We start from the raw sequence: 119,846 nt of genomic DNA on the forward strand, positions 1-119,846 counted from the left end.
AGGGAGAAGCAGGCTCCTTGCTGAGCAAGGAGCCCGATGTGGGACTCAATCCCAGGACCCTGGGATCATGACCTGAGCCGAAGGCAGATGCTTAACCGACTGAGCCACTCAGGCGTCCCAACATGGACCAATCTTAAAGACATTATGCTGAGTGAAATAAGTCAGTTACCAGAGGACAAATACTATATGATTCTACTTATGAGAGGTCCTAGAGTCGTCACATTCATAGAGACAGAAAGTAGAATGGTGGTTGCCAAAGGCTGGGGGCAAAAGGGATGGGGAGTTATTATTTAATAGGTATAGAGTTTCAGTTTTGGAAAACGAGAAAAGTTCTGGAGATGGATGGTGGTGATGGTTGCATAACAATGTGAATGCACTTAATGCTAGTGAACTGTGCACTTAAGAATTGGTTAAAATGGTAAATTTTATGTATATTTTTCTATGACTAAAAAATAATAAAAAATTTAAAAACAAAAAAAAAATAAAACACTCCAAACCAAGAAAATGAACTCATGGTAGCCAATTTCACATTAATTAAAGCAAAGTGCCAATTTACCAATTTACAAAGAAATCTAGAACACCAAGGGAAAAATCATAAAGGGAAATATTGATCAATTTTGACTGTATAAATATTTTTAATTTCTTCACACCAAAATCCATCATAAAATTAATGACAAAGGATTAATATCCATACTATATAAAGAGCTCATACAAATTAACAGAAAAATAAGTGTTTCAATATAAAAGTGGCTAAGGACATGAACAGGAAATTCATAAAAGAAAAAATACAGTTGGGTGATAACATTTCAATCCTTCTTTCTCTTGTTAGTGGAATGCTGGAGGCTAATTGAGGGCTTGAGACCTTATATAGATGGCTTGAAATCATTCATGGTGAGAGTATTTCCGCCATGGAAACCAGCAAGTGCTGCATATCAGAGTTTGGTTTTCTTCCTTGGAGAACAGTGTTACCTGCAAACTACTGTGCATATTCAGTCATTCTCTCTCACCTGGTTCCTTTCCAATTACTTTTAAACACTCTCAAGTCTTCTCCGCTATCTTTAAAGAAGCCCCAACCCATACTTTATTCTTCTCCAGCTGCCATACCATTTCTGTCTTCCTTCACATCAAACTTCTTCAAAGAATTGACTAGACTTGCTGAATCCATGTACTCATTTCTTAATTATTCTTCAATACACTTAAGCCATTTTTTGCCACCACCACTCCCCTGAAACAGATCTTGCCCAGCTCAATGAGCTCCTTGAACCCTAAATTCTATGGAGAGTTTTCCCTTACCTTTCTGGCCTCTTGGCAGTATTCAACTCTGTTGACCATTACCTTCTTGAAATCTTCTTGTCCTTGGGCGTCAGTGTAATACATGATCCTGGTTTTCCTCCCACCTTTTTAGCTCCTCCTTTTCAGTTCCCTTCTCAGATTCTTCTTTACATTTCCCACATCTAAATATTGGTGATTTCCAGAGATTAGTCTTGAGTCGTCTTCTCTTCTCTATTCTCTCCTTAGGTGATGTCATCTATTCCTGTGACTTTATTTTTTTTTCTTTTAAGATTTATTTATCTATTTTAGAGAGAGAGAGAGAGAGAGAGAGCATGAGCGGGGGGAGGGGCAGAGGGAGAGAGAGAAGGGAAACAGACTCCCCACTGAGTGGGGAGCCCAACTTGGGGCTTGATCACTGGATCTTGAGATCATGACCTGAGCCAAAACCAAGAGTTGGATGCTTAACCGACTGAGTTACTCAGGTGCCCCCATTACCGACTTATATGCAAATGATTACTAGATCTGTATCTCCAGCCCTGGCCTCTCCTCTGAGTTCCAATTGCCTACTTGACAATGTCTCCCTTTCAGTGTCTCAAAAACATCTCGGACTCAACATATCCCAAACTGGAGCCAAAGGCTTTCTCTCTTTTCCTCAAACCAGAGGTTCTCTAGTGTTCCCCATCTCAATAAAATGCACCACGATATAAGCCAGAAACTTAGGAGCCAACTTTGGCATTTCTGTCTTCATCTCCCACATCACAAGTTTGCGTTGTCTTTGCCTTCTAAATATTTCCCAGGTAAGTTCTCTCTCTTTTTCTAAAGATTTTATTTATTTATTTGACAGAGAGAGACACAGCAAGAGAGGGAACACAAGCAGGGGGAGTGGGAGAGGGAGAAGCAGGCTTCCCGCAGAGCAGGGAGCCCGATGCGGGGCTCGATCCCAGGACCCTGGGACCATGACCTGAGCCGAAGGCAGATGCTTAGCGACTGAACCACCCAGGCGCCCCTTCCCAGGTAAGTTCTCACGTCCACTTCCACTGCCCTAGTACAAACCTCCATGATCTTTCAGCTGGACAGCCTTCTAACTGGTCTTCCTGCCTCCATTTTCTTCCCTTAGATACACTCTCCACAATGAAGAGTGTTTTCTTTTCTTTTCTTTTTGTTTCTTTTTAAAGATTTATTCATTTATTTCAGTGAGAGAGATAGAGCATGTGCGTGCATGGGAGAGGGACAGAGGAAGAAGGAGAGAGAAACTCAAGCAGACTTCCTGCTGAGCACAGAGCCTGATGGGGGGCTTGATCTCATGACCCTGACATCATGACCTGAGCTGAAACCAAGAGTCCCATGCTTAACCAGTTGAGCCACCCAGGCACCCCCCGCCAAGGGAACTTTTCAAAACAGGAGTCCGATCGTGTCACACTCCTGCCTTAAACCTCTCAATGGTTTCCCATTGCTTAGAATTAAAAACAAACAAACAACAACTTGCAATGGCCTAGGGCCCTGAAATACCTGGCTCTATGCCCATGTCTCCAGCTTCATTTCCTAGCACTCCAGTCCCCCTGCACTCCAGGCACGCCGACTTTCTCATGGTTTCTTGAACAGAGCCTTCACACACGCTCTGCCCTTTGCCTGGATGCTCTTTCCCCTCCTGTCCTCCCTGCACCTTGCTAATCTGTCATCTCAATTCAAATGTCACTTCCCTCCGTGAAGCCTCCGATACTGACATGCTAGACGAAATCCAATCTGCATCCCCCCAACCCCAGCCCGCCATTATAGGTTCTCATGGTACATTAAATATCTCCTTAATTGCTCTCGTTACAGTTTTATTTTTGCATTTATGTGTGTGATTATTTGATTATTTTCTGTTTTCCCCACTAGACCATAAACTCCACGAAGGCAAGGACTAAGTCTGTTTTTGCTCATCATTGATCTCTAGCACCTAGACTAAGACTTGGTACACGGTAGGTACATAATTAATATTTGCAGGATTAATGAATCACTTAGTGATTCTTTTTTTTTATTTTAAAGATTTTATTTATTTATTTGACAGAGAGAGACACAGCGAGAGAGGGAACACAAGCAGGGGGAGTGGGAGAGGGAGAAGCAGGCTTCCCGCCGAGCAGGGATCCAGATGTGGGGCTCGATCTCAGGACCCTGGGATCATGACCTGAGCCGAAGGCAGACGCTTAATGACTGAGCCACCCAGGCGCCCCTCACTTAGTGATTCTTGTGTATAGGAAATTCATAAAACTAGGCCAGCTAGTATTTCTACTTTTATTAAGGCTTCCAGGAAGCTAAGAATCATATTTAAAGCTTAATCACAGTAATCATATCAACCCTCTATAAATAAGATATGTGAATCATCTCTTTTAATCTTGGTGTTCTATTCCTAGTTTGGTGTTCTATTCCTAGTTTATTGACCCATAAAATCTGTTTTGGAATAAGATGCTGTGTGTGCGTGTGCATGTGTGTTCATATGCACACACATGCACACACACGCATGTGAACATATATATGGATACAAAAATAAATCGGTACCTAAGTGCAAAGTGTTGAGAGATTGATACAAGTGAAGACCTCATCTTTTTTTTTTAAGATTTATTTATTTATTTTAGAGAAAGAAAGAGTGCGTGCGTGCGTGCGCAGGGGCAGAGGGAGAGAGAGAGAGATCCTCAAGCAGACTCCCCACTGAGCACAGAGCCCCATGTGGGGTTCGATTCCAGGACCACAAGATCATGACCTGAGCTAAAGTCAAGAGTCAGACACTTAACTAGCTGAGCCACCCAGGCACCCCCCTCCTTTTTTAAGACCTCACCTTAAGCAATGATAGTGGTGATGGTGAAGCTAGTGTTTTATCAACATGTCATTACCATCTTTTTTTCAGCTCTGTCTTTTCCTTTCAAACTCTATCCCCAACATGGGGCTCCAAGATCAAGAGTCACACTGAGCCAGCCAGGCATCCCTCTGTCTCATATTTCAAACCTTTCACAGTGCTTGTGGTTCATCTGTGGACTGTAAGGACTCTGGATAGAGACCTTGTTTCTCTAGATTCTGTACCATGTCTAGGGGCTGTTGATTATTATCATTCAAATCACAGAACTTATTGTCTTTAAAAAAATGTCTTTTAAAGATTTTATTTATTTATTTATTTGTCAGAGAGAGATAGAGAGCACTCAAGCAGGGGGAGCGGCAGAAGAGGGAGAAGCAGGCTCCCCGCTGAGCAGGGAGCCCGATGCGGGGCTCGATCCCAGGACCCTGGGATCATGACCTGAGCCGAAGGCAGATGCTTAACCGCCTGAGCCACCCAGGCATCCCTAAAAAAATTTTTTAAAGATTTTATATTTTTAAGTAATCTCTACACCCAACACGGGACTTGAAATCACAACGCCGAGACCAAGAGTCGTGCGCTCCAGCAGCCAGGAGCCAGCCAGGCACCCCTTGTCTTTTTAAACCATTTTTTATCTTGCGAAATGTAACACACTTCAGAGGAGTTCCTAAAGCATACACAGCAAAAATCAGTATTTATGAAGCAAACGCTCATGTGACCACCACCAGTTTAAGAAGTAAAGCATTGGTATTTACTGTCTGGGGTGCGTGTTGGATCCTGTCTTCCAGCACATTCGGTGCTGACTACTTGACTTCCAGTGCACACACAGTGAATCTCCTCAGTTAGACAGTTCCCTGAGAACAAAAATCATACCTTATATTTCTTTATACCTCTCCTGGTGCCTAGTGCAGTGGGTGCCCTAGAGATAGTAGGTGGGCGATGCATTTCACATGATTCTGCATCTTAGGTGAACTCTGTGACTCTGGGAAGACCACTGAGGGCTAATTTTGGCAAACGAGAATTGTTTGAGGGAAGACAAAATTGTATCATTTGTCTAAATCTGTGTGTACAGATCACGGTATAAGGATAACTAGTACATCATGATGTGGGCGGTGAGCCCAGCCTTCTCTTGAGTTCTGGCTCTTGCCCAATGTAGAAAGCCAGCCTGGAACTATTGGGATAGCCTCCTAACTGGCCTTCGGGTCTCTTGTCTTGCCCTCGTTCAATCAGTTCTTCGGGTGGTGACTCGAGTGACCTGTGTGGACAAAGATGTCACTGTGTCATGCCACTGCTCAGTAACCATTCATGCACTGGGTCTCCAACGGTGACGCACCTGGGAGGCTTGTTACAAACCCGCACTCTTCCCCATGCAGAGTCTGAGTCAGCAGGTCCAAGGTGGGGTCTAGTTCAGCTGCATCCATAAGAAGCACTGTGGGTGAGGGGCGCTTGGGGGGCTCAGTCCCTGGGGCGTCCAACTCTTGGTTTCGGCTCACGTCATGATCTTAGGGTCATGGGATTGAGCCCCGCGTCGGGCTCTGCGCTCGGCATGGAGTCTGCTGGAGATTCTCTCTCTCCCTCACCCTCACCCTCTGCTCCTCACTTCTCTCTCTCTCTCTCTCTCTCAAATAAATAAATAAATAAATAAAACCTTTAAAAAAAAAAGAAGCACTGTGGGGGATTGTGAGGCCGTTGGTTCAGGTACCATCCTGAGGATGAAGAAACAGTCTCAAAGGCTCTTTTAGTCCCTGCGGGTTGGGACTTGAGCACCCTCAGCATGGCCCACAAAGCCCTTAATGGGTGGCCCCTTTTAATGCTGACTCTGTTCCCTCCCTGCCACTCCACTCTCATGTTACTGTCACATCATTTCTTGCTGTGACAGTGTTCTGATTCCCAAGTCCTAACTGCATTAATCGCTCCCTGCTCCAGTGTTTTCCCCAAGCTGGAGCCAGAGCGACCTTCCAAAACTGCAGACACGTTCATATGACTCCCTTGCTCAAAACCATTTGGTGGCTCCTCACCATCGAAGGGACAGTTTCTCCAACTGGCTCAGGTAGCACAACATTTGGATGTCATGGTGTTCTTTCCAGAATGCCATAGAATAATTGATATATTAAATCGCACCATATGAAAGAAAACACTTTTTGGGGCACCTGGGTGGCTCAGCTCGTTGAGGATCTGCCTTCGGCTCAGGTCGTGATCCCAGGGTCCTAGGATCGAGCCCCGCATCGGGCTCCCTGCTTGGCAGGGAGCATGCTTCTCCCTCTCCCTCTGTCACTCTCTCGCTCAGTCTCTCTCTCAAGTAAATAAATAAAATCTTTAAAAAAAAGAAATAAAACACTTTTCAAAAGACTACTTCTGCTAGCAGAAAATACGTCCACATTATGTGTATGCAATATGAAATCATAGCCACAAGCACAGATGTCCATGAAAAAAATAAACCGTTGAATTAAGCATGATCAATACTGGGAGTGTCTGTTTAATATTCATTTGCTTCTTGTTCATTCATTTTGTTGCTTGCTAGCAGATAAGCAGGAGCATCTGTCAAAGATTTAGGGAAAATTTATGATTAAAAAAAGTTAAAAGAGAGAAATTTCTACCCATTATGTGATTTTTTTTCACTGTGAGCATCCACCCATTTGTGGCAGGCATGTTTCCGGACTGAGCAGGCATTGTCCCTGGAGAGCACAACTTGAGCACCCCTACTCTGGAGCATGAAGTCTAAACTCTTTGGCATGACCAATGCGATGCTTCCAGATCTGACCCCATCTTATCTTCTAGCCTCATTTATAGCCACTGCACCCCCCACCCCCAGGGCCAAGACTTGGAATTCGCTAAATGTTCGCTGTCTTGTGATTTTACAAATACCATTCTTCTACTCCCCACCCCCCCACCGCCACCCCCTTGTTGACCAGATAACTTACTACTCATTCCTCAAGACTCCACCCAAGGACTCTTCTTTCAGGTGCCTTTCTTCACCTCTCTGGGTCTCTATCTCCCCAAGGTCTTGCTCCGGACTGATGACGTCACTGCTCGTTTGTGAGGCTATCTGCCACCTGGCCTGGGAGCTCCCTCAGGTCGCAGTAGGGGTTCTTGTTGCCCACCTTTTCTTGAGTTCCCTGGCATTTAGCGTGGTGGCTGGTGTGAGGTGGGGACTTGGTGCGTATTTGTGGAATGAATGAGTACAATTGCAAAGGAAGTGAAGTCTATTTTTAGAATCTTCCAGCTCCCTACAGGGGTGCCATCTGTGCCTTTTCTGGCACCCCTTCCCCAACCCCATGCACTCTAACCTTATGCTGGCCATGTAGAAATCCACCAGGACCTACCATCCTCGCTGGAGCCCCGGCTTCAAGCTTTTCCCTCGCTATCCTACCGTCCCCTACCCGTCCTGTGTCCCATCCCTCCATGGGCTAGATTTCAGATGAACTCACTTTAGCATCAAGTTCAAACACCGGTGGCTGGGTCCCAGCCCTCTAGGGTCTGATTCAGTAGGTCTTGGCTGGAGGCTGGGAGCTTGCATTTCTACTAATGTCCCTGGTGATGCTGCTAGGCAAAGACCACATTTTGAGAACCAGTGGGATAAATTAGTGTAAAACCAGGAGCAGCAGGTAATGAGGCACAAAGGAACCCTTACTTCATCTTGACTCCGCCCCTGAACTGAGGTTCTGATTCTGGCAGGCGCTATCTGGATTTCTTCTATCCCACATCATTTTCCCTCTGCTTTGCTTGGTCCTCCTCCTCCAACTTTCTGATCTTTTCAGATTGTTCTCTAGCTTCTTCACTTTAGCCCAACGTTACCACCCCTCCCTTCCTCCTTTCATAAAGCCACCATTTCAGGACAAAGGCTCTCCTGAGCTGTTAGCTCCATTTCATCGCCCTCTTTCCCCTCCCCGCTCCCCCATTCAGTCTTAGCAACCCCCCTACCCCAGCAGTGAGTGACCTTTCTAAAGCTTGGCTCCCATTAAGGTCCACTCCCACCTAGCAGGGGTAGCCACTTCCCCTCCCCGGGAGGCTGGTTCTACAAACAACATTAGCATGCTAATGACAGTCACCTGCTGGCCCTGGGAAATCGCAGCGTGCTCCGGCTTCCTCAAGGACAGTGGAAACACTGAAAACAGCACGTTTAAATGCTTCCGTTCATTCATTCACTCTGTTAACAAACATTGGTTGAGCACCTGCCTGACACTGCGCTGGGCCCGAGGGATCCCCCCAGGACACATGGAACATGGGCCTGTGTCCGTGGGCAGCGCCTGAGGGTCGACAATGCCTCTTCATGAAGCGGATCTTTTGCTCCACTCATCAAGGGGGACAGATATTCAAGGAAGAAACTGACCCCTCATGAGCCCTCTTGCCTCAGCCTTCCTGCCCGCCCTGTGCCTGGGCAGGTGATACGGGACCAAGGATTGGGAAACACCAACCCAGTGAGTTTCCAGACCTCTTTGTTGAAATAAACATTATAGGGGCGCCTGGGTGGCTCAGTCGTTAAGCGTCTGCCTTCGGCTCAGGTCATGATCCCAGGGTCCTGGGATCGAGCCCCGCATCAGGCTCCTGCTCAGCCAGGAGCCTGCTTCTCCCTCTCCCATTCCCTTTCCCACTCCCCCTGCTTGTGTTCCCTCTCCAGCTGTCTCTCTCTGTCAAATAAATAAAATCTTTAAAAAAAAGAAATGAACATTAGAATCCACACCTCTCAGCTATTGGCCCACTGTATTGAGTGAGGCCAAGGTATGTAAAGCCCAGCACACAGTGAGCTAAAACCTCTCTGCACATACACACACCCATGCGGACATACACACACCGACACACACAATGACACAAATACCAACACACACACATATTGACACACACACCAACACACAATACTGGCATGCACACCTTTATACACATTCCAACACACACTGAAAATACACTCTGACACACACACATCAACGCACAGACACACACTGAAACAGACACACTGGGCAGACACACATCAACAAACACAAACACAGGAGTAAACACATGCCAACATACACACACATCGACACATGCTGAAACACACGGACACGTAGCTGACACACCCACTGACACATACAAATGCACACCTGCTCACACGTCAGTACCAACCCACAGCCCACGGAAGCCGGGATGCCCAGAACCCCGCAAGGGCTTGCAGCAGGCAGCAGGTCTTAGAGGGGCCAAAGGGTTGTAGGAGACTTGAATTACATACTTGGTTCCAGTCTGGAGGTCCAGATTTTTAGAGGAGGGGGCCTCCCAGGTTCTGAGGGTCCCTAGGGACAGGTGGGTGGAGTGGGTCACCTGGGCGGGGGCACCAAGGATTTTGAGCTAAGGTACCCCCTGGGGGGGCTGAAATGTACGGAGCTTTGGTCAACAGGGAGCGCTACGGTGGGGGGCGGGGGGGGGCCTTGGCAGGGGGGTTGGGGGCGGGCAGTACGCCAGAGAGCAGGCAGGATTCCCGGGAAGCCCAGCTGCACCAGGCCCTCCTCCAGGCTCCATTCCCCGACGCTCTGGATATCAGCTCTGGCCTCTGGCTTCCAGATGCACCCCTCTCCTCCAGCCACCACCCAAGTCCCACGTCCAGATCATTTAGTGACCTCGGGCCCTTCTCCGCCCACCACACCCCAGCCTTTGCCAGGGAAGACCTGTCTCCCTCCCAGACACCCAGCCGGGAAGCGGCCAGTCACCTCGGACTCCCCGCCCCCATCCGGTCTGGGCCCAGCCTTACAGCGGTTCCTCATATACAGCGCTGGTCCCGCGTGTCGCTGCCACCCCAATCCAGGGCCCGGCACCTCCCCCAGGCCCTGCTCCAGCACCCTGGCGGGCCTCGGAGACTACAGCCGCCCCTCTTCGCTGCCATCACCATCTGCCCCGAGGGCCCGCGCTGCCTCCTGAACTCCCCTGTACTGGTCTCTGATTGTGCCAGGCTCTTCTCTTTTGGCCTCTCCTGGGTCTCTACGGCAGTGATGGGCGCACGGTGGGCACCCTCAATACTTGGCTCGTCACGACTGTCCTGACTGCTACCCCCTCCTTGTGTCTCTTTCTTCTGGACCCCTTCCCCCATCCCAATCCCCTGCCCTCTTGCTCAGGAAACGCTTAATTGGGCGCTTCCTGGATGCCAGACCCCGAACTAGGCACCGGGGATGCATTTTGCCGAGTCCCCGTTCTCAAGGTGCACACCGCACGTAGAGAGCTCCCTGAGACAGTGTGAGAAGCACTGTCCCGGCGGGTGGAACCCAGTGCCAGGAAAGCACGACATGTGGCCACCCCACTTCTCTGCCTTCCCTCCTTCTCCCCAGGCCTGGGCTTCAGCATCGGGTCCCTTCTCCTCTCTCCCTGGTTCCTGTTTTTCTCCCTTCCTCTCTCCTGCCTCCCCCTCTGCCGCTCCCGCCTTTGGGCCGCTGCGGGACCACCTCCCCTGTCCTATCCGGGCCACCATGCTGTCCCGGCTTTTGCCCGTGGGCCTGCCTCCCCCTGCGGTCCCGGGTTCCACTCGAGGGTCTGGGCGCCTCTCCGAGACCAGGGCACCAGCCCTACCGAGGAGTGGAGCGCAGTGTCCGCCCGCTAGGGCCTCGGGCACGCCAAGTCTGCCGGGGTTCGCTAGTCCCAGGGAGCTAGCAAGGGGCCACCCCCCGGGAGGGGTGGGGGGCGTCAGGGCTGGAGAGGCGGAGACGTGCGGAGGGCGAGGGAGAGGACCCGCGGCGGCGGCTGGCCAGGAGGAAAAGGAAAGCAGGCTGGCACAGCCTCTGCCTTCGGAGGCTCTCACTGCGCACCGCCCGCCGCCTTCTCCCGGGCTGAGCGAAGGTGAAGGGGAAATCCGGGCGGGACGGAGCCACCGGAGGCCGCTCCCCGTCACTCCCACATCCCGCTCGACAGCTGGGGGTCTTCATCCTCAAGCTCCTCCTCTGAGACTCCCCGGCGACCCAGGCACTCACTAGAAGGGGGTCGTGGTCTGAGCCCCCGCTCACACGCTGAGCTTCTAGGGCTCGGTGGGGAGAGGAGGCGTGGGCTCCGTCTGTATTAAGTACCCAGCGGTGGTGAGCTCGGCTCCACGAAATTACAGCCCACAGCATGGGAGCTTTGGAAACCCCAGGGCAGAAGGGGACCTTGAGTCCACCGGCCTCGGACTCCGCACGTCACAGTTCAGTTGCGGGGCCGCAGTGCGGCTCCCCCCCAACGGCCCCCTCTCTAAGGTCCCCTGTGGAGCGGCAGGTGCCGCAGCTGCACCCCCCCCACCTCCGGCCCCAGCAGCACTCCCGGGCCGTGGGGGGTGGGAGGAGGTGTAGTGGAGTCTCGAGTCTCCAGCCGCGGGCGCTCCCATCCGAGCACCCTGAGATCTCGGTGGAGAGGAAGAGGGGATACAGGGGGCTGGGAGGAGGGGGAGGAGGACTGCAGAGCTCAGCCGCCGAGCTGTGCGCGGGAGGGGGAGGGGCAGGGGCTCCCTTCCAGCCTCCGGGGTCTGGGGACTCTGGGATGTAAGGCGAGAGCAGGGGGGTGTGACAATTCAGCAGAGGTCGGGACGTACCACGGAGCCCAGTGGCGGGGGGGGGCAGAGGACGTGGTCACCGAGGGGAGCCCCCGCCCCCCTCCGCCAAGGCCTACAGCTGAGGTTGCAGGGAGAACTGGAACTGGGCTCGCCGCAGGGGGAAGCGGCGCGTGAAACCCGCCCCCTCCCCGTACCCTACTTCCGAGGGGGTGGGCGATAGAGGGGAGGTTGGGGTTGGAGCAGCGGCGCGGGGGCCCCTCCCTCGCACCTCCCCCCACCGGACTTGGTCGCGCCCGAAGTGTAACACTTTCTCTTTGTCGGAGGAGCTCCGCTGTTTCTTGTGCTGTAGCTCCGGTTGCGGCGGCACCCGTGGCAGCCCTGGCGGACGCAGGAGCGATGGCAGCGACCGATATAGCTCGCCAGGTGGTGAGTGCGGAGCTGGGGTGCCGGCGCCGAGGCCGGGGGCCTGGCAAGGGCGGAGGAGACCCGGCCGGCGCCGCGGCCGCGGCGAGGGCAGCGGGCAGCATCCAGGAGCCAAGGCGCGGCGGGACTTCTGCTCCCGGGGTCAGCGGCTCACTCCCCCAGCCTGTCCCCGAGAGCGCCGGTGGCGGGCGGGTGGGGGGGGGGCCCTGGCGGAGGCTGCGGGCCGGCAGCTGAACTTGCATTGCCCAAGAGCTGCAGTGAGCGCCGCCGCCTCCCTCGCTGCAGCTGCCGCCGCGCCGCCGGGGCGTTGCCGAATGAATGGCCGAGCGAGCCGCCGAGCCCTCGGGGTCCCAGGCCCCCCGGTCTCGCTTCCTCCGGCCGTCGGGCCGCGCCCCTGCGCCCAGCGTCCCCCCTCCGCTCCCCCCGCGGGACCCGGGCCTCCTGCGGAAGAGGGGCGCGGGGCTGGGGTGAGCCCCGGGCAGGAGGCGGTGAGTGGTGGGGGGGGCGGGGAGGTGACTGGCTGGGGTAGGGTTTCTCCATATGCATTACATATGTGACTGCGTCTGTGTGTGTGTATCACCGTGTGCGTCTGAGTGCACGCGCGCGCACTCGTGCCTCCCGGGCGGGCGGCGGCGCCGGGGCTGTCTGTGACCGTGGAGGAGTCCGCCTGGTTCTCTGTGGGCGCTCACCTCCGTGGCGTGTGTCCGTGTGTCCCGGCCCCTCTCTGCCTGTGCTGGGTGCCTCTGGGTCCCGTGTGTGCGTGTGCGTGTGCGTGTGTGTAGCTCGCTGGGCTGTAGGTGGCTGGCTGCGTATTTTGGCATGTTTCTGGCTATGCGGGCCTCTGGGGGTCTGCCCCGGGGGCGTGTTCAGTGTAACTGGGCTTGTATGCCAAAACCTGTGGAGCTGGCTTCCTTCTACGGGGACTCAGGAAAATTAGTGTGAGGCTTGCAAAAGCGGTGCCGTCTCTCTTTTTGTTGGCAGCAGACTCTGGAAAAAACAAAAACAAACAAACAAAAAACACCTTCTTTTAAAGAACTGAAGTTTTCCAGCCTGGGATGTTCAGAGAAATCACACCGAAGTGACCTGAGGCTTCATATTTGTTTGGGTTTTTTTTTAGACCAGAAGTTTGGTTGTAAAGGGAGGGGATGATTCCATTTGGGGGTAACAATCTAGCCTTTCTGTTCATCCATGGGTATCTGGGGTCTTCAGAAGCCCACAATTACCCACACTCTGTGGTGAGGGAGAGTGAAGTAGAGGTAGGTGAACCCCATAACACCAAATAGTACTGGATGAAAATCTCCGAACTGCACACACACACACACACACACACAAGTTTTTAAACCTTGTGGCTTACTTATTTAGGGAAATAGTCCATGCAATTCCGGTGCAAAAAAAAAAAAAGCCTCTAGGTATTTGGTGTAATTGAAATTGATTTGTTTTTGTTTTCAAAATCTGAATCTGGAATCTGGTAGTATTTTCTCTACAGGATATATATGAATTTATTCCACCCTCTTGTCCCTGTCTGGAAGGGTAGGGTGATTGCTTTTGAACCTCCCCAACCCCTGCAGACCCCAGCACCAGCTCTTTATGCAGTCATGATGTGGAAGGGCGAGGAGTAAATAGACAAGGCTCTGTGATAATGGAATTTGAGAGAATTCTCTTCTAAGATTGGCACTGTCATATTTATTGCTGTGGCATTTTGAAGGTTCCCAGAGTGTTTTTCTGCTCCCTGTTACCTGCATTTTAGAAATGGCATGGCTTAAGTAGAGGGATTAGTCTCCTGGCTTATACTTTCTCCATCTTTAGTGACCAAAAAGGATGCTAATGATTTTTTCTTGTCAGCTAATTAATTTGCATCGACCTGTCCTTGCTCTGTCACCAGTCCCCCTTGCCTGGATTAGGATTGCTGTTGTAACGGGGAACATTCCAGAAGGTTGTGTTTCACTTCAGGCGGACTGAGGCAACCCAGAGGTCCCCTTTGTTTGGCAGATGGGGGGTGGGGGTGATTTAGGGCCATTTGGTTTGCTTTGCATGGTTCCAGTTTGCTCTGGCTGGCCTTGCCCATACTGTATGATGAAGAACATAATTGTACGCCAGATTCTGAAGCTCAAAGAGCAGCCCAAGCACTTGAGACCTTGTTATCAGGATAAATGGGTTTCTGGGAAAACTGACGTCACTCTCCCTGCCCCCCCTCCCCCAGTCTGTAAAGCTCTTGTTTATGTGTCATTTGTCTCTCTGCTCTCCTTTGTGTCTGCAAGAAGTTGTAATTCACCAGGGGAAGATGGAATTAACTCAGGAGACCTTGGATGTCTGGTTGCTGCTTGTTTCTTCCAAAGAACACACATCCAGGGTTTGGGAAGAGAAGCCTGGAGAATCAGCCTAAGTGTGCCTAGCGTAGGAGTTCTTTTGGAGGAGCTCTGAGACATGGTGCCATCCAAGCAGTGCTCTGGTGTGTGCGTGTGGGGGGTATTCTTTCCAGAATCAGTTGAAGGTCACCGTGGCTAGTAAGGTAACATAATTAGTGACTTAAAACAGGCCATGGAGTTGTTGGATAGGACCCTTACTTGGACATGCATGTCGCTTGGAAGTTCAGCTCTTGTGTACTCAATATAGTCCCATCCCATCTGAATGAACACTGTGAAGATTCTGTATGGCAAAACTATTTCTCCGTTGTGTCCACTCACTGACTTCTGACTGATAAGTGTCCAGCAGTATGGCTAGCCCTGGTCAACTTGACAAAAAAAAAAAAAGTTAGTAGACATAGTTCCTGGCTTTTAAGCTTATGGTCTAGTTGGAGACAGATTGTGGACACTGTGAAATAATTAGAGAACTATAGAAGATTCTTGGGATGTCCCCACTCCCAGTCCCTGCCTGTGAGGTGGCTTGGGCTGCTATTAATATATACTCTTTGAGGTTACATGACTTGTCCAAGGTCACCTAGCAAGGCACAGCCCAGGCCTCAGGGGCTGCTGCTTCTGGCTTTTTCATTGAGCTGTTTCTTTCAGTGTTGCATTTTGGGGTCCAGACTTAAGTGTTGGCCCATAGAAGGAATGGCTCGTTGATTCGGGCTTGAACCAGTACCCCAATGTGGACAGTGATGCTCTCCTCCGGTGGCAGCCAGGTAATGGTCTTTCTCCCTGATGAAAGATCTTGCAGGGAGGGCGGGGGGGCAGACACCTGGCTGGCTCAGTCGGTTAAGCGACTGCCTTTGGCTCAGGTCATGATCCCGGAGTCCCAGGATCGAGTCCCACATTGGGCTCCCTGCTCAGCAGGGAGTCTGCTTCTCCCTCTGACCTTGCCCCCTCTCGTGCTCTCTCACTTTCTCTCTCTCTCTCAAATAAATAAAATCTTAAAAAAAATTTATATTAAAGAAAAAAAAGAAAGATCTGCCCTACCTGGGGTTGGTCTGGGGCAGGTATCTCAGGGCAACTGCCTACAGGCTGGGAGAAGCCTGCCTCTGCATTCTGGTCTTGCTACCAAATGGCACCTACCCTCGATTCTCCTGGAAGCTCCCTGCCTCAGCCATCGGTACCACCTCACACTAAAAGTAATATTCTAGCCCAAGCAGGGAGAGCACAACCCCAGTATGTACCCATACCTCCACTGAGGATACAGCACAGAAGAAAATTTACATGGCTGGGGCGCCCGGGTGGCTCAGTCTGTTGAGCGGCTGACTCTTGATTTCAGCTCAGGTCGTGATCTCGGGATCGTGGGATCAAGCCCCGCATTGGGGTGGGGGGGTGGGGCCCCCCCTCTCCGTGCTCAGCGGGGAGTCTGCTTGAGATTCTCTCTCTGCCTCTGCCCTTTCTGCACCCCTGCTCGCACGCACGTGCACTCTCAAATAAATAAATCTTTAAACATAAAAAGAAAATTCACATGGCCCCAAATATTAAAAAATGATTGAATCTAAACCAAGGGTCCATTGGTGATCATGGTACCATTTTCTAACTTTTCTGTGTTTGAGACTTTTCCAAAGAAAAAGTTGGGGGGCGGGGAACGGCAATGTCCCCTCGCCCCCACCACCAAACGCTTACGGGCCCCTTCCCTCGAGGAGTTTACGATCTAGTAGGTGGAGGCAGACTTAAATAACTATATAATTATCATTGTGATCAGTGCTGCGCAGCAGAGCTGCTTCCTGCTGTAAGAATTCATTACAAGCGAACCCATTCCAGCCTCCAGTGGGGGCGGTGGGTGACAGGAAAGGCCTCCTGAGGGCTTCAGCTAAGAAAGGGGGTGGGTGTGAAGATGGGTGAGCTCTCACTCTGCCCCTGGGCTGGGAACATTTCATTTGTTAATTCACACACTTCTATTCTCATTCATTCCTTCAACACGTGTTGATTGGGCACCAGTTCTGCCAGGCCCTGTGCCAGGTGCTGGGGATATGGTGGTGCCAAGGCACACAGGACCATGCCCTCTGAGAGCTTCCAGATGACAGGCAGGAATCAGCCCCGTTTCCTTTCATTTCCTAAATCCTGGAAATGTTGGGTGTTAGCAGTGTTCTTATTACAAAACTGCATTACAGCTGAGCGATTTGTCTGTGTAGGATAATGAGATTTTGATCTGCAGTCATGTGCATAGCATTTACCTTGCGGAGTCTCTGCTGTAAATTTTCTGTTAATTGCTGGCTTTGTTACCCAGCGCGGCCCCTCCCTTTGTGTGCCCTAAGGGAACAAACCCGTTGCATGAGTCTGAGCAAAACTAATTAGGAAGATAAGCCCCTGGAAAAAGGTATTCCAAAACTAAATAGGACTGATTTCTAGACTTGCCTGGGTTTCTGGATTATCAGAGCCATGGTTTCGTATTAGCCCGAACAATTGAGAAGGGCTTTTAAGTTGCGTGTACTCTTAAGACCACATTCAAGAAAGAGAAAGAGAAAAGAAAGGAAAGAGAATACCGTGGATAAGTGTAACATGTTTCTTTCAATGGCCTCAAAACGCTTTCATCTATATTTCCTGGACAAGTATTCATGTCTTCTTCTTTTATGGGTACAGGGAGACCAAGGGACGTAGTCCAAAGTGTTAGTGCTGCTCGGTGGATGAAACAACGAGACACACGCCGGATGACACAGATATGTTCAAAACAACCAAACCTGCCCTTTTCATGACGTTTCTGAGAAATAAAACTCCTGCCAGACCCTAACTTCCCCCTCTCTTCACTGCATTCCCCCTACCCCAGCGCACCCGTGGGGAGCCAGAGAAGAGTATACTTGGGTGCCTCGAAGACTCCGTGATGGTAAAAAGATTCTCAGCTTCAATCCCAGATAGCACCGTCATGGGTTATGTGTGGGTTTTCTTTTTCTTTCTTCCCATATTGCTTTAAATAAAAATCTTGGAGCCACCAGCCATGTAATGATGGATTATTTTAAGTAACAACTTTGGGGGGGGGAGCAGAATAAATTAGAAACACAGACCCTTCCTCCTCGGTTTGGCAGGAGGAGGCTTCTGCTGCTGGGATTTGAAACTGTGGGTTTCTCCGCTGCCTGCAAGAGGAAGGAGGCCACATGCTCAGGAGGGTGAGAAATAATGTTATCCTCTTGCTCGGGGTCTCCCCATTAGAGGCAGCCATCTGCTGAATTATGCCGCGTGCTCTCCGTTGGCCCTGGACTTGGGTCATTCGTTCCACTCACTTAAAGGTGACTGGGGAAAAGATTTGCAGGCCTTCTCCGGCAGGGGGAGGGGGGGACAGGACTCAGGGCTCAGGTTTCTCCTGGCAGGGCCCCCCTGTGACCCCCTCATGAAGGCCCTGGGGTAATGGGAGCAGATCTCTGCTTTCTGACCCTGATGAGGTGTGAGGCGGTGCTGAGTTTCCTTTCCCAGCGGAGGCCCCGGCTCTGAACACCGGCGCGGAGGCAGGAACTGGGTTTTTTCAGATCCACTTTAAATGGGACCAGATGGAGGCAGAGGCAAATTCAGGCTCCCTAGAGGACAGTTGGGCATTCATCCAGAGGCCTGTGAGTAAACCTTTTTTCTTTTCTTTTCTTTTCTTTTTTTTTAAAGCAGATTGGAGATAACAGTGGCCAGAACACCTCGAAAACTCTGTTTAAAGAGCCTGGCTGGAAGGGAATCTGTCTGGCTTTATGTGGGAAAGGTGACCCCTTCCCAGCAGGAGTTGCCCCTGGCCTGAGGTGGAACTGGTTTTCACCTAGAATCTGGCCAGTTGGGTTAGGTCGCCCTGGGGCTCAGGCTTAGTTAGGCCCAAGTCAGAAGAGAGGCAAATGACAAGAGAGCACGCAGGAGAAGGGTCCCAGCCTCTCCATGGCATCCGCTGCCTCAGTTGCCTTCCGTGGGCCAGAGCCACCTTGGTGAGCACACAGGGGTCCAGGTCGTGATCCACGACCGTTGTCCCTCTTGACTGTCCTTAAGCCACCAGCCCAATGCCCCCAAACTTCAGCAGCTTGAAGGAATATACCTGCCAGCGTGGAGTCAAGCTTTTCCATTGGGAAGCGGCAGTCGGTGATGGGGCCCCAGAGCCCCGCACCGCTCTCTGCCCCGAAATCCCTCTGTGACTCCGGACAAGTCACTTCCTCTGTCTGAGTCTCTGTTTCCCCTTCTGTAAACCGAGCGGGTTGGAGTAGGTGAGCCTTAAGGGCGTGATCAGCTCTAACGCTGTACCTTCCTTCGGTTTCCTGGTTCTCCGGCTTAATTTCTCGTAGGCTCTTGCCGCTTCTGCTTCCAACTGAGTTGGCCCACTTGAACTCCACCTCGTCCCTGCTATGACTCCTCCAGCGGGGTGGGGAGCGAGTTGTGGAAAAGGCAAGTCTGTGCTTTGAGCTCAGCAGGATCCCTGTCAGCGGAGCAGAAAGAGCCGTTCAGAGAGTCTGTCCATGTAGGTGTATATAGCTATTGTCTTCCTATAAAAGTACATGACGGCGGGATTTCTGTATTTGAATCCTGTTTTAAATGCACTAGGCGAGCTGGCCATTTAATGGAATCCTGCTGCGAATCCTTTTATAGAATGAAAAGCCACTCGGGAATTGATCTGGTGTATTAAAGTCCAGAGTTTCATCTACTGGATTTGCCAAAAATGGACCTTCTCCCTGTATGGTAAGGAAGTTTTCCTTTGTGCTTCCCCAGGGTCGCCGAAGCTTCTCCCCCACTGAAAGGCCAGTGTCCGCAAGGCTTATTTGCTCCTTGGAAAGGCCCCCAAATGTCTCTCTCCCAATTCAGGGCATTGCTACTCTTGTCAGTTTCCTCTTAGCCCGGCTTAATCGGCAGGAGGGAAATCCTGACATTTGGTGTGTGAGGCACACTGGAGGGTTTTTTTTAACCTCTGGGAACTTATCAGTGTTTTTGTGGTTCTTAAGGCCGATAATACAGTGGCATCCACTCCCCTGACTGGACGCAGCGGATAGGGCTCCCATCCACCTGATTACTTCAGCAAGCAGTTTTGCTGCATGTTTCAGGATATGTGATTTGACTTCTGGTTCCCGTCAACCCTTATAATAATAAGTTATACTGTAAAATAATAAGTTATGTATGTATGATGTTACAGTAAGGATAATAATAGGGCTTTGTTGCATTATTGGTAAAATAAATGTGTACGGACAATAAAACTGCCCCAAAGCAGACTACTTAACCGGATTTTCTGATGATCTGTATGTAAAGCACCTTTCTGGTAGTTGTGGTTGAAGATTTTGCCAGAATATCTGAGGCTACTTTCCTGCCTAGGAAAGTATGATTATAGAATCTTTTTTTAAAAAAAATAACATTTCTATTCTGATTATAAAAGTAAAATCTGCCCCCCCCAAAAGGTTGAAAATTTGGAAGACACAGAAAAGCAACAACACCTACATTCCCTCCACCCAAAAGTAACTGTTGTCACCATTTTGGTGTAACGTTGACCTTTGAACAACACAGAGGTTGCGGGCGCCGACTCCCGCACAGTGAAGAATCCACGTATAACTTTCATCTCCCCCAAAACTTAACTACTAACAGCCTACTGCTGACTGGAAGCCTTACCGATAACAGAAATAGTAAGACTAGCACGTATTTTGTATGTTATCTGTATGACATACTGGAGTCTTAAAATCAAGTAAGCTAGAGAAAATAAAATGTTATCAAGAAAACCATAAGGGGGACGCCCGGGTGGCTCAGTTGGTTAAGCATCCAGTTCTTGATTTCGGCTCAGGTCATGATCTCAGGGTCGTGAGATCAAGTCCCACATCGGCTCCGAGCTCAGTGTGGAGTCCGCTTGAGATTCTCTCTCTCTCCCTCTGCCTCCCCTCCCCCCCGCTCCCTCTTGCTCTAATAAGTAAATAAAATCTTAAAAAAAAAAAAAAAAGAAAAAGAAAGAAAACCATAAGGAAGGGAAAACACATTTACACCCCTGTCTTGTATTTATGGAAAAAAATCCATGTATAAGTGGACCCAGGCAGTTCAAACCGTGCTGTTCAAGGGTCAACTGTATATTCTTCCACGCTTTAAAAAATACATATACACGTCCCCCCATGATTGGAATGATCCTGTATATACAGGGTTTTGTTTTGTTTTGTTATTTGCCTATTTGGTGATCATTTTCCCATGTCACTAAATATTCTTAGAAAATATTTTTATCAGCTGCTTAATATTCCATTGTGCGTCCTTGAACTATTAATTGATTTTGATCATCCTGAGGGTTTGCAGGGTCTATCAAAGGTCGGTATTTAGGGGCGCCTGGGTGGCTCAGTCGGTTAAGCACCCAGCTCTTGATTTCAGCTCAGGTCATGATCTCAGGGTGGTGAGATCGACCCCCACATCAGGTTCTGCACTGGGCGTGGAGCCTGCATAAGATTCTCTCTCTCTCCCTCTCCCTTTGCCCCCACCCCCCAAAGATCGGCATTCAGGGCTGGGATGGAGATAGAGAAAGGAAACATGGAAGAGATCAGGCCCACCAGTAAGTGACATGTGAGGCTGCTGGAGCGAATCCTATTTCAGTGTATCTACAATGTGCAGAGGCCAGAGGAGAAAGTTTAGGGACAGGCCAGTCGTCGGCGATGCGTTCCAACCTTTTTGTTTTGGTCTCATACTTCTGTACTTATTTATTTATTTAAGTAATCTCTACCTCCAATGTGGGGCTTGAACCCCTGACCCCGAGATCAAGAGTCCCATGCTCTACCCACTGAGCCAGCCAGGGGCCTTGTTTTGGTTTCCTCCTTTAACATGTCGGCTACTAACGTAGCCACCCACCCCAGCTCGAAACGGAGGCAGGAAGCTCAGTTCCCAGAGGCCTCAAGCACTGCTCGCTTCTTCTACCGCTAAGGTTGGAAGAGGGGCCGGGGGGACCGGTACAGGGGGACAGGGGTTGCCCATTGGGGTGCTTATGGGACTCTTTATTTTCAGAATAACAGCGGTGGGAGCAAGATGCACAGCTGGAACGGCCATAACTCGTTCTTCGTAACATGAACCTTTGAATATTCAATTAAAAAATGAAATTGGTGTGTCCCCAGGGGAGGAGGCGGAAGAGAAAGAGAGCCGTGTTTCTGCCCGTGATATGAAATGTGGTATAACGTATTTCAAACCGCAGGTGACTGCAGATGGGGAGAAAACAGGAAATGTAATTGGGGAGCGGAGGGAGGGGGGCTCTCTCAATTCTCAGGAGCACTCTTTCATTTTGCCTTCCTTTTAGCTCTTCTCAGACTCTGCATCGTAATTACCCCTGCTGCAAAGCTGAGTGAGAACTCTTTTTTCTTGTATTAAAAATGTTTTTAAATGACACGGGTAATGTGTGAATACATTCATGCTGTAAAAAGATCACACGATAAGGAAGCATACTGACTAGCCCCCTGAGTAAGCCCCTGTTTCCACTCCGCTCCCCTGAGGTAGCCACCGACGTTCCTGGTTTGGTGGGATCTTTTCTGGCTCCTCTCCACGCACTCACATACATTTATGTGCAAACACACATATATATGGGGCTTTTTTGCATACATGGACCCCCCCCGCGTGCTTGTTGTTCTACATCTTCTTTTTTCTACGTTATAATATGTCTTGGAGATATTTGCATTGGAGCTTACCTGCTGCATTCTTCTTCTTTTTTAAGGATTTATTTATTTATTTATTTTTTAAAAAGATTTTATTTACTTACTTGACACAGAGAGAGAGCACAAGTAGGGGGAGCAGCAGAAGGAGAGGGAGAGGGAGAAGCAGGCTCCTCCCTGAGCAGGGAGCCCAAGGTGGGGCTCGATCCCAGGACCTTGGGATCATGACCTGAGCCGAAGGTAGACGCTTAACCGACTGAGACACCCAGGCACCCCTATTTATTTATTTTAGATTGAGAGAGAGAGAGCACATGAGTGGGGGGAGAAGCAGAGGGAGAGGGAGAGAGAGAATCTTAAGCAGGCTCCCCCGCTGAGTGTGGAGCCCAACGTGGGGCTCGATCCCACGACCCTGAGATCACGACCTGAGCGGAAACCAAGAGTTGGGTGCTCAACGGACTGAGCCACCCAGGTGCCCCAAGACCTACCACATTCTTTTTAATGGCTGCAGAATATTCCAGAATGTGCATGTATTATAATTTAGTTCAATACTTTTCTTTTATCAGACATTTATGGGTTTTTCCTCTAGTTTTTCAGTATTATCAATGCTGTAATGAATTTCCTTGTACATGGATCGTTGTACAGACATTGAGTTTCTATAGGATAGATTCCTAGGGGAGGTTGCAGGGTGACAGGAGATGGGCCCTTTAAAAAAAAGATTTTAGGGGTGCCTGGGTGGCTCAGTTGGTTAGGCGACTGCCTTCGGCTCAGGTCATGATCCCGGAGTCCTGGGATCGGGTCCCACATCGGGCTCCTGGCTCAGCGGGGAGCCTGCTTCTCCCTCTGACCCTCCCCCTCTCATGCTTTTTCTCACTCTCTCAAATAGCACACAAATGGGGGAGGAGGAGCAGAGGGAGAAGCAGGCTCCCCGCTGAGCAGGGAGCCCGACGTGGGACTCCATCCCAGGATCCTGGGATCACGACCTGAGCCGAAGGCAGACGCCACCCACGCGTGCCGGAGATGGGCCCTTTAACATTTTGGTGACCGTGGCCTTTCTGGCATCTCAGTTCTAGCCTTAAACATGGCACCCACCACCTGCTACTCAAGATGATATCTTGAGGTATTAGTTCTGAGCCAAGTTGTCAGTTCCATCTTCTCTTGTGCACATTGTAATCCAGGGAACGTTCAAATTAACTGCAATCAGAGTAATTAAGACTTCAATTAATCAGGCCACCTTAAGGAGAAAGAGGAAAGAGATAAGATAGCAGAGCTTTAATGAGGGAGGGGGCAGAAACTTCCAGGGGCTGTCCTGGGGTCAGTGTACATTCAGTCCAGTGTCCTTTTTACCTCTACATATTTAGCTCTGAACAATGAGGACTAATACTCATAATGATGACCTTGACATCTTATAAGATTTATCAAAACAAGAGTCAATGGTGCTTGCTAGACAGGATTTCCTAAAGCAGGAAATATATATACAAATATATTTTTGAAGCTTTCTCGACTATAAGCACTGAGACAAAAAGTTTGCTTCTTAAATCTTAGCAAGAAAAACACAGTAACCAGCTCCCATGTCCCCTTGTCCCCAAACCTTCCAGTTAATTTCTGTGTATTGGATGGATACTGGGTAAAAAGATACAGAAGAAATAAAGATTCTAAAGTCACCAGTGACCTTCACCAAATTCCAGATTAGTGGTTATTTCTCTGTAATTCTTCCTGACTTCAACCTCGGCCTCTGGTGCTAGAAAATGATTGGGTCATCTCTTATTTTTCTCATCATTTCCCTTTCATGGAAGAATCCTTTCCATCTTCCCATTCTTTACTTGTGGGCATTTCCTATATTCAATCTCCAGCTCTTTTCTGTACTATCTCTTGGAGAACACATCCAGTTTCATACCTCCCACTCCTAAATTCATACCCCAGTCCTGAATTCTCCTTGAGCCTACAATCCCATATGGGTAATTGTTGGATTTCTTCTGCATATCTCACCAGAAAATCAAAACTGTCTTATTTTCCTTAACATACAAAATGCTTTGGGGCGCCTGGGTGGCTCAGTCAGTTAAGTGTCTGACTCTTGATTTCAGCTCAGGCCGTGATCTCAGGGTCCTGGGATAGAGCCCTGCGTTGGGCTCTGTGCTCAGCTTGGAATCTACTTGGCCTTCTCCCTCTGCTCCTCCCCCAGCTCATGCTCTCGCTCTTTCTCTCTCTTAAATAAATAAATAAATAAATAAATAAATAAAATCTTTTAAAAACATGCCTTTACAAATCCATAAGACAGAGACAAACACCAATTTAAAAAAAAAGGGCAAGGACATGAATAGGCAACTCACATATATGTGTACATATACACAACACATATAGAGCTGAACTATAAAAAGAATGTTCACCTTCACTAATATAATGCAAATTAAACGTGATGCCATTTTTCAATGATTCTTTTCACAGTGGTTAAAAAGCTTCAGAAACTTAGTGTTGGTCTAAGTATAGGTAAACAGACCCTCTCACATATTTGTGGCGGAAATAGACGTTTGTACTATTCTCTATTGAATGATTTCTCAGTATGTACCAAAGTCTTTCAAATGTGTGTGCCCTTGGACCCAGTGAGCTTCAATCCTAGGAATTTCACTTAAGCCAATAATCAAAGATCTATGCAAACCTGTAAGAACGAGAATTATTGTTTATATTGTTTAAAACTTGGAAACATGCTGAATGTCTAGCAGTAGAAGATTGGCTCAGTGGAATGCTATGTGGCCAATACAAATAACGTTTTAGAAGTATGCTTAATTTCTCAAGGAAACATCCACAATCTATTAAGCGTCAGGCTATGAAAAGGAATTTGCAGAATTATCCCTATTTTGTAAGAAACAAAAAGTATGCAAACTGGAGGGAAACACATATAAATGTTATGAGTGGTTGTTGTTTTCTCGTTTATCATTTTTCCCTGTGTTCTAAAAGTTTTACAGTGAACATTGTTTCCTTTTTAGAAAATGAAAACCCCGGGGTGGCTGGGTGGCTCAGTTGGTAAAGTGACTGCCTTCGGCTCAGGTCATGATCCCGGAGTGCCGGGATCGAGTCCCAGTTGGGCTCCCTGCTCGGCAGGGAGTCTGCTTCTCCCTCTGACCCTACCCCCTCTTGGGCTCTCTCTCTCACAAATAAATAAATAAAATCTTTTTTTTTTTAAAGATTTTATTTATTTATTTGAGAGAGAGAGAATGAGAGAGAGCACATGAGAAGGGTTAGGGTCAGAGGGAGAAGCAGACTCCCCGCCGAGCAGGGAGCCCGATGTGGGACTCGATCCAGTGACTCCAGGATCATGACCTGAGCTGAAGGCAGTTGCTTAACGAACTGAGCCACCCAGGCGCCCAATAAATGAAATCTTTAAAAAAAAAAAGAAAATAAAAACCCCGATAAATGTAATGTTTTCATAATAGCTTATTTAAGACCAGAATCCTCCCCCACTAAGCGAGCACCCTTTCCTGGCTTTTCTCTTTTCTGGGCATGGGGCCCCCAATCCAAGCTCCCAGGCTCAGAACCGTGCAGCCCTGGAGCCTTGATTGTCCCTTCACTCCCCCTTACCCAATCACCGACTGAGTGATCCCCCTTCTTTAGGACATCTCTCAAGTTTGTTCCTCCCTCCTGAGTCCCAAGTCAGAGCTGCTCAGTTCAACCAGCATTTATTGGCACCGTGCCCGGATGTCACTCTGCCTGGATGTCACTCCATGTTAGTGGAGTCATCTGTCCTCTGCCTCTGCTCCCTCACTCCTCCAATCAATCAAACGTCCCGCAGCTGGAATGATCTTTTGAAAAACGCTACTTGTATTGTGGCTCTCCCCCCCCGAAACACTCAAAGGGCCCCCAAACTCCTTTGCCTAGGGAATAAAGCCCATACTCTTCGGCTATTTAGGGCTCTTTACAGCACTGGGCTAGGTGGGAGGTAACAGTTGGGGGGCGGGACACGGGAGGTCCTTGGTGAGTTATTGACAATGAAAGAAGTCTTTAAGAATAAGGTGTGGAGGGGCGCCTGGGGGGCTCAGTCGGTTAAGCATTGACTCTTGATTTCGGCTCAGGTCATGATCTCGGAGTTGTGAGATCGAGCCCCGCAACGAGGTCTCTGTAGGGCTCCACACTGGTTGTGGAGCTTGCTTAAGATTCTCTCTCTCCCTCACCCTCACCCTCTGCCCCTCTTCCCCACCTCTCCCTCTCCCTAAAAAAAAAAAAAAGATTCTCTCCCTCTGCCCCTCCCCCTGCCCTCTCTCTCTCTTCTTCAAAAGATTTATCCATTCATTTATTTTAGAGAGAGAGAGAGAGAGTGCTGGTTGGGGGGGCAGAGGGAGAGGGGGAGAGAAACCCAAGCAGACCCCGCACCTAGAGTGGAGCCTGATGCGGGGCTCGATCCCACGACTCGGAGATCAGACCTGAGCTGAAACCAAGAGTCCAACGCTCAACCCACTGAGCCACTCAGGTGCCCCTCTCTCCCTCTCTTAATTAAAAAAAAAAAAAAATAGGAGGAGGAGGGGGGCGCCTGGGTAGCTCAGTCCGTTAAGTGTCTGTCTTTGGCTCAGGTCCCAGGGTGTTGGATGGAGCCCCGTGATGGGCTCCCTGCTCAGCAGGGAGTCTGCTTCTCCCTCTCCCTCTGCTGCTCCACCCTGCTTGAGCTCTCTCTCTCTCTTTCTGTCAAATAAATAAATAAAATCTTAAAAAAAAAAAGAAAAGAAGAAGGAGTGGAGTTCTCCCCATGTCTCCACTCTGTTCAGTTTGAAAATCCCCTTTCCTCGCCTTTTGGCACTTGGACCAGAGGCCAGAGTTTCACGGTGCTGAATTTGGAGACAGGAAGAGGCAGACAGGGGTGATAAAATATGGCTCAGGAAACCTCAACTCTGAGTCTGTCCCAATTTCCGATGCCTGCTACGTAGGAGGATCCATCGAGAAAGCATATTGGCTCTTAAGTCTCTCTCTCCCCTGCAGTGTTGAGGACCAAGAACAACCAGTGGGAAACTTACATCTTCGTTTGTTTGCTTTAAGAAAAAGGAGGAGGAAGGGGTGAGGGGAAGCAGAAAGGGGTGTATGTAGAACCAGCCCCGAGTGCCGTGGGCCACGCATGAACCCCAGCTGTTTTCAGGTGCCCCTCTGGGGCCTGGAAGACACCAGCTCAGACTGAGCGATGGCATATGGTTGTGTGTCAGGAATACTCCGCTGGGAGTGCATGGGGTGAGACGTGTGAGGGTAATGAACTTGCCAGATGGCAGTCCCGGCCCTAGCCCTGTCTCTCGCTCTTGGAACACCCGATGGCACCACTGGGTGCAGGGGCTATCTGGGCACCCATTCTGGCAACAGCAGCTGCTGAGGGGCTCAGCCCATCCCTCTCCGGGTGCAAATGCCCCCTCAGGGACCTAGCCTGAAAGCAGGTCCAGGCGAGCAGAAAGCGTTCCTGCTAGCACAGCCCGGGATGCTGGGGCGGGCCTCCTGACACTGCCCATGCCCTTCTTGGATCGCTCTGGGCACCCTTCTGGCTCCCAGAAATCTCAGGGTAGCCCCTGCCCAACAGAAACTGCTGGCTCCTTACATAGCCCATACCTCCTGTTAGCTGCGCCCCACCGTCCTCCTCTCTTCCCCTGGGGCCATTGGCAGTTAGCACTTTTCTTGAGTACACGCAGGCCTCCCCCTCTGCCTCCCCAGCTCCTTGGAAGGCTGCCCCAGTTTGAGGCTCTCCCTGTTTTATAAAACCATTAACAGTAAGAAGCGCTGGGACTAGCAGGTGAAGCACGGGCCCTCTGCTTTTCAGGGCTGTGAATGGCCTGGCTGACCCCCGTGGAGAGCAGGGAACCCGGTGCGGGGGAGCACGGAGGCAGCTCTCGCGAGCTGGGGGGAGCCCCAAGTGTCCCATGGTGTCCCGTGTTATTTGGGGAGTCCGAGGAGAGGGGTAACCTCGCAGAGCGATAGGAGGAGCAGCTTCTGTTGATGGGATGCTCCCCACGTGCCAAGCACCGCGCTCAGCGCTGTGTGATCCTCACCCCAGTCCTATGAGCTAGTCGCTGCTTGTCCCTGACTTCACAGATGGGGAGACTCTGAGGACTGAAGTAACTTGTCCGAGGTCAGAAGGGGCAGGGGGTGGGGCTCTCACTGAGACCTGCCTCATTTCAAAGCCTATGCTCTTGACCCCTACGCTGTGCCACCTTTGTAGTTGCCCCAAAATGGCCTGGAGAGAGGAGGAGTTGCTTTTTGATGTCCTTTTGTGATATTTACCGGACGCTTAGACACGGCCCAGGCCTTGTGCTAAGCTCGTTTGAGTCCCCCCCGACCACCTGTCAGATAGACGCTATTATCTCATGGGACAGACGTGCAAGGAAACGGAGTCACGGAGAGGTGACCCGGCTTACAAGCGGTTGCGTGGAGAGCTACCCCAAGTCCGTGAACCTCATCCCCTGCCCCCGCCCTCCCCCGCCGGCCCGGAAGCTCTGTGTGGACCTAGGGCGACCTTCCCCTCGGAGCCTGCAAGAGGCCTGCACCTAAGAACCCATGGCTTCCAAGCTGGGGGCCGTTCTGCTTTGGAGCAGGGAGGACCTAAGGGAAGACACGACACCCTGGGCCTGGGCGGGGGCTCCTTCCTCGCTCGCAAGTCATTTGGATGAGAAGTGAGAACCCGGATTGCTTTTAAGCCCATTTTCGTTTTCTCCCCTCCCTCCCTTCCCTTCCACATTAGGGTGAAGGTTGCCGCACCGTCCCCCTGGCTGGACATGTGGGGTTTGACAGCTTGCCCGACCAGCTGGTGAATAAGTCAGTCAGCCAGGGCTTCTGCTTCAACATCCTGTGCGTGGGTGAGTATTTCCATAGCAGGAAATTCTATTACAGAATATGGATCCTTAATGGCTGGATGTGGCTTGGCAGGTAATTAGGTTAAATACTGTGTCATTCTGGTCTATTTGCAAAACTGGCTTCCCCCCTCTTCCTCTTTTATCCCTCTGTTTGCCTTTGTGAGCAGCCGGCTGTGATGCTATTTTTCCCTGGTCAGACCAGAATACGGGGCCGGACCTTGGGGAGCCGCGTGACGCCCAGTGGAAATTTTTGTAAGGGAGCCGGCTGGCTCAGCTACCACAGTCAAGTTCACTTGGACTGCAGAAAACAGGAGCCAGGGCAGAATTGGGAGGGAGGTTGGTGGCTGTGGTAGGATGCCTGCCCACCGGCTGTGGGCAGCGGGCTGGGGCTGTGTCCTCTGCAGCCCTGCGATGCTCGCTACAGTCTGAGCTCAAGGGTGCGAATTCTCTTATTGCCTTTAAGCCTCTCTCCACCCAGGGACGCCTGGGTGGCTCAGTCGATTAAGCGTCTGCCTTTGGCTCAGGTCATGATCCCGGGGTCCTGGGATCGAGCCCCACATCGGGCTCTCTGCTACGCAGGGAGCCTGCTTCTCTCTCTGCCTGCCGCTCCCCCCTGCTTCTGCACTCTCTCTCTCTGACAGATAAATAAATAAAATCTTAAAAAAAAAAAAAAAAAGCGTCTCTCCACCTGGACCTTTAGTCTCGACTGTGGGAACCAGGTCTTAGTCACCTCTAGTGTGTTAATCACAGCGCCAAGAGAGTTCAGGAATGTTTGTGAAATGAATGAATGCGTTAACCCCACGGGCACCACTCCTTCTATTTCTCAGATACTTTCCCATAGTAGCAATTTGAGTCCTTCCTAGGAGTCTGTGAAGTGAGTAGAGTGAGTAACATTTGTATCTTCACAGACATTTCGGGAGGATAAGAGACTTGACCAGGGCGACACAGAGTAAGTGGTGGAGCGGACAAGGCCCCAGGTCTGGCTGACCCCTTGGCCCTCCCACCGCTTCTCTAACTGCTGCTAGCGACATCTCTTGAGAACACAAAGGCACTTAGGAACTGGTCAGGCACCAGCCAAGCAGATGTGAGGAACAACAGTTCCTTGACATTCTTTAAGAATCTCTCCTTAGACCTTCCAAAGTCCCAAATTTGCAAACACGATCATAGCATATGATTTTCACTCTATTGTGCAGCAAAGTATACTTGCTCATTTTCAGTGCCCTACTTCCAAACCTTAATGATTGTATAAATACTATAATAGAGTCTGTTTTCCCGCTGGTTGGAACACTCAGACACTTTTGCTGATTGCCCTTTCTTATTTTTCTAGAGAGCGTATGGGGAACTCATTCATGTTGAGGCTCTGACCCACCACTGAATTGGATATTTTACTCTTTAATGTCGCCTGAAGCTCTGTTTTCTAACTGGGGTCGTTCATTTTCTTGGACTCTCTTTTTCTTTTCCTCCATCCTTAGCACTCTCTTTCTTTTTTTTTTCTTTTAAAGATTTTATTTATTTATTTGACAGAGAGAGAGAGCACACATGAGCAGGGGCAGAGGGAGAAGGAGAAGCAGGCTCCTCGCTGAGCAGAGAGCCCGACGCGGGGCTCGATCCCAGGACCCTGGGATCATGACTTGAGCCGAAGGCAGATGCTTAACCAACTGAGCCACCCAGGTGCCCCCTTAGTGCTCTTTCTCGATCATTTCCTGTAGGAGAATAACTGCGCACTCAGGGACGAGTAGCGAACAAGGAGGCCACTTCTCAATATGGATGACAGTCAGCTAGGCTCACTCACTGGCCAAATGACTCACTCCCACACATCAGGTTGGGAAGCCAGGAGACGACAATATGTGCTTCACAGAATTACATATCATGGGCCTTGGCATCCAGAGCTAGGCCAACAATTCTTCAAATGCCAGAAGTCTACTCGTGGTTATGATGAGATGCTATTAGGAGAAGGATACAAAATAAATAGAAGTCACGGTGATCAACATCAAGATGCTATCACATCCAATATTAGCACTGCCAAATCGCTCCAATCTTTGGCGGTTGGCCAACTTATTTTGCATAATATTTGATTACTGAAAAATTTCCGCACAAACATATTGGATTCCCTTGGCATTCCTCCCAGAGCTCGGTATGACCTGCACTGAAGTTGAGGAGTTGAGAAGTGACATGAGAGGCCCACCCTCATCAACCTTTCAACTAAGTGCAGTTGGGCGGATGAGTGAGGCTTTAGGAGGGAGGCCGCAGAAATCAGAATGGCTTTCCGAGGGCCGGAAGTGTAGTGCAACTAGACGTGGGGAGTCTGGGCTCCCGTAGGGCCCTGAAGAGGAGGCAGCTACACTCAAGGCAAAGCGAGTGGGAGAAATAGTAAACCCCTGTCCTCGAGTTCCCACCCAGGTGTTGTACAGCTCAGCCGCTCGGAGTGCGCCTGCTCAACTGCCCCAGACCCTTCAAGGGGGGAGGGGTAGGAAGGAGATCCTCACCCCCAAAGAGTCACCCCCTCTCTTTCTTTCCGCACCTGCCAAGTCCCAGGAAATCGCCCCAGTAGCTCCCCTCTTGGCACTGCGGGTGCGTGCAGTGGATGCCCCCACCTGGACTGGGTTCATTTCATTCCCCATCCCTGATTCAAACAAGCTGGCAGTCCGCGCATCCTGCTGTCTGTTCTCGCAACCCTGTCATTGCTCAGAGAACCCACAATTTGGGCCAAGGTCACGAGCGGTTGAGATGGGCTCTCAGGCTGCAATCTCAGCCCAGCCATGGGGCTGGGTACTGTCACCGGCTTGGCCAAGGGTCCGTAGCTTGCCTGCGGAAGGTGATCTTTTTTCCCGCAGGATTTTCGGTGATCGTTCCTTCGGGCTCACGGCCGGTGCATAGCTATCAGGTTTACTCCCTTAACGACTGCTCTCAAACGAGTCTGGTTAGGCGTAGACTATGTTCCCGCAAAGGATTTTCTTTTCTTTTCTCATAGGGCATGTTAAGTGTAAACTGATGGTAGCGCTAGCTTCGATTATTAACAGAGACCTAAGACATCTGGATCACGGCGTTGTTCATCTGGGTGCTGGGCTGCTGACCGTAGGCGCCCCAGCAGAGTGAGCACCCTTCACCGTGATGGAGGTGTGTGCCCGTGTGCACAGGTGCATGGTGGGATTGGGAGAGAGGAGTTTTATGAATCCAGAGCCTAATTCATATGTAAGGGTTCCAATAAATGGCAGCCACAGTTATTATTTTTGGAGGGCTAGGCACACGGGTGTGGGCATATTATGACTCCTCTCGAACAGATTTTCTATGGTTGACAATAATGACTGAGTGGCGTGAGGTTGCCCTCTCCCTCCCCAGCACCCCCCACCCCAGACAAAAAACATATACTAATTGCTTAGCTCTGGAAATTGCAAGGATCCCACGATCCTAGATCTAGTGCAGGAGGCCTCAGCCCCTGGAACCAGCGGGACAAACGTTCTGGGGCCCGTTGCTCTGCACTGCTGAGAAAGAGCCCAGGAGACACGCTGCCCTCCGAATGTGCCAGCAACAGTAATGCCTGTGAGGAGTGCAGAGAGTCATCATGATAATATTTACTTTGAAGCTGCTCAGGATTCCAGGCTCAACTGGGCCGCGTTGAACTTGGAATAAAACACACACGAGAAGCAGATCTGCAAGAGGCTGGGGGAGCCAGCTCCAGGACACCCCTGTGGGCCAGGCCTCGGCAAGGTCAGGAAGGAGAGGGCAAGGTTACAGAGCCAGCCACGACCTTGTCCCTGTTGCTAGGCTCCCTGGAGTTCCAGGAGAGTTTCCTTTCGAACACCTCCTTGCTGAACCCGGGAGACGTCTCTCTTGGTGGATCCCCCCCACCGTTCGGAGCCGGCAGACACCTTCGCTTTGGAAGCTCCCTGCGGACAGGGATGGTGGCTGTCCTGTTCACTGTTGTATCTTTCGTCCCTAAAATTGCGCGTGGCTCTGGCTAGAGGCCCCGTGAACATTTGTCGAACGACCAAATGAGCCGACGTAGCGCGCCTGCACGACCCACTAGGGCGTATTGGTTATACGTCTGGGCTCCAGTGTCTCCAGTGTCGGACTGGATTCGGGGCCCTCTCTGCTACTGAGTCCTTTGTGACCCTAGACCAGCTCCCTCCTCCACGTTTTACAGATGAGGAAGGTAAGGTGCAGAGAGACTGGGGAGTGCGGCGAATTCACATAGCTGGGAAGTGGCTTGGCTGACCCTCCCGTAACTGAAAGACAAGTATCTACCTCGTAGGTTTACTGTGGGGAACAAATAAGAAAAGAGAGTATCACAGCTGTGCCTGGCACATAGGAACTGCTCCAGAAGCCATCGCTATTATTATCAATCCAACCTGTCCATTTTCTGGGGAGAGAGACGGGGGCCCAGAGAGGGCAACGCCTCTGGCCGGGCGTCACGTGGCCGGGCCTCTGCGTTTCCCCGCCTGCAAGGACTTAAGGCCACAAGGTGCCAGAGGATGCGATATTAGCAGCAGATGAGGAAAAAAAGGCTGAGTAGAGAGGTCAACAGTGGATTATCCTAGGGAGTGTAGTTTGAAAAAGCGTGTTTCACATTACACGTTTTAAATGGAAATTCTTTTTAAAAACCCTGGGTGTTTCCAACATCCTATCTCCATTAAGCAAAGCGAAATGGAATCTTCTGGGCCGGGTGATGAAGACCTTAAAAGGGTTAAGAAATCCTGCTGTCTGTCCGAGGAGGGAGGAGGAGAGAGAAATTGACCCCTGGGGACTCCCCAGGTTTCCTGCGGCATCTGCCAAGTCCCCACCTTCCTGCAGGGGTGTGGCGTCTGCCGACCTGATCCTCCTCGATGCTGGGCCCCCGGGCAGCGCGGGAGGGGACGGCATGCTAGGCTTAGGCTGGGTCCGTGCCAACCATGGAGAGGGACCCCTGCACCCCACAGGCTCCACACTGATGGCACAGAGGACCGGGAGCCCTCCCATGGCCATGGGAGCAGCTCGCTTGAGTCTCTGTCCTCTCCTCGGGTTGCATTTATCACAATTCCCTGGACACCCGCGGGTTCTTTTCTTCCTCTCATCATCGGGCGTCTAATTTCCACAGCCCTTTTGTGTTGGCAGGCTTTCGCGTGGTCATCTGCCCTGCCGTTCCCCCCTGCTGCCCTGCCCTGCCCTGCCTGGCCGGCCTCCATCCCTCCGGCTGAGCAAACACTGTAGCCTGCGCCCGAGGCCTCCGTGCCCGCCTGGGCTAGGCCCTCTGGGGAGTACGGGAGGATGCCCCATCCCCTGCTCTCTGATGATCCTTAGGCTCAGGGGCCAGGGAGCCAGCTCTGGGTGCTGGGGAGATAGGGCCCAGCCCTCTAGGAGCTGCAGGGCATTCAGCCGAGAGCTCACGGAGCAGAAGGGGGTGGGGGGGCCGTACATGGAAAGTTCATCAGGCACACACAAACATGAGCTCAAATGGAGCTGAAACCTCTGCGCCCAGAGGGAAGGTGAATTAGGGGTGAAGGAGCCACCCCTGTGTTCCCACCTCAGAGGAGCTGGTCCCCTGCGCAATTGAGCTGCACCCCCACCTTGGGCGGGGAGGGGGGGGTGATACATTCCGTTGCTTGGCCAAGTCTGTCACCTCCCATTGCAAAGGCCCCACCTCACCAAATTTTTCTTGAGACCCAAATACTCCCTGTTCCTTTAGGGAGGGGGAAAAAAGGGGGCCTCTTCTGGGAGAATCTTTGCTCTAATAGGTATAGCAGACCTTGGCTGGAAACATGATCTGTGTGAGGGACCATTTCCCTGCACCCTGGCAATCCACCACGTTAGTCAGACCTGGCTACGAAGCTGGGCTGGGGGGGCTGGGGAGCCAGGCTGAGTTGAATGTTCTTCTTGTTCTCTCTCTCATCAATCTCTACACACACACACAGCTCTCATCGGAGACAGAGATTTGAAAAAGCACCTCCTGTATTCATCGCTTGTTATTCAGGATAAAAGGCATGCAAGATGCAAAGCTAGACACACCCAGAAGGTGGAAGGGGGAGCGGGGCCATTTGCATTTACACGTGTGGCTCTAACCCTAGCCCTGGAAAGCAGAATAGCCGGGTGGTCTAGGTACTCAAAAGGCAATCCGGGGTGATTAGCTACTGAATCCTTTATTCCTGGCATTCCTGAATCGCGGGGGGGGGGGGGGAAGCCCAAATATGGTCTGGATCCCTGCAGGTGACAAGCCCCTGTAGTGCCCCGCCCAGCTTGGGGCCTCCTGGCACATTCCTGCCCAACTCCCAGGCCACCAACTCTCCTCCAATGTCTTCTTTTCCTCAAGACCCCTTGGCTCCTGGCAGTGGCTTGACCTCCCTCGGGTCTCCCAGGAATGACCTCCAATGGAATGACCTCCCAGGAATGACCTTCACCGGTCTCCACAGGCTTTCCCCCCTCCTTTCCTTGGTGTGAAAGTCAAGACTTGGAATTCCAATGGTTTAATTTATTAGTGTCCCGCAGCCTGTTAGTTAAACAAACAAATGACTGGTTTGTTTGAAATTTAAGGAGAAGAAGAATTTGTGGCCTGCTAACTTCCCTCCCCATTAGCTAAAAATGGCCTCCCCACTGGGATACACATCCGGGCATGTGCAGAGCGCAGTCTGGGCCCGGCAGGGAGGTGAGGTGGCGATGAAAAGGAGAGGATATTTATTCGACAAGGGACCACTGTCCCTTTCTTTTAAAATCGAAAACAGCCCTTTGATTTTTATTACAAAAGCTGTGCATGGGGCGCCTGGGTGGCTCAGTCGTTAAGCGTCTGCCTTCGGCTCAGGTCATGATCCCAGGGTCCTGGGATCGAGCCCCGCATCGGGCTCCCTGCTCCGCGGGATGCCTGCTTCTCCCTCTCCCACTCCCCCTGCTTGTGTTCCTGCTCTCTCTCTCTCTCTCTGTCAAATAAATAAATAAAATCTTTAAAAAAAAAAAAAAAAAGCTATGCATGTTCCACATAGAAAACTTGGAAAATACACAGAAGCGTGAAGAGAGAAACGAAAACCACACATCACCCCCACCACGTAGTGATAGCCCTCTTGGTAAGAGTATATTGTATGTCCTTCTGGACTTTTCCAGGCATAACTGCTGTCTCTCCATCACTGCTTGCAACAGAGTTTCTTTTTCTGACGATAAAAGCCATGCATCCTCAACCTTCAAATGACACAAAAATAGGAAGACTAAAAGGAAAATTACCCCAGTTCCACTATCCTGAGATGCTGCTGCTGATATGTTGAAGCAGTTCCTGTCAGTCTCTTTCACTTAACTGAGAGCCAACAGTCTATCTAGTTTTATTCGCTCTTCATTTAGTGTCTTACTGCGTACGTGCCCCCACGTCGATGAATATACGTCCAAAACATGATGTGGGGTCTGCACGGCTGTTGTGTGAACATTCCGTAATTTGTCCTTTTGCTTTTCAGGAGAGACCGGTTTGGGCAAGTCTACCCTCATGGACACCCTGTTCAACACCAAGTTTGAGGGGGAGCCGGCCACCCACACACAGCCGGGTGTCCAGCTCCGGTCCAATACCTATGACCTCCAAGAGAGCAACGTGGGGCTGAAGCTCACCATTGTTAGCACGGTGGGCTTTGGGGACCAGATCAACAAGGAAGACAGGTAAGGAAGGGGATGGGGCGTGGAGGCTGGTGGGAGGCCACGGGGAGGAGCTCACCACGGGGTCCTGCCTGGACCTCCTCCCAAAATGGCGTGTGCAGGGCGCAGACCCCTCACAAGTGGCGCCTCCACCCAGGGTCCTTGTTTCCACCAACCAGTCTACTCCACGCGCTCTGCCAAAGGAAAGGTGTCTTTCCAATATACATGGGGTGAGGTCTCCAGTCCATGTGGCAGGCACGTCTTGAGCTCCTTCCTACCTTGTGCCAGGCGCTGCCGTGTCCTGACAATCTAGAAAGGAATGACTTTGTCTCTGCCCTTGAGGCACTCACAGGGGAGACCGGTTTTGAACAAATAAGTTCCATCGAGTGTGATATGCTTTGGGAAGGACAGGGTGCGAAGAGGTAAAGGACAAGTAACAATGAGCACATGAGGGAGAGAACAGTCTGTTCCATGTGGGGAGATCCGGGAGGCCTTCACAGAGGAAGTGCCTCCTGAGCTGGCCCTTGAAGGATGAACTCTTTTGCCAGACAGACCAGGGGAAAGAGGGAAGGGCAGTCCAGGCTGGGGGAACGCTTGTACAAAGGCAAAGAAGTGTGGAAGACTATGGCATATTCTAGGGATCTGTCGCTTGCTCTGTTTAGCCGGCTTAGAGGCAGATGGACTGTGCAGCTAATGAAGCTTAAGCTTCAGGGCCCTCACTTGCACAAGCCCTGCCAAGGTCCTGTAACTAATTTTTAGTTGTAATGTTGTTTTGTCTTTCTGGAGGGCCCTTCTAATTGCATAAGCTTAAGCTCCCACAGTACCTGTGTCTGCCCCTGGGCTGGTGCTTGGCGTGAGCGAGGGGAAAGTAGGGAGAGATGAGCCTGAAGAGGGAAGCAGGAGACAGACCATGGGGGAATTTCTAGAATGTGCAGACATGGAGCCATTGAGAGGTTTTATGAAGTAGGTTTTATGAGATAGTCTCAGGGCGCCTGGGTGGCTCAGTTGGTGAAGCATCTGCCTTCGGCTCAGGTCATGATCTCAGGGTCCTGGGATCAAGCCCCATGTCAGGCTCCCTGCTCAGCCAGGAGTCTGCTTCTCCCTCTCCCTCTGCCCCTCCCCCTGCTTGTGCTCTCTCTCTCTCAAATAAATAAATAAAATCTTAAAAAAAAAGAAGATAGTCTGATTGGCCTTGAAGTAGGTTGTTTGGAAGGGTAGGGAGAGCAGGAAGACCAATTAGGAGACTCTTGGACCAATTAGATCGAGGCCAGAGGTAACACAGGTGCTGAGATAGGAAAAAGGAGGCAGGTTTGGTAAATATCGAGTAGGTAGAATCAACAGGACTCGGCAGAGACTTGGTGTGAGGTTGTGAAGGCAAAAGAAGAATCTAGAATGAGGTCCAGATTTCTGGAGAATTAATATAAGAGAAGCACGTTTGAAAAGAATCAGCTGTGTTTTAGACCTGTTGAGGTTGCGCTGTCCGCGGACTACTGAGACCCCTGATGACCTTCTGTGGTAGGCAGCTGAATATACGGGGGTTAGGGGTCGGCAGAGGGTCAGCACTGGAAATACCGATTCGGATTATTAAGGTGTAGGGGCTGTGTTCCAACCGCAGACACGTGTAAGACCACCCAGGGTTCGGAGTGGAGCGTGGTGAACACTGGGCTACAGACAAAAACCTTAGGATGTTAAGTCAGCAGATGGAGCAAATGACACATTCTGGAAAGAGACTGAGCAGGAATATGCAGAGAGGTAGGAGGAGAGACTGCAGGGGGGTGGGGGGAGTTGAGAATGGAGTGTGAGTGAGGGGTGGGGCGGCTCAGACACGGGGGATGTGTTGAGGATTCTCCTGCTTCTTAGCTGAGCTGGATCCCCAGTTCTCCTATTTCTCCCTTGAAGTTCCAACAGCCATACCCATTTCCTGATAATGAATACATATATTCAGCTTCTTAATAATTGAACTGAATTTTGTTTTTCGTTTGACATCCTAGACGGACACCTCTGCTTTTTATAGCTTTGCTTATTATGCTAATTTTGTTTGCTTGAGAATAAATTGGACCCTGGGGAAAGGGGATGGATATTTGGGGTCATCTCAGCCACAGACGGCTCAGGATCTTTTCAATTAAATTTCTCACAATTCTCGGCAACATACATTTAACATATCTGATATTGGAAACTCTTTTGGTAATGATGGTTTGGGAGGACTGAGCTGATACGGCCCCTTAGAGGCTAATCTACTTCCATTACATTAGTAATATCCTTATTGTTTTTCCTGATTATAAACATGATACATACTAATGCAAAATCAAATAATACAAACTCAAATAAGTAGAAATGAAGAGCCTCTCAGAAACTGGGCTGGAGAGCAGGGGTAGAGCAAGCTCCAGGGATTCGTAATAAAAAGCAGTGTTTTCTCCATACTGATGGGCTCATTCGGGCATGGATATGTCAGTGCAGCCGTATTGAAGCAGAGCACGAGAATGTGATCCTTTACCCAAGGTGCGTGGTCTTCTAAGAAAAACAGTGATTAAGGCCATACCCTGGGGAAAGCCACTATTTAAAAGATGCAGGAGCACGGGGCGCCTGGGTGGCTCAGTGGGTTAAACGTCTGCCTTCGGCTCAGGTCATGATCCCAGGGTCCTGGGATTGAGCCCCGCATCGGGCTCCCTGCTCAGCCGGGAGCCTGCTTCTCCCTCTCCCTTTGCCCCTCCCCCTGCTTGTGACCTCTGTCTGTCTGTCAAATACATGGATACAATCTTAAAAAAAAAAAAGATGCAGGAGCAAAAGGAACTCAGGAGGGAGACCGAGGACAGGCTAGAACTTAGGCTTTGGTCTCAGACCGACCTGGGTTCAAGTCCCATCTTGTCACTGATTAGCCCGGTGATGCTGGACAAGTGTTTTGTGCCGCTGTCAGCCTATTGATAACTAATGTTCTGGCTGGTCCGGCCCCTGTGGTTCTTATGATTGCAAGACGCTGTCAGCAATAACCATCAGGGAACTTGGAGACCCGAAAGGTTTATTATTCACAGGTCCTGGGAAACACATGGCACAGCTGGGACCACACAGTGAGGTCTCGGGCTAGAGAAAGAGAACGCGGGTGTGGGTCTGGCGTTCTGCTTTTATTGAGATGGAGGGTTTAGGTCTAAGATTTGGTGGGCTTGCTCTAGATGGGTGAATTTATTGTTTGGATTTTATTTATTCACTTGAGAGAGTGAGTGAGAGAGTGAGCACAAGCCGGGGGAGGGGTGGGGGTAGAGGAAGAGGGAGGAGCGGACTCCCCACTGAGCAGGGAGCTGGACTTGGGGCTCGATCTCAAGACCCTGGGATCATGATCTGAGCCAAAGGCAGATGCCCGATCTACTGAGCCACCCAGGCGCCCCTAGATGGGTGAATTGAAAACATAAGAGCGAGAATTTAAAGCAGTGGAAGAGAAAAAACAAGTGGCCCAAAGGGTCACTTATGGAAATCAACCAAGATTTCTGAAACAAAGGAGCCCTGTGGGTGGTGGTGGGAGCGGAGGGAGGGCTGACTCTTCACCTTTAGGTGGCTGGCAGTATGTTTATTCCAGATAGTCAGTTGTCTTTGAAGTGGATGCCTCAGCAATAAAACTTAAATCAGGCACTTGCATGGCAAAAAAGAAAAACCAACTCTCAGAGCTTACACTATAAGACACTTAAATTCTCTATGGCTCAGTTTTCTCACCTGTAAAGTGGGGATGACGATGATACTAATATCTACCGTAGAGGGTTGTGGTGAGGCATCCTTGCCGTGTCTGGCATAGGAAATGCTTCAACAGTGCCGGGCACAGGGGCGCCTGGGTGGCTCAGTCAGTTAAGCGTCTACCTTCTGCTCAGGTCATGATCTCAGGGTCCTGGGATCGAGCCTCGCCTTGGTTTCCTTGCTCAGCGGGGAGCCTGCTTCTCCCTCTCCCTCTGATCCTCGTCCCGCTCATGCTGTCTCTCTCAAATAAATAAATAAATTCTTAAGAAAAAACAGTGCCTGGCACAGAGTAACTAACAAACAGAAGATATTGTTATGATCATGACTTTTATTGGTAGAAGAATCGAGGGAGAGTTGTACCATGTAGCATAATGGGAGGGAATAATAAATGGAACTGAAAAATATCCATTGGGTTTGGCACCATGAAGGTCATTAATACACTAAGGAATAATAATTCCAGGGAAGTTGTGGGTGGAAGCTAAATTGCCATGAGTGAATGGAAGATAAGTAAGTAAAGGCATCCGAATAACAAAAAGAGCAATAGGGTGGAAAAGTGAGACCAAGATCAAATTCATGTTTACACAGGAATTTCGCGTAATGTAAGTCAGCGGGGAAAGAATGGACTATTCAAGAAAATGTGCTGGGAAAATAGGCCATCCATCAGGAAAAAATAAAATGAGACCATCCCACACAAACACTAGTCACAAAAATAGATTCCAGATGGATTAAAAACAAATTCTAAAAATATGAGGAGAAAATATAGGAGAATGTTTTTATAGCTTTAGGAGTAGAGAAGGTTTTTGTAATTGTGATACAAAATCCCAAAGCCATATAAGAAAAGACCGACAGATTTAAACTTATTAAAATAAAATAAAAAAACCCTATGCATACTGAAAGATGCTATAAACAAAAGTAAAGACAAACTACAAATAGGGAGAAGAAATTTGCAACCTATATCACAAAGGCTTTTTCTAAAATGTAAAAAGAGCTACAGTTCTATGAGAAATAAACAGGTAATTGACAGAAGGGGAATTAGAAGTTGCCAACTAACATACAAACTGATGCTCAACCCATGTCACCAGTGATTAGGGAAGTGCAAAATGAAACAATGAAATATTTTTTATCCATCAGATTTGCAAAAATAAGAGATAAAAATACAATGGCCACTAACACCAGCAAATTTCATTCATGTTGCTGGGAATGTAGATGGATACAGATGTTTTAGAGGGCAGATTTGGTGGGACCTATTAAAATCTTAAATGTGAATTCCTTATGATCCAGCAGTTCCACTTTTAAGCATACAGTCGAGAGAAACAATTGCACACGTTCATGAAAAACATACAGAAAAGGTGTTCACTGCAGCATTGGATATGGAATAAAAAAAATTTTAAACAGCTGAAATTTCCACCAATGGAGCAACTGAATGAGCTATGGTACAACTGTACCATGGAATACATTTGGCAGTTTAAAAGAATGCAGTAGATCTGTGTACACTCACGTGGGTGTGTTATTAAGTGAAAAGAGAGGTTGCAGAATGATACACAGATCACGATGCCATTTGTATAAATCCACCCTTCCCAATGAAACACCAAACAGCCCCCGCATATAAATGCATAGAAAAAGATCTGCAAGGTGAACCAACAAACTGAAAATAGTAGTTACCTCTGAGGAGGGGAGCACAAGTATACATATTGGTCACGCAATTAAGAATAAGTTTTAAAAAAGAATGAAGTCTTAAAAAAGGAAGCAGATAAAGTGGGTGTAGACCGCTCATTTAAAAAGCTTTCCTGAACTGGGAAAAAGAGATAAGGCAGTGTGTAGAGGGAGGCAAAGAGGTCAGGAGCGACTTTTTTTTTTTTAAGTTTATTTATTTTTTGTAGTAATCTCGACCCCCAACGTGGGGCTCGAACTCATGACCCCAAGATCAAGAGTCGCATGCTCTTGCGACTGTGCCAGCCAGGCCCCCCCCAGGGGTGATGTTTTTGAGGCTGAGAGAGAGGATGAGGGCTTGAACAGGAACAGAAGCTTCGAGGACAGAGAGGAGGAGGCAGGTATAAGAGAAAGAATCCACAACACCTAGTAACCAAATTGATATGGGGGATCTAGTTCAGTTGATAACATTATACTAAATGTCAGCTGTGTGAGGTGCCAGGGATACTAAGAAATAAGGAAGTTGTAGTTTAGTGGAAAGGACTAATACGTAGCATACAAATTCTACATAGTGTAGTGAGTACGATAACAAAGGCAAATGGAAGGAACTGTGGGGAAGAGCGTAGCAATCAGCAGAGCCCAGTGGGAGTATAAGGTGGAAAGGAGGTGGTCAGGAATGGCTGGGCTAAGTCTTGAAATCTTGTAGGATGTGCACAGGTTAGCCAACCGGCGTACTGTGGGTATTCAGTACCTATTTGTCGAGTGAATGAAATATGCATTGATGGGAAAAAGAAAATTTGAAAAAATACATCTGGGGGCGCCAGGGTGGCTCAGATGGTTAAGCGTCTGCCTTCGGCCCAGGTCATGATCCCAGGGTCCTGGGATCGAGCCCCGCATCGGGCTCCTGGCTCAGCGGGGAGCCTGCTTCTCCCTCTGCCTCTGCCTCTCCCCCTGCTCATGCTCTCTCTCTCTCTCTCTCTGTATCTCTTTGTCTCAAATGAATAAATAAAATCTTAAAAAAATACATTTAAAAAAATACCTCTAAGGTTTTATCTTTCAAGACCAAATGCATCCATTGAATGTGTTAACGAGGATGTCGATGAGGGTAGAAAACAGTCTATGATGTGTTGAGGAGTGAATGAGAAGGAATGAATGAATGAGTAGATTATTCTTTCCAAAAGATCTCCATTTATCCATTAAATATTTATTGAACTTCTCTTATATGCCAGGCCCTGTGGTAGGTGCAGAAGACAAATTCTATTCCTAAGGGAAGAAAAGACATAAGGCAGTAGTTGGGGAGAATGTGTGGTCAAGGGGGATTGAGTTGAAGAAAGATCTTTCTTTTGAGATGAGGGAAGACTTCAGCATGTTTATAGGTTGAGGAGGAGTCAGTAGGGGGTGAGGAGCTGATAGATGAAGCAAGATTCTCAAAGAGCCTGAAAGGGATGAGAGCGAGTGCACGGAGGGTGATGGGCCTTGCACACGATGAGACTAGAGGGCGGTGGGGAAGGGCTGATTCAGTTCTAGAAGGGAGAGACTGAGGCAGGAAGTTGAGCTGGTGTGAGGCTGGTGGCCCCAGTTTTTTGGTAATGTTGGAGGTAAGACCATCTCTCGAGAGTGAAGTTTTGGAGCTTGAGGAAATGAGTGCCAGTTTGGAATGGTCAACAAAGGCAATGGGAAGGCAGCCAATCAAGGTCAAGTAAAGGGATTGTCCTGTTGCTCTATCTGAGGTTGGAGGCCATGGCTTTGAGTGCCAAGGCTTTTGTGATGGCCTCTGGCTAACTTCAACAGCAGCGGTGTGGCGGCCGAGGGCAGATCCTGAAATGTATTCCGCGCAGCACTTTGCTGGGCCAGAGGGTGGAAGGCAGGGGCGTAGGGGAGATGAAGGTGTTGATAAAAGAGTGGTTCGGGTAATCAGTTATGGGGTTCAGCTGGGGCCGAGAAGGAGATGAGGCCAGGGAGGGGCTGATCGCCTATGAGACAGTAGAGAGGTCAAGGTACCCGAGGATTCCGTGAGGTGAAAGATCAGGTTTGGGAGGATCCAAGGTGTAAGAGGGTTGGAAAGATGAGAGGTTGTGGCCAGAGCGCGGGGAGTTAGAGAGAGGATGTCTTGGGGGAAGCTGATCGGGCCAATGGTAAGGTGTGTTGGGGGCTGAAGTAGAGGGAGCCCGAAGATTGTGGAGTTTAGACAATCAGGGAATAAAGAGGCTGCAGGTTGATGGGTTGTCTACGAGCACACTGCTGACTGCTGTCACCCAGAACGGGGAGAGAGACCGCGTGGGTCAGGCGCCACCAGAAGACGATGGAATGGTCTAGAAGTGGCACTGGGCAGGGGCTACACGAATGCCCACCCCACTGACCCCAAGGCACACAGGTTGTGGGAGAATGAGCAGCCCACTCCAGAGCGGGCTGCCAGGGAATGAGGTCCTCAGGGCTGTGGTATCCTTCAGGGGTGGGGGGGAGCAGGAAGGGATTAGGTTTCCATTAGGGCAAAGAGGTAGGCAAGTTCTGTGGACAGGAAGATGATAGAGGCCAGCCTGCTTAAACTTTCATGTTGCATACAAGCCGCTGAGGCTCTTGAGAAGACGCAGACTCCAATCCCGTAGGTCTGGGCTAGGGACTGGGGTCTCTGCATTTCCAACAAGCCCGCACGTTTGGCTTTGTTCCTGTAGAGCTGACCTTGTGCCCCCTTGGTTTTGCTGGCCGAGATGGTTGTGCTCAAGCACAGTGTCTGTGACCGGGCCTTGTGAGTTTCCAGCGGGGGGGGGGGGGGGGGGGCGGGGCTCTGAAGGTGGGGCTACACAGAGGACAGCACGTGGGAGAGGGAGGAGACTGGCATGACCTGCGGGCATCTAGCAGGCGTCATTGGGGGGCGGTGACCACTGCAGCGGTGGGAATGAGCGAGACCACCCAGGGATAATGCGTGTGCGTTGTTAGTAGAATGAGGGCAAAAGATGGTCCGGGATGGAACCTTTGAGACAGGCCAAGATTTAAGGCGAGTGAGAAAGAAGAGTTCTCAAGGCAGTGAAGCCAGAGGGCAGTGTTTCAAGAAGGGACTGGTCGTCAGTGTCCAGAGAGATGGCAATTGAAAAGTGCTCGCTGAGAGGTAAAATCATTAGTTTTCTGTAATATGACTGTTTAAGAAACCCAAGGTAATCAATCATCTGGAAAACACTTCTAATGAATACCAGTTCAGTTAGGTAACCAGTTTCTTTTTTTTTTTTTAAGATTTGTTTATTTATTTATTTGAGAGAGAGAGACCTTGCACAGAGAGAGAGGGAGAAGCAGACTCCCTGCCGAGCAGGGAGCCCGATGCAGGACTCCATCCCAGGACCCTGGGATCATGACCTGAGCTGAAGGCAGACGCTTAACCGACTGAGCCACCCAGGCATCCCTAGGTAGCCAGTTTCAAAAGAGACATGAAGAAAACCATGGACTTCTTATCAACCGACAATAACTAACAAGAAAACATAATGGAACAGAAGACCTCATTCACAGTAAAAACCCCTTACTCTATCCTGCCCACAGACCCGATGTGATCTGTCCCCTGCTACCTCGCTTGCTTCATCTCTTACTGTTCTTGGTCCACCCCCTTTTTTAAGTAGACTCCACGCCCAGCATGGAGCCCAATGTGGGGCTTGAACTCACGACCCTGAGATCAAGACCTGAGCTGAGATCAAGAGTCAGATGCTTAACCGACTGAGCCACCCAGGCACCCCTGTTCTTATTTTTAATAAGGTGAAATTCACGCAACATAAAATGAACTATTTTAAAGTGAACAATTCAGTGGCATTTAATACATTCACAATGTGGTGCAACCATCACCTCTGCCTCGTTCCAAACATTCTCATTTCCCCAAAAGGAAACACTGAACACTAACTCCCCACCCCCTTCTCCCCTCTTTCCCCGGTAACCACTCTTCTATTTTCTTTCTTTATGACTCTGACTATTCTAGGCACCTCCTGTAAGTGGAATCATACAGTATTTATCCTTTTGTGTCTGGTTTCTTTCACTTGAACGGTGTTTTCAAGGTTCATCCCCAGGGCAGCATGCACCAGAATTGTCTTCCTTTTAGAGCCTGAGTAATATTCCATTGTCTGGATTGCCCACATTTTGTTTAGCCAGTCATCAGTTGATGGCCACTAGGTTGTTTTCACTGTTTTTTTTTTTTTTTAAAGATTTTATTTATTTATTTGACAGAGAGAGACACAGCTAGAGAAGGAACACAAGCAGGGGGAGCGGGAGAGGGAGAAGCAGGCTTCCCACGGAGCAGGGAGCCCGATGCGGGGCTCGATCCCAGGACCCTGGGATCATGACCTGAGCCGAAGGCAGATGCTTAACCGACTGAGCCACCCAGGCGCCCCAGGTTGTTTTCACCTTTTGGCAATTGTGAATAATTCTCCCTTCCTGCACTAGCTCCCAGCTCCCTTGCCTTCTTCCTATTGCAGATCTCCTCAAGCTCGCTTCTGCCTCTGGACCATTACCTTTGTTATTCCACTGGAATGCTCTTCTCCTAGATTCTCCCATGGCTGTCTTATGCAGCTTAAAGGTCACATTGTCGGGAAGCCTTCACAGTCACTTTTTTTTTTTTTTTTTTTTAAGATTTTATTTATTTATTTGACAGAGAGAGACACAGCGAGAGAGGGAACACAAGCAGGGGGGAGAGGGAGAGGGAGAAGCAGGCTTCCCGCCGAGCAGGGAGCCCGATGCGGGGCTCGATCCCAGGACCCTGGGATCATGACCCGAGCTGAAGGCAGACGCTTAACGACTGAGCCACCCAGGCGCCCCTCACAGTCACTTTTTATCCCCATTATTGAAAGGAGTAAGAAGTAGTGTCCAGACCAGGAATTGTTTTTTAAATAATTTTCTAAAAAAAGATTTTTATTTATTTGAGAGAGAGCATGAGCAGGGGGAGGGGCAAAGGGAGAGGGAGAAGCAGACGCCCCGCTGAGCAGGGAGCCCGAAGGGGGGGCTCGATCCCAGGACCCTGAGATCATGACCTGAGCCGAAGGCAGACGCTTAACTGACTGAGCCACCCAGGCACCCCATACCAGGAACTGTTTTGTGCCTTTGGCCTCCTTAGCAATCCAGTGAGGCCTATGGACTCATACTTCAAATAATGGCTTTAAATGCCTAAAATATGCCCATTATACTAAAAATACAGTTCTCAAAATATTTTCAAATTGTGATTTAGTGATCTATGTCCTTCTTTATTAGTTCCTGAAGTAATATCTATATGCAGCTCTAATAACTATCATAATTTAGAAGGTATGTAAGTATAAATGCTATTTTGAGATATTTGCAACAACTGTAATAGGAAGCAGAAATATCAGTGATTTCTATTGACTGTGAAATCACAGGTACTGCTAAAATTACTGTAGATTGTTACCTACATTTGTACCTGAAGAAACTGCTAAGCTTCAGTGAGAGCTCAGTGAAAACGAGGTGGTGTTTTCCTATCCAAGTTCATGGATCCTGTGAATCCTTGGAAGTCTGTGGACCCCAGGTTAAGAGCACCTGCCCCAGGGGCGCCTGGGTGGCTCAGTCAGTTAAGCGTCTGCCTTCAGCTCAGGTCATGATCCCAGGAGTCCTACGTTTGGCTCCCTGCTCAGCAGGGACCTTGCTTCTCCCTCTGCCTGCCGCTCCTCCTGCTTGCGCTCTCGCTCTCTCGCTCTCTCTCTCTCTGACAAATAAATAAATAAATCTTTAAAAAAAAAAAAGAGCACCTGCCCTAAAATGTGAAAGACAAACAGTAGTGATGAGGAGGGGTGGATTATGTTGGGACTGGGTTTTTTTAAAAGACTATTTATTTTAGAGAGAGAGGGGAGGGAAGATCGCGCGGGTGCGTGCGTGCACATGAGCAGGGGGAGCAGAGGGAGAGAATCTCAAGCAGACTCCCTGCTGAGTGCGGAGCCTGTCGCGGGTCTTGAGCTCACGACCCCGAGGTCACGACCTGAGCCAAAACCAAGGGTCAGACGCTCAACCGCCTGAGCCCCCCAGGTGCGCCTTAGAGCTGGGTTTTTGTAGCAGATGGAAGAGATTGTAGGAGGCCAGGGAATAATGAGCGAGAAGAAAGCTGCCTTCTCCACCCCTCCATGGAACTTGGGTGTGAGAGATGTAGAAATTTCCAGCTGAGAAGGTATCTGAGGGAAGCTCCATCTTTGAAGGGGAGTCAGGTATGACCTGGGAGAAAGAAACATTTGTGCAGAGACTGCCTGTGTGAATAAGGGATTCGGTTTATCATGGACTGGGGGCCAGTGAGCACAACAGAGTGGGGTGGAATCCTTACTAGATTCCAGATAACCACGCTGGACACTGAGGATACACAGATGAGTAAGACAAAGATGAATCACCCATTATGATTAGTCTAGACCAAATGCTGTCGGTTGATTGGCTGGTCTGGCTGGTCTGATCCAGGGACCCCCTAAGGGCCTGAGGCAGCTGCAGAAAGATAGGCCCAGGGTATCACCAGAGATGAGGGGGAGGGAGGGTGAGAAAAAACTCAAAAAGCACTCTTTTCTCCTTTGGTTCCTTTTACAGAACAAAAAAATGAAGTAACAAAAAAAAGTTATGTAATGGAGAAAGAAAAAAAAAAGAAGCAGTGCCATGATTCGATAATTCAAATGAGCCAATCATCCAAAAATTAATTAGAGGGGTCAAAGGGACGCATCCCCCACCCTTGCTCCTAATTCTTCAGGAACCTTCTAAGGATCTCTGCAACCAAGAGATTCTTGGATGCTGTTACCCTTCAGAATGATCTTTGGCTCAGAGGGATCAAAGGAAGAAAAAAAAAAGGATTTTATTTTTAGAATTTTCTCTGGGGCTCTAGAGATAACCTGCACCTGGATCTCTCGTCTGTATGTAGCGCTCAGAATCTAGGATTTGTCGATTCTTTTTTTTTTTTTTTAAAGCTATTTTCCCTTCTCTACCGGGGGATCTTTCGGAAAGGCTCAGGTTGAGGGCTGCCGCAGGTGAGAAGCCCTGGCCCGGTCCCCGCTCCCTTCGGTCTTGTTTCTATCTGACGATGCCGTAGCTGCAAGCTCACTGCTTGGGTTACAAACCTCTTCTGGCTTGAAGGGAGGAAGCCTTGGATGGCGAGGCGGCAGACAGATGGGGGGATGAGAGCAGAGGCAGGGTTGAAGCCACGCCGACCTAGTTAGAGCAGAAAGAGGCTGCAGGGGTGGCAGGAAAGGCCCAGGAGAGAAGAGAGAAGCTTCCCGGGACGGCGAGGAGCAGAGGACTGGCTCTGGTTTAAGACGCCCTGGCAAGACTTGGGGTCGTGAAGGGGACTTTGTGTGGAGACTCAGTGAGCTGGATGTGTGTGTGTGTACGTGTGTGTGTGTGGGGGGGGGCAATCTTTACCAAATGTTGTCCACATGCTTAGATTTTAAAGTCACACTCTTGGAGGAAATGAGAACCAGAAAAATATGGACCTTAGGAGAGCCATGTGGGCAGTGCCGGAGACCCAGCAAGACTGAGCAGAACCCAGAGCATCGTGACGAGATTCCCCCGCAGTGGGTCAAGGCCAGGTCCCGGCCACCACCACCGGGTACCCAGCTCCCACACTAGGCACGGGGGGGGGCAGGGGGGAAGACGCAGGGAGCACAGACGCGGAGCCCGCCCGGAGCACAATCAGCCCACCCACAGACCCTGCCAGTGGTCTCCACACTGCATCGGGGCCCCATGCGGGAGAGAGAAGAGCCCTTCGTGGCCCCCGCCCCTCAGAGGGACGCGGTCTGTTTGACGGAACGGTAATCCTTGTGAAGGGAGAGTAAGCGATCCCATAGCATAATTACTTTTGTTTATGCTCCGGGGTCACAGAAGGGATTTCTGGCAGAACAGGGGAAGGCTGTGTGGAAGACGAGGTGGACAGTCCATGGCCCTGAGGTGTGGGAGGGCAGGAGGGGGATGAGAAGAGAGATGCGGGCACTCCAGAGCAAAGGTACGCCCAGAGGCAGAAGTTCGGCTCCCGCGCCGACCAAGTTGGTGGCCGGCCCGTCGAAGGGAGATGGAGGGAATGCAGCTGGACGGGAAGAGTCAGATGACCCGGGCATTTCAAACTTCGAGAAGGGACTGTACCGAAAGCCCGGGTTTGGAAGCAGTCGGGCCATGTCCCTGCTCTCCCCCAACCCCTCCCCAGCTACAAGCCCATCGTGGAGTTCATTGACGCCCAGTTCGAGGCCTACCTGCAGGAAGAGCTGAAGATCCGCAGGGTCCTGCACACCTACCACGACTCCCGAATCCACGCCTGCTTGTACTTCATCGCCCCCACGGGCCATTCCCTGAAGTCTCTGGACCTCGTGACGATGAAGAAGCTGGACAGTAAGGTACAGAGGCAGGCAGGAGGGCGGGCGGGAGGCAGGGCACACCGGAATCACCCTTACTGGTCTCTCAGGCCAGGCAGGTGCCAAATTCCAGGAGACGCTCTGTGGCCTCTTCATTCCCTGTCCCTCCAGAGAGATGGTGTTATTGATCCAGCACCTGCGTTGTATGCTTTGTGATCTGTTTTCCCAGCGCTGGGCGTGGGTCTACCCTGAGCCGTCTTTCTGCCCTGATCCCTCCGGGGGTTAAGGGTGGCTGCAAGCAAGATGGCGGTCCGGGCCTAGGGGCTCAGCTGTTGGCAATGGGAAGGCGTTTTTTCTTTGCCCCAGGATTAACTGGCCTGTTCGAGAATCGAACATGCAAACCTGACTTGGAAAGTTATTATTTTTATTATCAATAATAATTTCAGTAACAGCAGCTAACATTTGTTAAATCCTCATTATATGCCACTATCATGCAAGCACCCTCTGGAGTATCTCCTTGAATTCCCACAACCCGATAAGGCAAACAGCGTCATTATCCCCCACTTATGGAAGTGGACACCGAGGCCCTAAGAGGGTAAGGGACTTGCGTGTTGTCATGTAGCTAGTTCCTGGCAGAGTCTAGATTCGAACTCAGATCCCTGGCACCATGTTCTGTGGCCTCCATTCCTGAGAAAGATGGCTGTGGGAATCAGTCGTGTCCTGCTCTAAAAGGAACTGAAAAATGTAAGTCCCACACCAGATAGAAATCAGACAAGGATTCTTCCTGTGAAAGGAGTATTTTCTGTACAAAAAAACTGATGCGGGATTCCTTAAAAAGCCTAATACATTTCCCCCTAACATTTCCTATGTGCCTAGCACTGGGATGAGTACTTTATAGGCATTATTTTATTTCATCCTTCCAAGAATCTAGTGTGGTGGATGCTATTATTCGCACTCCCTCATGAGAAAACTGAGGTACAGAGAGTCAAAGAGCTTGCTCCAGGTCAGACAACTTGTAAGGGGTCTGGGATTTGGACCTGGCTCTCTCTGACTCCAAGGTATTTTATTTTATGAAATTCTAATTTATATGCATTATTTAGTAGGCTCTCCGTGACAAAAAAACCCGACACTCAGCTCAAATCAAAATAGGAGCAATTTTTTTCATTTTTTTTTTTTTGCAGCAATGAGCTCACCCCCCGTGAGTACCCGGCTGCTCTGGAAATGTCGCTCTGCCCTGCATGTCCTGTATGGGGCAGCAGAGAGCCATGCGGCGGTGGCCCGCTGGGTGGGTTGGGTTAAGTTAAGCAGCCTTTGGCATATGCTTGTCGTGTGTCCATGGGGACACAGGGAAAAGTGACAAGGAGAATTAGCTCTGTCTACTCTTCCACCTTGGCAAAGGCTTTGACCCTCCCCCCTCCCGCGAAGGCTTCAAGGAAGGTACCTGCAGGGTCCAGTGTTCCTTTGCCCCGGCGCGTGAAACCGGAGGCCACCTTTACAGGTACTCCCCAGGCAAGGCGTAGAGCAGGCCGACTTCGGCCTCCAAGCGCAGAGCTCCTTCCGGGGCCCAAGCACTAAGGATGCTGCCCCACAGGAGCCTGCTGACGGCAACGCCTCTGCCCCCCGTGTGAGCCTGAGCTTACGTGTGCCCTGCCTCACAGGCATGTGCGTGTTGCAATTCTGCACCTGCCCGCCGCAGAAGCCCTGTCTCTCCTTGAAGTCCTTTCAAGGAGCAGGGCTCAGGGGGATTGAACTTCGGGGTAGCGTTAGGCCTTTGTCCTGCTGTCGGAAATTGGGCATATGTACCTGCTTGCTTTGTGCAGAAAGTAATCGCGAAACTCAGGTAGCGTCACTCCTTTTTGCATGAAGTCTCGGATCACGCTGGTAACCGCGAGGGTCTTCTTCATCCAGCCGGGTTGGTTCATAAGTTTGCTGCCAGAAAGGGGGCCAGGTGAGCGCCTTCACTGAGCTCTGCCCTGCCTCTCCTCCCTGCCGTGGCCCGTGGGGCTGGGTCCCTAACACACCGGGGCGAGCCTGCCCCGGATAGGTTGGGACAATTTACTGTTAACAAGGAGTGGCCGCCTCCCCGCCTTGTCAACCACAGATTCCCAACTGTCCTTTTTCTGCTTGGAATCACCCAAGCAGTGATCTCAATATGAAGATATCACACAGCTCATCAGTTTGGAGCTGAGCTGGTTAAGACTCTGGATTTAGGAAGAAGGCTAAACTTAGATCTGGATCCCAGTTCTGCTACTTACCTGCTCTGTGGCCTTGGACAAATTACTTAGCCTCTCTGTGCACTAATTTCTCATTGGTAAACTGAGAGAGGTGTTGTCAGGATTAATTGTGTTAATCCATGTAAAGCACTTAGTCCAGTACCCAGAGCTTAGTAAGCGGCACCCACTGTCATTTATTATATTGTGATTTGGCCACAGAGGTGGCCAGTCCCGGGCCGTTGGGTTGAGCTGGTGGAAGTCCTCTGCCATGCTGCTGTCGGTTGCAGATAACCAACAATGATCCCGCTTTTCTCCTCCCTTCCCCAGGTGAACATCATCCCCATCATCGCCAAATCAGATGCCATTTCGAAGAGTGAGCTAACAAAGTTCAAAATCAAAATCACCAGCGAACTTGTCAGCAATGGGGTCCAGATCTACCAATTCCCTACAGATGACGAGTCAGTGGCAGAGATCAATGGAACCATGAACGTGAGTGGGGGCACAGGGGTTCAACTTAATGACGATTTGCTGTTTCTTTTTTTTTAAGATTTTATTTATTTATTTTTTGCGAGCGAGCGAGCGAGAGAGCACGAGTAGGAAGGAACGGCAGGCAGAGGGAGAAGGAGAAGCAGGCTCCCCACCGAGCAGGGAGCCCGATGCGGGGCTCGATCCCAGGACCCTGGGACCACGACCTGAGCTGAAGGCAGACGCTTAACCGACTGAGCCACCCAGGCGCCCCTATTTTTATTATTATTATTTTACAAACTAGTCGTCGAACATCACCATCCATTTTAGTGCGGTCATCTCTCCATCATCTGAATTTCGGGTGTTTGTGAGAAAGAATCCAGAATCCAAACAGCTCCTTTCCCTTAGTGTTGGTTGCCTCAAAGCCTCAGAGACGCAGAGATTAATAGCCAGAGACTGAGGGAGGGAAAGGCTGACCTCAGGAAGAGTCTGGAGCCGGGGATTCGGACCTCTCCTTCCACCCTCCTCTTGGATGCGGCTTCGGTCTAAGCCAGTCCCCCTGGGCCTGCCAGAAAGGCAAACAGTCTTCTTCTCTGACCAAAACAATGCCATGACAAGCACAGCAGAAAAAGTTGGCTGGCTTCTGGGACTCCAGGATAATATGTACTCAGATCATCGAGCCCTCTACCCCCGGGGGGAAAAATGACCTATAGCCTCTGATTTTTCTGGTGACTAGAGAAATGTTATTTTTCAGTTTCAGGGTGATGCTTTGCTTTATTGAGTGTGAATGAATGAAAAAAAAAACCACCCCAACTTGCCATCTTTCCTCTCCTCTCCCACTCCCCCCCACAACTAGAAGAATGAGTAATGAGCAAGGCGGGGAGTCAAACATCTCCTCGTGCTTCTTTACAACGTGTTGATGCTGTTGCTGTGAAATCTTCAATGTTGTGATTTCAAGGAGACAGCTAATAGCTTTTGGAAAGCCTCTGCTTTGAGAACAGATTTTTTTTTTCTCTCTGTTGAGAGGCATCAGTTTTTCCTAATGACATAATGCCCGGGTATAACCAAACTCAGGAAAGCCTGGTAATAAAAGCCATTTTTAGAAAACTTTCCAGCTGCTGCCGCCCCTGAGTTATCATTATGGTATCAGCTCCTACCTCCTAGAATCTGGCCAACAAATTAGCATGGCGCGGCTGCGAGTCATTGTCTCCGTCTGCCTTGCCCCCCATCGGTACACCCGAGATGTGTCCGTTATTAGAAGTCCCTCGTCATCTTTGACCAGTCTGGCCTAAGAGTAAGGCTACGTGGCTTGGGGTGGGTGGAGTCCTATCCTCTCTGACCCATCGTGAGCGTGAAAAAAGGGGGAACGGAAAGATGAGCCCTTATCCTCTCAAGCAGTCAGGGCATTTTGATGGAAACCAGACTCTGCCATGATGAGAAAACCTGAAAGGGTGCCTAGCCTGCAGACAAATGGGAACCTTGGGGCGCCTGGGTGGCTCAGTTGGTTAGGCGTCTGCCTTCAGCTCGGGTCATGATCCCGGAGTCCCAGGATTGAGTCCCACATCGGGCTCCCCGCTCAGTGGGGAGTCTGCTTCTCCCTCTGACTCTACCCCCTTTCGTGCTTTCTCTCTTTCTCTCTCTCACTCACTCTCTCTCAAATAAATAAAGTCCTTTAAAAAAAAAAAAGAAAAAGGGAACCTAGAGAGAAGTGTCATGTGGTGTCCCTGGCATGATGTCTGGAAGCGCTTAGTCACCTCAGAGCATTGGGCCCCGTAGATACCTTCAAACTTGGGTTCCCTACGTCACCAGGTAGCTTTTGGGCTTGTGGTTTGCTTTGCTAAGAATAAAAAGGGGAAAGAGTTCTCAGCCGTCTCGAGAAGAGCGTCTAGCCATCCCACCGCCCCCTACTAGGGATTTTCATGGCGGGGAAATAAGACTAATGAGGTCACAGCCTCCCCCTTGCCCTATGGGTGGGTCTGAAAAACGATATCAGATTGGGGGTCGGCAAGAGAAGGGAGTGAGCGGTCTTGTTGCATGCTTCTTCAACCCGTGCTCTGGTAACTCTCAAGGTTGTAGACTTTAATTCTGAAGATTGCTATGTTGGGAGGAAGCCACTCCCGATCAGGTTATTATCAGACAAGGAATCAACGGTGCTGACCGTCTGTATTTCACCAGGCTGAGGAGAACGGTCATCCAGCCTCCCAACTATAATGGATGTGCTGGAACTGGAATAGACTAATTTGCGCCAACTGGATCATCCAATACTTTAAAATATACTGAGGGAATTTTTAAAAGATTTTATTTATTTATTTTATTTTATCTTTTTTTGTTTTTAAGATTTTTATTTAATTATTTGACAGAGAGAGACACAGCGAGAGGGAACACAAGCAGGGGGAGCGGGAGAGGGAGAAGCAGGCTTCCCGCTGAGCAGGGAGCCCGATGTGGGGCTCGATCCCAGGACCCTGGGACCGTGACCTGAGCCGAAGGCAGACGCTTAACGACTGAGCCACCCAGGCGCCCCAAGATTTTATTTATTTGAAAAGGAGATTTTAGAGCACAAGCGGGCAGAGTAGCAGGGCAGAGGGAGAGGGAGAAGCAGACTCCCCACTGAGCAGGGAGCTGGACGTGGGGCTCGATCCCGGGACCCTGAGATCATGACCTGAGCCGAAGGCAGCCGCTTAACCGACTGAGCCACCCAGGTGCCCCTATACTGAGAGGAATTTAAGGTCGATACGAGAGGAAAGGTAGTGAATCTGAGAACAGACTCCCAAGAGGAGGCTTGAGAGTGTCTCTTGGAGTTTTCGGAGACTGGACATCTGACATCGGGGGGCACATCCGCCCGTGTTTCAGGGCAGCGCTGTCCTGCCGCCATCAGAGTCTCCTCCCTGGGCCCACACCTGCAAAGTGTCACCCCCAGGAGTGTGGTTGCTTGGAGGGTGTACCATCTCCCTGCTCTGCTCGACTCTCCTGGTCGTCAAAGCCGCCCGTCTCTCCAGAGCAGTGGAACGAGGTCCGAAGTCCGGCCCCACAATATCCTGCCCAAAATGACTGTCACTCCTGATTCAGTGTCATGAGCTGTCGTTTTTGGATGACACCTGGAGACGGCTTTTTGCCATTTAGCCACGAGGCAGAGCGCCGGCGGCTGCGGGTGGCTGGGAGGGCCCGGCAGCTAAAGCACGGTGGCCTTACTCTTCCCTGGCAAGATTTGGGCCCAGGAGTTAGGGACCTGGGCTAGTCGTTTCCCCCAGATCGCGAATGGGGTGAATGAGAACCGCCCCGTAGGGCTGTCGTGAGAAGCCAACCAGAGCTGCTCGGCAGCACCCAGAAAAATTCCGCTCGCCGGACTTTCAGGAGGTCTCGGGAGCCCTGGCGGGCGCCGTGCCTTACCGCGGGCAGGGACAGAATGACAGCGCGGTGAGGAAGAGGGCAGGCGAGTGACCCTGTCATCCTAACTAGCAGTGGCTTGTGGGGATAAATCTAACGGGCCCAAGGAAAGACAAAACCGGTTTGTTTTTTTTAATGCCTTTATTCTCTTCTTGGGTTTTTTTTTCTCCTTTCCTCTCGATCCCAGAGAAGTCCCCGGTCACGTCACACGCCCTCCTCCATCACTTTCAGCTGAGAGCCGGGGATGCACCAGAAGGTTCTCTTTCTCACCTCGTCCCTCGGTCTAGCCCTCTGCCGTCGCTGCCCTCTGGCTCTTTGGTGTCCCGTGGCTGAAGTCTTGGGTCTCGGCAGGAGGGGCAGCATTTTCCCAGAAAGCGCTTGGGGCTGGATTTGAGGTTCCCCACGTGTCTTGGGGTCCTGAGTGGGAATGAACTGTGCCCGAGGGATGTCCCTCCGACAAAGCCGGCTGGCAGGGGTCAGGGAGGCTCTGGCCCTCGTGCCCCATGTGTCGCATGCCCAAAGACCCTCACGTTCAGTCCCCTCCTAGGACCGATGCAACATTTCCGGCGGCCAGCCCGGCGCATCCTCCATATGCGCATAACCTCCTCTTTCCTGTGTCCTCGCTTCAGGCACAGTGAGTGGAGTGGGAAGGGGTGGAGGGGGTTGCTGAGGTGATGCTCTGAGAGCGGCCAACAGAGGGTGATGCGAGAGCCACCTCAGGGGGATGACCAAGCGCCTCGGGGGACTTGCGGGTGTCCTGGAGCTGAGCTCCCGATTAAGTCCTGTGGCTTTCCACTCTGAAGAACATTCTTGGGGGGCAGGTGCTAAAGAGAATGGGGAAGAAGGATTGGCTGTGACATCAGCGCGCAGATTAAGCAAACAAAAGACATTTGCTGTAGGTTTGCCAGAATCCAACTGCTTCTTATCATCTGGCCTTGTGCAAGCGGATCGCCCCGGGGGTTTAGAGCGCTCACCCCACCGGCTGCTCGGACCCGCTGCGTGAGCGTGGCAGCCCGGTGGCGGGCTTCGAAGCCAGAGAGACCCGGGTTCCATCCCTAGCTCTGGCCCTCACTGCTGTGTGCCCGCTGGCAACTGGACCTCGGTGTCCGTGTCTATATAATGGGGATAAGAATCCCTAACTCACTGTGCTGTTGGAAAGAGCCCGCGAGGCGCGTAGGCTGCCGCTGCAGCTCCTGCCTGTTCCGTAGCTGCCCGACTGTTGGCGCGGTTGCTGCTGCCCCCTCTGTGAAGCCTGCTTTGACTTTGTGGAGTGAGCTGCTCCCTCCTCTGTCCCTCCGGCTCTTGGACCTCTGTTTATAGTCAATATTATTATTGTTTTTTTAAAGATTTTATTTATTTATTTGACAGAGACACAGCGAGAGAGGGAACACAAGCCTAGCACACGGTAGGGGCTCAGTAAATCCGCGAGCATGGATGAGTCAGCAAATGAGTCCAAGTATCTGGGACGGAGGCCTGTTTCTCCTGGCGGGCGAAGAAAGCTTGCTCCGGTGGACTTGCCCTTGTCTGGGGAAAGGCCTTTTGGGTAGAACCCCACCCAGGATCACCTGGTTTGTAAACAGTATTTATTCACGGGGTCCACTTGGCCAGGGGTCACAGGGTGCTGGAAGCCTTTCCCAAGCTCCCCACTACGAGCTGCAGGCAGTTGCCTTTTCTCTGACCCCCAAAACCTTCATCAGCCAGGCCTAGCTCCCCATGACCCTGCAAGCACCACGCTCATACCCCTGTTTGTACTTTGCCTTTCTTTCCTCTCTACTGTGTTCATGGCCCTGCTGCTGCCATTCAAGGAGTATTTATTAAGTACCTACTATGTGCAAGCCCCGGACCCTACATTTGAGCCCTTGGTCATGTTCTGTCTTACACGATTCCGCGTATGTAATTCTGGTGCTCCCAATAAGACTGTAAGCTCCTAGAGGGTGAGGGAGTGTGTGCCTTCTACCTCTTTTGTCTCCCTTATGGCACATAAAACAACCCAGCACAGCTTATGGGCATGTGGGAAAATACCTGTGGACTTGACTTCTAGGCTCAAGAGTTCTGCGTGGGCTCTTGCTTCAAGGGAAGGATGAGAACAAGGAGCTCAGAACTCAGTCAGCAGTGTGGTTATAGTACGTACCGGCTCCCGGGGCTCTCACACTCGGGGGAGGGGGCAGCGATCCTTTAGCCTCTCTACCCACACGTAGCCCCCCTCATCCCACTCACCCACCTTCCAAAGGCTTTCCCCCTCAGCACCTGTGCATTCTGAACAGCGCGCTCATCTGGGTATCTGCTCATTATTCGGCTTATTTTCCATCTTCGTCTGTTCCCTGTGTGTTTGGCCACGTCATTGAGAATTTCTGAACAGCAGAAGCTTGGACTGGGCCTCTCAGCCCCACACAGCTCAGAGCTTCAGAAATGCCTCTTGATGATGGCGACAGGGAGGGACACTACCGCAGTGTGATGGGCCCGAGGCCCTGGAGCCGGCGCCTTTCTCCCAGAGCTCTGCTCTGAGCTTCGGTTTGCCTTCTGTTCCAGGCGCACCTGCCGTTCGCTGTCATCGGCAGCACAGAGGAGCTGAAGATAGGCAACAAGATGATGAAGGCGCGGCAGTATCCTTGGGGCACCGTGCAGGGTGAGTGAGTCTCCAGGACACAGGGCCCCTCTCCCTGTCTCCAGCCGCTGTGTGACTAGGCCCTAACTTGTCCCCGGTCTGTACTCATTTGCCTTGGGCTTCCAGCAGCTTTGGCCCCACCCCTGGATTCTCTGCTGTGAGCAAGCTCTCTTTGTCTCCAATGGAGAAAGCATTCCTAAAACAAAAACGAATGTTTTTGGAGCCAGGTAAGAAGGAATGTTCAAGAAAGTATGTGTATTGGCCCCAGGTGCCCCAGGGCACCAGGAGATGTACAAGAATATAGCAGATGAGTAGCGGACAACCCAGATAACCATCAAAAATAGATCGGATGAATTGCAAAATGTTCATCTAATGGGATACTAGACAGTGGCGAAAATGAATGGATTATAGTTACTTGTACAGGAATGAATCTCAGAAACATAACATTGGGCTCAGTAAATCAAAGAATGCTTGCTGTATGATTCCGTTGATGTGAATTCCCAAAGTAGACAACACTGAACAAGATCTATCTTTTTAGGAATTCACACGTAAGTGGCGAAACCATAAAGTAAAAGGAAGAACGATAAAGCCCAAAGTCAGGATAGTGGTTAAGTCTCATTTCAAGACCAGGTAGAGACACAAGGTGCTGGTACTATTTCACAGGGTTGTAGGTACATTGGTATTCAGTTTTTTCTTCTTTATTTCTGTATATATATAATTATTATACAATTTCAAAACAGATGTATATACACTCAGGAAACTTCCTTTTGTGGTCTGCCTGACCCGTGGTAAGTTACCTGTGGCACTAGTCAGTTCTGTGGATAAGGCAAGGCCTGGGACGCTGCCATGGCAGACGAGGCGTCTGTCCTCCAAGTCTTCAGCTCTAAGCTGGGTCTTAGAGGGGCACCGTGTGCGAGAGGGCGGCTGATTCACTGTACGCTCATCGCTGCCATTGAGCAAACAACGGGAAGTGGGTGGGAAGTTGTCCACCTCACATGTAAGGCTGGCATGCTTTCGGGCCGCCGGAGCCTCTCCAGTGATCGCTGGATTTTTCCATAGGTAGGACAAGACTGCTTATTGGAGCTGGGCCAGGTTTTGGTCTTCTCTGCCGTCTGGGGCCGAGATGCTCTGCTAGGGACGTTTTGTGAATGGTTCCTGGACCCATAGTCCTAACTGGGAATGAGTTTGTGGTTCCAGTGACTTCCTCCAATTTAGATCGTGCACACCTAACCAACAAAGGGGTTTTTGAAGGTTTTTTGTATAAGTTGGAGTTCACTGTTCTGTTCGAGTGACCTTGGAGTCAGTCCTTCTGACCAGCCACCGGGGATCACTGTCCGGACTTGGAGAAAGAGCTGGTCCCGAGAAGTTGCCTGACTGATGTGATTTTTAATATTAGCTTATGTTCTATGGCAGCAAGGGGCTTTATTCCCAAGGCAATGGGTCTTTTTTCTTTTAATTTTTTAAAGTTTCACTTATTTAAGTAATCTCTACACCCAGTGTACGGGGACTCAAACTCATGACCCCAAGATCAAGGGTTGCATACTCTTCCAATGAGCCAGCCCGGTGCCCCAAAGCAATGGGTCTTAAGCAGAGGGGTTGTGTGAGCCCATCTGAGCTTTGGAAAGGTTACTCTGATGGCCACGAGGCAGTCTGCTGCAACTGTGGCCCACCCTGTCATCCCAGACCCCCTCCCTGCCCCCACTCCCCTCTCCCGGCCCTGGAAGACAGAACCTAGGGTGACTAGGCCAGTTCATCATCTCAGACACCACTGTCCCCACATGGTCAGGCCAGACACCCCCACCACAACCCAGGGGACCCATGCTTGGAGGCACACAGCCTTGTATTCCAACCGGAAGTCCACTTTGCTATGATTTGGTCTCTATTTCTGTCCTTCTGGGCCACTGCCCCAAATGCAGACCTTTGTCGTACTCTTTTGACGGGGGGGTTGTTCATTCAGGCCAGAAAGTGGGGTCCACTTTGTCCTAGTCATCATTGCTGCTGCCAGGCCATTATCCACCCTCTAAAAAACACCTCCTTTGAAACTACGACCTGCCATCCAGGCGAGCCACACCTTGGTCCACAGCCCTCTCGGTCCCTGCCCTCTATAGATGTCCTAGTTCTTCCCTTTTATTCTTTGGAGACTTGGCACCTGCTCAGAGCCTTTGCCTCTCCTTTAGCTCGCCTGCACTTCAATCCCACCCGCAACTTGCTGGCCACGTGACCTTGCCTAACCTTGCTGAGACCTTGCATGGGCTCTTTCCTGATCTGCCTGATACGTTCTGATTCCTCCCTCAAGAGTCATCTTAAGGGTTGCCTCTCTGGTGAAGCCTTCACTCTGCTGGGGCACCTTCGGCCCCCCTCTTCTGGGCTTGCACCGCATGGACCTCCATTTTGGTCATTTTTGCATTGTATTATACTTGCCTGTTTGCCTCTCTGCTTCCACTCCGCTGTAAGATCCTTAGGGCGAGAGTCCGTGACTTCGTTTCTGAATTCCCGGTGCCTCACGCCATGCTGGGAGCAGAGATGCCACGACTCTTTATTGGACAGACGGCTGAAGGCGCGTTCGCCATGAGCCTAAGTGTGGTGCGGAGCAAATAAACATTCCCGGGAGGGTCTGACTGGCGCATTTGGGTTGAGGTGCTACTGAATGTCTTCTTAGATGTTTTTTTATGGTCTTGCAGTTTTCCGTTACTGTGAGCCTTGTAAGTTTCCGCGTGCGTTTTCTGTGGAAAAGTGAATCAGGAGGCAAATTCGCAGGCTCCAGATACACAGGTGGAAGGGCCATGTGGCCGTGAGGCATCCGGCCTCTCGATTCGTCCTTTTCCGCCGTTTCTGGCCTTCCTTTCAGTGCGCTTTCGATCCCCCCTCCCCTGCCGTGCAGTCGAGAACGAGGCCCACTGCGACTTCGTGAAGCTGCGGGAGATGCTGATCCGGGTGAACATGGAGGACCTCCGGGAGCAGACCCACAGCCGGCATTACGAGCTGTACCGCCGCTGCAAGCTGGAGGAGATGGGCTTCAAGGACACCGACCCCGACAGCAAGCCGTTCAGGTACCCCGTGACTGTGGAAGGCTTGCGCGGGCCAGCTCCCCTGGGGAGGCGAGACCCGGGTGCCGGGACCGAGGGCCGCAGAGCTGTCACCTGCCCCTCGCACTTGCCGCCCCCTCCGCGGTGGCAGGGCGGGCTCGGGGAGCGCCGGGCCAGGGAGGACGGCCAGAGGACCCCTGCCACACACCCACAGCCACACACACACGTGCGCGCGCCGGCTGCCATCACCTGTGCCGGAGGGGACCCCTGAGCCAAGGCTTCGGCCCGCAGCCTGGCAGCCGTGCCTGTCCTCTGGCCCGCTGTCTTCTTCAGACCCCGGCTGCCCCTCCTTCCCCTTGTCAAGCCCAGATGACGGGACCGGGTAGCAGTCATTGCGCACGGGCCGGGGACCTTCAGGCTCTTCAGGCGCTGTCCTGAGTGTCTGCGTTCAGGGGCAAGTTTTGTTTCGACCGCGGCCTGTTAATAATCCTTGGCATACTTCCCAAATCAGAATCGGAGATGCTTTCAGACAAGAGGAATGTTGTCGAAAGCAGTTTACTATGCCGACAGGAGCCAGAGGCCAGGTATCGTCGATCTGTCTGCGTGATGCGGGACATGAGCCCCACACTTGAAATCACCATGTGGTGTCCTTTATTACAGCTCAGTCCCCTCTCAGGAAGTGTCGGGCCTCATTGAGGAAGTGAGGGGGACGCTTGTGGGCCAAGAAGGCTTTCAGATGGCCCCTGAGATCCCGTAGTGTCTGTTCCCAGGACGAAGCTGGGCTCTGCGGGCACAGTGTGGCCAGTTTTGCAGGGAGGCCTCGTTCCAGAAGGGGGGACTCGCTCCCCTTCGGGGACAGGGGCTGCCGGAGCTCCTGGGGATGGAGGAAGTTGTGCTTACCTCTCTGGTGGGCCCTCCCTCAGTTTTCTCTCCTTCCCCTCCCACGGCTTTATTTGTTTTTTATTTTTATTTTTTAATCTTTTTTTTTAAGGATTTTATTTATTTATTTTGACAGAGAGAGAGACACAGCGAGAGAGAGAACACAAGCAGGGGAGTAGGAGAGGGAGAAGCAGGCTCCCCGCGGAGCAGAGAGCCCGATGCCGGTCTCAATCCCAGGACCCTGGGATCATGACCTGAGCCGAAGGCAGATGCTTAACGACTGAGCCACCCAGGCGCCCCTTTATTTGTTTTTTAAAGACTTATTTATTTATTTGTCAGAGAGAGAGGGAGAGAGCCAACACAAGCAGGGGGAGGGGAAGGGGCAGAGGCAGAGGGAGAAGCAGGCTCCCCGCTGAGCAGGGAGCCCGATGTGGGACTCGATCCCAGGACCCTGGGATCACGACCTGAGCCGACGGCAGATGCTTAACTGAGCCACCCGGCGTCCCTCTCCCACAGCTTCAATCTGCATCTGTGGAGGAGGAGGTGTGGGTCTGCCTGCTCCTCTCTAGTCCCCTCCCCTCCTCCCACTCCATCCTGAACACCTGTTACCCGAGTCTTTGCCCTCTGCCCGGGCTCCTTTCCACATTGCAGGCAAACATGCTCATCCCGAAGAAACACTCCCTTAACTCCTCCTCGTCGCCACCCCCTGCCCTTTCAAGAAGTTTGGCTCTGGTGGGAAAGAGGAAGAGTGGTTTGTATTTACTGGCTTCTGCCCCTACCGCGCCTCCGAAATGCCTCTCTCCTAGGTCAACAATCACATGCTCATGGCCAGTTATGATGGGGCCTCTGAGTCCCATCTTTTCATATTTCAATGCGTCGTTCGATATTCCTCCCCACCGCCTCTTTCCTGAAATTCTCTCTGCCTTTGGCTCTTCTCGCACTGGCCTGGCTGGGTCGGGTCCTTCTCTCTCGCCACTCCTTCTGGCCCACACCGGCAGGCTCCTTTTCCTCAGCTCACGCCTTTAAATGTTGGTGTGCCCCAGGGTTCCTTCCTAGGGCCTCTGCTCGTGTCACTCTGTGTTCTCTTGGTGGCAGATTCTTTCTACGATCAGCCCTACTTACACCTAGAAAGGGATGAGTCCCCTGCCAAATCGTACTTTTGAGCTACAAACCCATTGCTCCAACTGCTGACCAGATATTCTCACTCAGACGTCCCATGGAGGACGCACCTCCACATGCAGCTGTCTGAGCTTCAGTTCATCTTTCTCCCTCGGAGACACACCCCTTTCCCAGTGTTCCCTGCTGCACTTCATGGGTCCACCGTCCACCGGGTTGCAGGAGCCCAAACACCCGAATTATTTTAAGTCCTTCCAAGTCCTAGGAGTTCTGCTTCCCTCACTGTTCCTTAAGTTCCCCCAAATCCTCCATCCCTACCAGCCCTTAACATTCAGATCCCATCGTTTCTTTTTTATCCTATTTCCTCCATCCCCCACCCGCCTCCTCCCACCTCCCCCCCACCCCCGCTCCCAGCAACCACTCACGGTTTATTCTCTGTATTAGGAGTCTGGTTTTTTTGTTTGTTTGTTTGTTTGTCTCTCCTTTCTCTCGGTTCGTTTGTTTTGCTTCTTAAATTGCACATATGAGTGAAATCACGTGGCATTTGTCTTTCTCTGGCTGGCTTCCGTCACTTAGCCTTACACCCCCCGGCTCCATCCAGATCGTGGCAAATGGCGAGATCTCTTTCTTTTTTTCCGGCTTTCTTGTGGGACTGAGCGATCCCATCATTTCTTATTTGGATTGTTGGGAAGTCTGTCCTTCACGCAACAGCCTGAGTGGTCTTTCTCATTTTCAAATTGCATGAAGTCAGTCCTCCTGTTTGAAACCCTGCAGCGGATAAATGACCAAGCGGGTAATATGACATCCAGAACCCGTTCTCTTCTGCCGGACTCGGGAACCTCGCCTCCCTCTACTCCACAGCTTCCACAGTCTTCTCCGGCCATGTTGGACTATGCGTGGCTCCCCAAGTACATCATCCTCTCTCCACATGTGCCCTTCCACCTGCTGCCCTCTTCGGAGCATGATTCCTCCTCTTCTTCACTAGGCTGACCCCTGTTGCTTTAAAACTGAGGCTGGGGGCGCGGAGGCTTGGCCCGGGCATCTCCCAGTAGACCATGAGTTCCTTGATGGCGGGCCCAGTGGCTGTTGGCTCTCGATGTTGAATGACTAGCAGAGTGTCGCTTAGTCCTGTGTCTAGCACATGATGGAGTCTCACCGAGTGTTTTTTGAAATAGTTCACTAATGTGGTCAGTTTCAGAGCCAGGACCTGGGAGCCCGGTGCAGAGGAAGGACCCAGATTAAGAGACAAGAGATCCAGCTTCTGGTCCCTGGCTCGCCCCTATCTAGCCATGTGGTCTTGAGCAAATCACCTCACCTCTCTGGCCCTCTTTCTTCATCTGTATAACCAGGGCAGAGAAACAGATGCTCTGAGTCACTTCCAGTTCCAAGTATCTTGTCAGTTCCCCAGGGCTGCCCCAGCCCCCGCAAGCAGCCCGTGACCCTGCTGTCACATGCCAGGCCGGCTGCCTGCAGCTTTGTGGTTCTGTTTTGGCACCTCTCCCAGAATTGGGGAAAGGGGGGATCGGGGGACCCAGGGAGGATCACTGGGGCCAGTTTTCATTGACTAGGAGCCATTCCAAAGGCAGGGGAATTAACCTGACTATATTCGCAGCTTACAGGAGACCTATGAGGCCAAAAGGAATGAGTTCCTGGGGGAGCTCCAGAAAAAAGAAGAGGAGATGAGACAGATGTTTGTCCAGAGAGTCAAAGAGAAAGAAGCTGAACTTAAAGAGGCAGAGAAAGAGGTAAGTGTGACCCTGACTGCCCAGCAGGCAGGAAGAGGGGGCTGAGCTTGGACACAGCCAGCGGGAGCCTCGAAGCTTCCAGGCAGGAATGGGGCCCAGCATCAGCAGCCCTGCCTTGGCTGGCACCAAGGACGATATGAGACCGGTGTCTTCTTGATCCCTCATCCGCCAAGGCCGGGATGTGTTCTCATTCCATGTTACTTAATTCTCTAGAGCCGCGCCCTCCCATACTGCAGCCACTAGCCACATGTGTCTATTTACACTTACACGGATTAAAATGAAATCAAATTTAAAACTCAGTTCCTCGGTCACATCAGCCACATTTCAAATGCTCAGTCCTCCTGCGATCAGTGGCTACCATATTGGACAGCACAGCTATAGAACATTTCCGTCACCGCAGAAAGTTCTATTGGGCAGCACTGCTCAAGAATCAAGACCTAAGTCCATGGCGTGGAGGTTGATTTTTTTTTTTTCAGTTTCACTTTTCAAAAGAAAAATGTCACCCACTACTTTTGGAGGAGACGTGAGGGGATCTCAAAGATAAATGAGTGAAAGGCCAACGAACAAGAGCCAGGTTAGAGCGACGGATGGCCACAGCTTCCACCACCCTACCCCAGGGGGCTAGTAGAAGCTGGTCTACACGGCAAGCCTGTCGTCCACCAGCCCTTACAAAGTGGCCGTCCCAAATACCTGTGAGAGCTGGAGACCTGCCCTCCTCCGTGATATGTTTCGAGTGCTATGGAATCCTAAATTCTCTCCAGAACCCTCAAAAGAAAGTGAGGTTCTGCTTGTTCTGCTCTTAGTATTCAGGGTACTTTATCACGTTCTGGTCTGTTAGCACAGTGGTACGCCAGAACCTTCTTACCATTCTCCTTTGGGTGGCTGGTTCTATTCAGGGCTAGCTGAGTCTCCCCTTGGTCAAAGCTGAGGTCTCTGCACTCAGTCCGTTTTATAAAATCCTTTCATCTCCTTCCATGTCTGAGGACAAGTATTTTCTTTGACCAGCTTTGGCACTGCTGAAGTTTTGTCTGCAACCCATGGTGATCCTCCTTGACCAGAGGGGGTAAGGAAAGACAGGGGCCCCCTCTCATATAGGGTGATCTCACTGTATAATCCTCTGAAGCATGGATTAACCTTGGGCAAATTCCTTCACTTCTCTGACCTTCTGTTTCCTCATAAAATACCAATAATAACAGAAATGGTTCTTGATACTAATTATTAATTAACATTCATTAATAACAGTCCCTGACCACATTCAAGAGCAGAAACGTGGAGGTGAAGTGGCAGGAAAGGGACCCACCCTGAACACGGTGCCATCCTAGCAGTCCCTGGCAGAAATGTCTCCTCAGGTGCCCGGGTCCTGCCGGTCCCCACCTGCCCTGGGCTCAGCTCCTCAAGGAGGAGCTCCCCAGGGGGCCTCTCCTCAGACTCCCTGTGCTTCCCTGCCAGCTACACGAGAAGTTTGACCGTCTGAAGAAACTACACCAGGATGAGAAGAAGAAGCTGGAGGATAAGAAGAAATCCCTGGACGATGAAGTGAACGCCTTCAAACAGAGAAAGACGGCAGCTGAGCTGCTCCAGTCCCAGGGCTCCCAAGCTGGAGGCTCACAGACTCTGAAAAGGGACAAAGAGAAGAAAAAGTAAGTGGTAGGCGGCTCTGGGTTGTGGCTTCTTTCTCGTCCCCTCAGCACAGGGCCCGGAGACTAGTGGGGCTGGGGGCCAGAGGTGAGCTGTGGGCTGACAGGTGCGTTTTGTGTTTGGGTCCCTATAACTGGTCTCTGTGTCCCCTGAGTTTGGGGAACTGAGAGTGGGGTGGGGGGCTGTGGTCCCGGGAGCCCGGCCCCTCCGCTCGGCTGCTTGGGAAAGCCTTGCAAGCTCCAGGTAAGAGGAGAGGGAGAGACAGAAGAGAGGCAAATGGAACGTGGGAGGGGAGAAAGAAAGGAGGAAACCATGAGATCTGCGGAGGTGTAAGAAAGAGGTGAAGGAGAAGACAGCTAGAGGGTAGAGGGGAGAGTGTGCCCTAGCAGAAGCCTCTGGGCACCTTCTTTCTCCCCCGAGAAGTTGGCACTGATCTGGCTTACAGGCCTGCTTGTTCATCCTTGTGTCTGAGGTGTTCCCCTCCCCATGCCTGTAGCCCCCCAACCCCATTCTCACTTAGCTGCAGCCAGCAGTTTAACTGCTTTTACTGAAGGCTGCAGCCCAGTCTGGGTCTCCCACTCTGTGCCATCCCTACCTCTTGGCCGCTTCGTTGTTTCTGGCCCAGGATGCCGAGAACTTGGTGGGGAGCCCCCAGATGCTAGTAGACTCCACGCGCCCCGTCCTCAAGCAGAGTCTGTCCATCTCCCCTGGTAAGGCAGGACAGCACGGGCTCTTGCTTACGTGCGGACCTGCGGACCCATAACCCTGAGCCGACTCCAGGCTTTGCCGGCCCGAGCTCCCCGTTCCTCATCCCGGAGTCAGAGGAGAGGAGAGGCTGTCCAGTGGGACCTATCCAGGGGTCCCCTGTGCTCCTATTGCTTGTGCAGTGTGACACAGGGAACCCTCACAGGGAGTGCTGGGCCATGTCCTTACCAAAGGGGCCCGAGGATCCGAAAGGTGTGCACGGTCTTTGCCTTCTGTTCTTAGCGACTTGCTCCTGACTCAACTATAGGCTCTCTGCCAGAAGGAGGGAGCCTCTTCCTTTCCTCCGTGCCTGGCTGATCACTTAGGAATAAGACCATGACTTCGGTACAACAGTAAAATAGTTACTATTTGAAAGCACTCAGTTTCGCCATCCAGTTATTCAAAAGTGTAATTTGAACATTTTCACCCATGAGCCCAGAGATTTTTGTTACTGAGTCACCACACTCTGTGTCAGATTCACTGACTAATGAACTTATTTTGGTGTTACCTGATGGATAAAGGTTAACCAGCCAGAAAAAAAGGCCTCTTTGGACACACCATATATTAACTGATCTGGCATTGTGTGTGAGTCACACCAGCAGGAATGGGTTCCTGCTTTTAAGATCAGAAAGAACTAAATTTGTTTTCTAGCTCTAACCTGCTGCCTTCCTGGCCTGGGGTATTTGTTAACTCCATCCCTGGGGCAGCTTCGCAGCCTGCTTGCAGGAATTAGGAGATTCCTTTGTGGGGTTTTTTTTTAACATTTTTTTTTAAAGATTTTATTTATTTATTTGACAGAGAGAGACACAGCGAGAGAGGGAACACAAGCAGGGGGAGTGGGAGAGGGAGAAGCAGGCTTCCCGATGAACAGGGAGCCCGATGCGGGGCTCAATCCCGGGACCCCGGGATCATGACCTGAGCCGAAGGCAGACGCTTAAGGACTGAGCCACCCAGGCGCCCCAGGAGATTCCTTTGTTTGGACCCCACTGACACTAAACTATAAATATCCACTGTTCGGATGTTCAGTGGAAGTTCCTCCCAGACCAGGCTCTCTCTCCTAGTGGTCTCACATGGACTGATCCCCCCCCCCCCCCCGCTCCAGGCAGAAGACCCTACGTAGGGAGACATGTCTCTGCAGAGGTTAAGAAAGAGTACCGGTGTTTCAGGGGTCCCTAGCAGCCCGCCCTCCCTCCCTCTCCCCCGCCCCCACTCTTCCTCACTTCCTTTGATCGCTTACCCCTCATCGTTTGTGTCAACTCGTAATGTTGGATTTCTCCTCAAGCTCACTCCATCTTCATCAGCTCTTACTGTTTTACAGTTAACTCTGCTGTTTGCTGCATGCTGCATGAGACCCAGGTCCTGGTAAGCTTTATTAACTCGAAATAGAACTGGCGGTGGCTTCTAGAACACATCTCCCCAAATCCTGCTCCCCACCCAACACACCTAGTCACGAAAGAAGCTGCTTCACTGTCCTAGCTCTTGCGACTGACAGTATTAAGAAGCAGTTGTTGTAGTCTCCCGTGTACGTGCGGAATGTTTGCCTGTGTGGTGACAAGTGGAGTGTTTTCGGACTTGCCGCCGGAACAGTTGAGTAGCATAGGTGGATCCTGTGATCAGTCCCTGAGGTGTCACTTTGGCCGTTCTTTTTTTCTCAAAAGTGCCCTAATCGTTGCTCTCAAAATTAACTAACGGGTAATGATGAGGGAAATCACTGGGCTCGCTAGTCTGTCCTGTAATGTCACAGTTGGCGTTGACCCCCAGGTTCGGGAATGTTCCAAGTCAACGGAAACTTGCTTCTCTATTTCCCTCTGGTGGCTGTTTTTTATCTGAGGGGTTCAAGTTCTCAAATTTCCTTTGGCTGTGTGCCCCCCCCCGAAAAAAAACTACAATAAAAGTGGAAGAAAATGAAGAGATTTCAAATATGATAGAGATTTCCTTACATTTCATTCTACAAAGACCAGCTTCATGAACTCCTTTGATACGAAAGGAAGCAGGTAACCTTCGGTAGCATGGATTCCTGAGGGCTCTTACATCTGCGGAGTGAATAATGCAGTCCTTCGCATCATGTAGTTTATAGGCTGATTATAGCAATGATTAAGCCCCTTCTATCTATTTTTCTAGACTCAGTGAGTAGGGAGGGAACATAAGTATGTTTCACATAATTAAGCTTATTGCTATTTTTTAAACTTTACCATAGAAACTTCCAAACAGGAACAAGAGAGAAGAGGGTATAATGCAGCCCCATGTGCCCACAACCCAGCCCCCAGACAACTCTCAACATATGGCCAGTGCCATCTCATCTGTTATCCCAACCCTGCTGGATTATTGTAAAGCAAAGTTGTAGTCTCCCGTGTACGTGCGGAATGTTTGCCTGTGTGGTGACAAGTGGAGTGTTTTCGGACTTGCCGCCGGAACAGTTGAGTAGCATAGGTGGATCCTGTGATCAGTCCTGTCAATTCTGTAGCAGGTATCTCTAAGAGATGATGACTCTTAAAAAACCCGTAACCACAACACCACCATTACCACACCTACAAAATGAACAATTCGTTAACACCACACCTCTCGTCAGTGTTCCGAATACCCCAGGTGTCTCATAAATGCCTTTTACACTTGCTTCGTTTGGATCGGGGAATATACAGTATTGAGAAGGCTTCTCCCCACTCCCCACTGTAGTTTATGATTTAAATGGAGAGCCTGCTGATAGTCGCCAAACCGATTGCTGCAGCTGTTGTTCTGGGGACTTCGGGCAGCCGGCAAAACAGCCTACTTTCCAGCAAATCTCTAAGAGGAAGTCCACAGAGGCTTCTGAAACGTAAGGGCCCTGAAATTGGGCCAAAGGAAACAACCCTAAAAGAACAATGCCATGATTGATTGTCTCGCTTCAAGGCAAGTCTTGGAGCCCCTGTTAGTTGACAGGAATTAAACTGCAGATCTCTCTTTGGGAAGACCTTGTACTCCTAGAGTGTCTGTCCACCACCGTGGCTCTCGTGCCTCTAGCAGAGTGTCCCACGCCTTTAGGGGCTCCGTTCATGTGTTCCCCCGTTTTCAGTGAGGACCGCAGGAAAGATGAATCCTGGTGGGTTCGATTTCAGTTGACTCCGGTTAGTGCACATGGCCTGACACAATCTGGTTCAGGTTTCCCTGAGTAAATCATTGTTAGTAGCCATTACGAAAATGATTTCTGGCAAAACTGTAATTAAAGCCATGCTGTACAAGTGAGAGGCAATTGGCAACCAGTGGGAACAGCCCACCCCAACCCCGAGTAGATTGGCTTTTCTTGGCAGGCTTCTCCCCAGCCGACCGCAAGAGCGGTTCCACGCCAAATAAGGGAGGGAGGCCTTGGCTCCAGGGGATCTGAAAGCCACAAAGGCAGCCTGTCCCCTCCCCAAAGCCCTCATTCCAGGGGCAGATCACAAAGGCCACCCCTCATTAACTGGAGTGCGGGCAGAGGGACGCTCGCTCTTCCTCACTGGTTTTGAAATTGCTGGAGGTGCTAGGGGCCGCTCTCTGCAACTGTAAGAGAAATTTCTCTGGAGCCCCTAGCAGTTGCCAGTACTGTATCTCAATGGTTACTGGCCCCTCGGCCCGTGGGGGGGACGTGTGTGTGTGTGCACAGTATGCGGACAGGATACACGTATCAAAATATGTCCGCCTTGCCACGCAGCCCAGAACATAGGCCGTCGCCATGTTGTTTAGGTCTCTCTTCCTGGGGCAAGTAGACAAAGACTAGAATAAGAGGTGAGCGTTCGTGTGGCATTTTAATACTTTTCAATATTTTTAATGCGTTTCTCCGGACGACATATTATTTTCACCTTACAACAATCCTGTGAGGTAGAGAAGAAAGGAATAATCTTCAGTTTGCCAGATGAGCGAATGGAGGAGTGGGGGATTTCAGAGACTTACCAAGGCTCACACAGTGAGTTAGTGGCAGAGTGGGAACAGGAGTGCAGAACTCCTAATTCCTGACGTAAATGGCTATGAGAGAGAGAGAGAGTAGAAGCGCGTGTGTGAAGAGCTGTGTGGATGTATTCGCTCTGAGGGAGGGACTGTACAAACATAACTCCCATATGCATGTGCCTGTAACAGCCCTCCCAGATGTCTAATACTAGCCTTGATTTAATGAGATAAATGTATACCCATAATAGATTGCCGTAGTTCAGATTTTCAGGTAACCGTGGTCTGGACCCTATTGCAGACCCCTCAACCATCTCCAGATACTTCTGAAACCATCTTGCCCCAGGGTACCAGTTAGCTGACTGGGGCTGCTCAAGTCTACCTGAGGAGAAACCTCCACCTCCTCTGCTTTGCCTATGGGACAAGGCAATCCATGGCCGAGAGCCTGGCGCTCTACCCAGTGGCCTGAGGCCCCCTGGAGATTCGCTGACCGGACTCCCGTACGGTGTCTGGGTGGCAGGGGGGTGCCTTAGGACCTAGTAATTAGAAAGAAAGTATTCTTGTGGCTGTTGGTAATTATTTTGCTTAGCTAATGCCACTCTCCTGCCACTCAGAGGGGTGTGGGGGCGCGTGAGAGAGAAAGCATGTCCCCAGGAGCCAATGCAGTAAGACCTTATTCTAACATAGCTATATTCTAATTTATCCATTAGTCATCACGACAATTTTCTTCTAACCTTTTTTGTTGTTGTTGTTGTTATACATTAATCCATCCATTCATTAACCCAACTTCTCTTTTCATTTTCAGTTTGGGCTTCCTGTAGACACCCTTTTCCTGCGCAACAGAGCTGGGCCTCCCTTTCTCTAATTCCCCCTTAACACGCCTGAGGGGACACACAACCCATGCCCTCCCCTCTCTTCCTGCCAAAGTTTATAGAAGCCTGGGAGTCTGAGGATGGTGTCTGGCCTCTGGTCAAGAAGCCAGCAGTCACGTGGCTCGGAAATGGCGATGCCTCCTGCATCCCAGTCGTTCCCCCCCACCCCCACCCCCGCCAGCCACTCTCATCTGCTCTTCTCCACCACCAGCTTCCCTGTTCGAATTCTGATTGCTGCTTGTTTCCCTGAAGTATTTGCCTCCACCATGCCTGGGTAAATGCCAGTTAGTCCCAGTTAGTCCCAGTTAGTCCCCATGCACTGGGCTTCCCTGACCCCCTCCCCCCCCAAGCCCCAACAGCAGCCATGGCCCCTTCTGAGAGGGCTCCAAGAGGAGATCCTCTGGTGCCTTTTTCTTCTGGCCTCTCAGCCCAGCCCTTTCCTGTTTTGAGTTGCTCCAAGTAAGTGCACTCAAGTTGTGTTAAAAATCCAGAATGAGTTTATTGACACCAAGCCCTTTCCAGAAAACATGACTGCTGAAGAAACTAGCATAAATTTCTGCTCTCTATAATTCTGGGTACCCCACAAATGCAGAAGGGAGAATAAACCTGAATGTTATTACCAGCCTAGTGTCTTCAATGATAGACTTCTGGAATTCTTCTGAGGTGTCTCAGTATCTCTGTGATCTCCCTTAGGGCTCCACACCATCCCACTCAGGCAGGCCCAGTTGCAGGTTCATGCTGGAAACTGCCAAACTGCGTGGTCAAAGAAACAATGTTTTCAGCTTTGCTCTGATGAGTCTTCCAGTCCGTTTATTTGGTGCAGGGGATGAGTTTTAATCTGTATTTTGCATGTGTCCCCCCATAAGAAGAGGTGAGACCATCAGCTGGGGAGGAGAGAAGAGGTGTTGTGTCTCGGAAGGCCCCTGACTTTATCTCCAGTCTAACGATGTGATATTTAAAACATATTCCAGCCCCAATTTTTATAACGGGCCCATCTGATAGTGGCTTTGGGAACCCCTTTGAAGTAGAGAGCCCTCCACTGTCAGGGCCACCAGGTACAGCGGCCTTTGGTGTTCGGCCAGCGAGAGAGAGAGAGAGAGAGAGAGAGAGAGAGCTGAAGGTCACGTGGCAATGATCTGTGGCTAACGCGCCGTTTCTCTGCCCTTCCTTTGCAGTAATCCATGGCTGTGTACTGAATAGTATCCCCTGCTACAGCTGGACTGGACTCCATTTAGCCTTTTAAGCCAAGGTTCCTATTTTAACTGACAGCTTTTCTTTGTTGGGGGGGGGCGCCAGGCAGCAGCCCCCACCCCCGCCCCTGCCATGTACTTCCACTTTGAGTCCCACCTCTTCTTCTGAGTTCTGCCTCCAGAGTCCCCTGGCACTGATCATGACCTTCTTCTTTACTTTTTTTTTTTCTTGAGTTTTTTTTTTTCTTGATCACTTATTTTTTCCCCCAAAACACACAGTTAAACCAGGCTATGCCAAATTTTCAGGGCTTTTTGAGGTGTTGAGAATGGGGAGGGGCTTTCCTCTCTTCCCTACGAGATCATAAATAATAGGAAGCGAGAAGTAGAAGAAACAAGAAGCGAACCTACGCACACACTTTCTATGTTCTTGTCGGCAGAGCGAGAGCGCAGTTTTGATGTGTGCTGTTGGGTGAGTCACTGGTTAGTGACCAGAGGCAGGTGTGGAGTAGACACTAGTTTCTTGAGAAAAATCCAAGTCTCATAGGGGAGCGTTTTAGGAGACTCCATGCTTGGAGGTTCAAAACAAAACAAACAAAAACTGGACACTCCGCCAGGAGCTCAGAGAGATCCTAAATTAGGGCTGTCGAGTCTCCTTGGGAAAGGCATCTAATCCGCAGCTTTGATGTCTCGGTGTCCAGTTTTATGGCTCTTTCCCAAGAATCTCAGACTGAAACAACCAGCCGGTCACCATTTCCCCGGGGGTTATCATTTGCCTCACAAGTGGGGGGGCTCTCATTTGCATTTGTTTATACATTAACTACTTGAGGCCTGAGGAGCTCTGAAAACTTCAAAAGTAGTAGACCTCCAGCCAACCCTGGGGAGAACTTCCAGGACTAGGCGGGAATGTCGGGGCCAGGGAGAAATTTTGGTCCGTCTAACAGATACGACCCAAAGGCAATGGAGACCCGGAGAAGTCGAGGGACTGGCCCCGATGTCCCAGGCGAAATTCAGTGTCTCCTGACCCCGGCTCCCTGTCACAAATGGATTCAACCTGCTCCTCTATGTTGCTGGAGACCAAGGTCTTTTGATGTCCAGAGAAAACGAACAGTTAGCATTATTACAGGGCCTTTGAGGGTTCTGCCTGCCCCCATAGAAAACTACCTGAGGATGGAGTGGGTAGGGCCGGGCAAAGCAGAGGACTCCAGGCCAGCTCCTGAGCTGAGTGTTTCTGCTGACAGTCCCGTCGGCTGGTCAGCTTTCCTGGAAGTCTGGACTGGGGCCCAGGCACACAAGTGTTGAACAGGTGCCTTACAAGATCCTTGTAATCAAGGAAGTTTAGTAAACAAAAAAAAATCTAACCTGCGAGGGAACAGAAGGCCTTTAGAAAGTTAGCTAAAAGGATTAAAATAGTTCTTTTACTGGATAGCTTTTCTCACGGTAGACAGAAAGATTTTTTTTTCCCCTTCAGTGAAGAGGCCTTGTAATTAATACAACTGTTACTATTTTTTTTAAATACCCTAAGTACTTTGTTACCTTCTGGTGAAACAAATCCAGTCATTAGAAATGGTCTGCGCTTTTATTTTCCCAGACTGGAATGGAATGGCTTTCTTGAAAAATCCCCACATGTGATCACACACACACACACACACACACACACCCCATTTCTCTTAAGCCAAGAAGTTTGCTTTTCCTCGCTGCGGTGCAGATCACTTTTGGTTTGGGTTTGGGTTTCAATCATTTGGCATTCACATGTGGTTGGGTTTTTGTTTTTGTTTTTGTTTTTTTATTAAAACAAGAAGCTTCAAACCGGTGTGTGGTGTTCTTCAAATCTTCTCAGCAGATTTCCCGGTGGTTGCGGTCTCTCGGTGACCCCCTTTCTAACCTGTCTTCTCCAAGTATAATCTGTGCTGCCTCCCGCTGCCCACTCCCCTTGCCTTGTCTTACTTTGAATGTCCTTTTTCTTTGGCTAATTCCATGTTTTCTCTTTCTCTCTCCCTCTCCAGCTTTTTTTAATCTTGTCTTCAGCAGCTGCACTAAGTCTAAAGGAGAAGACTGCCATTATATTGTCTCAAACCAGAAACCAACCAATCCCCTTCTCCCCTCAAACTGTGCACATAACACACACCCCACGCTCCACACGTGTTCACGTGTCCCTGTGTCCAGGCAAGAAGCTCTCTCCTGGCTTACATGGTATTTTAAATGGAAATGTCCTGTCCTAACCTAACCAAGGCAGGAAAAGAACCTGGAGAATGGACCAAATGTAACCACAGAGAGACAACTGCAGGATGACTCACCCAAGTGTAAGTGACTGGGGCAGGAGACCTCAGCCGTGGGTGTGGAAGTGCTGTTCGCAAGTTTCCTGGTTTTCCTTTTTAAACACCAATTCTCCGGTCCAATGGGTTGACTGTCGACGGCCACTATTAAACATTTCTGAATATGGAAGAGAAAGTCAAGGGACAGTTCTCTCTTCAGCATTCACAGGCCTTCTGCAGAACCCTCCTCCCCTCCTCCCCAGCAAGGGGGAAAATGGATCCACTCACACTCAGGTGGAGAAGGGAGAGACAGGAGGGGGTTTAAGCTTAGGAAGAGCAAAATTACTCCATTCAACCCTCCAGGGCCAGTTGGGGTTTTGAGAGAGGTTTTTGCTCAACCTGGGATCTGCAAGGAGAGCTTTCGTGTTGATAAATCTGCCTTGAATTCATTGGCTTAACTCACATCAAAATACCATGTGAGCGTGCTCATTCCTGTATATCCCTACATTGCCATTCCACTGTCTGGCGTCTCCAGAGAGAGCCTCTTTGCATGTTTTCCAGAATCTCTGTGTGTTTTTCCTTTCTTCTCCTTTGTTCTTTTTGCTCAAAAGTGTGACCAGTCACCACCCCTCTGGGGTTTTCATTCGCCAGGAGAAACATCCCAAAACCAGCACTGTTTAGCTCGATACCTTTCTAATGTCCATGTCAATTTTCAATAAAATTCAAAGAAATGCTCAGTGGCCGTGTGATCTGATCTTAAATCGTTAGATGATGCGTTCCACCACGGTTTGCCCTAGGAGGGGGTAGCTGCCTTCCAAGTGGGTGACTGCTAGCGGCTCGGGGGAGGCAAGCCCATATACAATCTTCATAGGTGGGCTGCTGTGCCCCCCTCTCCCCATTTGGGCCAGCAATTCTTAAGGGTCGGGGTGGGGGTGGGCAGGAAGTCCTCTACTTTTCCTTCATTAGCATGGATTTAACTGATGCATTGAGCTGATTATCATCTAGGATAAAAGGTGGAGGAAGTGGAGTGCCAGATTCTACAGAACAAGATTCTGGTGAGTTTTAATTCCTGAAGGAAAAGAACTCTGCACCGCATGCCTTCTGGAAATTCATGAATATGACCATGCTTTATGACTCGAAAAGCATTCTATAGATAGCATGTAGGACTTTATGTCCTGGGTCTACCAGGGAGGGAAGCCTCCTCCTGTTGCCCCCAGCATTAAAGTGGGCAAGAGGGGAGAAGGGTCAACTTTCTACAATTCCGGTTGCGGTCGAGGTAGGGTTTTCTTTGCCCTGTTTCATTTCCCGATTGGCCAGAGGCTGGAGACCCGGAGACCAGAGAAGCGTCCCTATCCTCTCGGTACCGGAGAAAACGACACTGTCCTGCGTTTGTGCAGCTCACACACTAGAGGGCAGCAGAGAGAGAGAGAGAGAGAGAGAGAGAGAGAGAGAGACACACACGCTCGCTTGTGACGTCACGGAGCAGCAGCGGTGGAAAAATACAGGCGCTGGAGCCCGACACACTTGCCGTCCGTGTGTGCTCTGGGGCAAGTTGGGTTAAAAACTTGTCTGTAAAAGGAGAATAGAAGTAATTGCCTTGCAGGGTTATTGTGAAAGCTACGTGAGCTAATGTAAATTAACCAACTGGTTGTTCAATAAACCACACCCCTTATTAAGGATGGAGTTTCCCCTTTACTCGAAGTACCTTAGGCTTCTCTAATCCAGGGTTTCTCAACCCCAGCACTCCTGACATTTGAGGCCAGAGAGTTCTCTGTCGTAGGGGCTGTCCTAGGCTTCGTAGTGTATTTAGCACCCTCCCTCCCCCCAAGCTGTGCTAACCAAAAATGTCTCCAGACATTGCCAAATGCCTCCTGGAGGGCAAAATCGTCCCATATTGACAACCATTGTTGTAGGCCAGGGGTCAGCAAACGTTTTCTCTAAAGGACCAGATGGTAAGTTATTTTAGGCTTCGCAGGCAATGGGGCCTCTGCAACTGTTCACTCTAGCACAGAAGCAGCCATAGATCCTATGTGAAAGGATGAGCATGGCTGTGTGCCAATAAAACTTTATTTATAGATACTGAAATTTGAAATTCACACGTGAATTTCATTTTCCTATGTCCTAAATTATTATTCTTTTGAATTTTTTTCAACCATCAGAAAATGTAAAAAGCATTCTTAGCATGAGGGCCTTACAAATGCAGGTGGGGGGTGGCGCCTGGGTGGCTCAGTCGTTAAGCGTCTGCCTTCGGCTCAGGTCATGATCTCTGTTTCTCTCTCTATCAAATAAATAAATAAAATCTTAATCTCAGGAAACAAACTGAGGGTTACTGGAGTGGTGGGGGGGTGGGAGGGATGGGGTGGCTGGGTGATAGACGTTGGGGAGGGTATGTGCTATGGTGAGTGCTGTGAATTGTGTAAGACTGATGAATCACAGACCTGTACCTCTGAAACAAATAATACATTATATGTTAAAAAAAAAAAAAAGATAGTAGGAAGGGAAAAATGAAGGGGTGAAATCGGAGGGGGAGACGAACCATGAGAGACTACGGACTCTGAGAAACAAACTGAGGGTTCTAGAGGAGAGGGGGTTGGGGGGATGGGTTAGCCTGGTGATGGGTATTAAGGAGGGCACGTATTGAATGGAGCACTGGGTGTTATACGCAAACAATAAATCATGGAACACTACATCAAAAAATAAATTAATTAATTAATTAAAAAAAGAAAAATAAATAAATAAATAAAATCTTAAAAAAAAACAAATGCAGACAGGGGAACAGATTTGGCCTGTGAGCCATAGTTTGCCGACCCCACCTCTAATGCATTTTAGTGCTGGTTGGTGTATCACTGAACCTAAAGGTGTTAGAAGAAACTGACCAATTAAAAGAAATCAGAAATAGGGGTGTCTGAGTGGCTCAGTCAGTTAAGCGTCTGCCTTCGGCTCAGGTCATGATCCCAGGGTCCTGGGATGGAATCCCTGCATTGGGCTCCCTGCTCAGTGGGGAGCCTGCTTCTCCCTCTCCTACTCTCCCTGCTTGTGCTCTCTCCCTCTCAAATAAATAAATAAAATCTTAAAAAGAAACAAGAAATCAGAAATGAAGACAAATGGCTGAAGACTTAATGCAAGTTAGTGGGGGAAAATTTGCATACAGTTCTGCTAGAGCATGGACGCGGGGGCAGGGGCCTGTTGGGGCAATGAGGGCCTGCGCCTGGGGCATTGTTGAGCAGGTGACAATGCCAACTGCTTCTAGGGAGAGAACCGGGCCTCTAAAACCCTCAAAATAGCCTAGCAGCCAGGGCCCCAGCTGGAAGCACTGAGGTTAAGCAGTATCCTCTCCTATCCGAAATGCCCCGACTTGGGGAGATTCATCCCTTTGCTAAAAGCACAGCTTTCTTGCAAAGCCCTTCTTTTAAAATGCGGGTCCCCCTGGAAAGAGTTGTGCATCAGACAGTAGTACCTCACAGTGGTTTTGCCACCAGGTGCTACCTTAACCTGGGTCTCTATCCAGACCCTGCGCTATCTCTTAGCTCCTTTGGCTTGGGCTTTAGAAGGTACCTGCCCTGGGCTCAATACCTATAAAAAAATTATACATCTATCTGTTATGTATAGACTTGGGGCCAAATTCCTTATCTTGGTTTGGGGCTTAAATTACTTGTCCTCAATCCAATAATAAGGATATATTGAACTCCTCCCGTGGGTTTGGCCCTGTGCCCTATGCTATGGGGGATATTGTTGCATGAGATCTAGGTAGACACTGCTCTTGAGGAACTTACGGACTGCCTGCATCTTATCTACTCAACCCAATGTTCCAGTCCTTCCTACTACCCAGTCTTCATCTCAGCTCACCAGTCTGCACAAGCCTCTCCTGGAATTACACAAGCTATTTGTTGACTTTGTCTGAAATATCCTCTACTGATTTAAATCCTGCTTTCGAGGCTCAGCCCCCACCTTCTCCTTGAAGTCTTTCTTTTTTTTTTTTTTAAAGATTTTATTTATTTATTCATGAGAGACAGAGAGAGAGACAGAGGCAGAGGGAGAAGCAGGCTCCCCGCGGAGCAGGGAGCCCGATGCGGGACTCGATCCCAGGACCCTGGGATCATGACCTGAGCCGAAGGCAGACGCTTAACCGATTGAGCCACCCAGGCGTCCCTCCTTGAAGTCTTTCTTGATCCCATCCACGTATCCTGAGCTCTTCTCCATTTTCAAACTTCTTAGTTGAACTTTTATAATCTTTTCTGCCTCTTGTTTGAGAGACTTCCCTCCTCAAGAGATGTCAAGCTTCGAAAGGGTAAGAACATCATTTATAGCCCTTCAGAGAGCCCTGTAAAGAGCTGGCCACACAACAAAAGGTAATTAAGAGGTATCGAGATTGAGATTCTTCAGCAATGTAGGGAGCTATTGCAGTTTTCAAACATTTAATTTTGGAATTAATTTATGAGAATACTATAAAGTATATCCACATACTCTTGACTCACATTTACCAGTTGAAAACATTTTGCCCCATTTGCTTTATCATTGTGTGCTCTCTCTGTGTATACAGATATAGATCTATAGATAACTATACATATTTTTTCTGAACCATTTGAAGGTAATTTACATGTATCATGGCTCTTTACCCCTAAATATTCCAGTGGGCATTTCCTAATAATAAGGATATTCTCTTACATAACCACAGTTATCAACTTCGGTAAATTTGACATTTTTACAACACCTTTATCTATTGAAAAACATGCTTTATAACATTTTTTTCTTGCCATATAGGATTTGGTCTAGGATCACCCATTGTGTCCTCTTTATTCTCCTTTTATATAGAATCTTTCTTTGTCTTTTTTGACATATATATATTTTAGAGAGGGGGAAGGGCAGGTGGAGAGGGAGAGAGAGAATCTTAAGCAGGCTCCCCACCCAATGTGGAGCCCAACATGGGGCTCGATCTTACAACCCTGAGATCATGACCTGAGGTGAAATCCAGAGTTGGACGCTTAAGTGACTGAGCCACCCAGGCGCCCCATGACATTGATATTTTTTAAAATCCCATTTAAAAAATAGATTGTTCTCGGGGCACCTGGGTGGCTCAGTCGCTAGGCGTCTGCCTTCGGCATGGGTTGTGGTCCTGGGGTCCTGGGATCGAGCCCTGCATCGGGCTCCCTGTTCAGCGGGAGGCCTGCTTCTCCCTCTCCCACTCCCCCTGCTTGTGTTCCCTCTCTCACTGTCTCTCTCTGTCAAATAAATAAATAAAAATAAAAATCTTTAAAAAAATAGATTGTTCTCATTTGGGGTCAAGGTGTCGCCCAATTTCTCAACTATATAATTACTGGGTTTTTTTCCTTCTTTGCTACTAATTATCTGGGGGGGGAGAAACTATAAATCCATGCAGATATCCTACTCCTCATAAAAAGTTTTCCCCTAGATTTAGCATCTATTGATAATTCTTGCCTGAGCCAATCTACAAAATGATGAATTTCCAACTCCAGCACTCCCTTCATGTTTACCAGTCAGCACACAGTATTCTATTGTAAGCCAAGGCCTTCCCTTCTCCCACACTACTTCTTTAGCTACTTAGTAGCACTGTGGACTTAGGGCTTATGTCATTGCTCTCCCTTTTTTTTAAAAAAAAAAGATTTTTTATTTATTTATTTGACAGAGAGAGGCACAGTGAGAGAGGGAACACAAGCAGGGGGATTGGGAGAGGGAGAAGCAGGCTCCCTGCTGAGCAGGGAGCCCGATGCGGGGCTCGATCCCAGGACCCTGGGATCATGACCTGAGCCGAAGGCAGACACTTCATGACTGAGCCACCCAGGCGCCCCTGTCATTGCTGTCCTTAATGATTTTGATGCTCAAATTACCAAGATTTGGCCAGTGGGAGCTCCTACCTATTGCTTCTAATCTGCTAGGAAACATTCCTCAAGAGGATATTGTAACGCACACTACTCTGCTCAAGAACTTTCAGTGAGCTAATTTTGGGGGTAGTTTATGCGGGTTGGGGCCAGGCTTTGGGTCTCCCTCCCTTAAACCCTCACTGACTCCCCCATAGGAAAGGACAGGGAGGGAAGCTCAGAGCTGTCCCTGTGTGCTGTGTAAAGATGGTGGTAAGAGCCTGTGTTAGAGCAGAGAAAGATGATGGAAGAAAGGAGGATGGATGATGACAGGAAGTTTCTGGATCATTTTAGGACTGTGATGGCTGCCTTTATCATTGCTCCCTCCTACACTTCTCTTCAACCATTACGCAGACAATTTATTTCTGCTTAGAGGTCTCAGCTCCTGCTCACTGAGAAAATAGCTGTGGCTTGTGAGAGGGGATGGGCTGAAGATAGGTTGGCTGAAGGATTTTTTGATCAGAAGGATTACTAGGGAAAGAAGGTCATGGAGAACCACGCAAATTTTGTTCTGTTTTCTAAAGGATGGAGCTGGGTTTTTTTCCACAGTGGAAATTACAAATGAAATCCACTTATGGCTGTCCCAGGGCAAATGGCCTCTAATATCAGTTTCTTTTTTTTTTTTTTAAAGATTTTATTTTATTTATTTGACACAGAGAGAGAATAAGAGAGAGGGAACACAGCAGGGGCAGTGGGAGAGGGAGAAGCAGGCTTCCCGCGGAGCAGGGAGCCCGATGCAGGGGGGCCCGATCCCAGGACCCTGGGATCATGACCTGAGCCAAAGGCAGACGCCCAACGACTGAGCCACCCAGGTGCCCCCTAATATCAGTTTCACTGCCTTTCATTTTGTAGTCCAAGTTCAAAACTCAGATTGCAATTACTTGTTGCTATATGATGGAGAAGTTTTAATCCATGCCGAGAGGAAGTAGTTTTTATTTTTTCAAATCTTTTTCTAGGCATGATGTGTATTGAATACAATGCTGATTTTGATCAAAGTCAGCAGTTTAGGCTGAAATTAATCCAGCTGTGAAATAACAAATCAGCTTAAAATGTAGGCTCCATGAAAATGAATTTCACAAGGTTGGGACATTGGGAAGAGCCTTCATTCATTCATTCAATGATTCATTTAATTCAACAAATATCTCTGGAGTGTCTACCGGAGCCAGGTCTAGGTGCTAAAAGCAAGATGAATGAGTTCCTTATTCTCATGGAACTGACATTCTTGGGGGGTGGGAACAGTCAAACTTTAAAAAATAAATTTCAGAAGTTGGTACATGCTGTGAAGAAGAAGGAAAAAACAAAACAAAACAAAACAAAACCAAACCCAGGGCAATGCAATGGCAAATGACTGGGGGAACACTGGATAAGGAGTCAGGTGACAGAGATTCTGATCTCAGCTTTGCCAGAACAGTCTCTACAGCCTTCAGCAAGTCAATTCACCTCTCTGGCCTTATTTTTCTCACTCATACAAGGATGACTTAAATGTATGATCTCTAAGCTTCCTTCCTAGTATCGAGTTCTCTGATTTGATAGTTTGAAGACCATTACTTCAATAAACATGAATGCTTACCGTTGAGTCAAAGACAAAGCACACTCCGTGTAATGGGACAGACATGGAAATAAATCATTATGCAACAGTGTGAAAACTGCTGTTACCTTCTGCTCTTCTTAGTCCAATATACCCCTACACAGAAGATGTGTCATATAATGAGAAACATGTCATTTAAAAAATATGTCATTTAGGGGCGCCTGGGTGGCTCAGTCGTTAACCGGCTGCCTTCGGCTCAGGTCATGATCCCAGGGTCCCGGCTGGGCGGGCTGCCTACTCGGCAGCGGGAAGCCTGCTTCTCCCTCTCCCACTCGCCCTGCTTGTGTTCCCTCTCTTTCTCTCTGTCAAATAAATAAATAAAATCTTTTTTAAAAAAATAAAAAAATATGTCATTTAAAGAGGTAAAGAGGGCAATGGGTCAAAGCCCCCTCATCCAAAGGTCCCGCTGCCAGTGGGACGCTGAGTTTTATGTAGGACTATTTTTCCCCACCAAGATCGTAATCAGTTCTAGGACAACAGAGAAAACCCTGTTTCTTTTTCCTTTGTATTTCTACTATATTGAGCTTACAGTAGGTGCTGTGTAAATTCCCGCTGAGAGACATTTGTTGATTACTTGAACATCGCACGTTGGCGGCAGACAAGGACCGAGGAAACTGCCTGAAGCAGATCCGCAGGTGGAGTGATAACGTTTGACTACGGAGTGATTAACCACTTGTTGCTGTGCAGCTTTTAACCCTCTTCTTTGAGCTCTTTTTATATTTTGTAGTATTTTGCACGTTTTATTTTTTTAAGATTTTATTTATTTATTTGACAAACAGAGACACAGCGAGAGAGGGAGCACAAGCAGGGGGAGTGGGAGAGGGAGAAGCAGACTCCCCGCCGAGCAGGGAGCCCGATGCGGGGCTCGATCCCAGAACCCTGGGACCATGACCTGAGTCGAAGGCAGATGCTTAACGACTAAGCCAACCAGGCGCCCCTATTTTGCACGTTTTAAATTCATACATGACAAACAATTATTTGCAATTGCGCTCAGAACTGTGTAAACATGGTGTCTGGATTTGTCAGCAACTGGAATGGCATACGGATGATTACAAGTGGCTGACCTGAGAAGTGGCTCTGTGGATGATTTTCTTTGCCAAGTATTACATTTTTCCTATGTTTTCACAATAAAATACAAGGCTAAGGACGCACGATGTAGAGGTTTTCGATCTAGCCTCTGAAGAAAAGGCGCCTCGGAGAAAGTGTAAAATCCAAACCGAAGTCCCCCGCCCCGCCCCCCCAAAGGGCACGGTCCCACTGTCTCACCGCTCAAAAACCCAGGCAAAAGCGTCAGGCAAGCCGTTGTGCCAACAATCATCTGAGGGCGCCTTCCAGGGATTTCAGGGAATCATGTTCCCGAACCTCAGAGAACCTTCCAAAATTCCCTTCCCGAAGTCCCCGCCCTCCGCTTGTCACCGTAGTGCGTCAAAGGCCCGTAGTCGTCACAGGAGGGAAAAATGTACCTCGCGCGAGATTCGGCGACGGGATTTCGAAGTTAGGGAACAGCCGCGGCGCACGCGCACTGGCCTCACAACCTCGGGGCGGCACGCGGGTAGGTAGGCTAGAGCCCAGAAGAGGGGGAGCAGAGCGTGCTGGTGTCTTCCCCCCGTCACCGCGCAGTGCGTGGATCTGCGGGTCGCTGGAGGTGCGGAGCACCGGGCCGGGCCCGGCCTCCCCAGCGCGCGTGTGACTGCGGCGGGCGCCCTGCTGCGCCTCCACGAGTTGGAGGAGTGCCGCCGGCTTGCGCCCCGGCGTCGGGACGTGAGCTCGTGCTCGCCTTTTCCTTCTTAACGGTCGCCCCCCACGCACACACTCCAGTCCCCTGAGAGTTGGTCTTCGCGCCTCGGCGCGCCCCCCCTCACCCGGCCCCTCCCACCGACCCCCGTTCCCGCTCGCTCCTGCTGGGTAGCCGGCTTCATCCCTGGGGTCCCTGCTTGGGGGCGGAGAAGATGGCTGGCGGACGTCTGCTGCTGGGGGGCGACTTCCTGTCGCCGCCGCCGCTGCCCCCACTCCCGCCGCCGCCGCTGCCCCCACTCCCGCCGCCCCCGCCCGAGCCAGTGCTGGAGCAGTGGCGCTATAGCCACGAAAGTGACTGGCAGTGGGCTCTGCGGCGCAGCTTCATCTGTCGGCACCTGCACAGCTATCCCGGGGCTGCCCTGGACCAGCTCCTCGCGCTCTCCGCCGCCTGGACCAACCACGTTTTCCTGGGCTGCAGGTGAGGAAGGTGTGAGGGTCGGGTTAGGGACCCGGTAGGGGGCTCGGGGATGGGGGTCGGGATAGAGACGGGGGCAGGATACGGACGAGGGCTTAGAGGCTGGAGATTTGGAGGTGTTGGAGGACACCAGGGGGTTCACTATTGGTCTGGGGGGATCGGCCGAGCGAGGTGGTAGAGGATGACATAACAGCCAGAAGAAGGGTGCGGGGATCGCGGGAGCAGCTCCTCCAGGACCAGGGATGGAGATTAAGCAGCACCTGGAAGGGGATTGTTGAGGGGTGGTCATTGTGGCGGTGGTTTTGGAGGGCGTGGGAAATGACGAATAGCAGAATCTCGGACCTGCGTAGGACCTTGCAAGGATGCGGTATCCGCAGAGATGCTCGACAGTCGGGGCTTCGAGGGTCTGCGGGCGGAGGTTGGGGGGGGGGGGGCAAGGGAACCCGGCTAGTCTCCTCCTGACCACTCCCTCTTTCCATCCCCATTAAATAAAACAGCACCAGCCCCCCGACGGGGTTTTACTGTCTTCTCCTGGGGAGGCGGTTTGTATGAGGTCTCTCAGCTGCAGGGTCCGCCTTGCTTGTAGATTTGCGCATAATGTGTCTGGACGCAAACAAAGAGATGGATATATCTTACTCTAAAAATGGATTGCTCTCCTTTCACCTTAAATGTGATCAGGAGGATTAACATTTGGCCTCTGGGTGAGGTTTTAGGGGTGTGTGTGTGTGTTTACCCCCCCTTTCCTAGAACCTGGTGCGCGTTCTGAACAGGCCTCTTTGAGAGCTCTTTGCATTCAATGGAGACTGCAGTATGGTTCCAACGCATTTTTTTAAAAAAACCCAGACTACTTGGACCTCTGTCCTTCTGCACCCCAAATCGGTCCTAGACTAATCATTCCTTTGATAGACTGAGAAGCTTCTTTTTTTGGACACTCCTGCCTCACGGTGAATTTTTTATTAGGAAGGATGAGAAATTCTGGAAAAAGATCAAATCAAATTCAGCCAGTTCAGTTCTAGGAATGACCATAACAGATACAGAAAAATAGGATTATCCACTTCTACCTTTAATTGTTGAACATAGCATCTAGTGTATACTTTGTTTTGCTCTGATCACCAAAATTTATTTTTTCCTATTTTCTCTAGGTTAGTATAATTTCTGCCTCCAGAGACAATGATTATTTCACTGGAGGAACTGGTTACAACTGGGGAAGCCTCAGTTATTAATCAATTCAGATAAATCTAATTGACCTTCACTTAACAATATTGTTTTTGCAGTTGAAAAAGTACCTTTATCCTATAATCATACATCTCCTTGATATGACAGAAGGCCGTGGGAAATCTGAATCCTGAAAAAAAATTTTTTTTACGTGGGGGAGAATAGCTATCCTTTGTGTTAATAATAAATCTTACCTTCCCACAAGAATGTAAGCTCCTTTGGGAAAGAGGTTTTTGCTTTCTTATTCACACTTTTATCCTCAGTGCCTAGAAGAGTGTCTTCTGCATGATCGCCATTCAATAAATATGTGTGGGGTAAACAGATGAATATAGCTTTATAATGTACAACATATTTTAATTATTTATGTATCTCTCTTAATACAACAACCTTGGGAATTAGGTGGTATCTCATTTTTACAGCTAAGTCAATGGAGACCAAGAAGTTAAGTGACTTTTCCAAGGTTCCACAGTCGGGACTAGGACTCAGGTCTTCTAATGCTCTTTCCACTGAGACACAGCTGCTATATTTGGGAAGGATGGCCCAGGAGTGAAAGCAAGTAACTGACACAAGCCACATCATTTTTATATCTCAGGATTTCATTCCAAGAACAACAGCCCTTTATATAACTAGGGCATTAACCAACACAGAACAGGCCAGTGGTAGTTGGTGTTAAAAGCTCAAGCATCCAGGACATTTGTGTGTGTGTGCACTCACCCAAGCACATCTGTGTGTAGAGTGTGTGTGTGTAACAAGATGAATGAATATATATATGTACACACACACATACATACACACATTTCATCATATCACATTTTAGTTAAGTCAGTTCTGTCACTACAAGAAGTGCCATAACATCAAATAGCTTAACTGAAGAATAATGTTTACATTGTATCTGATAACATAGATACAAGAGAAAGGGAAGGGGTAATACAGAATCTTGGAAGCTAGGGACCAAGTGCAGTGTTCCACATTAGTCGGGCTTTATGTTAGCTGTCAGCTTCAGAGGGGTAAAATCTGTATTCCAGTACTTCTTAAGGTTGATGTTGGCAGAGCTCATTTTCTGGTCTGTTCTTCTATGACAGAAGATTGTTCTCTCAAGGGAACTGCAGAATACATGGTGTAACAACCTCTTCTGAATTTAAATTGTTAATTTGTTGTTCATCCCTTGACTTTGGGAACAGGTTGTAAATAGTAGCACTTCCCCCCCCCCCCCCCCCCCCCCCCGCAGTGAAGAGCTTTCTGTGGTCTGTTTTAGTTAGGGCTGAAATAACTCCTAGGTCAAGGGTATCTTTGAGAACTCCTTGATCATAAGACCAAGCCAGGAGGAGCTCACATGTTCAGGGAGGCAAACTATGTTTCATTCCTTTTGGTGATAGTGGCGATTTTCATGGAACAAGCTTGACTATCTTGATTCTGCAACAGTGGTTCTCAAGCTTAAGCAAGCATCACAATCAACTGTCAGGCTTGTTAAAACACAGATTGCTGGGCCCCACCCCAGCCTTTCTGATTCAGTAGGTCTGCGGCAGGACCCCTGAATTTGCATTTCTAACAAGTTCCCAGGTGGTACTGATGATCAGGTAATGCTGGCCCAGTGATTACACCATGAGAACCGCTGCTTTATAGGATAAAATAAAACAGTGTTTTTCCAATATCCATTTGGTCATTTTTCCCTCATAGTCCAGGCAACCAGGAATCTCAAATAGCTGAACTTTTTTCTCTTCACTGTTTTGTCTGTTTCATAAAAGTAAACAACCTGTCAAACATTTTTTTTGTGCAAGCAATTTCTAAGATATGTCTTGTGGCTAATGGAAAGTTAGTGCAGGTAGGTGGGGAGATGGGGTAACTGGGTTATGGGCATTAAGGAGGGCACTTGATGGAATGAGCACTGGGTGTGATATGCAACTGATGAATCACTGACCTCTACCTCTGAAACAACAAAAAAAGAAAAGTTAGTGAAGTCTTCTAATCAACTGTATCTATAGCACTCACATAATTGTTCATATGAATGCCTGGGGAACTGTAAAATTTTTACTTAAAAACTGTAGATAATGTATCTATATTTAATAAAGCAGAATGGTTAACTAGAGCATTCAGGTTTTCGATTATTCTTCATCAATAGGATTAGAAGCAGAATCCTGGCCTATTGATTTTTGATGAGATATTTATAGGAAAAATATATCTTAAAATGAAACCAGGTTTGCTGCCTTGATTATTGTCTCTTCCTTGTTGCTATGAGACTGATTTTTGGAAGGTAGATGCCAGTTGAGCTCATGTTGTGAAACTAACTTTGCACATAGGTAGCCTGCATCAGTCACCAGCTAGAGAAGTGGGAGTGGGAGCTTTCCAAAGATTTATCAATAATCTGGTTGTGTGTTATTCATTTATGATGTTAAAAGTCTTAATAGTTTTGAATAAATAATTTTATACTTGGAAATCCTGATCTTTGTTTAGTTTTCAAACCTCAGCTGTTTTTGGACCTAGTAGAGCAGTTTAATTAAAAATTTGGAAGCATTACTAAATACTTGTTAAATTTCAGGTGCATTGTAGATCATAAGTATGCGCTTATCTTTTTTTGAGAATGTAAGATTCATGAAATCACATGTCTTTGTCCGTTATAAATCATCTTTATGTATGCCAGGCATGGTGGGACAGTTGAATAGCATCCTGATTTCTAAAAGCTTGGTACATAGTAAGCTATCTTTGAAAACGCTAAAGACCTCCTGAGGTTTTTTGCTTTTGTTTTTTTAAGCATTTATGATCAAATGGGTAAATTAACAGACTTAAATATATAATATGTGTGCATCTTAAAATTACTGTATTAGATTTGCCTTAATGATACTTTGCATCATGGTCTCTCCATAAGGTAAAATACCGTATAGCCATTAAAACTCATGTGGTAATGACATAGAAAAAAACTTATGATCTCATAAATTAAGAACAACCCCCCACCCTACCAGAGTGCAAATCAACATAGATGATCTATAAGAGATTTGGGGGGGGGGCAGTGGTATGGAAAGCATAGAGAAAGGAATAAAAAGTAAACTTCAAATGTTAATGAAGTTATCAGTGGTTGGGTTTGTAGATGCTTTCTTGGTGGGTTCTCTAAAATTTCTGGAGTGAAGGTGATACTTTATTTTTTTAAAGATTTATTTGTTTATTTGAGAGAGAGAGAGAGAATCTCAAGCAGACTCAGCACTGAGCACAGAGCCTGAGGCAGGGCTCAATCTCACAACCCTGAGATCGGGACCTGAGCTGAAATCAAGAGTCAAATGCTTAACCGCTTGACTGACTGCACCACCCAGGTGCCCTTCATAGTAGATTTTTTAAAGTAACACCTTTAGGGGCACCCGGGTGGCACAGTCCGTTAAGCGAACGACTCTTGATTTCGGTCTGGTCCTCATCTCAGGTCCTGATCCTAGGGTCGTGAGATTGAGCCCCGCCTCAACCTCTGTGCTTAGAATGGAGTCGGCCTGGGATTTTTCTCTCCCTCTCCCTCTGCCCCTCCCGCTGGTGCGCTCTCTCTCTTTCTCTAAAATACATGAACAAATCTTTTAAAAATAAATAGATCTACGAAAGAATACATAATGGAAACCCGTAATTAAAGTTTTACTGGCTTAGCTTATTTAAAATTTGTGGAACCACTTCTTTGTTCTTGGATAGCTACTCTCTGAAGAATTTTAGAAATGGGAATGAAATCCTAGTGGTCTTATTAAAGACTCTAGATTAATATTTGCATTGTTCTCTGAATAGTCAAGAGTCAGGTACTATACGGTCTTTTCCATTATTGTTTGAGCTGGTTGGGTTTCCTCAGTATTATGACTTCCTGCTAAAGGACTGAGAAGCTGACTGTGTTCACAACCTACGCAAAGGTTTATTTTTATAGCCCATGGGTGATGTTGAATTTTGTGGCAGATGTAATGAATAGGGAACAGTAGGTATAATCATTACTAATGCTGGAAGAAACCTGAGAGAAAAGTGAATGGAATGAGCCCCAAATGCATCACTTCTGCACGCTGTGTGTATGGCCTGCGTGCCCTTTACAGTTGTATGCCATATTTGGAATCAGGCCAGAATCGAAGCCTGGAGAAGTCTGACTGGAACTCAAGGTGAGTGGCTTGAGTGTAGTGCCAGTTCAGGTAGCACAAGTGGCATCACCAGTTCAAGATTATTTAGAGACTTTCACTTTCATAATCTTTTGTTTTCATCCTGTACCTTGGAAACTGGACTCCCAAATCTGAATGGAAGTGATATATAGAAAGTACAGTGCTTTAGGCTGTACTTTCTTTTTTTTTTCCCAGGCTGTACTTTCTGATGTTTAGATAAGAATAGATGAAAATGAAATTACTTTTGGCATTTAAATACTGATAGTAGCAGCAGCAGTTGTGGGCGCGGTTATTAGTGGGAAGTGAGCTGCCTTGTGCTCGTCTGTCCGGGAAGGCCACCAAGTCCCGACTTCCTGGCTTTGCAGGGAAAGCCATCTGATGGGTGTGGAACCAGTTGTGCCCAAAGGAAAACGTTACCCTCCTTCAGGTTCAGAACCTATTCACGTCAAGGTGTGATAGTTACTCATATTCAGAACTTTCTTCCCAAAGGCCACCAGGAGTCTTTTTTTGGTGATAGGCCAGGAAAGGCTCTCAAGGTAGGAAGGGTGAGTAGGTCCCCATGATAACAAAAACTTCACTTGAGCCTGTATGTTTGTTTCTCTGCAGTTATATGATATTCTGTCAAGCAGCCAACCTACTTTATGAGGAACCCTTTAAAAATTGTATGCTTTGAAGCTTTTTATTATGGAAAAAATTGAACACACAAAAGTAAAAGAGTTTAATGGACTTCCATGTACCCATTACTCAACTTCAGCAATATCAACAGTTTGTCATGCTGCCCTTCTCATTTCTTCTGTGTTGCCCCCAGTTTTTTTGTGGGAGATAGTCTGGAGTATATTAAAATCTCGACATCATTTCACCTGCAAATACTTCAGTATGTATCTGTACTGGACAAGAATTTTTATTTTTATTTTTTTTTAGTGGGGAGAGGGGCAGAGGGAGAGAAAGAGAGAGAATCTTAAGCAGGCTCCACTGAGCGTTGAGCCCATCACGGGGCTCTATCTCACAACCCTGAGACCATGACCTGAACCAAAATCAGGAGTCAGATGCTTAACTGACTGAGCCACCCAGGCGCCCCACAGATAAGAATTTTTACAAATAGAGTCATAATAGGGGTGCCTGGGTGGCTCGGTCAGTTAAGCATCTGACTCTTGATCTCAGCTCAGAGCTCAGGTCTTGATCTCAGGGTCATGGGTTCAAGCCCCATGTTGGGCTCCATGCTGGGTGTGGAGCCTACTTAAAAAATAGAGTCAGGGTGCCTGGGTGGCTCAGATGGTTAAGCGTCTGCCTTCGGCTCAGGTCATGATCCCAGCGTCCTGGGATCGAGTCCCGCATCGGGCTCCCTGCTCCTTGGGAGCCTGCTTCTCCCTCTGCCTCTCTCTCTCTCTCTGTCATGAATGAATAAATAAAATCTTTAAAAAAAAAAAAAATAGAGTCAATACCATTATCTACACTCAACAAAATTAACAGTAATTTCTTAAAATCCATGTTGAGTTTTCTCCACTTGTTTCAAAGTGTATTTTTTTAATGTTATTTTTAAGTAATCTCTTACACCCAACATGGGGCTCAAACAACCCCGAGATCAAGAGTTGCATGCTCTACGGACTGAGCCAGCCAGGCGCCCCTCATTTGTATTTTGGTTTGTTTGATTCATGATCCAAACCAGGTCCGTGCACTGTATTTGGTTGATCTGTCTCCTTTAATCTATAACCCCATTCCCCTATCCTTTTATTTTCATGCTTTTTATTTGATGAAGAAATTGGATTGTCACATAGTGTTTCCTTCATTCTGGATTTGGCTGGCTATGTTCTTATGGTGATGTTTAACGTATTTCTGGGAGTGAGGGGCTTGCTTAGGTTCAGGTTCAATTATTTGAAGGACAATACTTTATAGATAGTGCTTTGTATTTCCTCTCATATAAGGGGACACATGTCTGCTTGTCTCATTTTTTAGTGATAGTAAGATTATAAAGTTCCCATAAACTTTTTTAATCAAAATTTTTATTGCGATAATTATAGATTCACATGCAGTTGTAGGAAGTAATACAAAGAGATGCCCTGCATTCTTTACCCAGTTCCCCAGTGATAACATTTTGCAAAATTATTGTGTAATATCAAAACCAGGACAGTGACATTGTTAACAATCCACTGATTTTATTTAGTCTCCCAGTTTTACTAGTACTCGTATGTGTGTGTGTGTGTGTGTGTGTGTGTTTAGCTGAATACAGTTTATTACATGTGTAGGTTTGTGTATCCACTACCACAGTCAAGATATTGAACAGTTCCAATACTATAAGGATCCCTCACATCACCCTTTTATAACCACATCCGGGGATGCCTGGGTGGCTCAGTCGGTTGAGCGTCTGCCTTTGGCTCAGGTCATGATCCCAGGGTCCTGGGATCCAGCCCCGCATCAGGCTCCCTGCTCCTCAGGAAGGCTGCTTCTCCCTCTGCCTGCCGCTCCCCCTGCTTTGTGCGCTCTCTCTCTCTCTCTCTCTGACAAATAAATTTAAAAAATCTTAAAAAAAAAAACACGTTTCCTTCCCACTCATACATGATACTATGTGTATCAATAGTTATTTCCTTTGTATTGCTGAGTAGTGTTCTGAGGTGTGTACATACCACAGTTTAACCATCCACCTGTTGAAGGACTTCCAAGCTGATTGCAGTTTTTGGCTGTTACAAATAAAACTGCTATGAACATTCATGTACAGGTTTTTGTGTGAATATAAGTTTTGATTTCTTTGCGATAAATGGCCAAAAAAAAAAAGGGCCATTGCTAGGTCGAGTGGTAATTGCATGTTTAATTTTATAAGACACTTCCAAGTTGTTTTCCAGAGTGGCCATACCATTTTACATTCCCTCCAGCGGTCTATGAATGATCTAGTTTCTCTGTGTCCTTGTCAGCATTTGATGTTCTCGTTCTTTTTTACTTTAGCCATTCTGAGGATGCAAAGTGATACCTTGTTGTGGTTTTAAAGTACCTTTCTCTGGTAGTTAATGATGTTGACCATCTTTTCATGTGCTTATTTGCAGTATGTCTATCCTCTTTGGTTAAATGTTCTGTTCATGTCTTTTTGTTCACTTTTTAATATATATATTTTTTTACTCTTGCATTTTGAGAGATGTTTATACTGGATACTAGGTTTTGTTTTGTTTTGTCATCAGGTGTTTGGTTTGTAAATCTGTCTCCCAGTCTGTAGCTTGTCTTTTTGTCCTCTTCATAGGGGCTTTTGAGAGCAAAAGTTTTTAATTTTGATGAAGTCCCTTTTATCAGTTTTTCCTTTTATGGATCTTGCTTTTGGTATCAAGTATGAGAACTGTTGGCCTAGCCCTAGATCTGAAGATTTTCTCCTGTGTTTCTAAAAAAATTTATAGTTTTACATTGTACATTTAGGTCTGTGATACATTTTGAATAAATTTTTGGATGAGAAGTGAGGTCGAGGTTTTGTTTGTTGCCGATGGATGCCCACTTACTCCAGCACCATATGTTGAAAAGGATGTCCTTCTCTATTGAGTTGCTTTTGCAGCTTGGACATGTTTGTGGGGGTCTCTTTCTGGGTTCTTCCCCATCAGCTTTTCACCTCATAGGCCTAGCAGTCATTGATGATAATTTATTATTTTATGATGGGTTGCAAAATGGCAGTAGTCTATCATTCCTTCATTTATTAGCTGGAATGCTTCTGTAAAAGAGATTTTTCTCATCAACTCTTAGTTACTCTGACGTACAATTTGTACAGGAAAATGCCAGATAAATGCTTGCTTTCTTCCTTTAATATTACCTGTTTTCGGAATAATGACTTGATTCCTTACCATCTTCCAAAGGTGACCAATAATGAGTTTGTAAGTATCATTACAAACTAATGGATCGTTAGCATATTTGTTATGTCTGACTCCACTGCAGGTTATTATTCTTATTGATAATCCAGTTGGCTCACTTTGTCAGTAGGAGTGTGTTCAGATTGGCTTCTGAGTCCATTTGACACAACCCCTGAGGCCTTTCACAGCTTCCTTGTTTCCAGGCACAGGAATATCTCCCAGGTTCATCTTGTACATTTCCTCCCCCAGACTTGTAATCAGCCATTTCTCTAAGGACCCTGATTCCTTTTTGTGGGAAATGGTAAAGACCATAGTCTGGATGTTAACAACCCAGACACTCTTAACACTCTTAGTACTTCTGTAAATATACAAATGTAATTATTTACATATAATATACATATATGACAGAGAAAAATCATGAGTTTATATGGATGCTTTTAATTCATATTAAAAGATCTTCACTTAAATGATTTTATGTTCATATGTCTTCTAATGACAGTAACATAATTACTCATTTGATAGGTAAGTATTATAGGGCACATTGTTCAGTTTTATAGCCAAGATACTCTGTTGATGAAGTCCTGTGGGAGCAATTGCAAGATTAGCTCATTTAGAAGCTTTTTAAAAACTGCATTCTTATCTGTTTTAACGGTAGATTATATTAATTTAAATAGGTACAGCCCACGCCTGATGGAAAAAATTCTCCAAATGGCTGAAGGTATTGATATTGGGGAGATGCCGTCATATGATCTGATGCTGTCCAAACCTTCCAAGGGTCAGAAACGTCACCTCTCAACATGTGATGGTGAGTATACTTGTTTTTGGAAGGTGGGATTTGAAGAAACAACATGGCTTTTTTAAAAATGGTATGAGTGTGGTATATGGTCTTAAATAACATTGGTTAACATTGGATCTTACACAAATGTAAAAGAGTTTTAACTTTTAGTTATGTACAGTTTTGTGTTTTGTTTTGTTTTGTTTTGTTTTTTGAGGATGGTAAATGGAACTGAAAACTAAGAATACTGATGTCACACGATAATGCTATCCTTGAAGTCCATGCCATGGAACCTCCCTCTAAATAGAACAACCTTATACTCTGATCATTTGAACATCTAAGTAACTAAATCCTCTTGGATGGGTCCAAGATGGACCAGCTTTCTACTGAACAGTGCTACAGGGAGGAGGCCCTAGTGTCTGGCCTAGCCTCAACAGAGAGTTCTTCCATAGCTTTCGATTCGCTATCCCCCGTAAATCATTAGTTTCCAGCTGCTGTCTGTTCTAGAAATAAAATATAGCAAACCACCCTTTTGTGCAGGGTAGGTCGGAACTAAGATTTTGAAGTTGAAAACCTTTGGGATCTTTTGATAATTATTTTTATTTGATTTTTAGTCACAACCACGTAAAGAACTATGACAGCGTTACCTCTGCTGCCAAAGCAAGAGGCTGTGTAAACGCCCCTGGCCATCACCTCTTTTGCTTTAGAACCATCTATTGCATTTGCGGGGTTTTAAGAAGGGCGCTTCCCAGCACAGGTGGCATGAGATTATACTGGAACAACCTATTACTCAGCACACTTCACCTGGGCTTTGCCTCATGAGATACAGAAGCACCTACCAGTCACGTGTGGTGGTGACCTGCATACCTGATTCAGGGCATATTTTCTGTCAAGTTTCTTCCCTTACCCGTGGGACAGGGACCATCCCTTGTTATGCTGGAATCCTACGTTGGTAGTCCCTTCACCCAAATGACCTGAAGTTCTTGTGATGGGAAGTATCTTGTACCAACAGTGCAACCTGCAAATAATATGGTTGGTACTATTTTCCTGTTTGCTTCTTTTGAAATATTCCCTTTTTAATGAATTGTAAATTTCACTCATTCTGTAGGTCAGAATCCTCCTAAAAAGCAAGCCGGTTCCAAATTCCATGCGAGACCTCGTTTTGAGCCTGTACATTTTGTAGCTAGTAGTTCAAAAGATGAAAGACAGGAAGATCCTTATGGCCCTCAAACAAAAGAGGTAAATGAACAAACACATTTTGCCGGCATGCCAGGAGACATCTACCAAGATTATACTCAAGACTCTTTCAGTGTGCAGGACGGGAATTCTCAGTATTGTGATTCATCAGGATTTATTTTCACAAAAGACCAGCCCGTAACAGCCAACATGTATTTCGACAGTGGGAGCCCCGCCCCAGGCAGCACATCCCAGCAGGCAAACTCTCAGTCAGCTCCTGAGCCTTCACCATCACAGACATTTCCTGAGTCTGTGGTCGCTGAGAAGCAGTATTTTATTGAAAAATTAACAGCGACTATCTGGAAGAACCTTTCTAATCCAGAGATGACTTCTGGCTCTGATAAAATTAATTATACATACATGTTAACTCGGTGTATTCAGGCATGTAAGACAAATCCTGAGTACATATATGCTCCTTTAAAAGAGATCCCTCCTGCCGACATCCCCAAAAATAAAAAACTTCTAACAGACGGTTATGCGTGTGAAGTTAGATGCCAAAATATCTACTTAACCACCGGTTATGCTGGCAGCAAGAATGGGTCCAGGGATCGAGCTACTGAGCTAGCTGTAAAACTCTTGCAGAAACGTATCGAAGTTCGAGTTGTCCGGCGGAAATTCAAGCACACGATCGGAGAGGACCTCGTGGTGTGTCAGATCGGCATGCCCGCATACGAATTTCCTCCGGCTCTGAAGCCGCCGGAAGAGCTGGTGGTGCTGGCTAAAGATGCTTCCGGGCAGCCGATTTTTAATGCTTCCGCCAAACACTGGACCAATTTTGTCCTTACAGAAAATGCAAACGATGCGATTGGCATCCTCAACAATTCTGCCTCATACAACAAAATGTCAGTTGAATACAAATACGAGATGATGCCGAATCGCACGTGGCGTTGCCGCGTGTTTCTGCAAGATCACTGCTTAGCTGAAGGTTATGGAACCAAAAAAACAAGCAAACATGCAGCTGCCGATGAGGCTTTGAAAATCCTTCAAAAAACACAGCCCACTTACCCCTCGGTCAAAAGTTCACAGTGCCAGACAGGCTCTTCCCCCAGGGGATCTGGAAAGAAGAAAGATATAAAGGATCTCGTGGTTTATGAGAATTCTTCAAATCCGGTGTGCACCCTGAACGACACAGCTCAGTTTAACCGCATGACGGTCGAGTACGTCTATGAAAGAATGACGGGCCTCCGATGGAAATGCAAGGTGATCCTAGAGAGTGAAGTGATCGCAGAAGCAGTTGGGGTGAAGAAAACGGTCAAATACGAAGCTGCTGGGGAAGCTGTGAAAACCCTCAAAAAGACCCAGCCGACCGTCATTAACAATTTGAAGAAAGGAGCTATCGAAGATGTGATTTCCAGAAATGAAATTCAGGGCCGCTCAGCAGAGGAGGCTTACAAACAACAAATCAAAGAAGATAACATAGGAAACCAGCTGCTGAGAAAGATGGGCTGGACGGGTGGTGGTTTAGGTAAATCTGGCGAGGGCATTCGGGAGCCAATCTCCGTCAAAGAGCAGCATAAGCGAGAAGGGCTCGGTCTTGATGTAGAGAGGGTGAACAAAATCGCCAAGAGAGATATTGAACAGATCATCAGAAACTACGCCCGCTCGGAGAGCCACACGGATTTGACTTTCTCCACAGAGCTGACTAACGACGAGCGGAAGCAAATCCACCAGATTGCCCAGAAGTACGGTCTTAAGAGTAAGTCGCATGGGGTAGGCCACGATAGGTACCTGGTGGTAGGTAGAAAACGACGGAAGGAAGACCTACTAGATCAGCTCAAACAGGAAGGCCAAGTGGGGCATTACGAGCTTGTGATGCCTCAAGCAAATTGAGCTCTTAACTAATTTATTTTGTAAATGCCCGGTGAGGCAGATTTATGAATTAAAGAAATGCCACATGTCCTGGTTGCAGAGTATATCCATTCTTAAGATGTTTCACCTTGTTCATTTCATATAGTGCTTTATTAGATACTGGAACCCGAAGAATTCTGTCCACTTGTATTAGCCTAAATCCAGCAGATGATACTGTGCAGTTACTGTTTGTGTCTTTGATATTGCTGTGTCCCTCCGATTTTAGTAGTTTGTACAAAGCAAGAACACATATCCAAATGGAATTTCACCCCGAGAAAGAAATTCCCATTTTAAAGGGCATAGCACAGCAATCTGCAACAATATGTAAAGTTGATACTGATTACGATAAAACTACAGTCTTAATTTCAGACTTCCTGAAAATGTCAGATCATTTTGTATTACTATTTTCATCTTTGTGTGAAGCCAGTTAAAGAATGTTTAACAGTAAATTGTGCTGTACGTGTAAATGTCCCTACCGACTAAATGATGTAAAACTTTCTTAAAGTAATTTTAGTGTTCATTTATTTATAACTTCTGCCATGTGGTTTCCAGACTATTGGAAGTGATTTACTGTTATCTTGTGATATATGAATTTTAATAAATTCTAGTCTTCATGCTGAGAGAGCACTACTTGAGAGAGCAGTTGAAAAGTTTCAAAAACTTTGATTCAATCTGAAGAAGGGAAGCTGGAGCTGTTTGTTCTTGGTGCCTTGCAGAGAGCCTCACGGCAACTCTCCGTTACAGCTTCTCCCGCGGGTCGGGTGCACAGCACATCCAAGGTGACCACAGCGGGGGCAGAGCTTGGTAGGAGACCGAAGACACCTTGGTGCTTTGATGAAAAGGTCAGTTGGCTGGTCCCTCTCTCAAAAAGCTTATTAAGCCCCAAAAGCCAACTTTGTAACATATTTAAAACTGCTATTTTCGCTTATTTCTGGAATGTAAAAAAAAAAAATGTATAAAAAAGAATTAGTGTATGCTTCCTGAATAAAAAGGAGCGGACGTTGATCAGAATGGGCAGTGTGCTTATTTCTGGGCAGCAGCCTAGTAGCGACACTCTGGGTCTTTGGAGAGGGGAAGTGGTGTTTGCACAAAATATTTCAACACCAGAGCACATGTGGATGAACGTAATGACTTAGCAGATGCGAACAGCTCATCGGTCACCCATCACGTTTTTGCTGTGGGCCAACATGCTGGCTGCGACCAAATCTCCGGCTGTGTACTTCTACGTGATTTTGGTTTTGTACCTCCGATAAATCAAGTATCAATATTTAGAGATGAATGTTAATATCAGTAGTTAAACATGCCAATGAAATGATAGAACAGTTAGGGTGTTTACAGTGTCTGAAGACATTTAGCCCCACACTTGACGCGTAATTGGCCCACTATAAACAGTAATTGCCTTTCCCCTCTCTTTTATATTTTGCATCAAGAAGCTGCCCATTGTAGTTAAATCAGTAGTTTAAAAATATAAAGGGATTGGCTTTTGTACCTGGATCTCTAAGTTTTAGGCACCCACAGTGATTAACTGTGTGATGTTTGCTTTTCACTAACTCTCTCTCTTACAGTGCGTGGCCTTTCCTAATGTTGGTAGGAAGAGAAATGAGGGGTGCATTTTATTTTGGCACTTAATGTTTTAACAGCGGCAAAGGGAACATAAGCTAGGCTGTTTATAGATTTTATAGGATTTTTTTTTTTTTTAAACCTACAGGGTTCATGCCAACCTTGAGAAGCTGTGGTTCAATTAGCAAGTTAGAAAAGCCAGCCTTCAGTTCTCTTGAGTAAGAGTGGCTTTGCGGCTCAAGGGGGAGGGGGTGAAAACTCATTTCTCTCTTCACATTTCTTTTCCCAAAATGATTGGGCAGGGGGAGGGAGGTGGGGAGTAGGGACATGTTACACATAAATCTGGTTTTCTTAGATAAGTTTAACAGAATATGAACGTAGTCACAGTTAAGGCTCCCAAGTAATTGGGCCAGCTATATATTTGGTTCTGGATTTGGGGGTCCAGATTTCCTAACTTCTTAGATCGACTTTGGTATTGATGTGGAATTAGGGTGAAGTCACTTAACTCTGCTTGACAATAAAATATGTTGAGAATGAGCTGCTGACGACCTTGCGGTTCTATTTTGTCCCCATTCTGTTGGCTCCTGTGTTTTCCTTTTCTTCTAAAGAGCAGTCATTTGTAACTCAATAACTTTGCTATAAAACCTGCACAGGTAAATAAGCTGCTTCAAGTTTTATTTGAATTACTTAAGTTATACTAAGTAACTTTCAGTTACATATATAGCCTCAAGTCTCACAGATCTACTTTTTAGATTTTTTCCCCTCTCCTTTGATTGCAAAATGAATGGGAATTTCATGCATTCTGCTGGGATACTTTTTTTTTAGTAGGATGCAGTGCATTCCCTTTACTGTGAGTAATCCCTGAAGCTGGAGATGGGTCCTATATAAAGGACTCCTTGATTATAACTTGGTTATAATCCTCGTGGTTCCCTCATGCCCCTTTCCCCATATCAGCAGGTGCAGAATTGAAGACTCAAGTTCAAATCAGACTGCCATTTGTAAGGGGACCTCACAAATCTGTTTTAACCTTATTCTATTTACATGCAGGCGGCCTGTGGCATTTGTAAAAAAAAAACATTGTAAAGAAAAAAAGGCAAATTAGCATTAAATGTTTGAATGAATGGTTTTTGTAGTGCCTTTGACCGTGGATATGATGCTTTTAGAGATCAGCTTGTTGACTCTGTTGTAACGTTTTAAAAGGATTATCCCATGAAAAAGATGGAATGGTGTTTCTCAGGAGGTGTATAAAAAGAAAAAAAATCTGCACATTACCGATCTCACCTTTTAAAGTGTGACTAAGAGTGTCACTATTTAAGGTACCCAGCCACAGGAGGAGGAAAAAGTTAATGTGAAACGCATCTACCAAATAAAGACCAATTTCATGTGGTTCTACTTTGAAGCAGAAATGGACTTGAGGGAAAATATTAAGCACATTTAAGGATGATGCTCCTAGGTGGAACCAACCAATGAATGCACTGAATGAACTCTGCCACACTGACGTTCCTTTAAGTGCCATGTCTTAAAGATGAGTGTAGCACATACACCATAAAGACTTACTTTTAAAGATTTATACGAGAGAGCGCGCGCACAGAGGGAGAGGGAGAAGCAGGCTTCCCGCTGAGCAGAGAGCCCCATGTGGGGCTCGATCCCAGGACCCCAAGATCATGACCTGAGCTCCCCCAGGCACCCCATATAAAGACTTAGCTTAATTTCATTTAGCCCCTACCCCAGACGAGAGGCGAGCGTTTCTACAAAGTCACTGTTCTTGGCTCTTTAAAATGAGACCGGTTGCTCCCCAGAAGAAAGCAGTTTTGTTTAAATAAGATTGAGGCTACCTGGACTCCCACCAAACTTCACTCGGGAGTTAAAATACCATTTAATAATGGTTTGGTACTATTTGTTTTGAAGCTAGGGCTTCTCGGTTTCCGGAGGCCCTGGTAAATACCCCCCTCCCCGACACAATTTCATTCGCTTGATTGACCATACTATGTGCTGAAGGAACTTTGTTTTATTTAACAGTTTTACATTCTTGTTAAAACGTTAAAAAAAGAACAAAGCATTAACACTTATGACAAGAAAGAAGGTCCTCTCCAACAGTATCTACTCCTCTTTTTCCTCTCCCAGCGTGTGTATTTTTCTTTTACCATGTTTATTTCAAGGGGGAAAGTGAGTAGATATGAGATTCCAATAAGTTAATACTAAAAGTTCATAGTGAGCTAAAATATAATTATACCTTGACTACAAAATTTTAAGGTTATTTTTATTTACAAGTTTTGAAAAATGTACATTTTTTTACATGGGTTACTTGTGCAAAGTTAGATTTAGAAGAGTGACAAATACACAAAAGGTGACGATGGAACATCAGACGAAACATGTACAAGCCTTGTCCCACACTGCTACTTAAAGGTACTGTCCTATCTAAAGTATAAAGAGCCAACGAGAGATCACAAACGTGACTTCGAGGTTCTTACAATACTGAAAGGGAAGACGAAACTAAAGCATGCAGCATTAACTCAGGATTTGAGTGGAAAATAGTTTGCCACAGATATGCGCCCTTCCTTGGGTTAACTAAAACTCTAAAAAAATGATGGGGGATTATAAATTTATCTAGGGTGGCACTGCTCCCTTAAAAAGATTAAAGGATCTCCCACCTTCCCTAGCTTAAAAACGAATGATTGTTTCCATTCCTCTGCTCCCACACCTCTTTAAACAGCAAAAACCCAGAAGACTTCAGTATTCTGAAACTTAGCATGGGTGAGCCCAGTGAGTATCTTGCAAGGAGAGGATGTGTCCGTTACAATTATCGCTGCATTCCTTTGGCCGAGTCCTTTAACTTTTTCCTTCGTACCAGTAAAAACCGTCTTGTAATTCATTTTGGTTGGATGTTAGTATGATAGCATTTTTAGCCTCCGCTGCTCTTTCAGAATGGATGCTTATATGGATTTGTTCCCCTGTTTTCCATAGGCCATATTCCAAACATTCACTTCTAAATCCAACACAAGTGAAGGACCAGCCAGGATGAAACACTGTAGCAATCCTTTGTTAAAAATAACATCCTGGTCATCAAGCTATGCATAAGCACCACTTGTATAACGATTCACTTTAAAAGCTTAGTGTAAAGTACGGTAACACAATACTGCCCTAAAACTGGAGCTGAGACACAACAGAAAAGGGATGAAGCATTAGTAATGTTCGCACGTAACCCAGGTACAGTACATTTGATCTCGTAGAGGGTGTTTGCTGAGGTTCAAGGAGAGGGTAGAAGGGGTAGGAAAAGCTCGGCAAGGGAAGATGGAAACAGCACGACAGCTATTTTGCTTTTAATAAAGTAATGTAATGACATTGAGGAACAGGAAGGTGACAAACACATCAATATATATTTTCCTTATGACCAGCCTCTTCTTTTGCTGCACCCGGGTCAACAGTCACGCCAGCTCTGTTCTACTATCGCAGAAACACGTTTTTCATATTCCCGCTTGTTCTCCTGGTACAGCTGAGCAGCCTGGCTGTTTGCTGGACTATTGGGATTGGGTTCATCCAATAGGGACTACAGAGACAATTTGTAAAAGGTCAGTTCCTCAATGCAAAAAAAAAAAAAAAAATATATATATATATATATATATATATATATTCAAAACACTCAACTGAATTGCCCTCAGTAACGGCTAAAGTGGATCTCTTAGCATACTAACCTAGAGTAATATTAATCTGCTAGTAGCTAGGCAAATACGTTTTCTGGGGGCTTGGGTCTTAATGACCTGCCCGTTACCTTAAGTTAGGACTTCCAGAAACAATCCAAGTGCTAACAGAAACATATCAAAGGCCACAGTTGGTCACATTAAGGAAAATTCACCTGTATGGATGTTAAAATGGAAGACACATCATAGGTTGGACTCCAGCGGTTCTGAAGTATGTCCAGACATATGCTACCGTCTGCATAGACTAAGAGCACAGAAGTAGGCATGTTAAACGGAATAAAACCATTCAGATTTTTAACATCACAGTCAAGACAAACATAGTCAAGAATACTTTGCCTGTGAGGTTTAACAAGATTCCTAAACTGCTTCTCAGTTACCTTCCTAAGAAGAAGAGTTCTAATCATTGCTAGTGAAATAGTCAAAGAATGTCAAATATAATTGGCATAAAACTAGAAGATACTTAGTGCACTTTCTTCTGAAAAGACTGCCCTATTAACCAGGAAATCATACGCGTTTTCCAATTGGGTCCCTAGGCATCCAGACACGTGGGAAGTTTATTCCACTACATTTGCAAACTCTATCTCCTATCCGAAGTAACAAAAGATAGCTCGGAGTTCACAAGGTCTCATTTCAGCATGAAGATAAAAATATCTGATATCCCGGAAAATACTTTATTAACCTAAATAAAAAAGCAAGCTGTTCTAGGCTTACTACTAGCCAAAAAAGCAGAATGTAAGTTAGAATCACTGGGCTGCTTTTCCAATACACCGTAGCCCTCAGCCACAGAATCTCATATTCAGCAGGTCTGGAGTGGTGCCAAGGCATCTCTATTTTTAAAGTGTTCCATGGTAATTTTCTTCTGCATCTAAAGTTGAAAACTATTGTTCTAAATAAATAGTTCTAAATGTCGTGAAAATAGTCACAACACAAGACTACCCCAATCCGACATTAACAGGAAACGTCAAGAGCGTCCTTATTTCTGTATAATAAGTAAATGATAAAGATCATCAAAACCAGGAGGCTTGCAGACTCCAAGCCAAAGCAGAGTACCTTCACTGCTTCAGTTCTAGGGCTAGAGATCAAGACAGCAACAGACCATCATGAACAAGTTGTTTTCAGGAAACGGCAAGATGCCTAAACAAATACTCAGGTACTACGGACAAATACACAGGAAACGTGGAACACCTCCCATAATTAGCAGTGTAGTTTAAAATATTGCATTAAAAGTGATACTTGCCATTTGGATGAAACATCTTAGAGACAAATCTAACCGTAGGTGGTTTATTTGGATATTCTTCAGTGAATTCTATTGTAAGCTTAAATGTTCCTGTAGTTAGAAAAGAAAGGTTTAAGAAACAAATTTATCACTTTGTTCAGTAGTACTTTCTTTTTAATGCTACATGACACTTTTTCCAGTACTAAATGAAATAATGCAAAGATAGAGGGTAGAGAGGAAAGAAAGGCCAGGTGAGAGACAAGGTAAGTCATGATCTCTAGGAACTGCTCTAAAAATAGATACTGTAAGAACCACCACCCAACGGGGATTTTTTTGTTTTGCCATCATTCTCCCCCAAACTTAAATACAGTCGTCTTAAGCTCAAAAGTACTGCCTGCAGGATAACTTTAGCCACTGTCCATTTTGAAGATATCCTTAAAATGACAAGAAACTAGAGCCAAAGTTTGGCGCTCTTGCCTCAGAAGACTGAGAGACCTCAAAGGCCTATTTTAACCAGCCGCCATCTTAAACTCTCCAGTGGTTTTGACATGGGCTACAGAGAACGAGAGTACAAAGCCTCCAAAGTCAATGCTAGAAATACAAATCTATAACCAAATTATCTTTAAAAATGGAAGGGAATAAGTATAAAAGTGTTCACCAGCCCCTTTTCGTACAATAGCGACTCTATAATGAAAACACAATTGAATGTAAGCCAGAAAAAACTTTATAGTCTCTCTCACAAATCCTTAAGTATGACTCACAAGGTACTACACTATAAAATCAACTCCATTATTCACACTAATGGAGGGAATTAATGGCAGAAATAATTTAAAAATCACATTAGATTGCATTCATGTCTCCAGCAAATTTATCTTTCTAATGATGTTTGTTTCATTCAATTCTAATGAAATGAATTTATTTTCCTTGAATATGTGTCAACTCAGGTAGCAGGAGGCCCTGACATATACTAGGTTATAGACTTATTTATAAGGAATGAACAAACTGGATCTCATTCAAGAATTGTAAGATGTTCTGATTTGGGGAGATTGTTTCCTTCAAAGTATTTTTTAAATTGGGTTTAATAAATCCAAGAAAACAATTGGGCAACTGTTTATTCCTGACTGAAATCTCTTCAAGTAAACTTAAGCAATCACTGTCCGGCATAAGGTGGCGGATGTTCCACTATTACTCTGGTCCTTTTAAAAAATTTATTCTAATACTATAGACCACACTTCAGGTCGAGTACAACTTGATACTGGTTTCTTCAGAGTCGGCAATTTCCTCCATCAATAGGTTTATCACCACTTAAGAAAAAAAAGACTACATTCTATTGCTAGATCCATTACATAACAATACCAAAGTTTGTTTCCTACCAGCAAACTCACAGGAAACAATTTGCTAAGAGTTGCCCTTAGTATGATGAACGTATGTTCCAAAGTTTCGGAATACTTTATTCCCCAAACTACTGTTACTCCCTAAACTGTGTGAAAGCCAGATTTGAAGATACTGTATATTACAACTAAGGGCAAAAAGTGAAATATTTTGGAATGGACAAACACGCTACAGTCTATCAGAACCTACTTCACCTTATTACCACCTGGTCATGAATCTTCCTATTTGTGAGGAAGAAATATTGGTTCTTCCTTTTCAGTGCCACTGATATTATAATACACAGGAAAAAGCGGGAATGAGTGTTAGAGAGTTCAAAACTTTGAGCTTCCTTATGCATCTCAAGTATAAACACATTTGGCTCAAAGTTGAAATCTGATTAAATTAGAGCTAAGAGATTTATCATCACGGAATTGCTCTAAAAGTGGGCGGATTTAATAGCACACAGGTACTAGGGCCCAGGTACTTTAAATTAAGACCATCATTAAATATGATATCCAAAAGTGGTAAAGCAACACGTAAGACAGGCGTTAAGTGGAAACAGTAGAGCATAGTGGGGAAGAGCACAGCCTTGCAGTCAGACCTGGGCTCAGTTCCTTGCTTTGCTACTTACTAGGAGCCACTCGACTTGACTAAACCTCAAGTTCCTCATCTGTAAAATGGAGTTAGTAATAGTACCCACCACATTACATTGTTGTGAGGTTTAAATGAGGGAAATGTGCACAGTGACACAAAGTACGTGCTCTATAAATATGGTAGCTGTAATAATTCTAAAGTTTCACACTCCTAGACCCAGCTGAAGGAGGCAAAACCCAAATATCCCAACTTGACTATCAGTAAGAAATACACAATTAATGAATTTAAATATTAAATACTACTTTCTTTCTGACCTACACCAAACACTCACAGCTGAATTCAAGTTGAGTATGTAGGTTGGTGGCTCTCGAAACCCTTGACTTGAACTTTCTGCCTAATACTCGGCCAGAAGTTCAACACTAGATACCAAGTAAGTTAATCAAGTCTTTTCAAACAGCTCATTTACTATCTTGGGAAGTGAAACAACCTGCTTATGTCTACTTGACTATAAATTAGGACTTACCCCAAATCGTATTTCAAATACGTATTTAAAAGGGGATAGTTCATACTTTTAGCCACATTATACTACTGGAACCTTTTTAATACAACCCTCAATGCAATTTCTGAGATCCAAAACAAACGTTAAGGAAATTTAAAATCCTAGAATATTATGCAATTGAGACTAGAGCTTATCCTCTGGATATTCAGAAGGTTAGGCTTTAAAATAATGGAAGACTTAAGCCTCACTATTGTACACAATCTGTACTGCTTTTGCTCATCTTCCTGAGGAGGCCAAAACATTGTAAAGAAAGTATCAATCCATCTATACAGGGGAAACTTTGTGTTCGATGGCAGAGGCGTGGCAATAAGGAGTGATATGGTTAGACTAGAGAGTGTATGTTCGCTGAAGACATTCACAAAAAAACACCTGCGTGTTTTCTGCCATTTGGCCACCAGCTTGTGACCCCGGAGGAGAAAACAAAGTACATGCACCTAAAAAAAATTTTTTTGATGACCAGAGATTCTGATTTTTAAGATAATACCCAAATAGTCCTCATCATAGGATGTATTTACCTTAAGAACACCCTCAGTGGATTTTGAGTGATTAATTTTTAAAAGACTTAAAACCAAATTCTTACAAAAAGCAAATACTAGTATCTTACTGTGTATTAACAATTTTTAGATGATGTGATGGAGAATACTTTATTCCATAGTCTTTGTATTCAGCATCCATGCCAAGATATTTTGATGAGGAAGCATTGCCCCCCAGTGTTTTGTTTGGTAGTGTAAGTTCTTGAGAACATTTTCCTCTTACTTTAAGTGTGTGAAGTTAAGTCAAAATACCTTCAAGAGTTCCTTTTCTTAAGTCTTCATCTCTTTAACTGGGGTCTGGCTGTTCCAGAAATGTCCACCACAAATGATTTACAAGGAAACAGCAAAAGTAGTTTTGGGGTTGTTGATTTATATAATACATTGGAAACAGCAAAATCAATTGTGCCACTTGTCCCTAATGAGGCTTTCCTAGTAAATTCCCTAATTGAAAATAAACGGTATTAAAAAATGGTCAAAATATTTTTTTGTAGCCACAGCCCATGTTCTAGACACCTGAGGAAGCATCCATGGATAGCAGACTGCTCAAGAGAATGAATCAGAAAAGGGTATTGTTATTTAGCTGGAGTAGTTCCTTTCAGTAATGCCAGTATGGAGATACACATCATCAAAAACAGAACCGGTGATGTCAACGGGGAAGATCCAGGTAGATAATGGATTCCTTAAGTACCTTCTCAATGCATACCACTTAAAACGAGTGAAGCACCCTTGAAATATTTAAGTAGCCAATCCTCCAGCAAAGTGATGTACTATTAATAAAGCTGTGCCCAGCATAAAGCCGTCTGAGTAAAGTCAGGAGGAAGAAAAGAAGCCAATGAAAATAAAGCCTGCCAGGGCTAAAGCAAACACAGTTAATCTGCACACAATGCTTAGGTATAAAGAACGAGCATCAATCTAGCAGAGGAAAATTAAGTTGAGCTAGCTCTTGCTATGGATCAGTTCAAACGATTTACTGCACCAAAGGAGTATGCCTTTAGAATCACTCTCTTGCTGTCATTTCTTTTTATTGGAGCACTGAAGAGCAGTGACATTTACCCAGGGGGTGGAGGCAGGGAGGAAGCTAAAAGTATTCAGGTGACTGTCCACAGTCTCCTAGGGAAATCTGAGTATTTGAGACAAATCCGAGAGCTGGCTGATACTGCCCTTCCTCACCACATCTTGCAGACTGGTAGAATCAGAGAGCAATCGGACTCGGCAATAGAAGTATATACTTAGTAGTTTGCAGAAATGTTTTTGTTCCCACCTTCAAACTGAGCTCTGTGTATGAGTGTGTGCATGTGTGTGTGTGTGTGTATCAAACGCTAAATGAGTAAAGGAAGATGGTCACTGAAAAAAGTAACAAAGCTCCTTTGCTTTTTTAAATACCTCAAATATTAAAGATGTCGATCAGTAGTTCAAATACTTTTAATTGTGTCTGAAATGTATTAAGCTTTCCAAGAACGACTACACACGCATGCACACAACTGAATGTACATAAAACCGTATCGATGTCAAGTTCCTGGCTGTGATACCGTAGTACAGTCATTCAAGACGTTACCAAAGGGCTGGGGGAATGCGTGAAAGGTATACAAGGTCTCTCTGTATTAGTATTATTAATTACAACCGCACATGAATCTGTAATGATCTCAAAATAGAAAGTTTAAAGAAAAACTTAAAAAGCAAGTAACGTGTTTTTAAAAGTCAAGCCTAAATCCATTAAAAATCCTGTACCTATAGGTACACAGAGTACCTTCAAGTAGGCTGGACACTTCTCAAGAGAGTACATTAAGGCTCCCCTCAATTCTGAAGCTGCTTTGAGAATACTGACCATAAAGTCTTGATAAAAGCCCACTGAAAACTCATTCAAAAATAAGAAACAAGGTTATATTCAAACTGGCCATTAAAGGTGCCATTAAAGACCATCTTAGAGCCGTGAGGCTGACAGGTATTCAACGCCAGATTGTAGAAACCAGATAGTTCTGTGCAAGGAACTCTCACACCCATCCAACACCCAACAAACACATATTAAGCACCCGCTGAACACAGTTCCTGCCCTTGTGGTAGAATTCCCAACTAGGTGGTCTCTGGGGTCTCTGAGTCTATCAGCAAGTGGTTGGGTTGATACTAAGTCAGTATCTAGACAGGCTGCTGAACTGAGCAGGATCACAGCCCAGACCTCAAAAATCCTTAACATCAGTGCTATGAGGCTCCTTCTAAAAAGTGACTGCCTTACCCAGATTTTTTTTTTCTTAAAGAAGCAAGCAAGAAAAAAGGTGCAGTTCTAGTCCAGCGGACAATGGCCAGAACAACCTGCCACGTATGGGAGTTCACTCAAGCCTTTAGCAGGCAGAGGCTAGGGAGAAGCGGGTTCTTAAGTAGGAGGCACTTCCAGGACGACTGGGAACCCTTTCCCCCAGATGATCAGGCTCCTGAAAGGTGGGTAAAGAAACTCTCTTACCGTCCTCAAACGGGGTCCCTTCGGGCCTGCAACACAGAGAACAAACAGTCAGTTCCCGCTTCAGGGGCTCCCTTCCCCCTTAAGACACTGCTATCCCCAGCTCTGCCAACTCTCCCGCTGGGAAACCACCGCTTCCTGGGTCAGAAAGCCACTACAAATGGATGTTCGGGGCTCGGAAAGCCGGCGCAGGCCGCCGCGCCTAACCGCCACCACTCCCCGCTCCGCCCCCCTCAGAACCCCAAACGGTTCCCCGGGCAGCGGGAACCGAACTAATCGAGGCACAGGCTCCGGGGAGGCGCCTAGGCCCAGCCGGACCCAAACATTCCCCCTCTCCCTCTCCGTCCTCGCCGGGGGCCGGTCCCCGACGGCAGGCTGGGCCGGCCCGAGTCCCCCACCTCTCGCCACCTCCCGGAACGCAGACTCACCCGAAAATGACCGCGTTCCAAACCATTATGTTGTTCTCGGACGGAGCCCCGCTGACTCCGGCCGGAGGATCCTCCTGCAACCTTCAGGGAAACAGACAGGGGCTCCGCAATCCGGCACTCGCGTCCGCTCCGGGCCGGCCCCCCCCCCCCCGCACCGCACCCGGCCCGCCTCGGGACCCGCCCTGTGCCCCGCCTGGCAGCCCCCCGGCCTCGGCGCTCCTCCGTCGCTTTACCTCTTGAAGTCCCTCATGAGGCGCCGCCGAGCCGGGGTGGACATATCTCTAGCGGGGTCAGGGGTGGGGCATACACCGAGGTCTCGGGTCCCGGCGGAGGCTGAGGAGGCCGAGGAGGCCGAGGAGGCTGAAGGAGCCGAAGCGGCCGCCGAGGAAGCGCCCAGAGGAACGGCACTGCCCCTCCGAAGTCGAGGGTCGGTCTGGCGCCGGCTAAGCACCACCCCGGAGTAGATGGGGGCTGAACCAACCTGGAAGGAGAGGGGGGGGTGGAACGCCGAACGCCGAATGCCGGACAGGCCGTACCAAGACAGGGCGGGGGGGGGTGGCCGGGAAAGTTGCTTAGGTCATTAAACCCCAGCGGGAGGCGGGGAGCGCCGGGCTGGTGCGGGAGTGAGAGGCATGCCGCCGGCCGAGCGGAAGCCTGGAATTCACTAGGAATTAGTGGCGGAATGGGGTCCGTCTCCACCTGCCCAGGCTCGGACGAACCCTGGGAAGCTTTTTTCTGTTTTTTCTTTCTTTCTTTTTTTTTTTTTTGAGATCAGATCACTTACGACAGTGCGCACTGTGGCTGGGGGCGGCGGGGGGGGGGAGAGAAGAAGGATGGAAGTCCCTAAGTAGAAGGGAGGAGACAGTGGGTGGAGGCAAATCTGGTTCTCGGAAAGCGGGAACTCCAGGGACCCGGGAGGCTGGGGAGGAGGGTGTGTGACTGGTTCAAATCACTGAAAATCAAAAGGATAAATCGGCTTCGGCTATGACAGGGAGCTGTGGGTCCCTCGTCTATGAGATGAACGTGCGGGATTCCGGTCCCAATGTTTAGGCCAATGATCACCCCCAAGCAGGATAAAATGGTGGTGTGTGTCCTGGGGGAGGGAATGAGAGCTTAAGGCAAGCACAATGAGGTTTTAGCTCTGGGCACTCACAATTTGGCTCTGGAACCACATTTCCCCTTGGCAGTTCAACAAGCCAAGTGGCTACTATATATTCGGAAGAGTCCAAGGTGTGAGAATATCCGACTGCGGAGAATTGCAAGGGCAGAGAGTCTGAAGTAAAAGTAACGGTAAGACGCACGTGAAAAAGCTGCAGGTTGCAGAGAAGAGTCACAGTTAGTATGTGGACCTGCAAAAGCAATAACAATTTTAAAGAATAATTTGTAAAGGTCAACCTCAAATAACTTAGAAGGTAGGCAAAACACTCATTTTAAGAATTTTTGAAAATATGAGAAAGGTAAGTTTGGGTTAAGTCATGGAGAGTTTTGAACGTCAAGCTAATGGATTCCTTGGAAGGTGGCTGTGCATAATTAGAGTCGGGCTAGTCAGAGATGTGGGTCCCAGGAGAGCAGCTAGGAGACACTTGAAGTAGTCTAGGTGAGAAATACTGAACCAGGCAGTGACAACAAAAACGGAGGGGATGGGATGAATGGAGAGGACTCAGCAACAGATTGAACTTGGAGGCAAGAGAGAGGAAGGAGTCAACAATGACTGGAGTTCTAAGCCCCAAGATACCTGGGGCTTTGAAGGTGCCACGGACAGAACTTGGGAACAGAGCGGGGAGGGGGGCAGTTTGGGGACTTACTGAGTGCAATGACTTACTGAGTGCATGGGACTGGTGAGAAATCCGAGCAGAGATGTCCGTAAGATATCAGATGTGCAGAAATTTGTTTCTAAGGTGGGAGGTGGGAGACACTTGATGATGGTCGTGATTCTAGCTGCTGTTTAAATACAGGTACTTTCATGGGAAAGGATTTATATCTCCCATTGACACCAAGATATCAGGAGCTAAGGCAAGTCTCCCTAATAGCATCTCACTGTGACTGTGGTGGGCAGGGGGTACAAAAATAAGTTGAAAAATCTCCTTTTCCTCTCATCTAGTAACTGGCAGTCTACTAATACACATGTAAGCTACAAAAGCAAGGGCATTTGTTTTCAATTGCTACTTAACAAATCACCACAAGCTGTTGGCCAAGTTCAATGCCTTGCAGTTGTAAGGACTGAGGCCCCCATTTGCTCACTGGCTGCCAGCCAGGGGCCATTCGCAGCTCTTAGAGGTCACTCACATTCCTTGCCACGTGGCCTGCTCCATTTTCAAGCCAGCACCTGAGAACTTCTCTCCCATGAAATCCCCCTCACACTTGGAATCTTTCTTCAGGAAGAGCCCAGTTCACTTTAAGGGCTTATCTAATTAGGTCAGGCCCACCCTGGGTTACCCCCCACCCCCAATATCATCTGATCTGGGACCTTAATCACATCTGCAAAATTCCCTCACAGCAGAACCTAGATTAGCGTTTGAATAACTGGGAGAAGGTGTGTGTACATCCATGGCCAGGGATCTTTGAACTCTGCCTGCCAGAGCAGCGCCAAGAAACATAGCAGAAGCGTGTGAATCTACAAATGCGGAGGGACCGCGCAGCGGGGGAAACCCTCAGTCTGGTGGGGGTTAGAACGAGCTTCCTGGAATGGGTCTGTTTCAGTTTTGTTTCAACAGAAGTGACAGCAGGAAGAGACTTCCCCGGGAGAGAAGTCAAGCAGTTTCTATGAGCGCAACAGCATGAAGGAACACGTGGAGCTCAAGAAGGTTCTGGGGATACTGGACAGACTAGCAGGGCTAATGGGGGATGATGAGACCCCTGCTTGGAAAAGTGAGGGGGACAGAAGTTGGTTAGATGCCCTCAAACACAAGGATGAGGGCTTTAGGCTTGATAGGGGGCTTTTAGAGGTTTTCCAGGTCTATTTTGCATAGGTGCTGAGAAGCTGCCTATACCGTACTGGAGAGCAGGGAAGGGGCTGGGAGGGGAGGCTCCTGCTGCTGGATAGAAATGTCTGAAACTCACTGAAGGCCAGAGATGTAGCTGGGTTTGTTGTGGGCTTGTTTATTTTCTGAAATTCCTTTGCCCTAGCTCATGAGTAGCTCTCTGTCTAATCAAGAAAGCTCGGGGACACGAACCACAGCAGTTTGGGAAGCCCCGTGGCACCAGGGGATGGGGAGGGCAGGCCCTGACTGCACGGTGGAATCCCACTGCAGAAATACTGTGCCCCCACATTCCTCACCAGAAACAGCGTTGTCATAACAAGCAGCAACACGGAAGATCGTTCTCTAGCACAGATGATTATCGGGCTAGAACATGCTAACTATAGCATAGTTGGCCAAGCATTCCTTCCATCCCCTTTTCACCTTGACATCTTTTTTTTTAAAGATTTTATTTATTTATTTATTTGACAGAGAGAGCACAAGTAGGCAGAGCAGGCAGGCAGAGGGAGAGGGAGAAGCAGACTTCCCACTGAGCAGAGAGCCGAATGCGGGGCTCGATCCCAGGACCCCAGGATCATGACCTGAGCCGAAGGCAGACGCTTAACCGCCTGAGCCACCCAGGCACCCCTCACCCTGACATCTTGAAGAAATACCCTCTTCACAGCCAAGCACCACTCTCCTTCCCAAAAGCAGGGGTCCAGAATAGAAGTTCTTTTCACTGGAAAGAAAAGTGTGTTAGCAATGCAGCTGCTGGGAAGATAAAAAGTTCCAAACCATCCCCAGGCAAGGACTTGAGAATTTTCCTAAAAGGGAGGACCGTGAGGTACAGGAATATATAACTAGGGAAACTGTGGGATTTTGTTCATGAGGCTTTCAAAATGCAGACTGGATTGTGATTTTCCTGAACTATTTTGGGTCGGGGAGAGAGAGACTGAATAAACTGTCATTTCCTGCCTTATGAGGCTGTGAGTTTGTATTTCTGTTAGCTAGAGAAGGCAAGGAATTTTATTTTCCTATGGTTCCCACTTCTATCACTAACATTTAGTACAAATGGCAACCAAGAAGCAACAGAATATAAAACCACAGGGTCTTTCCTGACTCCAATAGCCTCCGAAGACAAGTCAAGGAAATTGCTTATAGGAAACAACAGTTGTCACAATGTGTATTCTTGGCAGTAACAGTAGGAGTATGCTGTCCATCTCTAGACCCTAGGACATAAGGAGAGAGAGGGAGAGAGAGGGGAGAGGGAGAGAGCGGAGAGAGAAATAGTGAAGTCTAGAGAAACGGGGACATTAGGGCCATGAACATAGACTTTCACTACCTGCTAAGTTGCAGAGTCAAAAACAAAGGCGTGGCGTGGTAGGCTGAATCATGCACCTCTACCCCAGGACCTTCTCATCCTCATCTCTGGAATCTGTGGATACGTTACCTTATATGGCAAAAGGGACTTTGCTGATGTAGTTAAATTAAGAATCTCGAGATGGGGAGATTATCCAGGATAAACCAGTGGGCCTGATGTAATCACATGAGTCCTCGTAAGAGGGAAGAAAGTCTGAAGTCAGAGAGAAGGTCATGTGACCATGGAAGCAGAGATTGGAGCAATACAGCCACCGGCCAAGGAGCCAAGGGATGCCGGTAGCTTCTAGACGCTGCATGAGGCAAAAATGGGTTTTCCCCTGGAGCTTCTAGGAGCAACCAGCCCTGCTGACATCTTGACTTTCAGCCAGTGAGATTGATTTTGGACTTCGGATCTGCAGAACCGTAAGATAATACGTTTTCGTTTTCTTAAGCCAGTAAGTCTGTGGTCTGGTCGTGCGTTACAGCCGCAACAGAAAACGAACACATATGGTTTCAACGTTGGGTATAGGAATTCAATCAAACTGGCCACATCCACCAGCAAGCTACAACCAAATCCAGCCCACCATCTTTTCCCCTAGGGCCTGTGAGCCCAAAGTGATTTTCTGTATTTTTAAATGGTTGCAGAAATCAAAAGGAGAATATTTAATATTTCAGGACCCGTGAGGATAATACGAAATTCATATTTTCCACGCCCATAAATAAAGTTTCACTGGGACACAGCCATGCTATTTCTTTTTTTTTTTTTAAGATTTTGTTTATTTATTTGACAGAGAGAGACACAGCGAGAGAGGGAACTCAAGCAGGGGCAGAGGGAGAGCGAGAGGGAGAAGCAGGCTTCCCGCTGAACAGGGAGCCCGATGCGGGGCTCGATCCCGGGACCCTGAGATCATGACCTGAGCCGAAGGCAGACGCTTAACCAACTGAGCCCCCCAGGCGCCCCCAGCCATGCTATTTCAATCATGTATTGTCTGTGGCCATTTTTGTTGGTGGGTGTACCATACATCGCAGTGACGCGGTTATAACTCGACCGCATTTTGAATGCCACGTGTATCCCCAGATTATGGCATTTCATTTTTTTTATTAGATGTGCATACCTATCATGTAAAAAAAAAAAAAAGAAAACGAAAGCGGTTTCAAATGTCATGCTTTTAAGGCACAGTGAACGTAGATTACTTGGTTATCACACTAGATGTCAAAGCACTGCGTTTATTACACAATGATCCTGTAGTGTTGCTAAAAGAATACAGTATGCAAAAACATCACCAAAATAAGCACTCATTGCAATGTTCCTGACTCCCAGGAAAGCAGTGGTTAGAAAAACTAGAAAGTTTAAAATGGAATATCTTATCATAGCAAAATTCGTCACAAAAATTAAAAAAAAAAAAAATGAAAATGAGGCTGCAGCCACAATAATTTTCTGAGTGGCTCATTTGTTAGCCAAGCAAGGAAAGCCATTTACTGATGATGAGTTAATTAAATCGTGTTTGATTGCCGAAGCCAAAGAAATGTGTCCAGGGAAAATAAACTTTCCAAAGACTATTAGCCTTTCAGGGAGAATAGTGGCTCAAAGAGTTGAGGACGTTGGAAGAGACACCAACAGTCATTAAAAAAAACAGGGCAGGGGCACGTGGGTGGCGCAGTCGGTTGAGCTGACTGACTCTCAGTTTCAGCTCAGGCCCTGATCTCAGGATGGTGAGATCGAGGCCCGCGTCTGGCTCTATGCTCAGCGCAGAGTCTACTTAAGTTTCTCTCTGCCCCTCCCTCCCTTCTCAAATAAATAAATAAATCTTTAAAAAAAAAAACAAAAAACAGGGAAAATGATTTCAAGTGAATTTCCGCGGCTCTCAATGAGGTGACAGATGTTACCAATACTGCTCAGTTGTTGTACTTTACTCAAAGAGCCAATGCTGAGTTGGCCTGTGTGGAATAACTCAGATGAGAATATTTTCTTTTTTTTTTTAAAGATTTTATTTATTTGGGGCGCCTGGGTGGCCCAGTCCGTTAAGTGTCTGTCTTCGGCTCAGGTCATGATCTCAGCGTCCTGGGATCGAGCTCCACGTCTGGCTCCCTGCTCAGCGGGAAGTCTGCTTCTTCCTCTCCCTCTGCACCTCCTCCCGCTCATGCTCTCTCTCTCTCTCTCTCCCCTTCTCAAATACATAAATAAAATCTTCTAACCCTAACCCTTATTTATTTATTTGAGAGGGGAGAGAAAGAGAGAGAGAGAAATTGAGAGAGAGCACATGAGTAGGGGGAGAAGCTGACTCCCCACTGACCAGGGAGCCTGAGGTAGGACTCGATCCTAGGATTCTGGGATCATGACCTGAGCTGAAGGCAGACGCTCAACGGACCGAACCACCCAGGTGCCCCAGTTGAGAATATTCTCAAAGAAGTCAAGAAAATACTAATTCAGTGCAACCTGAAGTAGACTCTGCTAAGATGTGTTACAAATACGTATGGAGCAGAACAAAGCTTAGTTGGACAATTGTACAAAGCTTGTGAGAATGTGAGTTGTTTAAATCCTCTGGTTATTCATTGTATTATTAATCTGCAGGTATTTTGCAGGAACATATTTGAGTCTATCTTGTGTTTTTCAACTATTAGTGTCAACACTTCATTTACTCATGGACTAAACCGCTGTCAGTTACTTAAATTTTTGTCAGAAATAGAAGCTGAAGATTTTGACTTGCCCAACCAACAGCAGTTCAATAGCTTAGCAGTGGCAAAGTTTTTCTGAGTTAAAAAAAATTTTTTTTGAGCTTAGGGCTGAGATTGAAAGTTTTCTGAATGAGAAGAACCACCTGCAACCACTATTATTGAACGCTGGATGGTTTTTTAAATTAACTTTTGCTGTAGACTTAACGTTACTTAATGCATTTAAACTAAAATTACAAGGCAAAACACTGCTTATATGTGAAACTTACATTTCAGTAAAGTCATTTCAATGACAACTAACATTGTTTGAATTGCAAGTAATGTCATTACTTTAATCTCTTCCTGTGCTGTCAAAAATGAAAACAAAAATCAAGATTTGCATTCCCACACCAATTTGCAATGAATATCTTTTCTGGGCTCAAATTACAATTCCAGTGGTGTTTTTTGGAACTTAATGCAAAATGCAAAAGAAATTTCTATATTTAAAAATCAATTTCACTGGGGGCGCCTGGGTGGTTCAGTCAGTTAAGCGTCTGCTTTCGGCTCAGGTCATGATCCCGGGGTCCTGGGATCGAGCCCCAGAATCGGGCTCCCTGCTAGACTGGGAGCCCGCTTCTCTCTCTCTTCCACTCCCACTCCCCCTGCTTGTGCTCCCCCCACTCTCCCTCTCTGTCAAATAAATGAATAAAATCTTTTAAACAAATCAGTTTCACTGTGCATTGCAGGAGCTTCCACCTAAATTTTAATTGGAAGTGATTATTCGGTATGCAATGACATGCTAAAAGGCAAATACCAAGAGAAGAATCTAACTGAATTTCAAAAATGCCTTCTAAAAGATAAATATGCTCAATTAAAATCAGGTATTTGGTATCAGTGTTTGGCAGTACTTAGCCGTGTTAAAAATTTTTTTCAAAGATGAAATATGTAAAATCTCATTACAGGTAAGTATTAACAGATGAATATTTGCAACTGATTTATTTCATGAAGACCTTTATTAACAGGTGCTGGTGGCAGAGCCAGTTAAGCGTCTGACTCTTAGTTTCGGTTCAGGTCATGATCTCAGTGTCATGACATCAAGCCCTGTGCTGGGTTCCGCGCCCAGCACAGAGCCTGCTTAAGACTCTCTCTCCCTCTCCCTCTGCCCCTCCCACCTCTCTAAAAATAAATAAATAAATCTTCTAAAAGAGACTTTTATTAACAGGTGCTTTCATTTGGTTGACTCTTGAAAAAAGTTGTAAACTTGTATTACAAATGAAAAATGAGGTTCTCGAAAATTTCAGTTTGACCAGATATGAAGCAATTTAAAAACCTGTAAAGGTGTATTGAGATTGCAAATGATTCTGATGGTAGAGAACACTCACTTTGAACCCTAATTAAGTGAAATATTGTCCCCCTCCATAAAAGAATGCTATTCTTCTCATTAGCAGACCTGTATTACAAAAATATAATTACTATTATATTTTGAATTTCATCAATAAAACACTTGTGGAAATTTGTTTTCTCTCTTGTTATATAGGTCTACATAATTTTCTTGATTTTGCTTCTCGGCCCTCAAAGCCTAAAATATTTACTCTCTAGCCCTTTACAGAAAAAGTTTACTCACCCCTGCACCAGAGTAAGACACATGAGGGGGTGAGATTATTTATAGTTGATCATTACACAACTAGTATATAGTGCGGTGCCTAATACACAGTAGAAGATCAATAAATACTGAATAACATGAAATCATAGAGATGACATTTGAGTAAGATCTAAGGAA

At 47.8% G+C, this 119,846-nt stretch overlaps 3 protein-coding genes across 12 annotated transcripts; 2 read left to right on the forward strand and 1 right to left on the reverse strand.

Annotated features, from left to right (window-relative positions):
- The first annotated feature begins 11,843 nt into the window (after positions 1-11,843).
- SEPTIN6 (septin 6) lies at positions 11,844-76,753 on the forward strand. Of its 10 annotated transcripts, XR_013444831.1 has the most exons (13): positions 17,485-17,511; positions 17,869-17,949; positions 28,649-28,763; positions 36,167-36,362; positions 49,849-50,035; positions 52,534-52,695; positions 58,585-58,681; positions 61,542-61,710; positions 65,294-65,426; positions 66,876-67,066; positions 69,110-69,170; positions 72,508-73,033; positions 73,750-75,570. XR_013444831.1 is itself a non-coding variant. In XM_078065313.1 (12 exons), the coding sequence occupies exons 1-12, from the start codon at positions 17,500-17,502 to the stop codon at positions 72,565-72,567; spliced, it is 1,464 nt and encodes a 487-aa protein (XP_077921439.1). In that variant the 5' UTR covers positions 17,454-17,499; the 3' UTR covers positions 72,568-73,196. The 10 variants fall into 10 exon arrangements, 9 of the variants coding, with proteins under 9 accessions (XP_077921441.1, XP_077921439.1, XP_077921446.1 ...); XM_078065313.1 differs by lacking the exon at positions 73,750-75,570 and having other exon boundaries at positions 17,454-17,511; positions 72,508-73,196; XM_078065320.1 differs by lacking the exon at positions 73,750-75,570 and having other exon boundaries at positions 69,127-69,170; positions 72,508-73,196.
- An 8,268-nt stretch (positions 76,754-85,021) lies between these two features.
- Positions 85,022-99,692, forward strand: NKRF (NFKB repressing factor). The gene is made up of 3 exons (XM_078065251.1): positions 85,022-85,695; positions 95,503-95,633; positions 96,712-99,692. The coding sequence occupies exons 1-3, from the start codon at positions 85,430-85,432 to the stop codon at positions 98,667-98,669; spliced, it is 2,355 nt and encodes a 784-aa protein (XP_077921377.1). The 5' UTR covers positions 85,022-85,429; the 3' UTR covers positions 98,670-99,692.
- Positions 99,693-102,240: 2,548 nt separating this feature from the next.
- On the reverse strand, positions 102,241-111,611 carry UBE2A (ubiquitin conjugating enzyme E2 A). Its single transcript, XM_036114438.2, has 6 exons — positions 111,332-111,611; positions 111,099-111,179; positions 110,674-110,699; positions 105,183-105,272; positions 104,101-104,189; positions 102,241-103,794 (listed from the first exon to the last, which is right to left on the reverse strand). Exons 1-6 carry the CDS (start codon positions 111,373-111,375, stop codon positions 103,666-103,668), a joined length of 459 nt encoding a protein of 152 aa, XP_035970331.1. The 5' UTR covers positions 111,376-111,611; the 3' UTR covers positions 102,241-103,665.
- Positions 111,612-119,846: the final 8,235 nt, after the last annotated feature.

This window comes from Halichoerus grypus, chromosome X (genome assembly GCF_964656455.1).
Source record: "Halichoerus grypus chromosome X, mHalGry1.hap1.1, whole genome shotgun sequence".
Classification (NCBI taxonomy): Eukaryota; Metazoa; Chordata; class Mammalia; order Carnivora; family Phocidae; genus Halichoerus; species Halichoerus grypus.

Coding starts and splice junctions, on each gene's coding strand:
- SEPTIN6 (XM_078065313.1), top strand. Junction 52,696..58,584: donor AGATCAATGGAACCATGAAC/GTGAGTGGGGGC, acceptor CTTCTGTTCCAG/GCGCACCTGCCGTTCGCTGT. Junction 67,067..69,109: donor AGGGACAAAGAGAAGAAAAA/GTAAGTGGTAGG, acceptor CATCTTCATCAG/CTCTTACTGTTTTACAGTTA.
- NKRF (XM_078065251.1), top strand. CDS start 85,430: ATGGCTGGCGGACGTCTGCTGCTGGGGGGCGACTTCCTGTCGCCGCCG. Junction 85,696..95,502: donor CACGTTTTCCTGGGCTGCAG/GTGAGGAAGGTG, acceptor TAATTTAAATAG/GTACAGCCCACGCCTGATGG. Junction 95,634..96,711: donor TCACCTCTCAACATGTGATG/GTGAGTATACTT, acceptor CTCATTCTGTAG/GTCAGAATCCTCCTAAAAAG.
- UBE2A (XM_036114438.2), bottom strand. CDS start 111,375: ATGTCCACCCCGGCTCGGCGGCGCCTCATGAGGGACTTCAAGAG. Junction 105,273..110,673: donor AGGGACCCCGTTTGAGGACG/GTAAGAGAGTTT, acceptor TTCTAACTACAG/GAACATTTAAGCTTACAATA. Junction 103,795..104,100: donor CCATTTTAACATCCATACAG/GTGAATTTTCCT, acceptor TTGTCTCTGTAG/TCCCTATTGGATGAACCCAA.